Source organism: Denticeps clupeoides, chromosome 17, assembly GCF_900700375.1.
Source record: "Denticeps clupeoides chromosome 17, fDenClu1.1, whole genome shotgun sequence".
In the NCBI taxonomy this organism is placed as follows: domain Eukaryota; kingdom Metazoa; phylum Chordata; class Actinopteri; order Clupeiformes; family Denticipitidae; genus Denticeps; species Denticeps clupeoides.
The window spans coordinates 4,064,897-4,187,486 of record NC_041723.1 but is presented as its reverse complement, the minus strand read 5'-3'; the positions used below and the strand labels follow the sequence as shown (position 1 = coordinate 4,187,486).

At 44.8% G+C, this 122,590-nt stretch overlaps 6 protein-coding genes across 7 annotated transcripts; 2 read left to right on the top strand and 4 right to left on the bottom strand.

The window, feature by feature from the left end:
* Positions 1–1,377: 1,377 nt before the first annotated feature.
* Positions 1,378–55,704, bottom strand: nell2a (neural EGFL like 2a). Of its 2 annotated transcripts, none has more exons than XM_028958579.1 (20): positions 55,298–55,704; positions 55,045–55,170; positions 49,496–49,646; positions 48,107–48,280; positions 47,902–47,998; positions 44,313–44,385; positions 44,151–44,233; positions 43,676–43,804; positions 41,348–41,450; positions 38,698–38,789; positions 38,431–38,533; positions 37,621–37,767; positions 29,503–29,628; positions 21,784–21,906; positions 20,730–20,825; positions 10,929–11,069; positions 10,302–10,495; positions 8,422–8,598; positions 2,097–2,321; positions 1,378–1,896 (listed from the first exon to the last, which is right to left on the bottom strand). In XM_028958579.1, exons 1-20 carry the CDS (start codon positions 55,347–55,349, stop codon positions 1,855–1,857), a joined length of 2,454 nt encoding a protein of 817 aa, XP_028814412.1. In that variant the 5' UTR covers positions 55,350–55,704; the 3' UTR covers positions 1,378–1,854. The 2 variants fall into 2 exon arrangements, with proteins under 2 accessions (XP_028814412.1, XP_028814414.1); XM_028958581.1 differs by having other exon boundaries at positions 37,621–37,749.
* An 11,558-nt stretch (positions 55,705–67,262) lies between these two features.
* On the top strand, positions 67,263–69,260 carry LOC114767081 (prolactin-like). The gene is made up of 5 exons (XM_028958605.1): positions 67,263–67,460; positions 67,537–67,715; positions 67,899–68,000; positions 68,331–68,504; positions 68,778–69,260. Exons 1-5 carry the CDS (start codon positions 67,331–67,333, stop codon positions 68,967–68,969), a joined length of 777 nt encoding a protein of 258 aa, XP_028814438.1. The 5' UTR covers positions 67,263–67,330; the 3' UTR covers positions 68,970–69,260.
* Positions 69,160–71,490, bottom strand: dbx2 (developing brain homeobox 2). Its single transcript, XM_028958607.1, has 2 exons — positions 71,135–71,490; positions 69,160–69,868 (listed from the first exon to the last, which is right to left on the bottom strand). The coding sequence occupies exons 1-2, from the start codon at positions 71,399–71,401 to the stop codon at positions 69,578–69,580; spliced, it is 558 nt and encodes a 185-aa protein (XP_028814440.1). The 5' UTR covers positions 71,402–71,490; the 3' UTR covers positions 69,160–69,577.
* A 7,953-nt stretch (positions 71,491–79,443) lies between these two features.
* szl (sizzled) lies at positions 79,444–80,913 on the bottom strand. Its single transcript, XM_028959013.1, has 4 exons — positions 80,633–80,913; positions 80,383–80,552; positions 79,869–79,961; positions 79,444–79,754 (listed from the first exon to the last, which is right to left on the bottom strand). The coding sequence occupies exons 1-4, from the start codon at positions 80,911–80,913 to the stop codon at positions 79,444–79,446; spliced, it is 855 nt and encodes a 284-aa protein (XP_028814846.1).
* Positions 80,914–86,120: 5,207 nt separating this feature from the next.
* mov10l1 (Mov10 like RNA helicase 1) lies at positions 86,121–108,795 on the bottom strand (the record flags this gene model as incomplete). Its single annotated transcript, XM_028958790.1, has 27 exons — positions 108,761–108,795; positions 95,271–95,384; positions 94,997–95,184; positions 94,370–94,529; positions 94,178–94,290; positions 93,367–93,554; positions 93,134–93,271; positions 92,897–93,031; positions 92,594–92,659; positions 92,288–92,497; positions 92,089–92,206; positions 91,364–91,541; positions 91,219–91,289; positions 90,584–90,675; positions 90,450–90,508; positions 90,277–90,377; positions 90,098–90,173; positions 89,841–90,019; positions 89,578–89,724; positions 89,364–89,485; positions 89,187–89,286; positions 88,950–89,096; positions 88,225–88,398; positions 87,924–88,073; positions 87,184–87,291; positions 86,693–86,833; positions 86,121–86,282 (listed from the first exon to the last, which is right to left on the bottom strand). Coding segments are annotated over exons 2-27 (3,417 nt in total), but the record flags the coding sequence as incomplete, so codon positions are not given.
* On the top strand, positions 101,314–118,263 carry nuak1b (NUAK family, SNF1-like kinase, 1b). The gene is made up of 7 exons (XM_028958789.1): positions 101,314–102,315; positions 106,782–106,902; positions 109,805–109,956; positions 111,322–111,387; positions 111,917–112,036; positions 113,752–113,884; positions 113,964–118,263. The coding sequence occupies exons 1-7, from the start codon at positions 102,103–102,105 to the stop codon at positions 115,004–115,006; spliced, it is 1,848 nt and encodes a 615-aa protein (XP_028814622.1). The 5' UTR covers positions 101,314–102,102; the 3' UTR covers positions 115,007–118,263.
* The last annotated feature ends 4,327 nt before the right edge of the window (positions 118,264–122,590 follow it).

Below are 122,590 nucleotides of genomic sequence, written 5' to 3'. Positions count from 1 at the left end.
TGACCCTTCCCTTTGCCGTCTCCACTTCCTGTATCACAATAAATATTTTCGTATCACCACCTGCGCCTGGGTTCTCCCCTTTCCTTTGTGTCTTGATACCGTCACTCTCCACAATGTAAGAGGTCTGCGTCCAGCCACATTTGGTGCCTGACAGAGGCCGAAAAACACAATTAAAAACATCCACAAGCATAGAACGGATACGAGTTTGGCAGCAGACCTCAGCCGGGCCCAGACAATGAAGCAGGGGTCTTTATTCATTTAAAGGAAGCCTCTGTGTTGGGACTCCCCGTAGGTCATGACATCTGTTGCCTCAGGGTCATCTCTCCGATCGAAAATTGGACATTTAAGTGCCAGCTGGAAAAGCCGCGGAGCCGGCGGAACAGTCCTTCGGTGCCTCTGGCAGAAAGCCACTGCTGTCTGGGAGTCATTAGACCAAGCAGTGCCAGATGCCCCTGCCAAATATGCCAAATTCAGCCATTGAGAGTGGTTTCCCATAGTTCTTCTGGATTTGTTGTTACTATTAGTGTTAAAAGGCACCGGGAAATGCCGGGATTTCTTTGCGTTTTAAACCGTTGTAATTCCATTTGCTAAGCACTGAGTTATGTTTTCCTTGTAATCATTATCATTGGCAGCAGAGGCTGATGGGAACAGAGGCCCATCATACAGCAATCCTGGATCAATCACTAAAGCCAAGGGACTCCGAAAATCCATAAATGAATTCTTGATCAAATGCTGGCACTGTGGATTTCTGCTTCTTTTTTTGGTGTCTAGTTGATAATCTTCAGAATCAGTCTCATCAGCACATCCAGAGCCTGGGAACAGAGATGGTGGGAGGAGCTGAGATCTGAACTCTGCCGTTCGTGTTGCTTTCCTTCACAAATGAATCGGTACACACACAGAGTATGTAATGTGTCACCCCAAAATACTGTTTCCCAGCTGTGCACCTAAAGTTAAAATGCACATTTTTTTGGAGGAAAAGCTCACACGGCAGTTCGGCTGTCGGTACGATGGCATCAAAAGGTGCTTAATATCCATGTAATATTCATGTACATAAAAGCAGAGTGAGGTTGGGGGGTCCATTAGTGGGAAATGTCAGCGTCGTTTTGAGGTCCGGCGTGAGGTGAATTGAAAAATGAACACTAATCAACTGATTTATTGATAAAGACACCCTTTCCTGTCGATACGTAAAGCAACGGATAGGAAGGTCAGCTACTAAAGGAGCTGTGCTACTAAATACACTGCGGTAGCTCGGATGGAAATCTCACCCTCTGTCACGCATGTGTTGTGACGGTGACCTCACACTCACCTCCGTGCACCACACAAACCAGACCCGGCAGTTCATACAGCGAAATGGAGCAAAGTGACAAAACAACGGGAAATTGGAAACAAATACTTTATTTCACTGTTACACATTGACAAGCCATGTAGGTCAAAACAATAAACTTCAACAAAATCAACCGAAAAAGATTATAATAAACCCAAATATTGCTACAGAACCACAAATATAAGGAGGCTTCCAAGTGGCAAATGAGAATCACTTTAATGGTCTATCTATCTAGGACGTCTATATCCTCGTGGATGTTGAAAGAATTCAAATAGAAATGTTTTAAACACTGAGTACAGTCATGCCGTTATATAATATTTTACAGGATCACGTTGTCTGATGAAGTCGCGTTCCCCCTGGTACAGGGTCCCCCTCGCTCTGCAGGGATGAGCAGATCAGGCCGTCCGTTTGGTATAATACACATTTGCATTTGGTATAAAGAAATCGTTTGGGTTGGTGGGGGGCGGGGCATAAGGTGAAAGATGAACAAGACTGTACAATGCCTTCAGAGCCGTCCGTCCAGGCGGCAACTAAAGGCACATGGGGTCCACTGAGCAGCAAATGTGTCCATTCTGGAGGCGAAAGAAAAATGGCGGTTTTACAAAAATTATGAATTGCGAAACCCATGTTGAATAATTTTGTGAGTTTGGTGACTCTGGCTCAGTGTTTTGCAATAGTGAAAGTCAAAATAATTTTCTTTTTATTGGTCAAATTTCATGCCCATGACACAGCTTAGCATTCATAATGCTAAATAAATAAAGGGTGGCATTACCTTGCACTGGCAGAGAGTGCATTCAGTGCCATGCTTGATCCAGGAGGAACCCGTGAAGCGAGTGATGCCATGCTCATCCAGGCAGGTCTTGGTGATGTCGTTGCGGATGGTGTCCGCCTGGCATGGGTCAGTGATGCAGCGGGGGCAGCACTCGCCCTCGGGCACCAGAGTAAATTCGCAGTCCACCGAAGGGCAGGAGAGTGGCCAGCAGTCCACCTCACCTTGCTGGAAGAAAGAAGAGCCACAGCATGAAGGAATAAACTAGGCCTGTCCAAATTAACATGTTAATAGGCACAATTAATCCAAAATATTTACAATTAATTCACACCATTAATGCAGCTGTGTTTTGTTGTGCGTTAATTGTACATGTAAAATGAATGCCATTGGATTGGACACACAATTCAAAGTGAACGGTAAGCGCCTCCATCGATGCCTTGTATGCAATTAAATAGTTACTACAAAATGTGCAAATAATTGGTTATTATTTTGACAGCGCTAGAAAGAACACATGCATGAGAGCAGATACTGAAACCATGAATTTTAAATTCATGACACCAATAATGTTCTATATACCACAGCATCCACGCACAGGTTAGGACGTTTGGAGCCACCCTATAATTAAAACCTAGAAATCTCTTTCAAAATGCTATCTAGTTATTTCTTAAACAGGAAAGCATTAGCGATACTTAAAACAAAATGCAAGATGATACACTGTAAGATGATACACCGACGCCATGCTCAACAACCAACAGTTTGAGTGGCTAAATGAAGCGTAAAGTGTTTAGAGTATCTCTAATGTCTCCGTGGAAATAAAAAAAAAGACGTGTGTCTTTTCTTGTTTTTACAAACCCAGAGGGTGAGCAAAAATGTCTGGCCACAAAACGTCGGTTTTATTTATTGTTCGTGTGTTTCATTCAAACACATTTTTTTGGTATTTTGGTGCCTTTTTGTGAACTTCCAGACACCATCAGAGCCCCACGCTCAATGTCATTATAAAGCCATGAGACCCACTGTTTGCAAGCAGTAAAGCCCTCCACATTCCCCAGATGAATCCTGCACTCCACCTTTTCCATTAATCATGGAAAACTTTCTGCGGTGGAAGCCTTATTGGATTCCTGCAGCTATTCCAATAAGCCTGGCAAATACAGGTCATACATTTTGGCCAACTGTTTAGATCTTGGCTAAGCCGTGATTTAGTTCAGCATGACCTACTTCTGCTCACAATTTCATTTTGCCGGCTTTATTGGTTTACACCTCTCCTGCATGCGGAAAGCCACGCATATCCACAACCGCACAGCCTGGAATGGCCCTAAGCAGTAAACAATAGCCGTGTAGCTATTTTTGTGGCTGACTTTGAAGTGCTTATTAATACCCACACCGATTGTTAACACGAAGCATTCGAAGTGTCTAGAACGGCAGGTCCCTGGCTCCACCAGGCACGCCTTTTTGAAAAATGATGCCTGAGGACTGCTCCATTGTGCAGATGTGGGCCAGCCTGAGACAAGAGTGTCATCCATTAATATATATATATAGCCACACCCACATAGTCAGTGTGTACAGCGGTGCAACATTACCGTGCTCTCCTAATCAAACTGAGCGACTGGACCCCACGATCAGCAGCTATTTTGTGTGCGTGTGTGTGTTTGAACTGCCATCTTGAATCCTCCTATTCAGTTGGCAAAAATAAAAATGTCTCTGGCGGGAGACGCTCTCTTCCACTGCTCCGTTTTGATGCCCATTGTAGGAGCTGTTGGTAGTGGGCACAGGTCAGCATTGGCGCCATATACACACATATTGAATGTACAATGGCAATACACTATGTTTTAGCGCATTTATATCAGAACCAACAGTGTTTCAGCAATTTGTGCTATTGCATATTACAGGTGAACTGTCTGAGGGGCTGAATAACTGGGTTAAAGGCACAGAATGCGCGATTAATGATCATTATGCACCATTCAGTGTGACTGGGAAATGTGGAGGACTGGCATCCTGATATCCACCACAAAGCGATTTCCCACAGTCCAGCAGGACAAAGCTTCCCAGACTCTACCGACGCAGAAACGTCCTACATTTTTAATAACGAAAACCTCCCAGAATTAGCAGCAGCCCTCGTGCTTTATCACATAACACCATTTATCCAGTGCTCTAATGAGTTGTTTACAGGAACCGTGGCACTGAGCAAGAAGAAAAGGCTCAGAGAAAATCCCCAGACCACAACTGAGGTTCTCCGAGCTTTTTCACGCTGAGGCTGGTGATCTCATTCACACACACACACACACACACACACACACACAAAAACAGCAGGGGAAAATGCTGGAGAAAAAAAAAGAAGAGCACAAAGTAGCTTGTTCGTGATTAATCCTGATTAATTCTTTAGACTACAGCTTGCTGCGATGCATATTTACAATTGCAACATTAATAATTTCTAGGGGTGATACCCAATTATTATTTGGAATGCACTGGTTGTTTGGCAAGGGATCAGACATATCGACCGGTCAGTGATGTTTTTCTGATTCCCGAGCGATCCGACACGAAGACCCACATGACAGGTGAACGTGCACACAGATACAATCTAATTTTGAGGTCAGAAGCTGTGTGAAGATTGTGGGAAACGATGAATCCCAGTTCCTGTGCGAGAAATTTTGAACCACAATTTAGCGTGTAGGAGGACTAGCGCGAGTGGGAATCGAGTGAGGACGGTTTGAGACAGAAAGGAGTTCTTCTGCTTTTAGACCAGTAAAATCAGACATCCAGTGAAGGCACCATTCTTGCTGCAGGATTACGATCAAAAAGTAGGCGTGGTTAATGCTGTCACTGTCCCTCACAATCCCACCACACCGAAACGTTGGACTATAAGTATCATATGCTACACTGCCAACAAGAAGCAACGTCAAAACACAAATCAGAGTTAAATCTCTGTAATTTACTTATAATCACTGCTATCACTTTGTTCACTCTCCTCCATCTTGATTTCAGAACCTGCTTCAATACTTTGTTTCTATTGCCTGTGCGTCAATACCCCACAATGTATACACAAAAAATCACAGAGGCTGAGAGGAGGTTCGCTCTGCAGGCACTCACACTATAGAAATGAGTTTCAGAGCGCAGCACCAACCGTGCCACATATATGTACATGTATATGTGTTTTTTAGTACTAAGCAAGTAACTACAATCATCAGGTTATGTGCAAGATTCGCACCCAATGCAAGCATTTACCAGAGGACAGTGCCAACCAGGATGCCAACTAGGACACTAGAAAAGTTTTATTATTCCTTATTGTAGTTTAGTACGACTGTTGGTTCAGATTATTTTGTGTGAGGACAAATTGTTTCATTAAAAGGAGTGGATGTACAGAAGAAGTAATAATGCAGTAACATAACAAAACATTTAAGAACAATATCACATAAATAGCCATTTAGGCACTAGATTAAAGAAGCCATGTTTTCAGACATGCTGTAAAGGCATTTTATCTGGATAAAGGGCCCTATTCTTAAAGGGTCCTGAAAATGTCACTGGGTAGGAAAACAAATCAAGTTAATTTGGCTAGGGAACCAAACCTAACTTATATACCAACTAGTGATGATAAGGTAACTGGAGACAATTTTAATGTACTTTGGAATGATTATCCTTCAGCGTGGGCAGCGTTGAAATGTGTGAAAGAAGGTGTGAATATGATCTTCTTAGACCCAAGCCTACTTCCACACGCCACAGCGTTACAATCTCTGTGTTTCTTGTGCACTTACAGTATTAAACCTATTGCGCGTTTACTCATCACCTCCCGTGTGTTACGATTGAAACTACGATTCAAATTTCTCGTACAGAAACTGGGTCTCTCACATTTTTCATAGCGACTCCACCTTTACGGAAGTGCTTTATTTATTTGTACATTTATTTTTCTTTTAAATTTGTATAAAAATATATATATATATTTCATAGTATTGGCCAATAACACTCATGAAAAATCGGAAAATTGGAATTTGGTCAAGAAAATTTAAATCAGCGCATTCCTAATTACTATTAACATTTTACAATGAATTCCTGCTATAATGCATATTTAACTGTGGGGAAGTGGCTCATACCTTTTCTCAATAGTTTTGTATTTCTGCTGATTCAGAAAATGAACCCCCAAACCCTGTGGACTCCTTGTATATGCTCCTTATATATTAATTCATATACATTAATCACACTTATTAACACACTCTGTCAGCTCTAATATAAATACATGAGAGGGTCTTCAAGGTGGGCATTAGCACACCAGCTTTTCGCCTTACACCAGGTATCATTTCCCATGTGGCTTTCACTGTGGCTTCAATGTGTGACCCTATAAAAGCAGTTCATGAAAATGACTAGTTTATTTGATGATATGTGGAATTTATGTATTTAAAAAAAGTACAAGGTGTTTGTAGACGGGCTTTGGGTGCGCTGGGAGGCGGGTGTTATTTATTTAATGCCAGTGATGTCGCATTAACCCTTGTGTCAGAGCGAAGCTCTGCCTTTATCTGTGCACATCGAGGTGTTAAATGTGGCTCCACAGAGAGTATTTAGTGTAATGCCCCATAAATCCAAACGGAAGAAGGTGATGGGTTATTATTCTGAATGGCAACAAACACCTTTAACTCCGTCAACGTCTGGATTTGCAAAGCCTGATCCAAAGCAGAATTTCATCATCCTCTGAAATCATATGGCAGGCCAGACGTCTTTTTGTGTGTATAATTTATATTAAAACCTCATTGCACAAATGAAAGGTTGCTGAAAGATGATTAGTGTTTTTTTAATATGTGACATTTAGTTTATTCTGGTGTGCCAGGGGAAAACTGTGATCTTGTCGGTGAGTCTCCACTGGGCCACATCAGCAGGGAGGATTAACTGTTTTGCGATCGAGACATGAGATCATATTGCTCTGTGCATGATATTCATGTCGGACAGGAGCTTAGATGATATTAGCGACTGCACATCACTGTAATTACATACCACACGTACAGGTGTTGCTCTTATGTTGCTTTTTATGTACCGTTGCTAGGAAACCACAATCAGAATTGTGCTTGTTGGTTAACATCCTTAATAGACAAATATGCATTGAACTGAACTGTAATGATAAAAATCATGAAACATTTTTGACATTTTTATCTGTAAATAAATACAATTATTCAAACAGCCCTGGTATCTATAACAAGCACTTATGCCAACAGATGGTATTATAATTACGAAATTGCGGTGAACATATTGCAAAACATTTGCTGATTTAGCAAAATATCGTTGCTACGTATTTGCCAAAAACAAGACCTGCAAACCACCGTCTCTGGTGAAGGGAATATGCCTGAATAGGCACACTGAAGATGCCGAGTAGATCTGTGTCAGGAAGAGTCATTCCTCATCTGAAACTAGAGCAACTTCAGTCCGACGGAGAGCGTCTTAAGGGACTGAGCTTATCTGGGTCTTACATCTCAACTGGAATCAGAACCCAAACGCTGGCCAGGGAGCCGGAAGGAGGCGCCGAAGTCCACTTCCATGACCCCGACCCCGTTCCTGTCGGCCATGTGCGCCCCAATCCTCCCCCCTCGCCCTCTATTCCTTGCCTCCATCTTGACCTCCCACCTCTCCCATCTTCTTAATCCCTCTTCCCCTTTCAACTCCATTCCCCTCGGCCTGCTTCTTTCTTCCCCTCTTCCTTCTCTCTCACTCTTTCATGTTCCATGTCCTTTGATTTAATTGCAGTGGCCAGTGTCTGAAGTCAGGGTTCCTCTCGCTCTCTCTCTCTCTATGGTTTTCTGAATGTTTACAGCCAGAACATAATCCATATTGTTCTAAAGTGATGCACTGGCGTGTTCCAGCACAGTGTGCCCATCTGCATTCGTATGCTAATACCCTCTCCAGAAGGTGGTCCGGGTGTCGCAACGGCGCTCCGGATGTGTGCTCTGTGGACACGCCCTCCTCACGCAGTGCGGAATTCGTCTGGCAGTTGGCGTTAAAACATGATTTGTGAGGAAGAGGACGGGGAGGCAGGAGATAAAAGCGGTAAAGCGTCCCTTTTCGCGCGCCGAGAGAATGCCGAGCACGACATTAGCATTTAATAAAACGTGAGCTCGGCACAGGAGTGTGTCCCTGGGCTGTGCCGGAGGAGGAGGAGGAGGTCCGGAGTGTCAGAATGAAGGGGCCTGCGGGAACCCGGCGAGGGGAGAAGATGTAGGAAGTCAAAAGCCTTTGGGTTCCCTCTGTCCCCTTCAATCTGGTTCAAGAGCGCTTCAAGCAGCAAACTGTTCCTCCAAAAGAACAACAATGACAGCAGGGTGTGTACGCAGTATGTGTGTTGTGCTGTGACACTCACCAGGCACTGGCACTGCTGGCAGTTCTCCACCCAGGAGTCCCCGCTGCTGTAGGTCAGCAGGCCGTTCTGGTGGAGGCACTGGCTGCTCAGGCGAGAGTCGCACTCGGGGCAGCAGAACAGGTCCACCGTGGGGTTTTCACAGTCGCACACCATCCGCCGACACATAACCAGACCGGTCTGCAGACAATTTAAGTTCAAAATGTGGTTTTTCTTTCCGATTGCTTGGCTTTAAATGCAGTGCAAGCTTTGCTAAGAGACAGAATACTGAGTTGGACCACACGACAAAGGGTCAAAATATTAACTTTAAAGCATGCACTGTTATAAAATGTCCACTTTAATTAGACACGCTGTTAATAGTTTGTGAGTGCTGCAGGCTATCCAAATTTGGCTAAAAAATGAACAAGAGACATTTTCTTCAGCCCAAGTTGAACATTTCCTACATATTTCATGTTTTTGGTTCGTAACATATGCAGTCTCAGTGGGACACTCAATGACTAAGACTTGTTGGGGGCTTTTCCTTCACTCATCGTAATGATCGCCTCATGAAGCTGCTTAAGATGATGAGGCAATTAGGCAATTCTGAAGAACCTGAATCACTAAACACTTTCTTCTGTTAATAGTCACACCAAATTAAATGTGATTCATTTGAGTAAAGCTGGTTTTTTTACATTATAACAGAGACAAGTGTGCTGAAGGCTTCAATGGAGGAGCTTCCCATTCACTTTGAATGGAGTGACTTCATGAATCGTGACTGACAGTAAAAAAATTTTCTAACTTTTCGAGCTCGGTGCAATCAATTGCATTTATGCATATTTGAACGTGAACACATTTATGCATTCATTTTGACAGTCCTAATGAATATAAAAAGATTCCTCAAAATAGCCTTTGTCATAGTCTCCATCGTCTCTATTGGGCAGGTGATATCAAAATGCTAGTGTAAATAATCATAAAAACAGAGCAAGACTTTGAAATGGAGAAAGAAAGTGGTGCTTTAATGTCAGTGCCACTGGAATTCTGCTTCTAAAGGTTTCTCACAGCCCAGAGCCTCCTTACCTCCCTCCCTCCTTCACTGACCCTGGTTTTAAGCGTTCCGGGTGCCTATCACTCCATCATCTATGATGGTTATTTGCCCCTGAGCAGCATACACAGAGCCCACCCTTGTAGGCGACAAGGCTGTTGTCCACCTTGACCACCGAACCTCTTGCGGGCATGGCGCCTGTTCCGGACAGTGTCCCAGATCAGCAACGACCGATTTAACGTTCACACCTCTATTCTATCAAGCGCTCAATGTAACTAACTCTGAGTGGCAGCTTCCTTCAGTTCAGAATCAATTAAAACGACAAACCTAATTGGAAATGAGTTTCTCTGTCTGTCTTCAGTAATCAAATGAATAATTGGATGGGTGATGATTTAATACCTGCAACTCTCCTTTTAGGCCTCATTTTACAGTAATTAAATATTTGATTGCTAAACGTGATCTGCTTCTACAATGCTTCTACAATGCCACCCTCTCAGGATATTTACAAGCATCCCTGTCGTTCCACACATTATCATGTAATTGTTACGCTCAGTGTCATTAAACAGACTTGAACAACACTTCCAAAACTCAGCGGCGATTATATCTGCAAAAGTTGAAATAATTATTTCTATAAAAGCAAGACACGTTTCATTTACACAGCACATTTCCAATCCAGGTGCATAGAGATATGCCTGGTATATCAATTTTATCAAGATGTAACACTTCAATTAGACATCTAAATTAGACACTGAATTCTTATAATACTTTGCAAGTGACATAATTAAGGGTTTTTCAGCTAATTCTAATGCTAGTTCTGTTGAGTGCTCAAGACATAAATACCCATAAGCCTTAGCTTGCTCACCTGACAGGAGCAGACAGAGCATCTGTCATTTTCCAGCACCCAGATCTGGCTGTTGTGTTTGACCTTGTTGTCATGGATGCAGTCACCAGTGCAGTTATGACCATGTGGGCACCTGCAGTCGTACCCACCATCCAGGTTAAAGCAGACGGTGTCGTTAGCACAGCCATTCTTCCCCGATTTACACTCATCCACATCTTTGAAAAGGAAAGAAGAAAAGAAAATTCGCATTTGGCAATTTACTTTGATAAGCAACCATTGAAACATATAATGCCAAAAAATAAGATTCCATGGTACATTTTAAAAGAATTGGTTATGTGCTACAACCAGATTAAAACCCTTTAAGGACCAATTCTAAGACATCCAGTGATCCTGGTGTTGATGAAAATATGGCTGCAATTACACCAGACACCCCATACCACTTGTCCCAATGTTACTCCCATTGCACTCCAGTCTAATCAGAAAGCATGGTTATTTAAATGAGCTTTTTCTGTGCCTAATGCAATCCAACAAGAAATTATATCAAAATATTGATGGTTATGAGAATATGTATATTTTATGTAGCATAGGGCGTTAGTGTGACATCTGAGTCTGAAAACGATGCTGTTCCAGTATATCCGTCTCACTGACCTTCACAGGAGCCTCCGTTGGCAGTAAACCTCCCATTGTCATGGTACCCGTCACGGCACTCGCAGTGGTACCACCCCGGCAGGTTCACGCATGTGGCGCGACTGTCGCACTCCACAAGCCCGTTGGTGCATTCATCGATGTCTGCCAGAGACAGAAACAAAGTTTGATTTCCTTGCTAATCAACGACTTGGGGCGGGGTCAAGAAAAAACTAAATAATATATTCAGACTATGAACTGTGTTCATAGGGGTAAAAAAAAAGATGCGTAGTGATTTTCTCTGACAAGAACTGCACCAGAAATGTCCTCCTGGAAATAGTCACACTGATGGGACTGAAAGTTAATATGAATTTATGAGAAATAAACAGAGGGCCAACAAGAACAAGGGGGCACTGATGTAATCGGCACAAATGTGACTCAAGCTCCCATGAAGGGGCCATCAGCATTTGCTGCACCCTCATTGCTTAGAGGAGACACAAAATGTACCAACTGCACGGTTGGAGCACAGCCATTACTTCAACCACTTCCCGTCAACTCGAAGGCATTTGCACTAAACGTCAGGGAAATAGGGGGTAGTTAAACCAAATACAGGTGAAATGGGGCTTCGTGGACCAGGACCGAAAAATGCTATTATGTTGATTCTGCAAAGCCACATGGCCATAAGGCAACAAGGACCTCCATGGTTCATATATAACGTTGCCTCACTAAACTGGTGACAAAACCAAAGTAATTCGGACAAAATATTTTATTTCCATTTTGTTTCCATTTTATTTTACAAGGATTCTTAATCCACGTGACAGTGTTATTCAGTTTCCTTAGTGTCCTGTTTTGAATGCATCAGTTTCATAATTTCAAGTGAAATCCCTCTTTTGTTGGCATTTATTCAGTTTTCCCCAACAGCCAGTAAGACCTCTACAAGTCAAGGTTAGCCGTGTTGCACTCTTTGTGCCTGACTGAAAGGCGAGCTGAATATTCAGCAGATCCGTGAAGAGATGACTTCAGGGCAGGCAAATCATTTAATCGTGCAGGGAAAGAAAAAAAAATCACCTTCAGACCCTCAAACATCTCTGACAATCAAGCATCCTCTGCAAACCTCCACACTGCAGCAAAGCCTCCAACAGCAGTCAAGGTAAATTCAATATTATCCCAAATAAATGGATTATTCAATGGAAGCAGACAAAGAAAGCGTGTATTAAGAGCGATATTTAATTAGATGGGTTCATGGCTGCAGTGGACTGGTTTTCATGGTGATTAAATGCCCCCGTAAAGGCAGAAGCGATGGCTTCTTCGTGATTGGCCATGATGCATTATCTAGCCCACTCGTTATTCAAATGGCTCCATCCGACCTCCCATCTGCCCAAAAATAGAATCTCAACGAAGCAAGAACTAGCTCCATCCGGCCAGAGGAGTAATTGGATTAAATGGCGATGGCTAATGAGGCTGTGGGCGTTTATAGAAACTTCACCGGGATTATCTGCATCGATCACGTCACAGATTCCACCGAGGAGCTGGAGCTCGTTTTTGGCTCGACCCTCTACTACCTGGAGGGTGCACAAATGTGGCGGATGATCAAGGAAAATAAAACTCAAAAAGTCTGCCATTAACCAGAACCACTTCATCCAAATCCAGATATTTAGCCTAAACCCATAAGATCATGTAAGCACTAGGCAGAAAGTTCTTCAGGGGGTGGGTATATTTTAGGCACAAAGTGAAAGATCTCTGCACTTGAAAGTACCCTGGCACTTTAATAAGGTGAAATATATCATGCTCTTTGTAGTGAAGTTTGGTTGACAGAGCACACTGGCTTTGAAATTGAATAGCTGTCTGCACCACGCGCCCTTCCACCAGAATTCAGCCGGCTGCACGCTACAAAAGGGGAAGAGTGTGTCCTGTTCTACTACTAGTATAGAAAAAAGTACTCTAAATATACACAACAAAGCTGCTTTCAGACGTGGTATTCATGAAAAATGCCTGTAATCACAAAATCAGACTGCTAAGGAAGCGCGGAAAACGGATGGTTATGCAGCAGGAAGGCTCAGCATGCTATAAGCGGGTGCTTGGAGGGGTCAACAACTCTGTGTTGGTGGTTCGCTGCACATTCTGAATATAAAGCATTTACTCCACATCGCAGCCATTAGTGCAGCGGACTCACAACACACACTGTAGCACCCTTCTGTTTACTCGTCATGCCAGTAGGATTTAAATTGGAAATATCACAGTCTGTGCAGAGAGACACCACTTCATGCCAGTTATGGAACATACTGTATTAGACACATGGGATGGTTTAGGGACTGAAAAGTGTAACTGAAATTCATGGGGAAGACATAGCCAAAATCTGTACCCTGCCCAGCCAGCAGGGGCACTAGACTTGTCACCACAGCTCAAAGCCAGAGAAACATGTCCGAACTCTTTAAATTATTCACGTTTTTCTTTTTGTTGTATTTGAAGATGAAATGCCTCATGCATTCGGAGGATGTAAATTTGTGGAATTTGAATCCATTGTGCCGAACGCACCCAACGCCTCACGGTGCTCATTTACAAAACAAGAATGGTTGCTTTGTTGTTTTAAAAGCAGAGGGTGATTTTACTGCCTTCGCATTTTGAGGATGTAGGCATACAATGATCAAATGAGCACTGCACCTCTAGAAATGTGTCAGACAGCACAAAGCAAGGACAGTACTAAAAAAGTTCCTTAGATCTCCATAAAAGGGCCCTTCAACTGTCTTGCACTTGTCGCAGATGCGTTTGTGTCAGTTGCTGTTCATAACTTTTACATGCACACATATGGATGCAAATCATAAATATTTTAATACACACTATCAATAATAATAATGACAGAGGCATTTCATAATTTTCCTTGTTAGGGAAAGAACTTTTTAGTCCCAGATGCATCCTAATGAAACTTGCTCTACCTCGACTACAAAAAAACAAAAAAAATCATGAGTCAGCGTTCTACACAGAGCTTTCAAGTCCTTCGAATAATCGAAGCCTTCCGTGGTGTTTCAGAGATCCGTTCAGCTGCAGATGTTTCCCCCCTTCGACAGCGGTCGTCATCAGGAGACTCGCGGGATGAACTGCTGTTTACATAAAAGCTGCACAAATCATGTCTGTCAGGTCGATGAAGAAAAGAGCCGCTTTCAAACGTCCTGCCAAAAGTCCGGTGAGAAATGAGGAGCTAAAGTGTCTTTGCCAATGCACTTTCATCATGAGGTAGAACCATTAATAGCTCTTAAGGTCCTAGTAACCTGAATTAATTGTTGAATACATCAGCAGCTCTCACTTCTGCTGTGTCAAGGATGTCAGAGCGACTTAAACACCAACAAATCCATCTCCTCTCTGCCCCGCTTATGCAACGCTTATGTGTCCCCCGATTTCCCAGGATGTGTCTTCGTCTAACCCTAAGGGTTTGGCGCCAGCTCAGTTTGGGAGGTTTCTGGATTTGGATTCGAGTCGAAGGAACCCTGGAATGTTACAGAGACGCCGTTAAAGACAGCGGGAAGATGGGAGGTGGAGACGGAGAGATGGACGCGAGCCTTCCCCTCATTATCTTGAGTGACAAAGGCTCTATTAAAGCGGCTCTTCAAGGACGCCGCGGGAGTACCGCCTCCTTCCTCGCTCGTTACCGCAACGCTCCTTTGGCAGGGCCGGACTGAAGGGCCTGAGCCCCGGGGCCAGTTCCCTGCAGCACCGCAACAGGCGCCACTCCTCGCTGAGAAAACCGACAAGCTAATTAAAACAGTCGTTTGGGAACCTGGAATTGTCCGAGCAGAGCAGGTTGCGCCATTTGTCATCGCGCTTATTCCCGCCCCGAATGGATCTGGGGCTAAATTACCCGGGCTGGGGGTGTTTAGAGGAGGGGAGCTTTTAGAGTAAGGCGTGTTGGGAAGGCGCGCTGGCGACGCTCCAACCCAACGCGGCACGCCGATGAATCAAGCTAAAACGGCGAGTTGAGTGCATCAAGCCGCAGCAGATGCAGAGTCATGCACGTCACGTTTGGGGGCACGTAACCGCACAGGCAGCGATTGCACAGCGTGTCGGAGAACTGCGGGAACGCACGTCGAGAAGTGTCATTTACATCGAAGGTGTGACTGAAGGCCGCGTGCCAGCAGCAGCAGCGTAGAAGCGCCGGTCCCCTTTCCAGACTTCCCATGTGTGCATTAACAAGGCGCTCCGGAGCAACAGAGAGCCATTACGAGCCCTAATTAAGGGCCATTAATTAGGCATGATCGCATGACGCACAATCCTAAATAAATCATGAAAGTATAATCACTGCGGTGGAAAGGACCGGTGTGGGTTCAGAAAGCGTGAAGCCCCGGGGTCGAGACAACGCTCCCAGACGAGCCACAAGCCGCTGTTTATCATGACGATGTTAATAAGGGGAGATCGGTGCGTCGCTAAACACAGCCCAGCCGCGGCACGAGTCCAACGCAGAGGTCTCCTCACCTCACCCTTCATACATCCTCCTGTTTGTTTCAGGCGCATGCTATGCACCTGGTTGCACACAATTCTGATTCAAAACAGACGTAATTTAATTCAAACAATTAAAGTTCTCCAAAAAATTAAGGTTTAATTTAGAATAAGCTGTTTAAGGTAAACTCTGGTGTAGGGCCGGAACTTTGGCTCCAGCGTTCTGCGGACCAAGAAAGCCGCAGTGTTGCAGATGATTAAATCCAAAAATGTCCATAAACACACCCAGAATTTATATGTTTATATATCGTCCAGAATTTATAAAAGCATAGTTCATATCATACTACCACATTCAAAAGATTTTCATTTTACAATCTTTGATATGACATAATTTTTTATTATTATTAATTGCGCTTCATTGTTATTCTCATTACCCTTCGAATTGATGTCAAAACCAAATTCTGAAATATGAATATGCTCTAGTAAATAATAATGTGCCCTGTCAAACTGTTTTAACCCATACTCTATCTTATACTCCATCTGTTTTCTTAATTCCCTTGAGAAGGTGCCTGACTCTTTCCCGGTGAGATAAGAGCGAGGGATGAGACGCGTCCCTTTCTCTCAGGTCCATTCCTCCATCTCCCCTGTCTTTTTATAACCACGGTGAAACCATTGATCATCATTAGCTGCCGGTGCACAGGCAGAGACGAAGCGGGCGGGGTGAGCCAGTTAAAGCAGAAATAAAGAAATATAAACACATAAAAATTTTTTTATGAATATGATGAACCCATGCACAGCCCTTTGAAGACAAGATAATGCTATTTTGACCAAAAAAAGTGGCTTGTGGCTGTGCAACCTGGCCAGTTTAATGATTGCACCTTCCGCCTCCTCCCTGCAGTCTTCCGAGGGCACAGGAGTGTGTCAGCATGAAAAGTTTTTCGCTAATAAGCTGCATTTCAAGCAGGCCGCACAGCCGTTCTTTTATGTCTTAACTGCTCCTCTCGGTGAGGCCGCACGCTGAATTATTCATGGTGTCATTCGGTGTTATGCTGCAGGTGGGTCCGGGAGCAGGCAGCACTTGGCCTTTACACACCCTGCTGCCAGGGACGTTTTAACGCGCACGTCGGGCACAGAGGCCGGCTGGCACAAAGGAACATTCCTGGTGTTGTGCCAGTCTCTTCTTCGCTTGAAAGTGAAAGTGAAGTGATTGTCGTTGTGAAACAGTGCAGCACAGCACACGGTGACACAACGAAATGTGTCCTCTGCTTTTAACCATCACCCTTGGTGAGCAGTTGGCAGCCATGGAGCAGTGTGTGGGGACGGTACCTTGCTCAGTGGTAACTTCCGGGTCTGCTTCCTTACCCGCTAGGCCAACCACTGCCCAACTCCTCTTTATCCCACGTTAGTTTTCCTCTCACAGTTTCCTCCCCTGAACTAGTCTCGCTCCGTCCCTCATCTGCTCAACTGTCATCGGACCGGAGGTCGGTCTCCAGGGAAACAAGGCCTAAAAGCCAGGTCTGGCTGGAAGATGGGAGCGTGAAAGCTTTTCCGTGTTCAGTCGCCGTGCCCGACTCGACCCGACGTTCTGTCTCCAGCCCTGGTCTCCTTCTCCTTCTCTCTCATAGTCACAAACCCACACTTGCCTTTGAACTGCGGCGGCCTGTGCTGCTGACGGCATGAGGGAGGCACATGAAAGACGGCGTCTGTCTCCGCCACACCGATTGGCAGTGGCTCCCCCAGGACGCCGGCTCCAGAAACACCACGGCACCTCTCCACCGTCTAGGCGCACGGTCTTTCAAAGAACACTTCCAAGATTAAAAATTTACTTTCTAAAGCCAGTCCCTTCAGGACTTCACAGGCATTTGGGGGGATTTTTTGCAAGAAATGCAATGACTTTTTTGGCGCATTTTTTTTTATACAGAAAACAAATCAGCAGTAAATTGTCCAAACAGACCCACAGATCAGTTCAGTGGCGCATGACATCATGCCATAATTGTTTTAAATCACGCTTCTCTCTTAAGAATTAATCATGATTAATTACAATCAACTTGTTGCTAAAATGTACATTTGATTTTGCTGTTCATCTGTGGGCTTCTTCCAAATGACATCTCAATGACAATAAAGGGATCTTGTACATTGTATTACCCCTTAAACATGCTCTTATTTCAATTAAATTATGAAACAATAACGATCATTATATGTAGGGGTTAAGTTCTGGATTTACATTTACATTTAAGGCATTTGGCAGACGCCCTTAACCAGAGCGACTTTCAACGTGGGTATTCTCAAAATCACCACATGTAGCTCTACACAGAGCCATAAAAAGTTATTGGACATCAGAAGAGGTTCTCCAGCTGCTGTTTGAGGGGCCACTACAGTCCTCTGCAGACAGCAGGATAGGTAATGTGTGCAGAGAGGCAGTGAAACCTCCTGCACCGGTTATTTTTATATCATTAAATTGTGTAAAATGTTTTTCTTCTTGTATTATTCTGCCAACTAACAAATACCCGGGGAAATCAAGTTCTGCTTTCCCTGACTGGAGTCCTTCTGAGACCACACCATTTAAGCAGCAACACATGAAAACAAGGTACAACATTAGACTCTGGGCATAATTACAAAGAAAAGGGCAGGAGGGAACAAGAGCTGTCGGAAGGCAGGCAGCTGCTCAGACGCTGCGATCACAGTGGATATTAGACAGAAGTCGAGTGTGTTGCCATTTGTATTTGTAGCTGCTGGAGGTGCGCTGCAAATGTTCTTGCCGTGCGCCCACGTCTTCAAAGTAACATATGATTTTTGACATCGTAGAAGAGGTGTGATTCTCACTATTGGTGTGTTGCTATTGTACAGCAGTGCAAAGACCAAAAAAAAAACAGAGGTGCATATTTAAACAACACTTTAGCATCACATACTTTTTCCGAAATGTGCAGGACAAAAAAGGTATTTATTTGAGGTTGCAAGTTTATATGTGCAGTGTTGGTGCGGGTTTCCTCTGGATTCTCCAGTTTCCTCCTGCAGTCCAGACATGTACACTATATGGATCAGAAACTCTAAATTGACTGTAGATGTGAGTGAATTGTGTGTGTGTGTGTGATGGCACCCTTCTGTGGGTGAGTCCCCGCCCTGCACTCTGCACCCTAAACATTGTGATTGAGATAACGAGAGTAAAATATACTAATTTGTATAGGTATTTAATTTATTTTTATTGTAAATATTAATTTAAAATAAACCCTTAAAAGATACCAGACTATTATATACAAATTTCATTTACAAATTTCATTTACATTAATTACATGCATGTTATAGTGAGGGGAAACAGTGGTATTTTGTGAATGATGTGCTTGTGTATTTTCATGCCATCTGAAAAATGATCTGGTTTACCAGGTAAATATGGCATCTCAACAGCAATGCGCCCCTGCCTTGTAAATTTGAGGTGACAGGCCATGCCAGTTGCTTTATTACATGTTAATCTATATGTTAGATGATGAAAAACAGAGCCCTTTGTGTTTGCATGTAATATGTCGATGTGCACGGGCAAGTGAGATGGTGAGAGGGAGGAAGGGAAGGATGAGCGATACGGATAGAGAAAGCACTGGGAGGGCGGGGGGGGGTGTTTTGTGTTGGCGTGTATTTGTGTGCATTTCTCCTCAATGCTCTGGTACTCATATCATCATCAACAGTGACGAGTGACTTCAGCGAGAGGGAGCCCGAAAATAGATTCTCCTGCCGGCAGCAGCATACGATGACAGCTCTCCTACACTCACTCATTACAGGGAGGAACAGCAGGTAGCGCCGCGGCGCATCTGATTGTCTGTTTATCTGCACTCAACTAGGCCGAGTCTGGGGCCAAAAGCGAGCGAAAACTCTCACGAGACAAAGGACGCATTCACATCTGTCAGTATGAAAGCCTTCGACAGAAAAGTGGCATTCCGGCACGTTCATTCGAGCCAAAAGGACCCCAATCAATATCCTCGCCAGAGCCAACACCACGGCCACGGCGGTGGCCGCATAAAGAAAAGCAATTGGGTTTCAATCAGCCGGTGTGCAGGGACGCTCCGTAAAGGGCTTTTTATGTGTAATCAGTAGATGCGGAGATGAGCAGGATGTTGTGTCTGGGCCACGCTGCACTGTGCAAGTAAGAAAAAAAGAAAAGATGTCGAGCATCCCTATGGTGACTAGTCAAAAAAGAGAGCGAGACTTCATCCGCAGCCTCGGTGAATATCAGCCTGATTCTCAGTGAGAGGAATGGGAACGAATGTGTGAGGGGTAGACAGGTTTATGCTTCTCTCTGGAATTCATTAATCTCATGCTCTTCTCATCCACTAAGTACAGGTTAACCCGCTCCAGAGGTTTAGTGCACAGTGGTGAGATTTGTAACACTTCTGATGTTGCGGGTCAGCCAGTAAACCTGTGAATTGAATGAAAAAGAATACAACACACACACACAACTCTTCCATTCTGCTTTGATTAAGGTTATGTTGAATTGACGCAATGAAGAAGGCACCATTAGAGAAGGAAATGTGTATAATATAAACTTCTGGAATAAAAGAGCCCCTAAACCCCAATAAAATCTGTCTATTGTTTTTTAAGGATACAAGTACATTTAGGGTATTCCAGCATTATATAAGAGCATGGGACATGATCAGTTGTGTCACTGAATACAGATAAAAGATAAACAGACACTTTATTGGTCCCAATGAAACGTTAAGTCTCCAAAAGCTTTTACAGACAAAAGCAAACAGTGTTTACCTGGATATATACACAATAAAGACACATAAATGGAGCAAAGGAGAAGTGAAAGTGCAACAAAGTGATTGAAGTGATTGTGCAGCACAGCACACAGTGACACAACGAAATGTGTCCTCTGCCTTTAACCATCACCCTTGGTGAGCAGTGGGCAGCCATGATAGGAGCCCGGGGAGCAGTGTGTGGGGATGGTGCTTTGCTTATTGGCACCTCAGTGGCACCTTGGCGGATCGGGATTCGAACCGGCAACCTTATGATTATGGGGCCGCTTCCTTAACCACCACGAGGCCACCACCGCCCACTGTGATCAGACCACCACTGAGATCCCAGTGCAAGTATAAAATGCTAAATAACTACAACAGAATATAAATAGAATATAGAATATATGTACACAGCTCTCAATATAAGTGTAGTTGACAAAAACATACAATACAAAAACAAGAAAAACATAGAAGTCAACAGAAAAAAAACTTTTGGGGTATTTAAAGGAGAAATGAGAAACTAACTTTCGGTGTGTGTAGTTATTTATGAAACACATAGGTTAAATGTTGACTGAAAACTCTCATAATTCCTCATTTCTGGATGATGGGTGAACGAGTGATTGTAATATTAGAAAGGGTCGCCTATAAAAGGGTCATTTAGCAGGCGTCTTACCTGTCTCGCACCGCTTCCCGGTGAAGCCCTGCTGACAGACGCAGGAGTTGGGGGAGACGCAGGTCCCTCCGTTCTGGCACATGCCGTCGCACAGCGCTACAGGTCACACAGAGAAACAGCTGTTCAATCCGCCGCTCACCCGCCTCGCTGCTAAAGCCTCGGCTTAATTCCCGACATAAATCAACTGAGTGCCCGGCCGCCGTTTTTTAGGGGGAAAAGTCAATATTTCATCAGACTTGTGTGTGCAGGCGAGAGCAAGTGAGTGCATTAACACACAGCCCTCTATAAAACATTCTCCCGGCTTTTTCTCGGTGAAATTGAAAGGAAGACTGAGACCGGGAATGAGGGAACGCGCACAACACATCCACAATGTTTTTTTTTTTCCTCACAGGGTTTGGTGCTCATCCTTCCATTCTAAGCTGCCCAGTATTCAGTATTAAACCTGAAAACCTGATTGTGGAAAATCACTATCTCAGTGGCATAGAAACCAATCCTGAATGATCGGAGATTAGTTAAATGTTTGGTAGAAATGGACGGTTGAGTTTACTTTCTACTTCACACACACACACACACACACACACACACACACACACACACACACAATGCATCAATAAATTAAGAAGAGTGGGACTAAAAAAGCTGCGAGGTCATAAGAAATCCATTAATCGAAAGCCACTAAATAAAAAAAAAAAAAAGGTTTACACTCTGGAACACTGGAAAAGGCTCATGAGGTCTCCTGGGTCCAGAGTGACCCTGTTCTAGAGTGCTGGTTGTATCAGGGGTAAAAATAAAACTGCACAAGCCTGTGGAGGCAGTGGAAATCAGCAATTACACATGAAAAGCTTATTAATTAACGTAGAGTCATTTAGAGATTAAGAACACTTATTCAGGTCAAGCCCAGGGTCATTTTTTTGTTTTGGTCCACTTGCAAAGTTTAGCGAAGTTTAGCAAAGGTCACGTGAGCCCGTGATTGATTAATTGATTAGTCATAGTTACACAGCAAATAGAAACTGGTGGGGGAAAGAAAGGGACAAGATGAGAAACCATCACCCACCTCTGCAGACGGTGCCGTTGCCGGTGTAGCCGGGTTTGCAGGAGCAGCTGTGGCCCCCCACCGTGTTGAAGCAGAGCGCGTTCTCGTCACAGCTGTGCTGACCCGTCACGCATTCATCATGCTCTGGGGGACGGACAGGAGAGAAGGTTCACGCACTGCACTTCCGAGCCCGAATAAAAAAGCTTTTAACATATCGCTGACCTGGCAACGCACACTTAGCTTCGCAAATAAAATCGATAGCAGCTCAAAATGGCACCTGCGCAGAGACTGTTGCTATTTTATAAACTTTCATCACAATGAGGAGAACAGAGTCATTGCCTGTTGCACAAATTCAACAAACAGCATGACAATTTCCTACTTGTGGTACTAATAAAGGATCTTAAGCAATACCAATCAGGATTTTCACCACATTTTAAATACGGTAACCAGCATAATGAAATGCGGAGCGTGAAACTTTACACGCACTGCTGTGTTTACTCACGCACACACATACACTCATTTCTGCATCAGGAAAGCTGAAGTCACAATTTATTGCCCTCCAACTGACCACAGTCACCCTGGGAGATCTTTATCAACCCACAAATCAGTGGATAAAACCATTATCCCTGCAATATACGCCCACACACACACACACACACACAAACACACACACACACACACACACACAGAAACACAATTCTCTCTCTCTCTCTCTCTCTCTCTCTCTCTATATATATATATATATATATATATATATATATATATATATATAGACACACACACACACACACACACACACACACACACACACGCACACACACACATATACATAAAGAGAAAGATAATTGTGTTTCTGTGTATGTGTGTGTGTTTTATGAATATTTCACCTGGCAAAATAGCAGGTAAAAATAAAGCCCATAAACAGTCATAGACAACAAATCAGAGCAGTTTGTAATTGATTTAATTGGCACTTTTAAACACAAGCTACAAGAGCTGACGTGCTTATCTTCCTGCAACTGTAGCCTGGCGAGGAATACAGGAAGACGCGAGTGGTGTACACAATTCATCTATCCCGCTGACATAAATAAACATTTCTCACTTTTCGAAAAAGTACAAGAAAAACTATTCTGATGTCCTTGTCTGACTCTCGAGATGAATTTTAAGAGGTGCGCTCGTCTAACAAGAAATGACAGCTACGCTGTTTCCAGTGACAACACACATAATGAAAAGTAGTTCGCAAGTCATGCAGGTTATAAAAGCTGGGAAGCGATCAAATACCAACACACAGATGCACACACACACACACACACACACACACACACAAACGCACGCCCACCCAGCCAATGAAAAGCCGGTTTCAAGGTGGCTCCTGTACAGAACTTCATTGTTTTGTAACTTCACTTGAGCTATTTTGGTACAAATGCATTTTGAAGAGGAGTGAGCCAGACACAGGGGAGGGTGACATGATGATAAACCCACAGAGTATGAATCACCACATCCCAAACGTTCTCAGAGTCTCCTCAGATGTGCAAGCACGAACACATGGAAGCGCCCGGTCTGGAGCAGCAGGGGGATAAAAGTAAATTTCACTCATTTCATTTTTCTCCCATGTTATGGCCATGTAGGTTGAATGGTAATCTTCGCGTTTCACTTTCACTTTATCTCTTATTTTCTTCTCATTAACTTATCCAAGCTAGAGACATTCATCTACATCAAGCCACGAGCTACCCTACTCTGAAATGAAACTGTTTCGGATGAATCCAGCAATGACTATTTAGGTGCTCAGACCAAACCAGCCCTTCTTTATCATATTCAAGTTGATGATGCGTTCCATCAAATTTTCAACATCACTTCACATTATCTTTTCAAATACACCAGTGAGATTAAAGGCACAAATATACTTGCTGTGAGCTACGTATGCATATTCGTGATATTCTTTGCTGATGTACTTGTATTCTATAGTGGTTAATACTTACCACCATTATTTAAATTTTTTCACTTTATTAATCTTAAAGGAAATTGCTTCTCTGCTTTTAACCATCACCCTTGGTGAGCAGTGGGCAGCCATGACAGGCGCAAGGGGAGCAGTGTGTGAGGATGGTATTTTTGCTCACTGGCACCTTGGCGGATCGGGATTCGAAATGGCAACCTTCTGATTACGGGGCCGCTTCCTTAACCGCTAGGCCACCACTGCCCCGAATAAATACCTGCATCTTAAAACATCTTGACCGTTGAGCGCAGATCTCACAACACTGCCCCTATCAAATTACACAGGTATTGCATCTCCATATGCATTCTGTTCATTTTTGAGTACCTGCAGAAAAAACGACGCAAAGAACGCAGGATACGGACTGAGGCTGTATATACGTACACAAGAACGTAGTTAAGGCCCCACATGGACTTTCAGCAATCGCATTCAGTCAGCTTCACATTCGAATGCCGTCAAAGAAACACTACAAGTCCCGACAACAGCTTCAAGTGAACGCTAGAGAAATGCTAATCGAATGCAGCGACAAAGTGCAAAAAAAATGCGTATGGCGTTTCCAAGGGTCTTTAGTGGGCATTCATTTCGAACATCCATGTGGATGAGGCCTTGCTCCTACCTGGAGCGGCGCTGTACTCAGATCAGGCTGCCACAGTCACTACTGGCACTACTTTTTAACAAGAATTTTTGGTTTACCGCCAGAATATGACCAAGCATGCCATTATGATATAACCGATTATGTTCTGAACTGCATCGATGCAGAATCGTCCACTTCATGATAAAATAATTCAATATCACCTCTTGGGGTACACAATGGAGGACTTGCTAATGCTAGCTATTTAGCAAGCTCATTTCTGTAAACATCTCATCAAGTCAATACACAGATGACCTTCATAGATTATCAGAGTTTTTACACTGTTCTTTTTATTCACATTTTTCATTAAGGGGACGAAATTTTAAGGACTTCCTCCAGATAAATTTCACATCATAGCAACAATATATTCAGTAGTTGGCAAATTAGGAGTGACACTTTAATGATCTGTGCAGAAGAGCCTTCAAATGAAGAGCAGCCACCAGAATCCTGATCCATCATGATCTTTTCAATCACACAGACCCAATAATGGAAAAGCAATGACATGTCACAGAAGGAAAAAAAGAGATTAGCCCAAGGTCACATCTGCTCACGCCTGTTGGGACCTGAACCTAGCGTACCGTCGCTCAGAACCCGTCGACAGCCTGGCAGAGTCTTGTCTCTGCAACGCGGTTTCCTCCTGCCACTCACGCGGGCGCCTGTGCTGCGCCCGTTCGCCTGCTGTCGTTCATGCTCCATACAGATAAACAATCAATTATGTACGGGCAGTCACCAGGGACGCCTCAGTTCCTTGCACTCGCCTGCAAAAGTGCCAAGGAACTTCTGACTGCATTCAGAGCGGCACGGCGCCTCTTGTTCATACAGGAGCGCGTGTGCTAATGAGACCACAAGGCACAATAAAAAGCCATGAAATGTACATCACAACAATGGAATGCCTGATGGGTTCCCTCGATGTCGGATTGAGGCGACTTTTCCAAAGTGCTTAAAGTGGTCTTTACTATTGAAACACTTTCACAGGAGACTGAGGGTGACGCAAATGCCCCCTCTCCAAGTCTGGCGACCGGTAAAGCTGAGCCTCTCACGGCCACGCCGCATCTGTTATCTCGGGATTAAGCAATTCAAAGGGCCCATGAGGCTGGCCCTCTACCTTTTAGGGATTAAAGCCTATATTACAGAGTGGCGGGCAGAGACCCTCGCTTTCTGTTTGTTCTCCGATGGGTTTCCTCCAAATGTCCAACGACATAAAGGGTAGATGGATTAATGACCCTAAATTGGCCTTGGATTGGCCCTGGTAGGTGTCACCTTTCACCTTTGCTCGACAATGTTCTTGACTCCAGAACATTGCTGGGAGAGGCAACAGATCTCTAAAACACTGACCATAAAAGATGCCTGTGGAGCTTCTTTAAACACCATTAGTGGGTTCAGAAAAAACGAGAGCCCATGTCTTACAGGACACTCCCCAATCAAGTCATCTGCAATTTGTAGACCACATGCAACTCATGGGGGCAGGCAAAATGGCGCTTAATGCTTAATTTGTTAATTTTCTCCTTCTGTGTGCTCTCTACTTGCTAATAGTGGGCAAGTGAAAGGCGTTATCAGTACAACTGTATTATCTCTGTCACACGGGGCTGAGGAACCGCAGCGCTGTGCAACCTGCAATTAATTGCTTTCGTCCCGAAGGAAGTGGGTAGAAAAAAGGGAACTCCGGCACTTCATCTGAAAGTGCCGTTATTATAGAGACGGACAGATAATGTATGGCGGGTTTTATGCTTTATAGCCTCTCCCCGGCTTGTGCTTGGGGAAATCATCTGTTCCTTTGGGTGCCACCCAAAAACAAACACATGTCCGTTGGCCATTAATTACTTTACCTGCAGCACGAGTCTTTTACTTCAGCTGAATGCTGTTCTGAATGCTCTTTTACTGCGACTGAATGCTGTTCTGCGCGTCTCTTTTAGCGAGGTACAAGCCGCGACACTTTCACAAAAGAGTTTCTAAATAGACCGAAGATCCCCCCGTGTACCGACTCCATCTCATTAAAAGTTGGCAGGGGCCTGAATTTCTGCAGCCACACGAGGACATTGTTTGATTTAGCTGTCCCGTCTTGGCAGACAATGTGACTTCAAGGACTTTTTCTTTTTTTCCCCCCTTTACCCCGTTTGTGAAGCCTGATTAAAAAAGTCGAGAGACAAAAATGACCCCGCCCTGCCGGTGTGATGCAACACAAACAATGCATGGATGATGCCACAGTGGAAAGAAGATGAGACAGTGAGCTTAAAAGCAACTGTCCAATTAAAACAATAAGCATATGGAAATACTTTAATGTAGTGCTGGCTAAATACTGAGTACAAATAAATTATAGCTGTCAAAATTAATATGTTAATCCCTGTGATTAACTGTTAACTCAGTTGTGCTTCGTTTACAGTGCCATGGGCATGAAGGGTTCAACAATGTTTTACATTGTGCCCCGAGCACTGGCAACAACATGATTAGTTAGGATTTTTAAATCAATTGACAGCCCGAAAATAAATATATTCAATGACATATTCTGCTACAGTACAGAAAAAGGTATCCTGAATACTTTTAGTATTACTTTCAGAATTATTCTACACTGTGAATTAATACATTATTGTTTGCATGTCAGCATCAAGATGAATATAATTTTTCATTGATTGTCATACAAATCTGCACCTGAGTGTACAAGGCACATACATTTTGTATTTTTGTATTCTGTTAAGTTTTCCGCCTTATAAAATCTACAGTGGACTGAATACAGATTGATTTGTATTCTGAATACATATTGCCATATCTGCTGCCTTTTTAGCAATTCCCAGTCAAAGCAAAATAAGCCTGGCATAAGTATGTTTGCATACATAGTTTTCCTTTTTGTCTACAAAAATATTATACATTATTAACCGAGCTCCGGCAAATATATGCAGAGGTTTTAATATTTCATTGCTTTGCATCAGGCTCGAAGAGACGCTCATTTTTATCCCACAATGAGCCTCCTTTGCTCCAAAACGAATGGGCAGGCAAATAATTAATGGCCTGCATGGTCATCAGCAATATTAGCTATGATAGCATCCGAGAAGGTTTTTCATTTCGAGACAGTCCACCGGGCAATGCTTCATACGGTTGCCGCATTGGAAGGGAGCTCTGCTACAGGCAGCATCCTCATCGTATGCCGGGACAACAGCGTCACTTGTTCAGCAGCGCTTCAGTAACTCAGAGTGAAGATGACAGTCATTTGACTTTGCAGGAGAAGCCGCCTACGGAAAAGCCATTATATCAGGCCCCGAGAAAGCATACTTTAATCACGTAAATTGACGTTTATAGGGAGGCACATAACCGAGTCCGGTATTGCTGCAGCTCACAGCCATTTTAATCGTGATGTATGTAAAATTACTGCAGCCCGATTACATCTGCCAGGCCCTAGTATTCATCTTTCCAGCGTATCAGCGAAATGAAAAACTGTTTGTCTCTGCCGAAGCCCACCAAGATATAAACATTTGGCAGCATTTCCAAGTAGATGAACACACATTTACAGTACGCTCCTGAAAATGCATGTGAACGCTCCACGAGGGAGAATTTACATTCAGATAGGTTCTCTAGCTCTGCTGAAGGAGGATCAACATGCAAACACTCGGAAATATATGGCTCCTGACCTCATGAATTTAAGATTACAGTAGGACTGACATTCCTGACGTCAATATGTGAAATGCACATACTGACACAATCTGTAATATTTTTGCGGTACTACGGTTTTAGACCATGTTTAAAATTGGCAGCACCATCTAGTGGTGCTTCCTTATAGGACACTGAATCCTGATGAGCCTTCACATATTAATTTACGCATGATAATGTTTTTCTGATTATGTATGCATGAAAAATGCACTGGTCCCAAGCCTTATAATAAATCACAGTCTGTGTTGTGGTTAAAAATGGTGTGTGCGGCAGAGCCCAGTAGGAAGTACACAAGGAAAATTCACTCGCACATAGTAACTGGCAGGCACTATATACTGCATCTAGCACGACAGGGTGCATAAGTGGGAATTGCTTTTTTAATTACAGAATGGGAGGAAATGCATTGTGCCGTCACCTCCACCGGGACACAGCATACAGGGATTTGCCTCCTATTTCATACTGTAATCGCCGAAAAATGCCTGCATGCAGGACATTGTTAGTCTATTCTTTAGGTAAGCATGTTTTAAGTTGTACTGCCCCCCACCCCCAACCCTAATTAATTAAATCCCCCCAAAGACTAGAATTAGGATTAAGATTAATGAGGAATGATTAATAAGCATGCAAAGTGCAACAGCTAAGACTGTTACTGATGTACCGCAGCAGCCAAAATGAATAATGATGTGATAGAAACATCAGTGTTAAAAAGTGTGCAAACCTTTATTATTCGTCAATTATTATTTTTCTTCAATAATTCAGTCACCGAGACAAGATGAGGGCACATTGCTCCACCCTCCCCACAAGTGCAAGGACACCGTCCAAATTCAATTTCATTAAAACCTCTCCTTCAAAAGACCAGGACAGACAAAACAACTCAACACAAAACCTACAACGCCAACGGTGTGAGAGCAGCCCTACCATTTTCTGAGATGGGAAAAATTAAACGCTCAAAGGAGACCACGTCTGACCCAGAGCTACAGCAAGTCCACGTTCAGAAGAGAACAAAGCGAGGGGGGAAACCACTGTGTGTTCTCCCTCGTTTTAGGTCGAATCATAACTGTCATTCATTTGCACCTTTGATCAATGTACCCTGAGGCAACATGAACTAAAACGAACAAGTGAATATTTTACACACACATACACACACATACACACACACACATTTAACACATCATGCACGATCAAAGCTTCACTTTGCAAAAATATTAGATAACATCAGCCGTTATCTTCATTGCGTGAAATGAAAGCAGCTCTAAAGCCGGCTCAGCTCATGTCCCAGTCATTACTGAAGGTGTCAGTGTGGCCTTCGGGTTTGCAAGTGAACAGATACATTACATATCTGAATGAAAAATAATAATAACACATGCTCCCGCGTCATATTCAAACTGCAAATTGAGGCAATCGTTGCAAATTTGAAATCTTTAGGTGCCGTGGGAGGGAATCAGGACGGAGCGACCAGACGGCGGGCGGAGTGAAGGGGGCTCACCAGTGCAGGAGTAGTCGTCGATCCGGATGTAGCCGCTGTGGCAGATGCACATGAAGGAGCCGGGTGTGTTCACACACATGGTGTTCTCCCTGCAGTAGTGCTTCCCTTCCGCGCACTCATCGATATCTGCCAAACAGAGGGGACAACGACAGAGGCGGTCAGGAACTGATGATTCGTAAACAAACCTATTTACTACAGACACAGACGTGTCACTGTTTACTGTTTAAAGTCATTTTTGTCCAGATCCATATGATGTGTTTTGAAGAGTTGAATATTTATAATAATATTATAATTTGTTTTTTTAGTAGCAGTCATCAGCAAAACCAACTTGTGTTTGTGTGGATTCACCCAACAGGCAATGTTTTGGGGGCCACCATTAGTGAGTGATGACCTTTCACAGCCAGGTTATATTAATTTGAACCTGTGGCTGTTATCCATATGTGGACTTTTGGTTTCAGTGGATTAAAACATTGACGATTTGACATAATCCCAGATCTGTCAATTACTCAAAACTCTTGTTGTGTTTATTGTAATGGCAAAAAATCCTAAACCTCAAACCTGCTGGTGTCTATGTTTGAAAATCACGGTAGTGCCATGGATCTCAAATATCTTATGTATCTATATAGTATTTATTTTTTACTCTGTTTCCCGATGTACCATTCAGTTGTGAGGAAATAAGATATCATTAATCATTACTTTTAGCAACCAATGAGAGTCGTAGCCATCGTATTTAATGTATAAAATCTTTTCATGCAATATGATGGGTTTAAATTCACTCCTAGTCAATCCCCAAGTTTCTTCTTTGGTGAGTTTATTCAGTCATGTGACACTGGATTACTGACCACTGCTAATTAGAACTAGTAAGGGGGCACTATGTTCATACAAAGCGTTCATTTTATTAATTGTGGGTTTTGCACTGATGCGTGTGGACAGTGTGGAAGTTTGCTAAGTGGGTCTGAAGGATTAAGGAGGGCTGCATTGAGAGGCATCAGCTGTTGATATGGGTTCTGTTCAGGCAGGAGCTTTATGACGAGGGTATTAAACAAAGTCCTTGGCGCTACCCCTTTGGTCAACCCCTTCAATTCAAGAACAAATTCTATTCACGTCTCACTTTCACTTCATCCATAACATATCACCAAAGACCCAGCCGCCTGGATGCAAAGCTGGCGAGTTACAAAGAGGCATGTGGAGGAACATTTGTCCTTCAGACACCTGGACGAATTCAACAAAAAGCCATGTGACGGAAGAAGCACGTACAGCGGAGGTAACCTTGAGGCGAGCCTGAAGAGGCTCTTATGGATGTAGATGGAGGAGTGGGCGCAGGGTCGCTCTGCAGCGTGCACTAAATCCGCTGGGTCAGGGTGGCCATCTCCAGCTTGAGCACCATTAGCCCACCCAAATTACAGGCTGCATAATGATGCACCTCCAAAAAAATTTATTTTTGTAATTTGCTTTTGTAATTCCATTCTAAAAGGTCAACCTTCAACTCTTCTGTCATGACAGAAAAATGGATCCAGGCGCAGATTAACTAAAAAAACATGTAGAATTAGTGTTTATAGGGATTTGGGGACTTGGAAAGTCAGACAAACACGTAACTGCAGACCGACATCCATGCCAGGGGAGAAACAGGGACCTGGAGGACAAATATAAATATAAACTAGAGCACACCATTCAGAACGTTCAGACTGGGGATGCAAGCGGTTTTGGAACAAACCACTGGTACAATACCGGACCCGGAAAACACTTGTGCAGGCAACCTATAATCGTGAAGGAAACAGCTGCGGGGAGTAGGGAGCGGGCGTGGCCACAACTCAGTTACACCTTCCACCACAACCAATTGTTGATTGTATAAATGTCCACCCTTTTCAGGAGTTGATTGATTATGGGTAGTATTCTGATCATTTGCAGCACATCTTATGTTCAGATATTTTTTTTAATATTGGCATTTTTGAGGTGTAACAGTGCATTGCTCAATGGGCATTTTAATCCCAAATCAATCCGTTAGTTCAGCCAGGATTAATTAATGGAAGGTGTCCGTAGCCTCCCGCCCTCCACTCCTCTCGAGGAGGCAAAAGCAATCCAAGCCGCACCGCCACGAATCATCAGAGGCTCCAGCGTGCTCTGCTCAAGGGCAACCCGCCTGGCACCGTCCAATTAAACAAAACCCTTCTGCATGTGTCTGAAAAGCAACAGAGCACAACGCGGCATCATACCCGGCAATGGTGAACGCACGAAGCAGCAAGGAAGCAATCAGATGTCGGTTCAAGCATGTTATTCAGCAAGATTTAATAATAAAAAAAGGAAACAATATGCATGTAACAGTTGCTGATGTACGATCAAAGATGCACCGCTATCGATATGGACCAACGGCTGCGTTAGGTATCAGCGACATCACACGGGCGGAGCACAGAGGCCACTATTGTGATTCCCCTGCTCCCTTCTGCTGTCTGGGAAGGAAGAGATAACACACCCTGTCTGGAAAGCGCCGGATCCACCTGATACATGACACCTGCTGCTGTGGCTAATTCTCTGAAACAAATGATTTATGGCACAGGTCGTATGGCACACAAGGGCAGGTCTAACTCCACATTTGATGCACTGATGCACCTTCAGTCTCTCCGTGATGTTAAGCAGGAGGAGGATTTTACTAGTAAAAGTGTATACTAGTGCACTAATTATAGCCAAGATTCTTTGCAATTCTTGGTTTGGTAATTTAATTAAAAAAGGTATACATTCCACCCCAACCAAGTATCACAGTATACGGGTATTATGGGGCAGTGGTGGCCTAGTCATAAGGTTGCCGGTTCAAATCCCAATCCGCCAAGGTGCCACTGAGGTGCCACCAAGCAAAGCACCGTCCCCACACACTGCTCCCCGGGCGCCTGTCATGGCTGCCTACTGCTCACCAAGGGTGATGGTTAAAAGCAGAGGATGCATTTCATTGTGTCGCCGTGTGCTGTGCTGCAGTGTTTCACAATGACAATCACTTTCACTTTCAAGTCAAAATAAAAGAAAAGTATCTTTTTTCATGACATTCAAATTCTGATATTCATGATATTCAACTTACTGAAACGTGCAGAAAAAAAATGCTATATAAAATGCACGTCACACATTAGATGGTTAGAAATTGCATCCCTACATTTACATTTACATTTACATTTACAGCATTTATCAGACGCCCTTATCCAGAGCGACTTACAATCAGTAGTTACAGGGACAGTCTCCCTGGAGCAATTTAGGGTTAAGTGTCTTGCTCAGGGACACAATGGTAGTAAGTGGGATTCAAACCCGGGTCTTCTGGTTCATAGGCGAGTGTGTTACCCACTACGCTACTACCCACCCTGTGAGAACAGTCCAGTGTGACTGACAGACGCATTTATATCAGTTAAGTTCTGATGCCGCTATTAATAACACTGTTCATGCAAACGTGGCAGAGAGAAAACCCAGACATCAAAGAGACAATAAGACTGTGAGTGTGAGTCAGACAGACAGACAGACAGAAAAAGACCTGGACCGGCCGAGAATGAGATGTAGCCGCCCCCACATCGAGCTAGCCAGCCGCTGCATTTACCCAGCAGGCATGTGGGCAGCCCGATGAAGCCTCCAGCCAGCCAGTGACCCGTGCAACAGTAATCATCACTGCTAGCCGTCAGCTATTAGCAACGTGGGCTGTTGAGGGGGCAACGGTGGGGAATACCAAATGAGCGTTTTAATTTCGCTCCCCCCCCCCCATCCCACAGGCAGGAGTAATTTGGTGTTATTTGCAATGTATCCGGTTAGGAAATGCAGACCGCAAACAGAAAATACGCTATGTAAATATCAAATCTTTACAATACAAGTCTCCACTAGAGGAGTGAACCGTCACTGGTCTCACAGTTTGATTACGATCATCAAGTGCATCCCACCAAATCTTTCTACATTACTCCACATTATGTTTTTTAATATGTCAGCACCAGGCACCAACGTCCTTATCATATAATCGATTATGTTCTGCACTGTATCGATCCACGTCTGCATCTCAATGCATCAATTATGAAATGAATTTCAACAGTATTAGTCACCACCAGGGGAAAGGCTTGTAATTTAAAATACATTTTTCACTAGAGATGGAGTTACGAAAGCAAACACAAAACAGAGCTGTTAATGACTTCCCTTCACACGTGCACACGTTGATGGGATCCCCCTCACTGAATAGGCCCTGAATGCAGGATGCAGGGGGCATTCTAATGCTCTTCATTTACACACCTAGAAATTCAGCCTTAATTTCAAGCTATTTCTGCAACACTGTCCTGATAAAAACCTTAGTCTTGGCTTTACAGACCGTTTTATATCTGGCATACCAAAGAGAGGGGCATGAAAGCGCAGTTGGTTGTAGTTTGATGTGCATTGCACAGGAGCTTGAAAGTGCTTTACTAGTCCAAATGAAGTTCAACGGAGCTGTCAAGTGGTAAAAAAAATATAGGATAAGTTACATTAGGTATGCTAGCGAATATTGATTTATCAGTTACACTGATCGGAAGGCTTTTGATCAACCCCTGAATGTCTATGTCTCCATTACTATATAAAATGTATGTTGCCATGGCATTTGAAAGCTGAGAATGGTCCTTTGGGATTGCGTTTCAGGCATAGTATGAAGACAAATCAATAAGACCATATGTTGTGAGCCTGGAATACATGTAAATGTAGACAGATCTCCCAAACATGCAAACATACAAACGCTTGGCAGCTCCATCGATCATGTAGGTTCTCGGAGTTAAGAGCGAAATGTCTCGAAAGAACCTTGAATAATTGACAAGATCTAGTAAACAAGGCGACAACAAAAGGAAAGGGGAATGAAGAGGCAGAAAGGGAGACGGCGCTGCCTCGTTAAGTAACACACAGGCGATAAATCACTTTGTGTTATACGATTTCATAAGTGGCAGACCTCCACAGAACTCGACGGACAATCAGAATCCCAGCCGATGCTGACAAGCCTGATTAATGCTGATGAATTTTGTTGTGGCGCCGAAAAAAGAGCTCAGGGGGACCGACGGTGGGAGCAGCAGCCTTGTGGTTGTGGGAAGTGGCTCCGCAATTCATTTAGCAGCCGTCAGAGAATTACAGTAAGTTAAATGGGCTAAATGACAGGAAGTGATGAGGCAGCTCGTGCTGAGGTGCGGAAGAATGCACAGCTGGGTAGGGACGGTTTGAGGAGGGGACAAAATTCAGTAAGCTTTTGGCTCTATCATCGTAGCCTGAGTTGCCATTTGAGATCACAAACGACTGATTTTCATAATCTGACGTAAAGATATGCACTGTGAGGGCGGAAGTTGGTCTCAGTGGCCAATTAATTGTCCAAATGACATGACTCTGCTGTCATTCAGTTGGATGACACTTATCCCCACCTGTCTACTAGATAGCATCAAATGTCTTCACACATTGCTAGCAGGTCATCTTTCATGTCTCTATAAAACTGCACAATGCCTATTTCATCCATTTCTATCAGGAATTACCAGATTACATCAAAGATATCAAAGACCTGGCAACACAGTCTCAAGAATGGATGGTGGATGTTTTTGAAAAATAATAAAAACCAGACAAACAGCACTGAATTGAATATAAATATGGTGTGCTTGTCCCCGCAGGTATCGTATGGGTGGGATGAGTTCATCACAGTCTCAGCTCACACCATCCAACGGAGACATTTTACAACCACTGCAGTGCCTGGTGTCCTGAAAACTCCAGCATCAACCTGACTGGATTTTTATTTTTTATTTTTTTGCAGAGAAACGGGGCCCGGCTACTTTTCTATCTGACAGAGCTGAGCTCTGGCAGAACCGAGTATCCCCCTGAGCCACGCATAACACAGCGTGGATGAAAAATTTACAGGAGGGTGATTTCATAGTCTATTTTCAGCTCCGCAATGACCTAGGACTGCTTTAAAGAGCCAGTACCTGGTTTCCACCGGCAGCAATGGAGTTGTCTGGAGTCGGGTGTGCTACCCGACAGGACAAGAAGGGTTTTAATGTAAATGTAGATGTTCTAAATAGCTACAATCTTGACATCCCATAGGTGTTTCAGATGAGCCTAATTCTGCAGAATTAAGTGATTTTCTCAGAGGAAAAAAATATTTCCACAAACAGAAGTGACCAGGTGGTTGAGTCACTTTGTCTATCATGTAATTTACCCACCTATCACTTCCACACACTGGCGACAGGGTGATGACTCTAATTACTGAACGCTGTCCTGGGGAAAAGACCTATTAATACTTTAAGTTGGAATTTTCTCTTGTCAAATCTTCAGTCACGTGAAAAGCTGAATAGTGGTTTAGTGTGGCGGCCACCAGGACGAATGGGTTTCATTAGAAGCCACACTGCTCCCCAGCAAGGTGACAGAGAGGCAAGGGAGCTCTGAACATCGACGGAATTCATTAGCTGACTGAAAAGTAGGGCAGGAACGTGGGGTGGCTGTTGGAGCGAGGAAGCGGGGAGAGAGAGAAAGATGGAGACGTTGGATGACTTATTCCCAGTGATGGAGAACGTCACCCGGTGACATTGGCAAAAATCCCCAGGAAACTGCAGCAGATTAAAAAAAAAAAAAAAAAAACATTAGTCCGTCTCTCAATGTGAGCGCTGCAATACTGGAAGGACTGTCGTTGTTAGAAATAACTGGAAACTCAATTTCTGCCTTCAGTTTGAACCAGTAGGTCTAACAGCAGTATTTGGGGGTTTGCTACGTCCTTTGGGACGTAGAGTGGTTTGAGTGCTCTGCGTTTGGTGTGTGTGTGTGTGTTTCCCTTTAAGGGTTGGCTGGGTGGAGTTTGGGATTGATCATCATCAGTCTACCAACCAACTCATCAGACAGGAGCTTTTAAGGACAACTCCAGCCACCAGACCGGGCCCCTGTTGTTGAGCCGGAGGATAGAGAGGAGAGTTTGGGGTTGGAGAAAAGCTAGAGAAAAAGCTGCGTGTTACTGTAGTCAGTGTTGTGTTTGTTGTGGCTTTTTTTTGTGTAAAATCTATATAGTATCTCCTTTTATGTGTGTGTTGTTCCTCCTGTCAGTTGTTCACTTCTAACTGTAAATGAATGCACACTGTTTCGCTCCCGTCTGGGGAGTGTGTATTCCCGCCTCACACATCCCTCTCCTCCATTGTCGCATTTCCCAACCCCTGACGTGACAGATATTGCTGCCTAATTTATCACTTTCAAAATAAAAAACAGATTTTGTGGCATTTGTTACATTACCAGCTAGACGGCAGACTTTGTTGAGAGAGAGGTCTTCTTTTCCTCTCTCTCACCCCTCATGGATTGAAGATTTTTTGCTTTATAAGATTTATAAGAGGTAATGGGGGCATTTTATAAAAATATCTATCCAAAAATGACAAATTATTAAGAACCTAACATGTAACTCCTTGAATGGTAAATGTCAATTATTAAAATATAATTGAGTAATTTATGTTTAAAATATATCTAACTTCTGCAATTTTGATGTGTGCATGAAACACAAACCAAACTGTAAAGGCTACATTTCTATATAATTTCTTATATGATTATGATTTTTTAAATTACAATGATTGTGTAGATCAGAACTTCTTTAAAAAAAAGAACTGCCACCATCATTATTTTTTACAAAGTGAAAAGCAGAACCATCTGTGAAGAACCTTATGCTCAGCCACCCAGTCTGGCCAATCAGAGACAGGGGACCAGGAACATGGAAAACACTTCATAAAAACTGAAATGGGATGATCAATCAAAGCCCATTTAGCTGCCCTCTCAACACGAAGACTAACAGCTGAGCACCTGTGTGTGTTTGCTAACAAATGGCCTTCACAGTGATGGATGCCCCCTCTGATGCCTTGCTGCTCATAACTTGTCGGTGATTGATAAATGGCCAGCGGTAATGAATAAAGCAGAGCAACATTCCAGACTCTCTCACACACACACCTCATGAATCAGCATGCATTGACCATAGGTTACTAAGGGGAATTGTGATTTCACCCTATGACCAAGGAAAAGCACACAGAATGCTGCGATTAAATAGATGGGGATTTAAGAAAAAGGTGAATTGTATGAGTTTTTGAGTGTTGTATGGAATAAATGTGCGGCCTTTCCCTCTCATATACAGGCGCGGTACAGTACCTTCACAGTAGGCGTTGTCGTCGCGGAGCGGGCGGAAGCCGTCCTTGCAGCTGCAGCAGGCCGCTGCCTCCAGGTTGATGCAGTCTGAATGCTCCATACAGCCGTTCCCCTCGGCACAAAAGTCATGGCCTGCAGGCACAGGGAGTTCTGACAGACGTCACTCAACACCCACAGCTTCATACACACATCAACCATAATGTAATTGGTCCCACATCTGTCCCATTGAAGCATGAACTCCATTAGACCTCTGAATGTATCATGCACCAGCAGAAGATCTTCCTTAACTCATTTAAGGTGTTTTCTTTATTTTCATGACCATTTACATTGGTAGATTCTCACTGAAGGCATCAAAACTATGAATGAACACATGTGGAGTTATGTACTTAACAAAAACATGTTTTATATTCTACTTTCTTTGCTCTGATGCACTGTTTGTTCTAACACCTTTCAGCTTTTTCTGCAGTTTGAGCTACAGTGGCTCTTCTATTGCATCAGACAGCGCAGGTCAGCCTGTAGTCATGTTGTTTCTGATGGACGTGATTCCCAAACTGAGTACTGTACTGTACAGTAGAACTCTTCACCATTATATTACTGCATTCACATTCTTGTGTTAGAACTTAAAATAATGCAAAAAATCCCACTGATCATAACAATGATTATTGTATAGAATAGCAGTTTTAGTAGTAAGGTTGCAGAACTTGTTGCAATTAATTAAATTGTTTCTTCATTTTTTAGAAGTTAAAAGTGCAGATTATTATGTAATACATGCTTTATGATTGGCAGTTGTTATTACTGGTGGTCAGAACGTACCTCTGCAGACCTTGCAGCACCGGTCAGTAAGGGCGATCTGTTCAGACTCAGGGCAGTGCAGTTCTGGGCAGCTGCCACTCACCACCCGGTGCATGGAGCGGTCCTGTTCAAAGACACTTATCCAGTTTTCTTCTAACAACTAGTCACTAAGAAAAGGCCACCTTACAGCCAAACAGTCATGCTTAACAGCTTTTAACCTGCATGAGCAGGTGGGGTGAGTTTCTTAGTTAAACACTGAGAAATAAAGCATGGCAAGAGATCACTTACTCGGCACTGGAACAGCAGACACTTGCCACTGGAGTCACGGACGGCTTTCATGTCACCTTCCACCAACTCCCTCCCACTGAACACGCACACAGCTGCAAATAGACACCAACGGTGCTGTTAGCATGGCAACCTGCACTTTTCTCATATTGACAAAAGCCGGCAATTTACCTGACATGACCCAGCAGGTTTGCACTGACTTTATAGCTATTATTTGACGCAGCATGATCAAAAGTCAGACTGTAACGTGACAGTTTGCAAAGTTTGATGCTCACCGTTCAAACACGAACAGGAAAAAACACCAAGGCATCATATTTAATGTGCCGTGTAGGAACGGTAGCTATGACAACAGTCTAAACAGGCTGGAGCATATTCACATTCGACCCGGAGAACAATGCATCTCCTGATGCAGCTGCTGGCAAAGGGTCAGGGACGCAGGAAAAAAAAAAAAAAAAAAAGTCAAATTGCTTCACTTGCCCGGGAAAATAAAGCCCTTGTGCCGTGCAAAACTTGTGCAAAAAGGGACGATTAGCGGCCGCGCTCAATGGCAGTCATCACTCCAGCACAAAGCCACGGTGCTTTTGTCATCTGCTGAGAAGTCACGCTCTCAGCAAACGTGTGTTTGTGTGTGTGTGTGTGCACGGCTGAGTCTATACTCCAGAGAGACAGCATGTGTGCGGAGAAGTGGCAGATATAAAGGAGAGTCACTCGGCTCCGTACGTAAAGCAAGACTAATTAGCGCCCTGTTTGACTGCGTCTGCGAGACACTTATGTGTACAGAGTGAGCCTTGTGTGCGAGCGTGTGTGTGTGGGCAGGAACATGAAGATTACTCTCAATACAGAAAGATGTCTGAAGCTCTTAACTGCCCTCCGCACATTTCCTGAATAAGTAAGCAGGCCAGGTTGGTCGTGGCATCGACGCGGGTTGCTCGGCGCCTCAACTTTTAATGAATGTGCGACGAACAGCCATCTCCACTGGTCTAAAAGCCTGGCGAATTTCAGCTTCATTACACTGACTCCATGGAAAGAAAGAGAAATAATAACAGTTTTTGCGATAAAGAATGGGACTAAAAACAAAAAGAAAAATCCAATTGCAGAAGGTTGCCATTTTGGGTCAAACGAAGGACTAAAAGATCCAAAAGCTATTTTGCTGAACGCGAGAGAAGGGCGGGGCTGGGTGTCCTTGACAATATGAGGGAGGAGGCCGTGCAGTATTAATAAATGTATGAATTCCTTTTCATCACAGAACAGCCTTTTCCTTGATGCAAAACGCATTACAGGGGATCCCTCCGTGTATGTGTGCGCAGCAGAGATGCAGGATAAATATCTCGTGCATATTTCATTTTTTAACACAGTCCTGCAGGGCGTGGGCTGGAACTGCAAATGAAAACAGAAAGCCTTCTGTCTAAACAGCCAGTGAAAAACGTACAAACAGAGAAACCTACGGCTATGTTCACAATGCAATGCTCAACGCTAATTTATTATTAAATGTGATTTTTCTTCTTTTGTTAAGACCACTATTTGTTCAAATGTGGTAAATATCAGCCACTCTGGCTAACTATTTTGAAGATAAAAAACTTTACAGTCATTCCACCGTCTAGCTGCATCGCCACAGTTGTCCAATATTTATGTGTCCTATCATCACATGAATTCCGATTTGATGGTTCAGATCTATATGGGATTTAGGACAACATTTTGAAGTAGCTCAAATTGGAAAAAAAAGTATTGAGTGTGGTTTCTGTTGTTCCCACTATCATGAAAGAGTAAGTCACACGAAAGCCAAAAAGTATAAACATAATATAAATAAGCTTTCAAGCGCCATCAGTCGCTGTCAGGTCTTTTCACATCTGATGACTAAAAGCTACAGGACGCCTTTCCATAAAAGTGATGACTTAGCATCAATCTACAGCGACCTTGTCCTCGAAGGATGGAGATATACCTTGACCACGTCTCTGTGTGGACACACCGGACACACTGTGCACTTAAACGTTCATATACTTGTGCGCTACTAGAAGACTCCACTAGAGAGCACACAATCTGTTTCTGCATGCATAATTGTTGTGGGGCAACAGAAATTGCAGCAGATTCTGGACGTTCGCTATTGCCACTACTGTTCATGTGTGCTTTGCGTCTCGCATGAGAGTAGCATGTATTTCTGAGGTTGGGCGCAAGAAACGTAATGGCAGACAGTCCAGCTCTGCCACTTGCAACAAATCTATTAACAGATACAACACAGTGGATCACTGTAGCTCATTGCCCATATTCTGGTGCTCCGGCCGGAGGTCATTTGGAACAGGACCAGATAAAACCTGGACATGAACAAAAAAAATAAGGCCAGGTTCGTGCGGCAGCAGGATCAGTAGGTGTCACGTGGAGGAAGACTGTATTCTGAACATCTGTATACTTAAAAAATGCAATGAAATTCCACCTCTGAATAATTTATTCATCCATGTGTATGCAATAGATGACACCTCCGGAGACATGTTGGGATGTAGCTTAGCAACGCTGAGATGTGGTCAGTTGTCAGGCAACCCTTGTGGAGGCGTGCTATAAACTGCTCTGCTGTCTATAGTAGGCGTGTGGACAGAGAATATGGGACGCTGTGTGTGTGTGTGTGTGTGTGTGTGTGTAGAGAGCGAAGGACTGCACTCACGCTTGCATTCTTTGCAGCATATTCCGTTCACATAGACGGGGGCAGTGCCGGCAGGGCAGTCTGGGGGTGGGCAAGAGATGGTCTCACACTGAACTGTGCCGTTCTGGGAGGGAACAGAAGACAAGTGGAGCTAAGTAGCATCACCAATTCGGCACTAGAAAATGCGACAGTTCCTATGAAATTTTAAGCTTCCTTCCAGGGAATGACTAGTGGACATGAACTTTATGACATGCTGTGAGTTTGTAGAAGCTCCAGTATCTGCCACTGACCTGATTAAAATGTTATTTTTGAAGTACTAAGCTTGTATATAGTTCAATGCAGTGCTTTTTTTCAATGTAAAAGGAGTACAATGCACCACTGTCAAAAAAAAGTCTATTTTATATTTAATAAGACAATAATTTTGATAGGACATTCAAATTTGCAACAGTTGCAATCATGAGTGTACTCAATGTACTAATGAGCTATGAACTGCTAGAAATAAGTTAAGTAAAATCAGTGCATAAATGTTTTCTCATGTGTAAGCCATAACTGTAACTGCAGCAGGATCCAAGTTATAAACAGCTCAGTGCTTATTATGTTTCAGCTAGGGATGCGCAAATGCAGCATTCTCCACGATTGTATGTAATGTTGCAATTTATGGAAAGTATAAATCGCACACTAAAAAATGACATGGGGAAGGCAATTAGAAGTCATAAAGAAACAACTTGTCCTGAAACTTTCAGAGCAGTGTACAAAGCGTGACAGTGTCGTTCAGTGAGTGTAATGAATAAAACACATATTACAAAAGTAATAGGCTTGACAATATAGTATTCCGTTTTCTATAAATATACATAATTTAATGTATGTGTTCAGCTGGTATACACACACACACACACACACACACACACATATATATGTATGGACATACACACACAAAGTATTCACACCCCTTAAATTTTTCACTCATTGTTATATGGTGGCTATTTGCTAATATCATTTAAGTTCATTTTTTCCTCATCAACGTACACACTGCACCCACACTGATAGTAAAACACAGAATAATTTACATTTTTGCCGGTTTATAAAGTAAGAAAAACTGAAATATCACTTGGTCCTAAGTATTCAGACCCTTTGCTTTGACCCTCGGGTGCTGTCCATTTATTCTGATCTTGAGATGGTTCCACTCCTTCATTTGAATAGAGCTGTGTTTAATTCTACTGATTGGACTTGATTAGGAAAGCCACACACCTGTCTATAAAAGACCTTACAGCTTACAAATGAGAATCATGAGGTCAAAGGAACTGGCAGAAGAGCTCAGAGACAGAATTGTGGCACGGTACACATCTGGCCAAGGTTACAAAAAAAAATCTGCTGCACTTAAGATTCCTAAGAGCACAGTGGCCTTCATAATCCTTAAATTGACCTTAAATTAAAACGTCCACCAACGTTTACTATGTAGCCTGCCAGAACTGGAGAGGATCTGCAAGGAGAATGACAGAGGATCCCCAAATCCAGGTGTGGAAAACACCCCATTATCATTAGTCTGTATTAGATCAAAAGGGTGCTTCTACTAAATGCTGAGCAAAGAGTCTGAATACTTACGACCATGTGATATTTCAGTTATTCTTTGTTAATAAATCTGCATAAATGTCAACCATTCTGTGTTTTTCTGTCAATGTGGGGTGCTGAGTGTGTACCTTAATAAGAAAAAAAAAATTAACCTAAATGATTTAGCAAATGGCTGCAACATAACAAAGAGTGAAAAAAGGGAGTCTGAATACTTTTTTCGTACCTACTGTATATATGAGTGTGTGCCACATTGATGCAGTGTGAATGATGTAGGATTTTCTTTCCCTAAGAGTGGCTTTTGTAAGATCTGCTGATTTAATTGGCAGCCTGTTCCACTGTTTCAGCTGGGTGACCTTTGGGACAGCGAGCTCCAGCCCCCAGCGACTTCCTGTGTCACCCTCACACACACGTGGAGGTAGATGACTAATCGTAATTGCAACTCATAATTGCCTCCCCTCAAGATTTGTGGCCACACAGAATAGGCACTTTATAATTATCGCCGGGCCCGTTTCATTAGGCACAGTGTTTGGAATGATATGTAATTTCGCTCAATTACATGGTGGGTCCCCATGCAAATACACTTCATTGGCTTATTTGCCTGCACATGCAGACAAATGTATGTAGCTTTTCAACAGTTGATTGACGTAGGATAAAAGGTGTCAGAATGGGTAATCCCACTAATGCTTGAATCCCACTATCAAGCAGACAGACATACAGACAACACAGTCTGACACAAAAGCAGAACGCCCAATAGCGGCGTGCCGAGTTCAGAGGGCCCACCGAGCACGTGCAGTTCCTGCAGCCATCTGTCCAGGCGTCATCCTCCCGGTAGATCACCCCCTTGACACTGCAGGTCCGCTCACAATAGCAGGTCTCCAGCCCATTCATTTTCTCCTCGGCCACGGAGAGCTGCTCCCGGGTGAAGAACAAAAGACAAGCAACAGAAGGGAGAGGAGGGGCATGAGAATGGCGGGGCGCATTACTCCTTTATGGTCAATGGGAATCACATTATCAACAAGCACTCATACAGGCCCCAGGCAGCCCTGCTGGGACTGAGATCCACAGAGCCTGGGGTTGGGGGGAGGAGTATTCACTGCATGTAATTATTAGCTAAGTGGTGATTACTTGGATTTCACTGCAATAAAAGTTGACTAATCTCTAAACAGTAATAGCAGAAAATAGTACAAAAGGGAAAAGAAGGCCTTATAAACATCCAGGGGAGCCTTTATATGTGCGAACATCAGCAACACAGTACCTTGCTGGACGTTTTGGCCAAGATGTCTTGAAGTTCCATTATTTTCTGCACAAGTCCATGGAAGTCACTGCATGTTGGGCAGGCTAGGGAAAAAAAGAATAGAGCAAAGGCTCTTGAATGTGTTTGTTTTCGGCACCGGCAGGTCTGTTTCAGATCACTTACTGCGGTTGAGGTCAGGACACTGGGAAATGTAACCTTGAGGCATGACGAGGATCTGGACGTCCTGCATGGTTCCCTGAAAGCACAATCACAATATAGTGTCTAAAAGCCAGTTGCATCAGCCGCACTTTTTTTAAATGTCATGGTTGCTCATAATGAACGTTTCCTCTAATTACATTTATTTATTCAGTGAATTTCTCCAAACTGCCCTGTCCAATGCTTCGTGATTAAGACCAGAACACGACCACATTATGCAATCACCAACAGAGCTGTGGGAACATCAGCCACCGGTGCGGATTTATAGATAGAGGTTTCCGTGGGAGTTCGCACCACTCGCTGACTGGTCTCCCCCACACGTCCTGGCAACCGGACACTAGTGGTGTGGGTGGCAACGCCGCTAACACAACAATAATTCAGTCTGTACCAAGAGCTACAGATTAAGATCGCCTCAGATTTTCCTTAATCCCAGATCCTCCGGACACGAGCACACACTGACGCAGACATATACACATATACCTGGCGTAACCATGGAAACCCAGCCCCTTCCATTTCTGGACTGCATTTTGTTTCCCTTTGGAGAAACGGTTCCCGTAATTGTACCGCTATTTTGCCATAGGAAACAATTGAGAAAACGCTTGGAAAAATTAAAAGTGAATTTGCTAAAATTGCTAAAAATCGAATTTGCAGGCAGTATTTGCACGTCAACTGATAATGTCGATTCGATTGAGTGTGCAATATCAACAAGTGCGCTGTCACTTCACATCGCAGAGCTTCGCAAAAAAAAAAAAAAGACCAGCCGGAACTCATTTCCTATTTCATTAAACGATGCAGACAGGCAATCTCTTTAAGGAAGTATGTCAGCACAGGAAGCTAGTCAAGCTCGATTTACATGTCAGAAGGGCCATTCCAATTTTTCCACTGAGGAGCAGAGTGGACGTCACCTGGCAGGAGGTGCATTGTTTTACACCGACTCTCAAGAGCCCTACTCTATCAACCGATTAACACAAGCGAAGCTGAGGCCCGCACAGAATCCTCCCCTTCCTCAGTGCAGATGATGCTGAAGGGTGGGTGTGCTGCTCAGATGTGAAGGGCAGGTGCCAGGAGAATGGTGCGCCACGGTGTAGCATCCGAGGAACAAGAGGCTGTTATTTTATAACGAGCGAACTGGCGACTGCTCGTCCCCACTGTAGAGTCGGGGCGAACTGTACGGCAGTAATTATTAGCTGTCTTCTGGAAAAACGCTTTACGCGAGCAAGGACAAAAAAAAAAAAGTCAATTAACTGTCTGTAGCGAGACAAAGCATGGCAAAATATTACAATGACTGCCTGGGAATATCTGCGCAATTAAAGCCCGGAAATAACACACTTTTTAAAGAGAAACAATTAGACATCTGTGCCAAAAAGAATTCTATGTATTTCACATTAGGCCTTTAAATGTGACAGTGTTGGCAATTGTATAACGCAACAGTTCCAGGGGCAGTGGTGTCCTAGCAGGTAAGGAAGCAGACCCGTAATCAGAAGGATGCCGGTTCCAATCCTGGACCGCCAAGGTGCCACTGAGCAAAGCACCGTCCCCACACACTGCTCCCGAGCGCCTGTCGTGGCTGCCCACTGCTCACCAAGGGTGATGCAGGGTTAAAAGCAGAGGACACATTTCGTTGTGTCCCCATGTGCGATGCTGTTTCACAATCGCTTCACGTTCACTTTTCAATCAGTTCCAGTCTGATCAATTAAAATAACAGCATTTGAACCAGCAGGCCAGCTCATCCTTAGATATAGTAATGATAGAAAGATGGTGCCAGCGAGAATACCTTATGTGCATGGGATGCCGCTTACTATGTGGTTAAAGAAAATAAGCATTTTTTGTAAGTAGATAATCTTAAATGTATATAATTTGGATTTTTAAAATGTATTTATTTACTTTGAGTGAAAGAGATCCGGGGTGGATAAAGTTGCGTTTTCTTTCTGTATGAAAATTCTATGTTCCAGTGTCCGTATTGTATTGTGCGTATTAAGTTGTTACTTAATAAAAATTTGATCACAAAAAAAGATTTGAACCAGCAAACACTGGAAAACTTGAAAATTCAAGGTTTGATGCCATTCCAAATTGTTCATGCTGTTCTAAAGGATTTTAATAAACCTGATTAATTGGGAACAGCATTTAGTTTGTGGCAAGGACTTACGGCGGTGCATTGTGGCTGCACACAACTCGGGAAAGTTCCAGTGGGCATTGTACACCAGAAAATCTCAAAGGACATGAAAAGAAAATCAAAAGTGACGCCTGCTCTGGCAAGGCTGATGGTGCGAGTGGTTTACCGCTAATCATGAGGAAACTGGGCCATGCTGGTGCCAAAACCTCAAGGCAAACTGTCCAAAAGACACTGCATACCAATGGATTCCATGGGCGCAGACACCACCTCTCCAAATAATGCACACCAAAGCATGATTGGCAAAATCCCAACTGGACAAAAAAGACGACTTCTGGTCTTTTATATTGTGATCAAATTAAACAAAAATGCAATTGTTTGTTCAGAATAGTATATCCTTCACCTGGTGATAAAAATGAGCTTTCAACTCCTTAAGAACACCATCCCCATAGTCAAGCATGGTGGTGGGAACACCACGGTTTGGGCAACCAAATCAAAGTAAATGGCACCATGAAACACCACAAATTTCAACAACAACATCAGGCAATCTACAGAGAAACTTGACCTTGGGCAGCACTGGACATTTCAACATGATAATGACCCAAAGCACACAGGAAAAGTCATGAACAAATGATTAGCTGACAAAAATATCAACATTTTGTAGTGTCCTGACTTGAATCCATGGAGGGAGATAAAGATTAGGGTGATGGCAAGGTGACCTTACAATCTAAGCATTCATTGCAAAAGATGAATGGTCAAAAATACCAGTAAAAACATGCAAAAAGATTGTCACCAATTATTGGAAGCGTTTGATTGCTGAAATAGCCAATAATGGCTTTTCCTTTTATTATTGATGAGGGTATGAATAATTATGGTTCATTGTATTATGTAAATAAAATACAGGAAATATTTTTCCCACAATGATACTCCTCATACATTGTCTAATTCTCTTTTTGGGAGATTTTATTGCCAGTAAATTCTTAGTTAAGTCAGGATTTGCCAGGGGTATGAATAATTTTCCTCTTAACTGTATATTGTTCTATTTGTTTTTACTATTTTATTTCTACTCGCTCACTTTCTATAGCTGCTTGTTGCTAATCAGGGTCACAGCCGCCTAAGCCCATCCTGGGACAGTGAGTGCAGGGTGGGGACTCACCCAGCTGGAATGAGAATCTTGGAACTTAAACTTGAAACACTCTCACCTTTAACAATAGAGCTCCAGCTGTTTCCCACTCCATTTTTATTACACTCCACATCTAAAAATACTATTGGAGAAAACTTTGTTTATGTTATTCACATAAATGTTGTTGCACTTCATGTTTTGGATTGTGAGACGTCAATGACTAGAACTGAATTCCTTATGCTTATACCTGGCCAATAGACCTGATTCCAATTTTTCAATTTTTTTACACATTGTTCTCAGGAATGTTTTTTGTCAATGTTTACCTTGAAGAAGCCATGTGCACTGTTCCTCTGTCCCAGCCAGAAGGAGGTTTCTTTGGGAAGGTCCATAGATGGAACCTCTACCACCCTCTCATAGATTCTGATGTAAGTAAACATAGTAGTCAGAATAACCAGAACCGCTCCATTTCTAAAAGAACTTGGGTTTATTATAATTCTCTAGATTCTGAGACAATACCAGCCCACTCACCTGTTGCAATCCACATGCAATATGACATGAGAGGCACTGATGGCCAGGGACACTTTGTGCCACTGGTCATCTGCTAAGGTGTAGGGGAAGATCTCTGTGTGGGCCTGATTGGCCTGGGTACGAAAGTGGAGCCGGACTTCATTCCTCTGCCCGCTGCTTTCCAGCTCCAGAAACCTGGGAAATTATTAAAACATTTTATAACCACAGGTTATAAAACACTGGAGCCCATCCAAGGTACATTCACGTAGGAAACATGGGGAGTCCACCCAAGATGCAGTGATGCACTGGATGCTTCATGTATGATGCTCTTGGCCTTCCATATTCATGTTCTCTAGAACACGGAAGTGAGCCTCACCCCATCCCACCCCCAGGCCAGAGAACATCCGGTTCTGTTTTGCTGATGATAGATGTGTCCTTGGAAAATCCTGCATGTATAGGAATTTCCATAGACAAAATTATTGTATTTTAACGATTGAAGAACAATTTTAACCGCAAACTTAAAGCTGAATGCAATTAGACAAGCCTTTACAGAAACTGCAAAGCAGACAAATCCAAGCCCTAACAGCAGGAACAAAGGGAACAAAGGGAGCTCATTAATTTCCCAATAACTCAAAGTGACGCAAGCTATACAATATGGGTGCGATGTAGCAAAGACATCACAATGTTGGCAACTGCATCCTTTAAAACTTTTTTAAAGCAAGACTTTATCATTAATCACTGAAATCACAAAATGTGTTTTTTCTTCTGGATTATATTGTATGGATAATGTACCACTATAAGAATTAGCACAACAAGTAGTTCTGTTTAGTTGTCAATGAGACATGCCCCACCCCACTCTTTTTTTGTCCACCAGCGCATCAAAAATCCTGAACAGCATAAGAAATATATGCAAAGATATGAAGAGTATGAGTTTGTTTTTCTCCCAGGTCAATTGACATTCACTAAGCGTGTGACACTAATGGAGGGAAAAAGTTGCCAGTTCTTATTTGAGAGTGCTTTTGAGAGCAGCATTGGAAGGAAAAAAATGTTTTATATATTATATAATGTATAAATATTTTATTCTGGTCCCTTTTATGTTCAAGAAGATTGGGCGGGAGAGTAAATTATTATGGGTATTATGAGGTGAACTATATATCATATAATGTTAGCACAATAGTATTTGAAATCACATCATTGCAGATCATCTAGCAGATGTAATTCCATTTGAATGGTAGAACTGGACCAGGGGTGTAGTGGCCTAGTGGGATTTTGCATATGAACCAGAAGACCACAAAGACCCAGGTTCAAACCCCACTTACCACCAGTATATGTCTGAGAAAGACACTTAACCCTGAGTGTTTCCAGTGTTTCACACATTTTGTGTGGCAGAATCAGTATTCAGCTGCTCACCTCTGGTCGGCGTGATGAATGGAGAGGATGACCCCAGAGTTGAGGTGCTCCTGTTTGAGAGTTGCCACCACGGTGAACTCGCCCCTGTTCCTCAGCTTCTTCAGCATGCGCTCGGCCCCTTCCTCCGTCGCCCTCACATTTCTCGATGTCCCTGAAGGGGCATCAGTATTTTAGCAGTGTGAACAGGATGCGAGCAATAATAAATACATGGAACTACATATATGGTATATAAAATATTTTTATGGTATTACAGATTACAACAACGCCAGACTGAATGCTTCTTCAAAAAATAACCATCTATTATTTTGCATTTAACCATCTATTCATCATGCATAATAGTGTGAATTATTGTAATAATTTACATTGTAATTATTTAAAATTGAGTGAAATTAATGAGGTGCTACAGACATTACTTATGATCATGATTAGCAAAAGTGATTTGTGTTTTAAAAGCGTTTGCAAATTTTGATATGCATATGTGAATTTTTTTTTTATATAATTTTGTACCACTGTAGCATATCATGCAAATTTTGTCAACATTTGCACTGCCTTGTCGATATTGGTTCTGTTGCATATTTGGTTTTCTTTAAAATGCCAGAAGAGTTCATTCTTATTTTAGTTTTTGGATAACTCACCGATCACCTATAAAATGGTATTCGAGTCAAAACAGACGGAAATATGCTACAATATTCCATAGATACATTTTCAATTCTACATTTTGGTCCTGTATTCATGGCACTTGAAAGCTGAGGTTTTAACAGGGGACAGCCCAGCACCAACAGTTTTTTTCCTGAAATTTTATTAAAAAATAGACTGGACTCAAATGGACTCTCACAAAACAGCCGCCTGTAATAGTCGCCTCTCCAGACGATCTCGCTTAACAACTGTCACAGTGGGGTTAATTGCACGCTGAAGGCAGATAGCTTCCTTCACAAATGCATTGTTGATGTCACAGATTCATGCCCAGCCTGAACTTGACAGCTATTTACTCCAAATGAATTTTTCACCGAGGTTAGCAGCGATGGAAAAAAAAAAAAGCTGACAGGAAAAGGAAGTGTGAGGAAACTCTTTCGCACCTCCTGTTTCTCTGGGTCCCTCGTCCCTAACTCTGAGCAGACGTCTATGCCACTTTAAGAAAAGCATCAATAAATTATGCTGTTCCTCAGAAGTGATAACATCAAAGGCTCCGCTGTCAGCCAGGGGATGCCAAAGAACAATTTTACTCTCTGGGTTGCGGCGTGTGTCCCTCAGAGCAGCTTGCAGCTGGTGAGCGCAGCCAATTAACACAATGCAAGCCGCCGCCGTCGACGAGGCTCTGATGAAACCTGGCTCGGGGTAAAAAGTTTGGGGACTGTGCAGAAGCCGGGGCGTGCATCACCCGCCTAAGGTGTCCTGGTCCCACGGACGGCGTGGGCGCATGGGACACTCCGGGTCAAGATTTTGGTTCGTCACGTGCATAGTTATAGCACTACAACAATGCACGCTGAACCACTCAGGGGGGTAAAATAGAAGATATGACACACACCCATCACTGGGTGTGGCTATGAATACTGCACTGACACAGCATGAAGCAGGATGTAATGATTCCAACTTAAAGTGCATTGTGCATTGATTGCTGGTCGGGATTCGAACCGACAACCTTCTGACTACAGGGACGCTTACTTAAGCACTAGGCCGCCACTGCCCCATAGTAAGAGAGTGCTACGCTAACGGGTATCACCATGGAGATACCAGAGACTGAACCTGGGACCTCATGCATGCAAAGCAATTGCATGTGTGGCGGCATGTCCTGGTTCACCATTCTAATGGCCATGATGCTTCGGAGTCTTTAGCCTGATTTCAGTGGTCTCATGTTAGGGACAGCACTATAACCCAGTGTCTCAACGTCAGGGCCCAGGGGCGGCGGGATGTTGACTGATGAGCACGGCCGTCCATCGGGACGCCTGCATCAAACTCAACACAAATCAGGGTGGATGCTCAATTATCTCCAGAAAAACAGCAGACAGGATGAGCTCATTCCTCTGTTCCTTTATTAAAGGCCGGCTTCACCGCAACTAAATCAATATGCCGCCTGTGAAAGCCGCCAATCGATTATTTATCGGCAGGTTTTGGCGGGGGGGGAGAGGGGGCGACCATCTGCGCTTCTCCTGTCCCCCCGTGCCCTGAGAAACATGCTCCCCGTGTGAGCGGGACACTGTCGCCATCCGCATTCGCAATGCAGCGGCGAAAGAAGTGCCGGAAAACGCGGTGAGAACCAGGACCCCGTCACCTTCCCGGCAAACGCCTGCTTAGCGCAACCAGCCGTGTAATCTCGCCCTCAGGACATGCAACGATTTAACACAAGTTGGTGGTTTTTATCGCCTCTATCGGACCAGCAGTATTGCCCCACTCGAGGTCCGGAACGCGCCCTGCAGCCACGCCTCGCTCAGTCTCGTGCGATTTATATGCCAAATAAGTGCCGATGTTAATTAACACACGTCTCATATCGCTCCCAACAAATGAAACGTGCAGTGTACACACACCAGCAGAAATGAACGGGAGATAAGGTGAGCTTTGAAGCTCCCTTGATGCATTTAGGGGGGTCTGTCGCATGCAATTGAGTTGTTTTGCTCCAAAAATGCTTGCTGATATATATATATATATATATATATATATAGAGAGAGAGAAAGAGAGAGAGAGAGAGAGAGAGAAAGAGAGAGAGAGAGACAGAGGGCTGCAGTACTTGATCGTTCACAATGCAACAAATGGGAGAAGAACATTTATGTATGGCATAAAAGATGCTTCATAACGCTGCAAGTGTCGCCAACGCCGTTAAGCGAATTAGCCAGTCTGCAGCTCAAGCATAAAACCACGCGCCGAGGCATTCCACTGGAACAGATGCAGCCCCCGTGCCAAGGGCAACTCCAAAAACCGCCAGGGCAGCACTTTATCCCTAAAGTCCAGCGGCAACGAGCGCCGCTGGCGGCCGCGTGACATTCCGTCATCCGAGGGGACGTCGCGCACGCCTCCTCCATACACAAGCAGTGGCGTCACAGCAGCCCGCGACGGAGCTGAGGTGGCTTTGGAATTCTGATACATATTGATTTTTTTTTTCCCACTTGCCAATGTGCACAAGACTTTTTCTAAACTCACCTCTGAAGGTCAAGCCAAACATTTATTAATTTTATTCATTTTACTATAAAACATTATGCAATGCACAGTCTGTCTATTGCTACTACAGAAATATATGTTCAAATCAAAGCATTTTGATTGTTTAAGTTGTATTATTGACAGCTTAGTCCACGATTTGATTACTTTTGACCATGTGATCAGTGCATGTTAGCAGTTAAAAAAACATTTAAAACATGTTAAACACTTTCTGTTTGTTTGCTATGCTTGGTGACTCCTGGCCGATGACGTATGGACAGTGGTGGCCCAGCGGGTAAGGATGCAAACCAACCTCTGCGGTGGCAAATCTGTCTTACCATGACAGCATATTTTCAGACCCTTGAGTAAGAAAAAAAACGAGACTTGTTCACAGCCAGTAGCGGCCCCTCCCAACCACGAACCCCGCCACCTGCCCCAATTACAGCGGGTGAGCCGGTAGCGGTCCATTTATATCACACGGGTCCCTATGGCCTTTGTCTGGAATGCCAGTCACAGAGCCTCTAGGGCACCTTCAAAAGAAAACCTTTAGCTGTTTGCATGTGAATGCATGGTATGTATGCATGTGGCCGACGTAAACACGTATACGAAGTATACGTGTGAATGTAGGTGCGTGCATATACACGTAGGGCATTGCGCAAAAAGACAAAGGTACAACGAGCCAACTCCTCTCCTCCACTCCACTCTACCCCCCTCGGGCTCAACCCCAAGATCCACTCGGTTTGCCATTTAATGAGCGTGGCGAAGTCTTGCTGCTAGTGCAGGCATGACAGCTTCTAGTCCATCGCATCCTGGCGGATGGCAAGCGCGCCGGAGAGATCCTGGCTTAACAGGGACCTGCCACGAACGCCATGCAGCATTTCCCTGACAATGGCGCGACTCGATCAAACCCTAATATCACGCAGACGAGAGCGATATTGACAGAGCCGCCGGTGGACACCGTGGGGAGTCCGACGATTTTGCTAATCGAAACAGGCAGCAGCAAGTGCCCCGAGGAATTCATTATCGAATTGCGAAAAATTGTGAGGTGCGACAAATAAAATAGGACGCAGAGGAAATACAAATGTGAAGTACACACATTGCCTTCAGAAAATAATCAATAACTGAATTAGCCAGAAACTAACGTGACAGTCAGTAGTCGTAGTTGGCTCGATTAATCGATGCCGATTAATCGATGCCGGAGGGCCTGGCTTTCTATAGGCACTCTTTTTGGGTCTATCTTCACAGCCCAAAAGCAGGTGGAATTGGCAACGCCACGACTGGGAGAGGCTCCAGCCTTGCTGTCATGCCTTAGTCGGTTTTAGGATGGGCGGATGCTATATTTATGGGACATCTTGCCTGCTACAGACTGCGCTAGAGTATTTCAGCGGGGTATTTTCCACCTACATTTGACATTTTGAAAGAACCTCCAGTTTCACTGCACGTTTGTTGCATCTCAACTGGACGCCTGACTTGACGTGACTTGTGTTTGCACATTTTCTTTACACGTTTTTACGAGGAAATACTATTTGTGGTGGTATTTTCAAAGGAGAAGTGTCAATCATGTATATTGCTTGTGAGTTATTTATTTCAAAACGTTTTTTCAACAAATGTATTCTGTCTATTGACAGGCTCCCTTGAGGAAAACAACACTAATGCAACTAAGCGTCGATGAAAATTGTATTATCAAGCCTTCCATCGGTGAGCGGTGCCGTGGGAAAATGGAAAATCTATACGTGACAGGACTATTAAGTAAAAGGGGCATTATTGAAGAAAAAAAGAACACGCACAAAGACTCTTTTTTTTCCCGCCTTTGCCACGGCAGACGCTTGAAGACAACAAGTATTGTCTGTAGACTAATCCAGTTAGTGCAGATGCTTTACGCCGCGGTCTGCATGAGCAGCTCTCCGTCAACTGTAAACCCGGGGTCGAGGGACCGCGTCTTTGCAGCAGCGTGCGTGGCCCCCCGAATCCCCCCCATCCCGCAAGACCGCTCCTGTTGTGCAAGCGTGCTGCACGCCGTGGTTGAAGAACATGGTGCAACAGCTGGTGCATGATGCAACTCCTCTGCCTTCTATCATCTGCTGATGTTTTAATATTTTAACCATAATCTGGCCCGAAGGTCCATTGCGCTGCATATGTATTCATATGCATTTCCTACATATAGAACTTGTAAATAACGTGTCCTTGATGTTCCGTGTTGTCATATTTTACTGTTCTATGGTAGTTATAGAATACTTAAATACTTTTAATATGTAATTACATAAGTTTTAGGAATGTAATCTTTTGGGCTGTTGAGGGCTCCGTAAAGCCTTTTTTCTTGATCTTGTCTACTGTGGTGTGCGTGAAGACATGGACCAGATCCCCCCGTGAAGAACCAGGGGGGATCTATCTAGGACCCAACGAGAAGCACAGCCCTGGTTTACCTTGGAAAAGGAAAGCCCTGGACTCGTCGTGGAAGCCCTGCACCTGAGAGACCCCCTCGAAAGGGTCCTCTCCCAGAGACAATTCGCTGAAAACGTTGATTCGTAAGGAGGGGTCCACCCCAAACCCTAAAACCGCACGAGAAACTGGGGTTAATTGCAATGGAGGCAACAATCGAAACAGCTTCTTCTTTACCCATGTACGGCACAGTCCGTGAACTTGAAACTTTTGCACGACATTTGTGGGAAATCGTACCTGAGGAGACGCCGAGGAACCCGAGCACGAGCGACAGTTGGAGGAATCCCATTTTGAAGGGGAAATTAGTCCATTTTCCGGCTCGCCTCAGGTGACTGGAGTTGCGGTTCCGTATCGCGCCCGTGTCCTACATCCAGGGAAGAAATGTTTTGGTTTTTTTTATATTTATTAAAAAAAAAAAAAAAAAAAAAAGAGCGACCCCCCAGTCGTCTTCCTTTTACTCCATCGCCCCCGCGCCGCTGTAGGAATCCCGCCGTCCGTCCGTCCTCGGCGCAGGTGGGCAGAAGTGTACGGAGGGGAGTCGGCGCCCTGCGGGACCCGCTGTAGACGGCAGCCCGTCCGCCAGCTTCCACGGGCGGGTGGGAGTGAAGCGAAGCGGGCGCCGCCGGTGTTGCGCGGAGTCCGGCGCGACGAGCGCCCCCTGGCGGCCCAGCCGTGATGCTGCTGCGGCCCCCAATTTATCACCGGTTGTGGAGAATTGTGAAGCAGGGGGGCCAAGGTTACTGCTTAATGATGTCGGCTGCCACAAAATGCCACAAAATGCCACAAATGGCACATTTTCGTCATCAAACCGTGTTTTTTTTTCACAACAATATGCATCAAAGAGGAAAGCTGTAAGAGGAAATATTTCGGCCGGCACTGGCGATATTCAATTTCCTTTTTTTGTATGCAAATAAATGGACACAAAGTTAATGTGTATTTCTATTGGAAATATATATATGTCACAAAAAACATCACAAAATTCGAAAGGAATTATTATTAAAACCCAAATGTAACATGGCTTCATCTACTGGTCAAAAGTGGTGATGCAGTTTATGGCAGAAGTGATGGCACTAAATTAAACTGGAATGGATCAAAATGCTCCAAAAATCAAAAAAAAAAAAAAAAAAAAGTTAATTAGAGAACATGTATGATTTGGGAAGGCCGAAATATTTCATGTCAATTTTCAAAGACAAGAAATTGTACACACTGGTCAAAGGTAATTTAGAATTTATTGATCGTTTAATTCATTTTAATAAGCCTGCATGTTACAGAGCCTTGACCAGTTAATAATAACCGTAATATTCAATGTTGTAACATACATGCAAATGTGTGTGTTTGTGTGTTTGTAAGCTCCACCGCATTAGCTTATCAAATAATTTGTGCTCTTCTGTGGGAGTCTTAGGAAGCCACGACCCTGGTTCCAATTCATCGGTGGAGCACTGCATTGTGGGAACACCCAACAGTACACATGGTTTTTCAAGATGCTCTAACCACCACATTGTATATCACATCAAATATAAGTCATTTTACAAGAAATTGAAATATGTGTGTGAAGGTTTGACAAAATATAAAAGCACTGTACAAATAAAACTGGATAAGACTTGTCATATTGTTTCATGAATTAGAGCAGCACATTCATATCTTTCAAAGCAACTCAGAGAAGCAAGTGAGCTACTGCTGAAACTTGCCTGGAGGTAAATCTGGAGCCAGAACCAGCAAGAAAGACATCAGCACAACTTGTGTTAAATTCATAAGGCTCTTGGTGTTCGGGGCTTGTTGGCACAGACGTTTGGGCAAAAAGTCCCAGATGAGGTTTACAAGAGACACACTTTCTCTGCATTCCTTCTGTGCAGCGGTAGCACATTTCGTTTTTTTCAGTTCCAGCCTATTTTACCAGAGCATGTCCTTAAATCTGGACCCTGGACCAACCTGGGAAACGCCGCAAGGCCTTTCCCGGCCACTGTTGCCCCGTTCAATATCTCCCGGTTTGATACAACAATTTAAGAAGCATTTCTTTCCTGCCCTCTCGTCCTGTTCCTCTGCTCTCCAGGGCCCTTTTGTGCCACGTTCATGCACCACACAATGCAATTAAAAATGAATGTAGGACATCCAGTCCTCGGCTGACACAAGTCACTACTATTCCCACTTGACATTGTACGGATCAAAATGTTTTTCTCCACCCCACTGTTGTTTGGACTGGATTTGGCAGCGAATAGAGGAAAAATTGAAATGAATGTTTTCGGAAGGGGATTATTTGCCTTCGACATGGATAATATTTCATGTTTTAGAAACTGCTTAAATAAATAAAGCCATTTTAAAAGCTTTCTCAAGTCAGCGTGAACTCGCAGGGTCCTCGCCTTTTCCGGCACTGCAAAAATTCCAGTCCATCGCTACTCTCTTCTGAAAGATATGTTTTTCCCAATTAGCATGCTCCAAACCCGGTCTGCGTGAATGCGCGCCCACAAATAAAAGGCGTAAAATAGTGCCGGATCGTTTTTTTGACCGTGCGCCGCATCAAAACAAGGCCACTGCCAACTGGATATTAAGAGGATCTTTCTGTAGCCGCCCGTGCTGATGCCAGGCCAGTGAAACAACACGACCTGACTAAGCTTCGGATCCCATGGAGGAGGATTGTTCGGCCCCTTGGCCCGTCTGGCAGCCGAGCAATAAAAGAGGGCCTTATCTCGGAGCCAGCCTCCCTTTTCTGGGTTGGGTGGGGGGGCCATCAGCGGGCCGAACGCACACACATTCCTACGTTTGGTCCGAAAACTCGGATTTAAACCCTGGTACTGGTTACTTTGTAAAACATATGGCAGAGCTGGGAGGGTTTGAAGTGAAGCTTCAGCATGGGCAAACATGACAGATGAAACTGGCCCAGACAATCCGAAGATGGGAGGATTTACAATTTGCATCTCATCTGAGCAGCAGCAAAAAGTTCATCAGAGTTTTTGGATCCCGCCCGCAAAGCTCTTTTAGCATCCAGATTAAAATGAACAACTGGGTGGTCATGGTGGGCTCACATGGGCTTTCCTTCGCATCGTTTACTAGAAATGTCCAGATGAAGTCTTCCAGATGAAGAACTTTCCTGTAATCTCGGAGTGATCTTACAAATTCATAATTAAGAGCTTGCTGTTGGGTCTGTCTGATCACTGGAAACCATTTGAAATCTACAAGTGCATCTGAAACATATCAGATATTTTTACATTGTGCATCCTTAAACTTCAAGTACTTTCAGATTTCTGGATTTTTATGAGCTATAAGCTATAATGGATGACGAAGATGTGTCCTATTAGGGGTGTGTATTGGCAAGGATTTCACGATACACAGGTCACGATACGGTTATATCATGATATATTGAAATGCTCAACATATTGCAATATCCTTCAGTTCGGTCTGTCCTGTTTTGCAATTTCAGTAAAAGTAAACAGTAATGTACCCAGCTGTACAGCGCCATCTACAGGAGTGGAGGTTGTAGTCGCAAGCTGACTCTCATCTCTGCTGAACTCACAATAGAAAACGTTCGACAGCACCACCTGGTGGACTAAAATTGTACACAAAAATATTGATATTTGATGTCCCTGTATCGATACAACTTCACCATGTAAAATATTGCAATATATTGCTTTGTCGATATTTTCTAACACCCCTATCTCCTATGAACTTTTTTATGAAACACTAACAATTGCATGGAAGTACAACCTGTGAAGAAAAGGGCTTTTAAAGCCTTATTTGTCCTAAATGTTTAATCAGACTTGGCTGAGGATTCTTTACATGCAGTTTTTATGTCCCAGTGGTCGTTTAAAGTGCGGTTATGACTTTCCCCTCACTCACATCAGGCTGTTTTAAAGCCCAAATTAAGCGCCTGGGGGCATTACCAAGTCGACTTGCCCATATGGACTTAGGAGAAGCTGAATCAGGTGTGCCTGCCAGGACGATACACTTGGTATACAACCTTCACAAGCCTATACAAGTCTTCATTTCCAAAAGAGAGAAACAGCACAAGGGCACATAGTGGCAGATGTGGCCTCAGACCTACAAGGTTGTAGGTCCGAATCTGGGCTCCGGTTATATGTGTGTGTGTGGAGTTTGCATGCCCTCCGCGCTCTTCAGATCTTCGGTTCTTTTGGTTTCCTCCGGCCATCCAAAGGCATGCGCACTAGACAAAGTGGTGACTGTAGGTTAGCCGTAGGTGTGGACTCAGATCTGGAGTAAACAGTTATTGATAGATAGTGAGTGATAAAGAAAAAGAAAAGATCATCTATGAGTCAACCAAGACGAAGCAATTCTTCCATGGTATCTTTTTTTGGTCTTGAAACATGAAAGGCAGAATACTTCTGGGTGTTTCTGAAAGAATGTGAAGAAGACCTGAATAAGAAAGCAGTTCAGCATGATCCCTTTGGCACCAGACTTGGTATCCAACTGTGTGGGTAAAATAAAGAGCAGCTCAGTCTGCGGTGTGTGTGTGTGTGTGTTTCAGGGTGGCCCATCTGCTGCCGGAGACCGCCTCCAACTCTAAATTCATTATTAATACTGTGTTTCATCTGGGCCGGTGCTCGTGAAATGGAATTACGCTGCATTGGCCACAAGTTGTCATTACCTAAAGTGCCATCAGGAAAATACAATCAGTTAAACATATGCTCAGCCCGAGCGAGCGCAGCACAATTTGGCCGGCCACCTCCATGAGCAGGACTCCCCGGTGTGGAGGACAGGAGCTGCTATCCGACACGCACGGGCAGGCAGAACAATTCACTCTGATCGTAACCCAACCACAGAGTGCTAATGGGCCACGGTCACTTCAATCACCACTTCCAGCCGTAAAGGACGCAATGAGAAGTTAATGCTAATGGGATATGGACGGGAGACGTTTGCCGAGAAAATCTGGGATTTTTTGGGGACGATTACCATGCTCTTGGCTGAGACTGACCAGCATCTTCAATGTGCACACACATAAACGCAATATCCTGCAGAGAAGCACAAGGCAGGAAAAACACAAGCAGACGCTGAAGAGAGGTGCGAGAGAAGATTCAGCATTTTCAAATTTCATTCCATATCAGTAGATAATTCATTCATCTAGTAGTTTTTTTCAGTAAAACTAATTATATAACGTTGTAAAAACAGAAAAAATTAATGCAAAAGAAGTATCTGGAACACGAGACTGACATCTAGTGGTAAAGGACTCTTCTTCTTCTTCAATATGAATATTTTGTCTAATGTCCTCTGCATATAAATCAAGACAAAGGATCCTTTAGATCTTTTTATATTTTTCAAACCATGGACTGATTTTCTTGCAAAGCGCTTCTGCGTGAAACGTGCTACAGAATAAATGGACTTTATTTGTGGGAAATATATATTAATAATAGAACACTGACTCTCGTCATGCAAACTGGTTCTTCTTATTCACTGCTTACAGGAGCAGTTCATGTGTCTCTGAGTCTTTCATTTACATTTTCATTTCATCAACAGGTTGCTGTAAAATGAAAAACAAGTTTATGAAGTAAAAGACAACATTGCACTGATTTAGGTTTGACTCCCTCTGCTGGTAGACAAAACTCTATGATTCAAGTTTATTTTCATTTCTTCTATATTAGATATCATCATATGATATCTAACATTTTATAAAACATGTAACTGTAAATTGTATGCAAGGTATGAATGTATGTAAACCATTTGTATTGCCACAGTAGTGAGTATTAATATGTCGACCATGCATTTAAAAGACCAGCTGTGTCCAACAGGGACTTGATGTTCTGGTAGGGTTCATTATACATTGCATGGCGTGCAGATATGGATTCATCCATCCCACAAATCCAGGCCCTGGAGTGAGACACAGAGAGATGGATAATGAGACAAGGAGAGCCATCCTGCTCCCCTACCAAAACAAGACAGATGGGCCAGCCTCAGACAGGCTGGACAAAAGTTCACAAGGTCAACAGCCAATAGTCTGACACAATGGAGCATGAGTGTTATTTTTCAAACGAGACTGAAAAGTACTACAGTACTGTTTAGGGAGAGGGATACAACAAAAGAAAGAGAAGCACACACCAAAATGACAAAGAATTCATGAAAATGAAGGATAACAGATTTGGCAGAACCCTATGGTTAAAACGGTCACTTTATGCTTTGATACAATTCGGACGGCTGCCACACAAAACCTGCTGGCTTACAGAGCGCGGTGTCCAATGCAAACCATTGCCATTTTCAATCTTCCAGGCTGTTCCAGACCAACAATCCCAATAAGGTGTGGGAGGAGTCAATAATTGAACGGACCACCTACAATCCTGCATGGAACACACAAAGACAGAGACCACCAAAAACCAACATACTAGGTTGATTAACCCCCCCCCCCAATCTAAAAGGCCTGTGACAGTGTGTCCACTAAAACATTGTCCCCAACCCGTTTATATTGAATTTCCAATAGTGCTGCACGATTAATCTAATCGCAATCATTCTCTCATTCTCGCAAAGATTGCGAGCTGACTGAAGTCTCACTTCAGTCGGATGTGACGTGTTTTTCACATGACTTTCGATTTGGAGACATATGGTTAGACGTACGTCAACGTCGCCGCCATATTGCGATAGGCTCTGCTGTGGCGTGAAGCATATACATGTCTATGGAGAGAAGTGCATAAAAATGCCTCACTCTTGTGCTGCTTGGGGCTGTACAAACCGCTGTACGCTCCAAACCAGATCCCGAGGGATTACATTTCATAGGTAAGGCTGGACAATTGTTTTGAATATATTTGGCCATTATAAAATCCCGTTTTATAAGTCTTAACCTTAGCTAAACTAGGCTCAGCTAGTGAAGTTATGCATTCATGTGTTCAAGTCAGCCTCCAAACAACGTTTTGGCTAAACGTAGGCATTAACTATTTAGACTGTTCTTAGCTGTTTAGTTAACTTTTCTCAAACTTTGAAGGTTTCCTAAAGAAATTCACCTCACTTTATAAATCTTAACCTTAGCTAAGCTAGCAAAGCTATGCATCCCTGTGTTCAAGTCAGCCTCCAAACAACGTTTTGGTTAAACGTAAGAACTATAATACGGGATTTTATAATGGCTAAATATAATCAAAACAGTTGTTTAGCCTTACCAGGGATTGTCGTTCGACAGTAATGTAAAAGACTTTTTTTGTGATTTATTAAATTTTGTAGAATATTGTATTTTGAAAGCACTGGGCATTTCAAGTTGTTATAAGTAGTTTGTATGTTTCACTTTGAAATTAAATATCTCACTATTAGTAAGCAAGTGTAAGGGCTTTATCATATCGCAATCGCATATCGCAATATTAATAATCGCAATATGTCGCAATATTAATAATCGCAATATGTCTTTTTCCCCCAAATCGTGCAGCCCTAATTTCCAAGTTAGAACGCTGAAACACCGATGACCAGCACATAATATGGCTTTTCGATCGCAATGAGCTTTCGTTGCCTCATGGGTAGAGTCCAAGGAAGCTCGAGCTGCACCGCACACTCGATGAAGACGTTCGCGAAAAGAACCCATGATAATCTAGAATGTCAGTTTCTTTACAAAGCTGCTCGGGAACCCATAAATCTTTAAGCAGCTTGAGGGTGCCACGCACAGCGTACCCGAAAACCAGGTCAGCTGGGCTGAATCCAGTAATGCAAATAATTCCCACTTCATCCCACTCTTTTGCAGTAAGTGCGGAACATTGATTTTAAGGCTTGATGTAACCGTTCCAATGACCCTTGCGATTGAGGATGACAGGCACTTGACAGCGTGCATTTAATCCTCAGTTGTACCAGCACCTGCTTGAAAAGGTGGGAAAACGTGTGACACTACTCAAAATTTTTCACGCAACGGGTCCGAGGCAGGCATGAAAGTATCACAAAAACTTGTTTCGAGCTATTGTGCACTATTGTGCTCATGTGACCATGCACACAGGGAAAAAAAAAGGAAATAAGTCCAGAACAATGGTGTCTCGTACGCTCCGCACTGGAATTGCAGTGCTACGGCCAGCAAAAAGAGAAGTTGTTCCACACAAAGCAAAGGGGTCGTAAAAAGCATTTAATTTAGACAGCTTGCCAACCAGTTCAGGTGAAGATCTTGATGGTGTTTTGGCCAATTGGAGACGAGATGACCGGCCTCCTGAAGAAAAAAAAGAGAAAAAAAAAACAGGCACGAACTTCACTGGACGAAGGTCTTAAATGAAGATTTGTTCTTTTCTAATATTTTTATACAAATATATTTTCCATGAAGAGGAGGAAAAGTTGGTGAAAATTCATGTGAACAGGCGGTAAGGTTAACAGAAGTGTTTTTTTTTTCTCTGGCAAACTCCACGTAGGTACGCTGGTGAGTTAAATTTAGTTAAATTTACTCCAAAACATTCACTTCAGTAATTTTTTTTTTTTAAATGTACTTCGAAGAGTTGGTTTACAACACCATACTTTTTACTTTTACTTGAGTACATTTGTAAATGGAAAACTCTACTCTCACTTCGCTACATTGGGCTACACTCCACCTTTTACTTTTTAAAAACCATTTCTATGTTTTTTGCCAAACAGATGCCGACAGTAGCTCTAACATGGTTCACCATTCAGACGTAGCAACAATAATTACATGACACCGTTTCGCCAATCAAACGTAGCCATGCAGTCACATGACCACACACAAAGCAAGGTGGAATAGCGCAGACAGAGAATGACAAATCACTATACAATTTCTGTAGAAGAAGGAATCAGCATTATTGTTTATTTAATATATCACATATAATTAGTATATATACAAACGTAGATTGTACTCTCAGATTTTATTTATATAATTGACAAGAATACTTCTCAACATCTTTTCAGAGAACGGAGACACCAGTCTGACCTACATCAATACCAGGGGTTTGGGATACAGACGGAGAAGTCAATGGTGTGGATTTTGAAGCTAATTCAATCTCGAGGCGTATTCATTCCAGCTCTCTCTCCTGGTGGCTTCTCTTAAATTGGTGTTCTCGTTCACATTCCTCACTCTTCCATTTTTTAAAGATGACAGTGGGAGGAGTCACTAATGACTGGAACACCTACGATCATGCATGGAAGAAGAGAACTACACCACCACACCACAATGGAACATCACATTACAAATACATGATACATGATACAAATACATAAAACGATATATACATATTTCTACGTTTGTCTTTGCTTATATAACACATTAGGAGGTTGTTCCCCAAAGTTCTGTCCCACCCACTCACTCACTGGTGCATTCACAGGCAGCCACCACTCTCTACTAGATACTAGGGATGTAAAAAAAAACGGACTCTTGGATATTATTCAGAGATTGCAGCGGTCCAACCCTCCTCTGGCTACCTGGAGGACTCCTTGTTTACATGAGAGACACACCAAGCTTGCTAGAAAATGTAAAGAGCAAGGGCAGTGTCTGGAAGTATTTTGGTCCGGGTCGAGCTCAAGCTTAATTGTTTCATTTTAGTCAGACTTGAGTCAAGCTCGTGCAGTAAAAGATCGGTCAGCAAACACGAACATCCGGTCTATAAAACCTATCCTTTCCGTTTGATTTGCTGCTTGTAAATTTGTTTTGGTAACTGGTAATTATTACATGTAAATTTTTCTATTAAATATTACCACGTCAGAAATTATGCTGAGAAGGTGGAACGGAGTTTGGTGCTTGTAGTGTGTAAAGAAAGCTGGGCTTTACTCTTCTTGTCAGATCGGATTCTTTTCAGGCCCAATTACAGCTCTAATTGCTCAACATATACTTTTCACTTCTGCGGCATGAGAAGCGAGGAGGGATTTTTAAATGGATTTCATTTATAAGTTTATTTATTTATTCATGCATTTTTGTTTATTCATTCGTTTGTCAATTTATTTATTTATTGCTTCATTTCTTTATGTAGTATATTCTGACTTGTTCTGACTTTTTAAATATTCTTAAAATAGTCTTTATTTATTACAGTGACAAAAACATTTATTTCTCATACAGCTCATAATCACATACAGTATGTCTCAGTGGGCTTTGACTGGTCCTACAGTTGACACCCCCCTCACTTGACCCTTTCTCTACACAAGGAACTCCACTAAAGAAAAAAATCTAGGAGAAAGAAAAAAAGAAATGAAGAAACCTTGGGAAGGTGTGATACGGAGAGGGGCGCCCTTCCAGGGTAGAGCTAGCCGACAATTGGTGTCGGTGCCAACCCGGTGGTGAGTATCATGAGTATCGAGTACCATCCTTAGAATCGGCATTAAGTTTGAAATTTCCGTATCGTGCAGCGGCAGCTTCTCTGGGTTCACACTGTTCTTTGGAATTTTAAGAGAAATTTTCATTTTGAAATATCATCTCCGCATTTCATCGATCATCAGTGGATCACAAATAATTCAGAACACAAATTTACAGAGCGACCATTTGTCTTTCACGGTATTATGTGAGCTGTTTTTCAACGACTTGATGACTTGAATGTTTTACTGATGGTATGGAATAGAAAGACTTTTTATCTTGGAATCAAATGTGGTTTTCCTGCACACAGTGTGATTAGAGAGGACCCCAGAAGTGCACAGTGTGTACTCAACATGAAATAATGCTCCGCGTCCAGAATAAATATTTTTTGTGACATTTATTTTTGCTCTCTGAGGAGCAGTTAATTATAGTCCTTACGTCTGTGCTTTAATGACGGAGAAGGAATTTTACGGTGCAGTGGCAGAAAATGTGATGGTTTCTAGTAGAAGCCAAATGCTTACTTCATCCATCTAAACAGCAAAACAGCAAAATCAATTATTAATGAATGTAGGCAAATGCTAAGGACTCAAACAAAGGAAGAAAGAAGGGTTTTTCTTAGAACCTTTTTGTATTAATATGGCTTATTAAGAAAACAACAAGACCACATATATTCTAAAAAATTACATTTTGTTGCAAGAAAGCAGAGTGAAAACGCTGTTCAAGCCTTGATGCCGCTGTTTTTTACGTCGCTTAGAGGTAAAACACTGTTCAACGTCATTAATCCCATTGAGGAGAACTCAGATAGTCCACTGCAGCAGAGACGTTTTGACTGTAGCCATGTGAGTAGGCTACAATCAGAGTGCAGCGCACACACCGGCAGTCAAGTAAACTCAAAACCTGACTGCTTTGGAAGTAAATCTGACACATACCATCCACACCATGCATGTTGTTTTGTGATAGCAGAATATATTAATGCAAAACAACAATAAAAAGGGTACACTGATGGGGTCCCAACATGTGCACTGTCGTCAGATCAAAAAATATGTCTGATAAATGATAAAATTCCCCATCGCCCCTGTTTGGTTTTTATAACTCGACTTCTGGCCATTAGCAACCATTTTCCAATGCATTCCGAAAGAGGAGGGACATCTGCTGATTTTAGGGTGCCTAGTGTCATGCAGAATGTGCCCTTTTAAGGCTTTAATGTAAATATCATGCTTTTTATGAAAATCTGCTTTCTGTTGGTTTTCTGTTCCTTTTCTCATGTTCATAAAGTTCTATTGAGTAGCTGTTTTGACCTGACGAAGTTCATAGTTCTATAAATTCTATGCTTTTGGTGGTAAGAGAAGCGAAGATGATAACAGTGAACAGGCATAACTTTGTCAATTTTTGCCATGGCAACGCAGAGCTGGGTCGAGTTAACGTTGTACATTAAAAAAAATAATTGTTTGTGTACAAATTAAACATGAAACAAAAAATGCTGCAAAGCCCACCCATAAAAAGAAAAGAAAAACAATTTCATAAAGAAAACTATTTAACATGTATGTAAACCAGGGTGTGTCTATCACCCAACTATCGACTCACACATTCAAGAGGGCAAACCGTTGAGCCCAAAAGAAGAGAAAGAAATGGACCATATAACAGACCATAAAGAGACTAGAAGGTACTATTTTATCCCAAGCATGACCATAGTGGAGCAACGGGTGTTTTAATTTTTTATTTAAATTATCAAACTTGAGCCTTTCCGATTCTATGAAACGTCCAGAATTTGGTGTCATCGTGACTGACCTCATTCCTCTTCATGAGGACAACCATTTTTTTTACCTGAGTTCAGGCCCTCTGCAGACACCTGGACTCTTAAGCTGGTGCCCCGCGTTGCATAATGGACCCGAAGTTGGCAGCAGCCGGCCTGGTGGAGCCGAAGCCGCATAATTAATGCAGAACTCCATCGGTGTCTTATTCGAGTCCGTGGGGGTAAATTTCATCCTTCCCCTGCAGATCCCCTTTACTTCCGCCTGAGCCACGCTTCTGTGCCCTGCCGTGGGCTAAGACAGTGGCCAAGGGACCAAGGATGATGACGAAAGGAGATGCGCACACGCTTCACCCGCCCGTGTGCCCATTTAATAGAGCCAGTCAGCGGCAACCATGGAGAGAGTTCAGTGGCTGCAAAGTGGAGCAGACCGGCCGGAGGAGAAGCCATGAAGCAAGGTGTCCCAGGTCCTGGACGTAGAACTGAAGAAGAACCTGGGCTGGTGAGATGTTTTCTTCACGTGACTGATGTGTTTCTCTGCAGTGCGGCTGCTGTTCTTGGCCTTGCTGTCCGTGCCTGTGGAGGTCAGGGTGGGTGCTGCATCCATCTGTGCCCATGAGCTCACCAACTGCCATGCCCTGTCCTTGGCAGAGCTCTTTGACCGGGTCATCCAGCACTCAGCAAGGATGCATGGGCTGTCCAACCAGCTCCACACTGAGTTTGTGAGTTTTTTGTTTCTTCTTCTCTCTATATATCTCTATTTCTTTATGCCTGATGGACCATCTGTAGCTGCAGGTTTAAGTCCCATTTACTACTGCTGTTCTGTACTACTACCTTACAGTAAGATCCTTAACCCCAGGAGTTGCTCCAGCTAAACGTAACTCTTCTTCTATTACTTTTTGTAGGAGCATTTCTACCCTGCCAGCAAAAATCTGATCGGCAGCAGAAAATGCCACACATCCTACATCCTAACACCTAATGGCAAGGAGAATGCACAAAGGCTAGCAGTGTGTGACATCCGACTCATTTTTCCTCCCCATGCCTGTGTGCCTGTCCTGGTTTTGCATGATTCTGTGCAATCAAGCGATGCTGCAGATGCACAACGTCCAGTGGCCAATTCTTATGAGATGCCTGAATGTATTTATTTTTGTTCATTTAAAGAAATTCTGATTGCAGCTTATTATAATTATGGAACTTAGAACATGGATATTACTAATCACTTTAGTGAAAAACGTGTTAAACTGTGTATTTGGTGTGTGTTTGGCATTTTAAATGTTGTATGAATGGGTAAAAGTGCATGAACTGGAGACTTACTTGCTGTTTTTGCCCCTGAGAAGAAGGAGGAGTTAACTGAAGTGATCCTGAGGCTCCTGATGGCCTGGGGAGAGCCGCTGTCCTACCTGCACGAGAGCATGTCCCGCCTGCAGGACACCTACGGCAGCAGCAAAGCCCTGGAGATGAGCGGCATGGTGTACGAGCTGACACGGGGCGTGCAGAAGGTGGCTGAAAAGGTGCAGGTCCTGTTGAGCATTTAACACTCCAGTCTTGCAATTCTGTCAGCAAGTGCTGTACATCTGAGTTCAAGTGGAATTTGGTGACAAAATTGCGCCACTGAATGTCCCATCTCCTGACTTAAGAGAAATCGTCTGGAACAGGGTCAATTTCTGCACTTAAAAATCATTCAGCATGAAATGATTTTTAAAACATGGCTTTAAAAAGCGTGAGTCACCAATATTCCCTCATGTTTGCTACGCCTTTTTTTTCCCATGATTCCACTGTCCCAGATGCACCTCTTGGGCATGATGAGTAACTCTGTGAGCAGCATGTCCTCTTCTGAGATGCTGGACCAGACTGCGTCCAGATTTCTTCCCCTGAACGACCACGACCTCCTGTACTGCTTCAGGCGAGATGCTGACAAGGTCCGGAGCTATCTGAAGATCCTCAAGTGCACCATCGTTTCTGAGCAGGGCTGCTAGACGTCTCTGGCCCCAGATCTCAACAGCCCCATTTAATTTATGTATTTATCAACTAATTTATTTATTCTGCAGAAAACATTGCACACTTGATGTCCAGAACACATGGACAATAGTTGCTGATGATGATTGATTCAATGGTGCTTTCTTTAAATAAAAAAAAGTTCATATAGTTGTTTTCAAAATTGAGGTTTTATTAGAATATTTAAGGCTGGGCGCATGTCTGTGAAAAAAAATGTAATTTACAATATGTACATTTAAAGTTTTTTGGGGAATAAAACTGGTGCAGATTCATCACTGTTGTGCAGTGATTTCTTGTGTGTGTCCTTGGTTTTCTTTTTTTTTCTTGCTGTGACGTGATTCAGATATACAGGAGAGATTAAAACGTTCGATATAATTCGAATAAAGACTACATTAGGAAAATCTTAAGAGTGAACAGAAACTACTTATCGTATCGTTTTACATATTTCATCACATATGAGAAAATCAGAGACAGAAACCAGTCCCACAATTTCTTTTTTTTCACTGGTTTGTCTGTTCTATATCTGTGTCTACAGGGAGGCTGGTCTCTGTTTCTGCATGTAACTAAGGTTCATTGTATTTCTGGAGTCTCATCTGTCCTGCCTGGGGGGACACTGTGTGGCCGTCGGGGAGCCCAGCTCTGTGGGTGGTGTGCTGGAGGAGCCCCCTGATGCAGCTACGAGGTCCTTTGGTGGTGGAGCTCTGTTTGAAGCACTCATGTCTTCTGGCTTCCACAGTCCCTGCAGCTCCTCCTGATTGGTCTCCTCGCTCCTCACTGTGCCCCTCAGGAAGAGCTCCTCCATGGACGATCCCACATACAAGGTTTCCTTCTCCTTGGAGTTCCTCCACTTCATCCTCCGGTTCTGGAACCATATCTTCACCTGAATTCACACAGTTATTGAGTCAATAATCTCCACTGCCACAAGGACATGGTGTTCAGAGACAATGCCATGATTTATTCATTCAGTTTTGTCTACTGGAAAGATGCCTGGAACTTTTCAGTAAAACGATATGGCAGCCTGCAAAACCGCATGAACTCTCTCTGCAGAGGCGAAGCCAAACACTTCTACCTGAATGCACTTTTTAAATTAAAAATCAAACCAACAGAGATCAGAAAACCATTTCATCAAAAGGCATAAAGAAAAAGCTGAACAGAGAGGGACATGGCACATAGGCACATTTTGAGATAGAACTGTACGCCTTTAAAAGAGTCATATGGTACTGATGATTGAGCAGCATGTTATCGACATATGTTATCAGCATGTTAACCACATATCACCTGTCGTTAAGACACTCACGTATTAAAATTAGTTGAAATTTAGATGCAACAAGTGCACACTGTATTTTATTCAGGTTGTGAAGTCTGGAAAAAGTCTACAAGGGGGGGGGGGCGATATAAAATCAATAGCTGTAACATCAATAGCTATGGTTGCTCATGGTGGCATTTGCCCCAAATTATTCTGCATTAAAAATCATCTTGGAACTCTTATCTCCAATACAGAAAAAAGAGACAATGGTACCAAAAATTGTATTTACTACTCTGTGATGTTGTACATGTTTTAACACAACGTCCCCATTTTATGCCAAAGTGTCAGGTTACACAGTAAATGATACAAATGTAGCTGATCTGTTTTAATTTGTTTCGTGTTGCATTGATGAATCTCAGTCATCGTATTACAGCGTAAGAGATCCTGTTCCGTTAAGAATGTTTGAAGACTGAAACCTCAGGTGTGAAAGTTGATTTTGAACATAACATTGAACGTATGCTTGTGCTTGAAAATTGATCGAAGGTCACAATTCACTCAAGTTTTTGCGACTCACGGTGTTTGTTGTTAACTTTACTCCATTCATGTGAAAATACATCCATGTTTCCAAATATTAATACAATAGTAATACATTTAATGGTCAGCTTTGATATTCCAGATCAGTGATAATTCAGTGATCTTTTTCTGCCAACAGGTCCACATATGTATTATGAATATATATTGATATTATTTTCTGTTTTGCAAAGTCTAAAGGAAATTGTTAATCATCCTCTTAATATATCACTCAGGTGTGGCACTGTGAGTGCCACTTCTCAAATGATGGCATCTGCCTGGGTGAGATTTGGAGCACTGGTGTGCCAGAATGCATTTGGTTCTGCGTACCTGGGACTCCTTCAGGCAGAGGTCAGCCGCCAGCTTGTTCCTGTCAATTTTGCTGATGTACTTCTGTCTCCGGAAGGTTCTCTCCAGCTCTTTTCGCTGCTCCTCTGAGAACACGGCTCTCCTCAGGATCCCTCTGCGGGACTTGGGGCTGTGGTCTGTGCTCCAAAGTGCAAGTCCCGCGTCCTCTGCAAACGAAATGAGACAAAAGTCAGTATCCCCCTGGGCAACAACAACTGAGAAGGGAATAAATACAGTGCCGGATTCCATGGTATTTGCTTTGTGTGGGTCTGTGTGCTCTGAACTGAACTAAAAGGGTGACTGTTCTGTGTGCATGAAATGTCCCCTCAGTTTGTAAAATTCTTTCTGCGGTTAAAATAATGTCACACAACTGATACCCCTCCTGCCCCTTAGGTTTGCTTTGTTTTTGTTTTCATTTAATTGATTTATACATAAAAAAAATTCTATTGTGTAACGCTTCCCAGAAGGCTCGAAGACTTCAGTTCTAAGAAGCGTTTGGTAGAGAACCAATTTTCTAACAACTGAAAAAAATTATAATTCACTCAACATTATGACCAAAGTTACTGTGAGCATAATTTGAACTTTGCATAAACAATATGCATTGTGAGCATAATCACTGTGATTATGTTTTATGTGACCTGAGGCACTTTCCCACAGTTCTTTCTTTAATTTTTAAATATGCATTATATCAAGCTTTTTAGTCTAAAGAAATAATTGTGAATAATCACATTACATTTTTTTGGAATAATATGTGTTTAATTCGTAAAAAATTTGTAATTGATTCACAGCCCTATATATTGTACGTATTAATGAGCTGAGAAGATAAAGCGTAGTGAAAAAGGAACTGTGGAATAAAAAAAATACATTAGATCTATACATTTTAAATTTGACTAGAATTTGGAATAGAATTTAGGGTTTGAGAGAATCAGATGAAATCAAATCAGAACTGTTCCCATTATTGCTGTGGGGCATTTCGAGCGTTCTTTAAATAGCGGCCAGAGTGAAATGTGGCATTTGGAATGTGGAGGAGGGAATGCCCGCCCTTTCCGGCTGGGCTTTTTAGCAGCAATCCCACGGTGCTTCACTCACAGGTGCATGCGCAACAAAAGTCAAGAGGGCCCACTTCCCCGCCCGGCCCACGGAGCATTGCCTTTTTAATCTGTCCGACAAATCTGTGCAGAGACCACCTTCGTGGAGCGAGTAAGGCGGTTAGTCACGCTTCCCAGTCAACCATTCAATGTCTATGGCTTCCACTTAAACGGACGATTAACAGGTCTCTCCCGAGCCTTGCCCGTTCGTGGCCCCCCAATACCCCGTGCCCCCCCCCCCAAAAAAAAGAAAAAAAAGAATGATGATTCGGAAAAATTGCCCATCTCAGCTTTGTGCCTCTTTCCAACTGAAAGTGTAGATTTGTGTGCATGGAAAGATGAGGTACAATTAGTCTATAAAAGTCACTCGCATTGAGGGCTTTATGTCCCACTCAATGGCCCCTCAGTAATGGACTGCAGCGGAGTGAAGGACAGCAGAAAAGAAGGAGGCCGAGAATCTTTGTTTTCCGGACACATAAAGGGGACCCCAAGGGCCAATCCTGGCACTGCCCCCTTTGGACCGAAGGAATGTGGGTTTTCTGGAGTTCATTGCTGCGGTGAAAAATTGCTGCGGGGTCGCGTGTGGACGGCCCCGGTGAAAGCGACGATTGGTCACGGGGCAGCCGGCCATTGTCCCCGTCCGGGACTCTGTGGGAAAGTGTCAGCCGAGTAAAAAGTGCTCAGCGGATTCGAGGGCCCTCCTGCAAACCCGCTTTTGTTGCCTGACTTGTCAAGGACCAGAGAAGTTAGTAGCCCTATCTGACAGCCTGACAGATGTCATAAGAAGCCAAAACTGGAAACATCCTGGAGTTCATTCCAAACAAAAATCTCTATTGGCCCAAACCGATCAGTTTTTTCTCAAAATGTGACTGAAAAATTGTGTCGTGTTACATTTGTGGTCTAGAAAAACCATAAATATTGGTAGACGGCACCAAGTATGATATTTTGTAGTCTTGTAAAGAGGGGGCGGGGGCAATTTGAAACCCGTTGTGGCAAAATAACTCTGAACACCTGCCCATCAGATGCCACAAACACTTTTCCAACACAGAACCCTTAAAAAAAGGGGACCGAATTTCAGTGCATCTATTGTCAATTGCAAACTACCCTTGCAGAAAGCAGTAGGTGGGGGCCTCATTGTGAGTGTATGTGTGTGTGTGTGTGTGTGTGTGTGTGTGTGTGTGTGTGTGTTGTGGGTGGTTCACTCCAGCTATAAAAGCCTCCTTTTGCTCTGTTTTAAATGAGCATGAACAGTCATGAATAGGGCCGCAGTGGATTTAGTGGAGAATTAGCTCTTTGGTATTGCATCTGTAATTAGCCGTTCAGAGCACACAGGACCCCGCTGCTTGGGCATAAGAGGGAAGTGAAGCATCTCTGATGCAGCATAAAAACGCACTGGAGAAAACAGCCGGGGAGGCCAGCGGGGGGCTGGACCCACCGCAGCACGTCCGGAGCGGCGGCATCCCCCTCAGATAGAGACCACTCATCAAGGCTAGAGTTTGGGGCACAGAGAGAGAGAGAGAGAGAGAGAGAGAGAGAACAAATGGGATGAACAGTTCCACATCCACATGCTTCATGTTTAATGTAAATGGCGTGGAAGCTTCTGTCAGCCACACTGAACAAACAAATGTAATTAGTTTAATTTGACTCATTTAACGCAGACTGCGTTTGCTTTAAAGGTTAATTAGATACTTTGCAGCAGTGTTTATTTTTTAATTGTAAAGGCAGTGATACAACTACAAGTTGTATCACCAGAAGGTCGCTGGTTTGAATCTCGAGCCGCCACTGAGGTGCCACTGAGGAAAGTGCCGTCCCCACACTCATCAGTTCACTTTCACTTCACTTTCACTATAAATCCAGAGGAACTCCGTGAGTAATTCATATAAATAAAGAAATTCTATGCATTTTGTTGTATTTATATATGCAATATATGTTTATACATATTTATCATATATTACATATGTTTGCATTTAACAGTGTTGCATGGTTTTATCTGGTAAAAATTCTATATGAACATGTCAGGTTCTAAGAGTAGAAATTCATAAAAATGACTTTGAGCTGTTTCAAAACCATGACAAAAAAACAGGAAAATAGAAAAGCCTCATTTTGGTGGGAACAATGTAACACTTACCTGTGTGAGTCTGAGCTGCTCCTCTGCGTTTAGTCTGAATAAACACATGGCTCTCGAGGGCCACACGGTGAGCCCCCCAGGGTGTGCCTGGGGTCCCAGGCATGGGCCCTTGCAGAGGACTCTGGTGGCATTTCTTCACCTGGTGGCTCGCGGTCGTGTGGGGAGTAAGTGGCGAGCGTCCGGACCGAAGCAGATTGTCAATGAGGAAGCTCTTCCCCGAGCTTCCGAACCCCGGGTGTCTGGGTGGAGATCCGGCCATTTCCCACTCCTTCCCACACTGAGCTGCGATCATGCTGTCCGAATCGGCTAAAACACAGCGTACGTTTCCTCGTTTCTGACACTGGGAACAGCTTGCCCGGCTGAACAGTTAAAAAAAAAAAAAAAAAGAGAATGCAAACTTCATTAAAATCCAAGAAACAAAAAAGACCCTCTCCCCCTTTTCTTTCTGGGCTGTCTCCGGCCAGCCTGTGATTGGTCCAGAGGCTCCAGTGTGATTCCCAATTCAGATAAGAACAGGGCCATTCTGATGGGCGGAAGGTGGGCCCGGGCCATTCATTATGTCAGCTTGCCCATTAAATGATAGACACCAGAGACAAAGAACTGCCGGCCAAAGTTTAACCCACGCACCAAACATACATCTCCACTCCCGGAGGCCACCTTCGCTGCCTCTTTTGAGGCGCTACAGAGAATCAAAGTCGTAAAAGCTTCAGGAACTCGGCATAACACACAACTCAACATCATCAGATAGCCATTTCCCTTTATAAAGGTTCATTTTTGCATGACGAGAAGCAATGTCCACCAAAATTACTTAAATGTAACTTGCTTAAAACCTTTGTACAGAAAACTGCACAGAGTGCAGCAACTCGTCAGGCTGCCACACCTTCGGAAACGTCATATTATGCTTCATGCATAATTACTCATTAATTCTGATTAAAGAGTTTGCATTGAGATTCAATAATGTGAACTACATAAAAATAATGTTTACACCTGTGAATACCCAGGTAATTTTTCTTTATTTAATGTAATATTTTGAGATTTTACTTACATGCTATGCCTATTCGATTTACACAAAGCACCAATAACATGTTTTTTTTTTTTTTTTTTTGGGGGGGACGACGACGGACGAGACGACTTTCTAATTCTATCTATACTTGCTAAAACTATTTCTGAGGTTGAAGCACAATAAATCTGACTTGGTTATTTAAAATACGCATTGCAAAACTTCATCTGGCATCTACCCCTCATAAAAGTGTATTTTTAGTAAGGCCTTCTGGGATGACATTCCCAAACTTCCAGACTTCCCCTGAAGGATAAAAATCATAATTTGGTCATCAATATTATTATTATTGGGTAATTCTTCTTACATAAATGTAAATGGACCGGAGCCCATGCAATAAGCATAAAAATGTTTTTCTAGTTTACGCATACTTTATTTATGTTTCTGTCTTCAATAAAGTTTATTTACAGTTAAAAAAAGACTCGGTTCGTGGCGCGGGAACAGCGGCTATTTTACCCGGAGAGGACGGCCACGCCGGGCCCTGGCGACATGGCAGCGCCACCGCTAATCGCCGGGACGTGAGATCGCATCGATGACGTCGGCCGATGGCGTCACTTAAACGGAGAGGACGAGACAAAACAAGGATAAAAGAAAACACGCTGGTCGGAAATCACATTTTTGTTGAAGTACCAATAAAAAATGAGTTTAAAGTTATTTATTTTATGAAGCTTGAATTATATTCAGCGTACCAAAATAGTTTAAAGTGAAGTGTGATAATGCTGTTCACTTAATACGTAAGTAATTTAAAGTATATTAAATTCATCTTCTTTTGTCTCTATATATTTCATACTTCATACATATTTGACACAGTTAATATGCCAGTGCTAAATATAACAGTATATAAACATTACAAAATGAAGACACTGAATATCATTATCGTTAGTATATAATAAAGTATATATTAACATATAAACATACTCAAATTAAGTCAAACGTTCATAAACGGGTTTTTTTTCACAAGGGCATTAAAATGAAATAAATTGTGTTTCATTGCATAATTGAAATTTAAACAAAATGTTGCTCTGGTGATACAAGTTATGAAATTTATATTTTTCACTTTTACAGCTCATGAACATGTGACCTGCCCTACCTGCCTTCAGGTATGTAGGTATGGCACATTTTATGTTATATGCATGCATTTGTCCCATTTGAACCTCATTTATCTTAATCACATTCAGCATCAAATGAACTCACGTGCCCACGTGCATGCAGGGCAAACAATCCAGCTCCTGCTTTTGGCTTTGTGACAGTGATCCCTGGGATCCGGACTGCAGGAGTGAATTGAGATAAAACAGCAATGGTGAAATAGTAAAGAAGCATGTCCAGGCGTTGGGGGTGCAGGTTTGTGGCGGGACACCACATGCTGGGCATGGAAATTGCCTTAGACAGCCTGGTCCATTGTCTGGACGCCAGGGAGGCAAAGGTTGCTTGTAATCAAATTTGTGTTTTTATTCCTAGTGCTGGTGGAGTGGAAATGGTGCATGTCATGCGTCTGGCTAAGCCGGGCCCTTTCCCCACGCGCCGCACCTTTGCATGATAGGATCTCGTTTTGCTACAAGGTGTGCACATTGCTGATGGGACAGGAGTTGTGGAGGCACGAAAAAACTGCGAAGAAGCGGTGAACACACACAACGTTTCGGAAGGTACCAGCGAACGGTTCGGGGGTGGCGCGCCAGCTGACTTAGCCGGTAATGAACAGAAATGGGTCTGACTGGTCCAGTGTTCCCATAGGACCTCTTAACCATCACTCAAAGGCCACCGTGCCACCAGAGTGACCTGATGCCTCTTCATCATTGCAAATCCGCATGGGGATTGCCTTAAAGAGGGACCAGGATAATTAGGCCATTATGATCTCTGCTTTTGGAAAGGGTCCTTAACGCGAGTTCATGTGAACTTATTTGATGTCCTTCAAGTTGCCCAATGGAGTTCCCCCATTGAGGCCCCACAATGGCAGCTCTGAGATCCACCACTCAGCAGACCAGCTGAAAGCGCCTTCTCCTTTCTCCCTTAAAAACATAGAGCGCCGCTGCGTGCTCAATTCATATTCCTCCACTCGCACTTAATGTTGTCAATGGTGGGCCAGACTCCATGAATTAGGGGACAATGTGCTGGGCCCTGCACCGAATGGGCATTTAGTGTGGTGTCTGTGCTGCAGCGCGGAAGTTTCTAATGTGCAACCCTCAATTGTGCATCTATTGAGTTCTAATGAGGTACTGTGAGGAGAATGAATTGCCCCAGTCTATTCACGCTTGGTGCCAGAGATTGAGCCCTTACTTACTCTCGAACAAAGCCGATGGAGCATGGCAGTTACTGAAGACCACCGAATTAGCATAACACTCAACAATGAGTCCGAGGCAGAGAGTATCCGAAGAAAAAAGTATCCAAAGTGGAAGGAAAGTTAGAAATAGGATTACATATTTTGAATGCATATGTTTGGGTTCTAAATATGTTCTTTTTTTTTATCTGTTTGAAGGAATGCAAAAATTTTGCCATAAAAAGTGCCAGTAACCCTACGTACTGGTAGTGCCACTTCGTTAAGCAAAGTGTCCCCCTGTTAATAATGCCATCTAGTGGTGGTCTTCTAAATAGCATGAACTGACTCCGTGTGAGGGTGAGTTTATGTGTGAGTTTATGTTCAACATAACATATTGGAGGCCCTTTGACTTGCCTGCTGCAGAAATGTACAATGTTCTTCCTGTCAGAAGCAGAACAGTGTGAACATACTTAACTTCTTGAGGGGACCAGGGGTGTCTGGCAAGGTTTTTGTGAGGAACAGATTAAATATTTGGTATGTTTACATTTATATTTTTCAGCATTTATCAGACGCCCTTATCCAGAGCGACTTACAATCAGTAGTTACAGGGACAGTCCCCCCTGGAGCAACTTAGGGTTAAGTGTCTTGCTCAGGGACACAATGGTATTAAGTGGGATTTGAACCTGGGTCTTCTGGTTCATAGGCGAGTGTGTTACCCACTAGACTACTACCACCCTAATGTTAGTATCCTACTATCTTTGTATTTTAGTATCTTTGTCTGGTGTTTGTGGCTCTAGATAGACACCACTCGTTAATTCAAACAGTCTTGGGACTGAATTGTTGCTTACACTATCTTGTACCTCAAAAGATTGTCTATATTTGATATCAGTACATTTTTTAGACATTGATGTGTATGTTTGTGTGTGGACATATTGCTTTACAAATTCTTTAGATTTTTCTTTTGATGTAGTCTGGAATCATTGTTTTTGTAAACCACAAGGTGGCTGTAAAAATTTGTGGGTGCAAGCCAAGTTCTGTGGATGCAGAATGAAACATCTCTACCTTAAAGAAATAAAGTCCAGTTGCCATGACTCAACTTTCAGACAAATTCACCTGGATGACTGAGAATCTTCACAGACAACAGAGCTTTAAAAAGGTGTATCAGTGAGGTCAGAACAGTGCTGCCATGTGCCTGCTAGTGAGAAATAAGGCTAGAAAAGGCAGTAATTCAGAGTACCCAGCTGTACAGCGCCATCTACAGGAGTGGAGGTCCTAGTCACACGCTGATTCTCATCTCTGCTGAACTCACTATAGAAAATTCTCGACAGCACCACCTGGTGGACTAAATTTGTGTACAGAAATATCCTAATGTTTTTTTTATGGAAATATTATTTTTTATATCATATTTATCCATTGTAAGCCAAACGTTAGAATGATGAAAAACCAAACCATTCTGTGTTCATTTTTATTGTTTATTTATTTCATCAAGGCACATCCACTATAAATACACACACTTTTTTTTATAGAAATATTATTTACAAATCATTTAATCTATATACAACATTCAGAGTGCATTTGTTTTCCCTCTGCTGAAAGAGCTGCATTGTGTTAGCTGCTGGAGTGAAAAGGAGGGTGTGTCCTGGAGAAGCCAGCTCCAACATGGCACCCCTCCAGCTCAACAGGTCAAAGTTCAAACTCCAGAGCCTCGCCGTGCCTAATTAGGCACTTTGGGAAATGGTGGCATGGCGACATTTTAAGACCTCTTCAGCATTTGTAATGCTTCCACTTGCGTGTGGCCACGGCGATGTTCACGTCCTTCTTGAGCCAGCGGAAGAGGTGCGTGAGTGCTATGGTGCCATCCGACTGGATGGAGCCGGTGAGGATGTAGAGCTGGGCGCGGCCGGGGCGCACAAGGGTGTGGGCGCAGCGCAGGTTGATGAGCAGCCACTGCTGCAGAAGGTGCTGGGTGTCGTAGGGGAGGAGGGGACCCTGATGGATGAACTCCACGTGTCCCTCCACCTCAAACTCGGGTTTGTCGGACGGCAGGCGGCGGCGGGACAGCTTGGCTTTGACAACTAATGGAGGGGCAAGAAGAGGGAGTCCATGAAATCACGCCTCTCAAAAATCACAGTCCTTCATCCAGAGAACTCAGCTAAATGTGTAAAGATTTGATGAAAATTTATACTAACCAAAGTCATTCAGACAGAAGGAATCCAGTAGCATCTTCAGGGAAGGGAATTCCTCCATAGCAGGGCAGCCTTGACAACCCGGCTGAGGCAAATCTGGAAAAAGTTCATAATAAATAAATTGGAATTTTTTTCACCAGAAGGCACATACGGACAGAAAATGTATTGATAAAGTATTTTAAAGCATGTTAATGCACAAATATTACAAGTACTGTGATGTGATCAATGGATGATTGAACATCACTCGATCAAGAAACGGCTGAAAGAATTTGTGTTGTACAGTTGCCGTCTAGACTCCTTGAAACATATAGAATATTTTGCTCATCGTAAATCTGTACCAACAGGGTATATTTTGAAAAATATTAATATATGCTTAAGCTGATAGCATTTGTTCCTGCTCACAGATAAATATATTTTGAGTTATGTAGCCTTGTTTGCCACATTTAAAAAAAAAAATTTTAGACCACATCGCTCAGGCCTTGATATTTGAGGAATGCGGTAAAGGTAAGATGCTAACCTTTGGAGAAGTCAGTGCTAGGTTTGGGCAGGGTGGTCAGACACATGTCCTCTTGGGCAGGGAAGCGATCACAGTCCAGCGCCTCTGGCCAGGCGTGTCCCTGACAGGCCAGCACCGGGGCGCAGCTGTCTCTCACAGCCACGCACAGGCTGCGGCAGGGCTGGATGAACCTGGGGACAGAGGGCGAAGGGCAGGGTTCACGCACGGCTCGAGAGGTGGGGCACGCGCAGGAAGTCGAGCGAGAACTTACGTGTCCAGGCAGACTGGGGCGATGAGCGAGCAGAGGAAGGAGCGGGCCTGCGGGTGGCAGCCGGTCTGCAGGAGTGGGCGCCAGTCCTCGGAGCGCGGCACCACCTCGGCCTCCAGGCTGCTGTGGCCCAGGAAGTTGGGCAGCCGCATCTCGGTGTAACCCACGTCCTTGCACACGCTCATCTGGTGCGGGATGGACACGCAGCGGGTCGACTGGCCCAGGTCGAAGGCCCAGCATGGAGCCGAGGCGGCGAGAGTGCTGAGGATGAGAAAGGCGGCCATGGTTCCGACTGAGGTCAGGGCTCCTCGCTGAAGGTCCCGTGCCGGATGAGAGAGTGGATGCCGACGACTGCTGGAGAGGCTGGGAACTCGCCTCTATTTATACAGCAGGGACGCCCCAACCTGACCTGCATGTCAGCGGCCTATCAAAGAGCTGCAGACGAGGTGTGAGGCAGGAGATAACGGCACGCAGACGAGTCGGGGAGTGGGGTGGAGAGGTGGGACGGGGGGCATTAAACAATCACGGGTCCCACAGTCTGGTCGGGGAGCCTTTCTGACAGCCCTCTTCAGGCTGTGCGGTATTCCCCATCAAGTCTTGCCATGTCTGATTACCTTCTTTATCCTTATAAGCTGGCAGCTCACCTGTAAACCTGCTTTTTTTACACCACTGCATGTACAGTAAAGTAACTGCATGTAAGAGTTGGACCTTCGCGACAATTTTCTTTGTAAATTCTGCACTGGCCTATTTGATTTTTTATAAGCGAATTACAGTGACACTATTAATTCAAATTAGAATATTTGATAATTTTTTTTTTTTTTTTTTTACAAAATTTCTTACTTTTCTCCTTTAACTTTGGGTAGTGTCATGAAACTGGTTATGGTGCCTTCTGGAGATAGCGTGCATGCAGCAAAAATTGAATATAGAAAACCTCCACATTCACAATCACATAGACCTTCATATAGGACTTGCATGTATGGAGAAGGTTTTATCCAACATCACACTGTATGTGGCTCTGATTTACCTGACCATTTTATTAGCATTTAACGGCACCTTAAAACTGCATAGTGTAGGACATCCTGTGGTTTATTTTCTTTTTATTTTCTTACCTAAGAAAAGCTAAACATTAATATGCAGAAGACTATACAGTGTATATTAATGTTCAATTCACCAACATAATGGACTATTGACACCTATTGCACATTTACTCTACTCTTTTTGTGACGTGACAAAGGCCACTGAGACAGAACTGTTTGTGATTTAGGGCTCTAATAGAAATTAAATGCGGAAAGGTGTGATGTGTAATTTGTCCTCGTGGAGCCTTTGCCAGGCTTCATCTATCCAACAGAATGCAATTGGAAATTTTCAAGGGTTTTAACTCTGATGCCGGTCGCTGCAGCCTTATCTGGTTGCATAGACGTGTTTTATTGCGCTTTATTGAAGTGTGTTTAGGTGTGTGCTTGGCTTCAGACGGGGCGCATGGGCAGACTGGCAGTCTCCTGTGTGCTGTCAGCCCCTCTCGTGTCTCCCCTATGTTAATTTGAGCCCGTCCACCGCCGGCCAGCGTCTTTGCCTCCCCTCAGCAGCAGCCTGTCTGCTGCCTTGCTGCCACGTGCCTTTGATGTGCCTGCGTCCCGTTTCGATATTCACATGCTAAATGCTACCATTTAGCCGGTCCCTTGTGCCTCTCGTCTGCTTCGCGTCCTTGCCTGGCGAAGTATGACAGCGTTTAACAGTCCATGCAAATAAATTGCAGTAACATTGCTGCCCATCTCATTTTTAGAATTTGAATGATGGTCTCCAGGTATTCCTTCAGTGTGTGTGTGTGTGTGTGTGTGTGTGTGTGTATGCAGCCTGCTGATGTCCACCCTCGGGCCCAGAGGCATCATTTGTGTGGCCGTATAGTCTGTTGCCTGGTGAAAAGGCCTGGAGCCAGCCTAACGGTGGCAGGCCAGGCCCCCCGATCCTGTCTGTCCCCGTCCTCAGCCTTGTCTCGGGAGCTGCCGCCCCGTCCCCCACTCCCGATGGCCCTCTTTACTACCCCCTGATCCAGCCAGAGCTGCGCTGAAGGTAGACAGGGGTTTTGCAAGGGGGCCTAACTGGGCAATTAGGGCCACAGACCAATTTGGGAGAACAATGGCGGCCATACATTTGACTAACCTCCTCCCCTTGTTCCCTCGGCAGTTTGTTTTGCTCCCTAATGGCCCTCCTGCCCCTCTGCAAACAGAGTGTTTGTGTTGTTAATGTGTGACTGGTGTCACCTTAATGGGACCGGGGCACCTGTCTACAAGCACAGACCCACCGTGGCCTTTCAGACGTTAAAACAGATTTGTTTCCTACTGTGCTACTCCGCAGAGCTCTCCGTTTCGGAACCTCGAGGCCTGCACTGGCACGAGTTCACGTTTTTCCATCACTGACAATTTCTTAAAGTGTCATTACGTGGCATAAAACATCATCCCCAATGGCTACAAAATAATCCAAAAATATTAAACAACATGAGAGCAAATTTGAATAAAAAGGCAGTCTAGTATCCATATATTATACAAAACAGACACGCAAAAAGACAAAAGTACCTAAAATGTCTTGGTTCCAAACTGTTGGAATTTCCTGTTGGGAGATGAGGCGCAGCAGCCTTTAGATGGACGACCAGAGCATACTGGAATATAAAAGCAGCATTGTGTCCAAATGATGGGACACGTTCCCCCTCCTCAGATAACAAAATGTCTAATGCCATGCGGTTTGGGGGGCTTCATATGCGCAAGCATCGATTCCCGGTGTTTGACGTAATTTGGTTAGTCCTTCACGCGATTGTAGAGTCCATGCTGCACGGTGCAGACCCGAGTCTGAGGCCTGCAGCATGCGGGCACCTCAGGCCCACATCAAAGGCCCAGCTTCTTGGCCCAGTACGCTCAGATGAAAGCAGCCCCCCTCTCGGGTCATTAGAGCCCAGCCCCTGGCCCCCCTGTTCCCCGCTCATTAGCACTGTCCGCGGGGGCTCCAGCGGGCCTGTCACTGCAGACTGTCACTCACACGTAATTGTCGCATCTACAGTCTCCGGGAGGCCTGGCTGCGGCCTACAGACAGGAGGTCAGACTGCAGGGGCTTCTCAGAGACGTGCACGTAGACATGCTTCAGACTGTCAGACTCCAGCCGTATTGTTCAAGGCTTTTGTAGGTCTCCCTAGGTTTTGTTTAGGGAGCGTTTACCCAATACAAGGCATATACTTAATACATACTTATTAATATTAAGACAACTTTATAGTTTTGTAGCATAGTGCAGTGTGAAAATTTCACATGGAACATCATAACCTCTGTAATGCTAAATATAACATTTACGAGGTGTATTATACATGAGTACAGCTGACATTTAATTAAATCTATTAGATCTCTTAAATTCAACAGACAATAATTGGTCATACAAAACTAAAATCTAATAATTATTGTGTGTGTATATATGCATATAAAAACACATATACTAATTTAAACATCGGGCTGGTTGTTCTCGTATCACTGGAGGCCTGTAGACGGCAACCAACAGTCTGGCAATCGACACCAATGTGCCGCTGGCATCAGAGTCGGCTGCGGATCTGTGAACAAGCGCACTGGCGGAAGGATAACCTACGGCCCTGATCCTGTATTCATGCTCATTAGGGAATCCCGGGAATTTAGCACCCATTTTCTTTGATTGAATTACATTGGAGTCACTTGTTTTTTTTTTTGTTTTTTTTTTTTAAAAGAAAAACTCTCAGACCATGTGATATAATGGGTTTGAACCCTTAACAAGATTAAGTTTTACAGTGTGCAACTTTATTACTGTTACCATTGACACTGTGGATTATTACCTTAATCCAGAAGATAAATCAACATTTATAAATCACTGTAACATATGCATTTGGCATATTTACTGGATTTACTATATTCTTTTAAAAGTATATTTAAGAGTATATTTAAGATAGCTCAAATAAATTGCACAACAAACAAATGGAAAAATCTAACACTTCACAAACACTAAAGCAGCTACTACATTAATGAGCTGAAAGCCGTACCTCACCAGCCACATTTACATTAGCCACTATTACCTTAATTCATTAACTCTAATGTTATGGTGCTTCAAGACACACATCCACACTTAACAAGAGCAGACACACCGTAGTGGACAACATTTCTCAACATGAGGTATCTTTTTTTTTTTTTTTTAGGAAGTGTATTATAAAATATAATAGGTCAAGTCAAGGTCAAAGTGAACTTTATAGTCATCTCACCATGTTGGGGATTCACAGTGTGCAAAAGAAAATAGTGCAAATGGAAATTTAAAATGACACACAACACGATAAAGAACAACGTGCACGAGAAACCAGACAGACAACTAGCAGCAATATGGTAGTATATCAGTACATTTAGTATATACAGTATACAATAATATGATTATGATAATAATAAAGATTTGGTGGAATGCATAGCCTTCTAAGGAGCATTAGACTAGATGAAGATTCGTTTAAGGATGGTATTGTGATGTCATTTAATGATCTCCAAAACCGGTAGAATTTGCCATGAGGACAGGTTCAGCATCATATTAAGGCATAGAGTCTACCATTATCAAATAAATACATCGCGTAAAAATTATATTCTCGTCTAAATAATGGTATTTTCATGTAATAGAATTAGCAGTCTTGTTATGAAGAGTTGGGGTTAACCTGTGCTAAATCTTGTATTGAGCTTCCCCCAATTTATGTAGGAAACAAGGGGAATTCTGGGAATTCTCCATCTCCCCTCTAAAACGGTCCCTTCTTACATAAAATATACACTGTTTGAGAAGCAAAGGCATGCTGATGGAATAGATTAAGGAGACCCCTCCTACCATAAACCTGTGGTACAGAGTGATTTTTAAATGTCCTTCCTCGTGAAAGGATATGTTCAGTTCTTAAATGAAGCTCTGGGGTCACCTTGGCAAAGTACTGTTAATGCGGCATCTCTCTATCGAGTGGAAACATCCTCTGGCCAAAATAGATTTGGACCATTCTGTTTAAGTCAACGAAACTGCGCTGAAGAATTAGTCAACCTGTATACCCCATATACATAGAGTTGTAATTTCCTTGTCTGCCTTATTGTCAACATCACACAATTTTTCAAAAGAAAAAATAAATAAATCTGTGAACAGTTTGAGTGTTTGAAACCTTTATTTGAAACATTACGTATATCAAGCTGTTCTACAATGCACACTGCACTCCAGGGAAGTCAGGCCTGTGGTTTGTGGTCAGTCCTGAGGTGTAAAGAAGAGACAGGCTGAGGAGGAGGCACCAACGTAATAATGTCTAATGTATATGGGTGGTAGTAGCCTAGTGGGTAACACACTCGCCTATGAACCAGAAGACCCAGTTTTAAACCCCACTTACTTCCATTGTGTCCCTGAGCAAGAGTCTTAACCCTAAGTTGCTTAACCCTAAGACTGTCCCTGAAACTACTGATTGTAAGTTGCTCTGGATAAGGGCGTCTGATAAATGCTGTAAATGTGAATGTAAATGTAATCTCACAGAAGCATGAAATAAAGGGCGTAACGCAGACCTCTGGGATGACCGGAGGGCGACAGGAGGATCGCAGCCGACCAAAGCTCCGTTCTCGTAGGCATAGTGCAGCAGGGCACTGAAGCACAGGTCCTACACACAGTGACATATTATAGTTTACTTTACAGTACAGAGTTGCTGTTTCTTGATTTAAATCAGTTAATGTTAACATATTTTATATATAATATCGAATCACATGTTTTCTATGCTCTTTGAGCAATGTGCCCAGAATGCTACTCTTACCCTAGTGCTTACACCACTGTTTAGTAAAATGCAGAGCATTGTAAGGGACATTAGACTGGATGGAGATTTGTTTTGGGAAGTTATTCTGATGTGATCTCCAAAATCAGTATCATTTGCAAAGACAGTTTGGACTGTTTGTTCTTACCACTCACACCACTATGAAGTCTTCAATCCTCACGTTGTTGCCTTTATCTTTTTTTGTTATACACAGATCCAAAATTAAGCAATACCATAGACCCCTAAAAAGTTTCTAGACACACCTTCATTAGAACATGTGGGTTGCCCACAACAATGAGAAGGGCTTTGGACCGCGTGATGGCCACATTGAAGCGTTTCGGGTTGCTGAGGAACCCTAGAACACTCTGGTTGTCCTCGTCCATGTTTGTTTCATTGGACCGAACCTGGACAACAAGAAGTAAACCAGGAACAAATGTACCCATTCATTACAGAGAAGTTTTCAAGATGCAGCAGGCCTCTGAGAAATGTTTTTTTTTTTTTTCAACAAATGTGATCTTAAGCTTATGAAAACTATGAAGCAATAACTTTACATGTATAGAACTCGTGTACTGCATTATTATTGTATTTTGTGCACTGTTTTGGAGAAGTGTAGATGAATTATGGCATGAAGGTGTTAAATCCCACAGCACATGTATTGTCAAGTACTGAACAAACAGCGCCTCCTTCTGGTGTGAGTGGTGTCACTATAGCATGAACTGTCTTGTTCAAAACTCCTGACTTTAGGTATGTTTACCATGGATAAGATGATGACAAGGAACTCTTGGCCCTGGAACTCCTCCACTGAGCCAACTTTAATGTCACCCAGACCAACCTTGTGCAGCAGAAGCCTGATCTTCTCCACCTGCAGCAACACAGGGCACAAGCGCACAAGGCGAGGTAGGGGGCAGCACGGAGCAACACAACAGAGTGGACACTTGTACATTACATGGCATACTGAACACCACTGGACATTGGTGAAGCTTCATTCAATAATTGCTCAAGGTCCGAGTTCTGCTGGTTTTCAAGCTATCGTTTAAAATATTTTAACTATTAAAAGCAACTGAAAACCAGGCTGGGAATTGGAATTGACTACTGCCGTTTATCACTGTTGGCCTGAATCATAAAACATGCTGTTTTTATTTATGTATGTTTGAAACTATAATGCAAAATATATTTACTGAGCTTAAACCAATTGGCTGGTGTAATCTTTCAAATTATTTGTAAGCAAACGACTGGATAAAAAAAAAAAAAAAAAAAAAAAAAAAAAAAAAAAAAAAATCAAAGCCAAATGGATATATAAACATATACAGGGCCATGCAAGTTTGGATTTGTCCCTTAATAAAATCCTTCATTTAACCGAATTTTGTGTTAGTGTTGTCTTTAATTAATATAATTTGATTATCTGAAACTTTTAAATGTGACTAACATGGAAAACATTATGAAACCAGAGAGAAACCACAGTAATCACGTCTGCCTATTGTTCACAACCCTTACTTGTTTCTTGTACGGGGCAATGATGCCGATGTCTGCCACTTTAACAGGGTTATAAAGCTTCTTAGCCAGTTGACAGCAGTACATCATGACCTGTACAGCTTCTGCCGGGTTGAACCAGGATGGGTTGCTGCTTTCCCTCATCTCGTTGCCCTGGCAGAGGTGAAAACCCCAAACTTCAGGTAGTTCTAAACCACTTTCAGAACTGCAGTAGCAGTACTGCTGAACCAGTTGATTAACTGATGTAGAATTGAAACGTAATAACGTACGCTGTGAGGGTATCATTAGAACATCACGTACATACCCGCACGCCATGAAAAATGAGGGGGAATCCTTTAGTTGGCAGGCAGCTCCAGTGGCACAGCGAGCCCACCACAGCCCGCTCCGCTCTCATGCACAGCTCTCCGCTGTAGAAGAGACGTGAGGGCAGAGACAGCAAGGCCTCATGGGAGCGGTAGTTGTACACCAGCTTTGTCACCTACAAAGAGCGCGCATCCATTCGTTCATCATAATGCAATCCCAATGTCACAAGAAGACCTTCTTTCACATAATTCTTGTACACATTCTTTCCTTTTAGTTGTGAAGACCTACAAGTTAGGACAACCAAATGGCATGTTTTTGTGTCTGTTTTACTATCTATTTACTATAAATATTATGGTTTATTACTATACAACCAAAAATTATCCATCCAGTTGATATCAGAAATGAGCAATGACGCTCGGCCAAAAGATACAGCGCAAAAAAAACCCCAAAAAGGTTCATGGTAACATCACCAATGAAAGTGAAAGTGATTGTCATTGTGATACACAGCACAGCACACGGTGCACACAAAGAAATGTGTCCTCTGCTTTTAACCCATCACCCTTAGTGAGCAGTGGGCCATGACAGGCGCCCGGGGAGCAGTGTGTGGGGAGGGTGCTTTGCTCAGTGGCACCTCAGCGGATCGGGATTAGAACCGGCAACCTTCTGATTACGGGCCCGCTTCCTTAACCGCTAGGCCACCACTGTCCCGATGCTGATCATCCATACCAGAACGGGATTATAGCCACTCTCGGTGCTGGAGTAGAGAGGCGTGGCCATTAGACGCTCCAGCAAGGATAAGCCCAGGCCGAATGCAGAAGCTACTTTGGACTTTATCACTGGACCCAGCTGTCGTGGATCTCCAGCCAGAACTATCTGTGGACAAGAAAACACAAGTCTCATGAGAAAATGTCTAACTGATAAAATGATATTACACTTGAGCTTTTGTGTATTATTGAATCCCACCTGTCCTTCATTCCCTGACAGCAGGCCCAGGGGGATCAGCGATTCTGGCTCCGTGGCCTGGCCCGCCTCATCCAGAAACCCATGGGTGAAATGGCCAATGCTGAACAAATATGAAAACATAACTCGGTTTGCTTAAACGAATTTGCCTAGTTTAATGAGGGAGGGAACGGTACTCACCGCAGGCCAATCTGGTAGAACATTCCAGCACTGGAACAGGTGGTGACCACAATCCTGTGGTAGGAGGCATGGCGAATGTCCTCCCCAGCACGAGAATACTGCCGCAGCACCTCAGGTATGGCCTGGGGTCAGGCAAACAAGAATCAGATGAATACACCTGAATATAAAATGTTAAAAAAAATCCCCTTGAACAGATTGTGCTCTAGTGTAGCACCCCCTCAGGCCTGCAGGTGGCGTTGACGCGCGCCAGACTGGCCACATTCAGATATCCGCTGTCATGGAGCCGGACACAGATGAGGTCGGCAGCACTGTTGGAGGGCGTGCAAACCAACATGCGGCTGTACGGGAGACGGTGGAACACCTACAGGAGGACAATTTCAACATAGATCTCCAGCAAAGCACCATCTGGGCTTCTAACTTCACAATCACGTTCAGATACTTGATTGCATTTTTTGAGTCTAAATGAATCCTGCAGACCTGCAGTATGATCTCGATGAGGGTGATGGTCTTTCCAGTTCCCGGTGGCCCAAAAAGGATATACGGGGTCGGGCGGCACTCTCCAGCCAAAACGCGCTTCACCGCTTCTTTCTGCGCTGGGTTCAGTTTGGGGTTGAAGAATTGCCCTGGACTTGGTATAGCCTGTCGCTGTAACTGGTCTACAAGTGATATCCAGAGATGTAAGACTTGCATTTGCAGGACAAATAGACAAAACCACATTAATGCAAGAAAATGACCTGTTCTAGTTTGGGTGGCCACTGACACCATGCCCATGCTCATCATTTCATTGTTAATTCCACAATCCTCATGCTCCTGCAAAAGCAAACGATTACAAACAGCATCTACGCAACATTGAAAATTTGCCTTTTTATTCCTTTTTTTGCTGATGTCACAGATTATTGCTTTGCTTTCTTACTTTGGCATGAATCTTTTCCTCCCCTTCTTTGAGTGGCTGCTCAGAGAGCCACTCGCCATCCCACTGAGGGGCCTGTAGGACCACTCTGGTGGGAAAAAGCACTGGGACAAAACATTAGACGGTCTTAAGGAGACAGTCTCTAAAACACACATAGAATTGTCACCAAAGGTTACCTGTCTCCCCAAAGCCCTTGGTCCAATCAATGGCATTGTGGCAACGCCTCATAGTCAGCCTGCAGGGACACATGGGCAAGAAAAAATTGGGGTGTTAGTGGAGAGGGGAAAAGGGGGGCTACATACAGACATACCTGTTATAGGTGAACTCCACATCCAAAGGTTCTCCCAGGTAGCTGTGATGGAACTCCGAATTCACTCTCAGACTCACATCTTCATCGTTGATCTTGGGGTCGTGCACAAAAGAAGTCAGAATTTAATACTTGCCAAACCTTAACACTGCTAAATTTAAAGCTCTCCTTGCATGAACATTTCGCTTTGCGAGGGTATTTAACATTAATGCGAGTCCCCCCAGCCTGTCTATGGTCCTGCAGTGGCTAGAAATGGCGATAGGCGTAAAGAGTGCTTTGTCCATTCTGCTTTGCAGTCCAGAAGACGGTCGGATCTGGAATTTGTCCCCTTAACTTCTCATAAGGGGAAAGGTTACAGGTCAAACATTCTGTTTGGTGAATAGTGTTGATTACGTCATTTCCACAAATGCCCACTCAACTTATATAGGACGCTCTCCTCATCCCGCTTCTCTCCTCCTTTTTTGCATTTAAAGCTACAGACACCGAAGTGGCGCATCCTAAAGTGACTGTAATTCTGCACCAAGGCTGAATTTCGGAAAGAGACCCCATATACAGTATTAGCAGACCATTAAGACAGATATGAAAGCAAAAAAAAATTGTCAGGGGACCTTTAACAGAAATCTAAGAAAATGTTATACCTCAGTGACATAAGCAAGATACTCAACAACGCTGAGTCCGCCCATATTCTTCTTCAGAACCACTTTGTCGCCTGAAGGAGGAAAACTTTGCAATTAGCTCGGCTTACATTAGAAACAGCACTAGCAGCACATGGAAGTTCTTTACCGATGAAGAGGCTGGGCCGGCCTTCCGCCAGCCCGGGCACCTCCAGGTGGAGGCCGAGGGTGCCTTTCCTGAGAAGGGCGTCGCTGATTCTGAATTCCCGCAGTTCCAGCTCCGCCTGCAACTCCTCCAGCCAGAGGAGGACGGAGAAGCGCGACTGCATGTTGGCCATGGACAGCGGCTGCAGGGGAGCGTTACAAGTAAATTCCACTACAACAAAAGTATTGCAAGGGTCGTTCTTGCAAAGATTAAAATGGGATGAGCCGTAGAGATGACAGACTGCAGTCAATTCTGCCTCATAGACAATAATAAAGCAGCACAAATCTGCCTTCATCCACAGTTTCCCTCTTTTCTTACAGTTTTATTCACCCTTGTTCCTGGTAGCAAGCCAAACACAGACGTAAGTTAACAACCTTCCTTTCTAGGAAATAGAAAAATGGGAAATAAGAGCAATTGTATGTATAACAAAAAAAAAAGTTATTAAACTAATTTACATTTACAACATTTATCAGACGGCCTTATCCAGAGCGACTAACAATCAGTAGTTACAGGGACAGTCCCCCCCGGTAGTAAGTGGGATTTGAACCTGGGTCTTCTGGTTCATAGGCAAGTGTGTTACCCACTAGGCCACTACCACCCTATAAACTAGTGTTATTTGCACATCAGGTCCTAGTGAACCACATGAGGGATTTTCAATGATAGACATCTGAAAGCACAATCCAGCTCACCTCTCCTAACTGTGGTTGTGTCACCAGCACGTCGCCCTTTGCTTCCACACAGTCCCGGAGGGCTTGTGGTACGGGGTAGCTCTGCAGAAAGTTGGGCAAGTGCCTTTTCGGCATCCTGCTCAAACAGATCAATGCTGAAAAATTCCACACATCTGACAAAAAAAAAAAAAAAATATCTGGTGAGGACCTGACCACCTACCTGGTAAGTGGTGGAGCAGTCACAGTGACAACGTGGTTGGGCTGCTGCTGCTGCGGCTTCTTTTGAGGGAGCAGCTGGCCAGCTGGGTTGTAGGGGGCGCTAGGATGCAAAAGCCTTTCTTGCCTGCTGCTCACCTCCACCTCCAGGCGCCGCCCAATGGTGAACGAGTGGAAATGCAGCAGGAGCAGCTCTGCGCAGCGGCCCACGTTCCTGCGTGGACAGGGGGATGGTCACAGAACCGACACAGATGGACCTTTCCAAGCAAATAAATAAAAAAAAAAAAAAAAAAAAAAAAAGCACACTTACTTGCCATAGCAGCCTACCAACACTGAAACTTTCTCTCCTGGTGCAATCTCCAGAACGTTCTCCAAACTACGAAGAGCATCCTTCTTCACAGGTTGGCACCAAAGCTCATCACACACTGCCTCGGGGTCCTCTTCGATGGTTCCAAACGCCTCCGGAGTGTGCAGCATCACGCCATTAACCCGCTCCATAGGAACACTTTGCACGGGGCAAAGGCTATTCCCATGTAGGGCGCTCAGCAGAGAACCACGCATGTGGTAGACGCGAGGGCTGGAGGGCAGCAGCCCTCCGCAGACCATCGGCAGCAGTCGCCCCACCGGGCCTGTCTCTGCGGCTCCGGGGGAGCTGTCGGCGTGGGCCGGCCTGAACGTGAACTGCTCTTCGGCGTCCCAGCCGGCAAACTCGCAGCGCTCCAGCTTGTGATGCTCTGAGCCCTGGTTCCTAAGTGAGCCAGAGACGAGGACACGATGGTCAGGACGCTCTCCATGCTGTGAATATACGATACGATGTGACAATGCGCCGAGATTCGAAATCCTCGCTCACATTATCCAGACTTGCATCTCCTTGCCCTCTCCCAGAAAAAGATGGCCAACGTCGGTCTTTTCGCTGACGACCAGGCCCTCCTTATTTTGCAGAATAGTCTGTAGCTCAGATTCTGGGATGGGGGTTGATGGCACCGAACTAAAAAAAAAAAAAAAAAAAAAAAAAAAAAAAAAAGGTGGCGCGGTAAGATGGCGCTACACGTACACGCTTGTCCTAAAAAAACAACTGCTTACCCATTTTCAGTGGGGGCCATACAGAGAGCCCTCCAGGAGTAGAGCGACTGGTTGCTCTCCACCACCACCAAGCTGACCAGGTCGCCTGGCTGCGGTTTATACTGAGACGGCAACTTGAGGGAGTCGAGTGTGAAGAAGACGCAGTCCTCCACCACCCCACCATTGCCAAACACACCGGACACTCGCACCTAAAAACACAACCAGGAGGTCATTTAAAAAAAAATAATAATAATAATTACATGTGGCCAAATCCTGCTAAATTAGTTATGCAGACATTTGTTGGACTGTATGTAATGCGCATGACTTAAATTCATTAAAGACATGAACATTATTTAACATTAATACGAGTTAACCGAGCCTGTCTGTGGCCCTGCTGTGGCTACAAATGGCGATGGGTATATGGCGTGCTTCGGCCATTCTGCTTCACCGTTCAGAGAGCGTGAAGAACCAGACGGTTAATTTTATTTTTTGTGGTTGGGGAATGGTGTTGAGCGGGCATTTGTGGAAATTATGTCAACTTCTATAGGCCGCTCTACTCCTAGTCCCGCCTCTCTCCACCTCATTAGCATTTAAAGCTACAGACACCGAAACGGCGCGTCCTGGGAAATCTCATTGTGGGACAGGATGAAAGAGGCTGTAATTCTGCACCAAGGCTGAATTTCGCAAAGAGACTTCAGACACAGTATTTGGGGAACAATAAGAATGATTTAAAAACAAAAAAATGCATTAAAGGTCCCCTTTAAATAAATCATGCAGATCAATGGTGGCGCGGGGATGTTGTTGATGACCTTTTCTATTGTAGGTGACTGACCTGGTCCATGCGGCGGTAGCGGAGCGGAGCTACAGAGTGGGCCTGACTGCTCCACTGGGTGGGACTTATGAAGAACTGCGCTTGCACCCAGTCTCCTTTCATCGGCTCAAAGCCTGTTCCAAAAACACCACTGCAAATTAAGACTCGTTTAATCAGAACAAGCATCCACCACCCTTCGCTCCGGCCGCGTACCCTCACAAAGTGCAGAGCGTGGGAAGAACATGGTCTGATTGATGAACCCTCCGTCCTTGTCACACGACGTAACTGTGCCGATCAGGGGTCTGAGTTTGCTGAAGTCGTGCTCCACCGAGGTCCCACCGTCTTCTTCCCACGCATCTGCATACCTCTCCACCTGCGGTTAAAAATATTTCCAGAAGGAATGCATGTCAATCGACGTGATTAACACATGCTGTGAATAACTAATAAAAAAATACATAAACAATATAAAAGGTCCCCTGACATGAATTGGTCTTATTGGTCCACTAATACTGTATCTGAAATTCAGCCTTGGTGCAGAATGAAAGCCACTTTGATCCGGTCCCACAATGAGATTTCCCCAGGACGCGCTGCGTCTGTGTCTGTAGCTTTAAATGCTAATGAGGAGGAGGGAGGCGGGACAAGGAGGAGAGCGGCCAATAGATGAGGGGGGCATTCGCGGAAATGACGTCATCAACACGTTCACCGAACACAACGTTTGGCGCAGAATAAAAATCAGTATTCAGTATCTCTGAACGGCCAAAGCGAAATCTCCACGTCAGGTGACCTTTGTAATAGCTAAAAATGGCTAAATAGTTTTTTTTTTAAAAAAGGTTAAATCACCCTGACAGCCCTCCAGCCGGCCTCAGCGCCGTCCCGCACGGCAATGGCGTTCACGGCGGCTCCGACCTCCACCGGCGCGCCTCCCAAAACCTGGCCGGGGTCGAAGTAGGTGTCGCCGTCAATGAGGCCGTAGTCCTGGCACAGGTGTGTCACCAGGCCCTTGCGTACGTGACGGATCTCCTCCGCGTCTACGGGGGAACGAACGAACAAACAAGGGGTGGGGAAAAAAAAACCCCGAACCGTCCACGGCACAAGCCCGGCGGCCCAGGCTCACCTGCGCCGTAAAGGCCGTCGAATTCTTCCACCTCCGCCCGCCGCCACAGGGGCCACAGCAGTTTGGAAATGACGCAGCGCACCGCGGTCACCATTCCGCCTTTTTAACGAGTCGCTGGGTGGAAAAGGAGATTCATGAACAGCGGCCACCTCGATTCGACGTCGCTGTGAGGCGTTTAAGGGAAATATATCCCAGCAGCAACAACAAAAAAATAGCATCCGTCCCACCTTCGTTTATCACACGCAGTTTTTCTTCAGCGGCGTTTCGAGTCGAAGCGAATTGAAGTGCACTGGGGGCCACAAAGCAGGCTGGCTTCTTATTTAACTAAGAACAATTGCCCAGTTCGCTTAATTTTATAAATATATATTTATATTTATATAAATATATGGGTGGGGGGGGGGGAAGGGGGATTCAACTTAGGACTGGTTACTGAAACCGCTTTAATCGAGCCTGAGCTAAGAAAGTGCCAAACGTCAGACGCGCCATTAAGAGCGGCCTTATCTGCAGCTGATGACGTAACGTGACGCGACCGCCCCGGGCTGCCAGGGTGCTGTTCTCTCGCCAAACACCAGGGGGCGACACGGCTCTGAAATCTCTGCGCAGAGTTTCAGCATTTTATTGCAATGAGTGGGGTAAAAGATCCTGTTGTGGCAAGTATCTATACAATATAAAAGAAAGTGGCTGGGGTGGCCTAGCGGTTAAAGAAGCGGCCCAGAAGGTTGCCGGTTCGAATCCCGATCCACTGAGGTGCCACTGAGCAAAGCACCGTCCCCACACTTTGCTCCCCAGGTGCCTGTCATGGCTGCCCACTGCCCACCAAGGGTGATGGTTAAAGGCAGACGACACACTTCACCGTGTGCTGTGCTGCAGTGTTTCACAATGACAATCACTTCACTTTCACTTCACTTTCAAAATTCTTCAATATGAGAACCTTCTACCATTGTGTCCCTGAGCAAGACACTTAACCCTGAGTGTATCCGGAGAAACTGTCCCTGACGCTGACTGAGACGCAAGAAATTAGCTCAGAACTGGGTGATAAGCGGCCTATCCGGAGATGGGGAGGAGGACAACCAGACAGCCAGTTGATTCAGCGGAACCAGAAAACATAAACCAGTACCACGATCAGCCATAATGTAGGAGAAATTAGAAAGTTTGGAAACAAACATTTGAATATTTACTATTTACAGCATCGATCAGACGCCCATAGTTACAGGGACAGTCCCCCCTGGAGACAGTGTTGAAAATACACATTGACAGTGCAGCACAATCTTTCCATTTGCAGGGAATGCAAAGCCTCTTGGCACCAAACATTATGTTCCTTTATAAAGTCAGGTGGGTCATTTTAAATATATATATGTGTGTGTGTGTCTCTCTCTCTTGCTCTCTCTCTCTCTATACACACACACACACACATATATATAGTGTCTGATATATATATATATATATGCGCGCGCGCTATGCCTATGAGTGAAACAGGCCGTTTGGCATGTCCGGTCTTAATAAGTGTTCAGATCTGTGACCTGAATGAAAAAACAGGGGCAATATTTGTTGATGTGGGCCTTCTAATTGTGGTATGGTCAATGTATTTGCCTGGGAAAAAACTGGCCTGAAACTTTGACAGTCATTGCCAAGTAAGTGCCAGTTCCTTCCGAGTATGTTGGCACGGTGCTTTGATTTTGAAATACTTTTTGCATTGTGATTGCTGCCAGATGTTTCCAGGCTTTTGAAAACGTGAATATATTGAATAAATCAGAGCCCTTGGCTGAATAAATGAAATATGAATTTCAATATAATCAGCAATTAATGTTTATATGTGTGTGTGTATGCATGTGTGCATACTTTTATATGATTATTATTTGTAAGGGAAAATACCTTGAGCTACATAAAGAAAAATGTATGCATAATTCATTTATTTACTGAGAGAAATCGACCTGCTTGGCCTTTCGGAATTACAAAATTGGCAGAGAGTGGTAGCCGATGTTTGAGTAGAGAACGGGAGTGATTCCTTCATGCTTCCGAACATGCATCCGGATCCTAGCTTTGGACATATGCCCCTGGATGCACATTGCTGGAAGGCCCAAAGAGAAGTGTGTTGCAGTAATGCCGTCTAGATGAGACAAAAGCATGGATCAATCATGTGAGAGTGGAGTTTGGCAATATTTGGGAGGTGGTGAAAAGAAATATGGCAAAGATGGATAACATGGGATTAAAAGGTGAGATCTGAATCCATTTTAGTGACTGCTGAGGACAGGGGAATGTTGTGGCCTGAGAAGGTGATACGGTTTATGGATACAGATTTAATCTGATGGGCAGCGCCGAAAATGATGGCTTCTGACCAGGAACTGTTCGGTTGAAGGAAATTGTGGCTCATCCACGTCTTTATTTTCTCCAAACAGAAGGTGAGTTGACGTGACGAGGATGATGACGGTGGTGGTAGGGATGAAGTTTGTGTCGTAGCTGTTGCAGATAATCAGCATATACAGTACTGTGCAAAGGTTTTAGGCAGTATAGAAAATAATGATTTAAAAGGGAAAGTGGCAACTAATGAATGATCTCCTAAAAGCAAAAGTCTACAGATGGAGAACAATACTGCACAATAGGAACATTGTTTCATGAAAATGAGGAAGTTTTACAGTAAATGTTTGCACCTTGATTGATAGGCGTTGTTAAGTAGCAAAAACATTGGTTTGTATAGGTGCCTATGACTTTTGCACGGTACTTTATTTTAATGCACACATGGATATTTTGCCTTGAAAAGAAAGCCTACTGGTTTACTTTTCCTCCATTTATCCTCATTCCCACAGACGCAAATACAGCTGCAGACTAACACTGTCCAAAAAAAAGGCAAACTGATGTTTAGCCACATGGAGCGCAACCTTCAGGGAGATAAATGTTGACATCACTGTACACAAGGATTATGTCTTATTAATGTCATTATACTAAAATCAGGCCAAAAAAAAAAAAAACGATCTTGATGAAGAGCAGAGCCTGTTGTAGGCTGTTGACTGCAAATTATCCGCTAGAGGGCAGCAGATCACTTCAGATTTTTGTACTCATGCCAGGGTGCAAATAAGGCCAAGTATTGTCTCAGATTCAAATCTCCGGGTTACTGTTCCAGAGTGAGCACACTCCAGGCACCCACTGAAGGCAAACTCCACAAAAAGCACCGAAACCTCCAGCTATCAAGGTGACGGAGAACCAGTTTAATCTAACTGGATTTTGTTTGACACCCCCATTCCCCTTTCCAATCAGGGAATATATGTCCCGCTACCAAACCAAATCGAGAGTCACAGTGAAATAGTTTATTCTGAAAGTGGCCTAATGTCTTTGGGCATCTGAGAATCATGAGCAGATTTGGATTTTTTTAGCTTTAAACATATTCATAAACAGGGTCACTCGTATCTTTAGGCATGTTTGCCCCTTCTGCAGTAAATGTATTATATTTATGAATTATGATCCTGCAAGCCCAGCCTCGGTGTAACCTTTGTCAAGCTCAGACAACAAAACCTTGTTTCAAACAATAGACAAGTCTAATCTCTTTCTTAACAGCATTTTTACAGCACTTGCCTGCAGGACATGTGACATGATACACGTTATTCTGAAAGTGTTGCATTGTTGTTTCATTAAGCCCAGGAAACTATCAATCAAGGGACGTGATCTGTTCTTTGTGACTGTCTTACAAGAATCTGTACAAATATCTGTACAAATAATTCCCGTATGTGTAAAATGAAAAAGATTTTGTAAAAACATGTACAGTACAGGCCAAAAGTTTGGACACACCTTCTCATTCAATGTGTTTTCTTTATTTTCATGACCATTTACGTTGGTAGATTCTCACTGAAGGCATCAAAACTATGAATGAACACGTGTGGAGTTATGTACTTAAAAAAAAAGTGGAGACCTGGCCTCCACAGTCACCGGACCTGAACCCAGCCGAGATGGTTTGGGGTGAGCTGGACCGCAGAGTGAAGGCAAAGGGGCCAACAAGTGCTAAACACCTCTGGGAACTCCTTCAAGACTGTTGGAGAAGCATTTCAGGTGACGACCTCTTGAATCGAGAGAATGCCAAGAGTGTGAAAAGCAGTAATCAGAGCAAAGAAACTAGAATATAAAACATGTTTTCAGTTATTTCACCTTTTTTTGTTAAGTACATAACTCCACATGTGTTCATTCATAGTTTTGATGCCTTCAGTGAGAATCTACCAACGTAAATGGTCATGAAAATAAAGAAAACACATTGAATGAGAAGGTGTGTCCAAACTTTTGGCCTGTATATATATATAATGCACTCACAGAGAGAAAGTCATGTAATCACTATAACACTCCTGTCTAGAGGATTTCAAGGAATTTCACAAGTGCTCTTCATCATTCAGGGTGGATTAAAGATAATGTCATGATTGAATCATTAGAGAGCCTCTGACAGCCCTTGGCATAACAATTCAGGTATTAAAATATATTGCACTTTTCTGGCTGAAATGTTGCGTTTAAAATGCCTCAAATGCCTGTTTAAATGCCCGTGTGATCACTGCACGCACTTTTTCAGTTAAATCCCTTCATATATGTAAAGACTTTCACTAATTCCGCAGCTATGGTCCATTATGGTTGGGTGACAATTTAGGATGTCTTGCATAGAACTATTTGCCGTGGTTTATTTCTCCATTGTATGTAGAAGTATGTACTGATAGTGGCTGTCATAGTATTCATTTATTTGACATTCAGTTGAACACTGTCATGGAAGTACCTGTGATGGAAAAGACACACGTGTATTTTAGATTGAGTTTGAAGGCCTTTAGTGACTGTTTGTCCAGCCAATCAGAGAAGAGTCTCGTACCTTGAGAGGTGGTGGTACCAGGCGAGTGATGCTGGAGGATCCGAGAGATTGAGGACTTAGCAATGGTCAGCGATGTAGCCTCACATCTCCAAGGTGTGAGTTTGAAGCCCAGCTCAGACCATATGTGTGCGGAGTTTGCATGCTCTCCTCATGTTGGTGTGGGTTTTCTCAGGGTTCTCCGGTTTCCTCCCGCCATCCAAAGCCATATACATTATGTGAATTGGCGAATCTGAATTGTCCGTGTGAGTGGATGGTATGAGTCCCTGCCCTGCGAGTTTCACAATATATCGTGATATATTCATATTGCGATACATATCAATGACAACAACAACATTTATTTCTTATATAACCCATAATCACATACAGTACGTCTCAATGGGCTTTAACAGGCCCTACAGTCGACCCCGCCCCCACACACACGTTACCCTTCTGCACACAAACAAAACTCTAGGAGAGAGAAAAATAAAAAGGAAGAAAAGTTGGGAAGGAGTGATGCAGAAAGGGACGCCCTTCCAGGGTAGAGTGGTGTCAGTGCAGAGTTGGTGATGATTTGTCCAATAAGAGAAAAAGTCCTACAGTTGCAGAGGTGTAGTACACACCCCTAATTCAAAATAAATAACGCATTTGTGTATATTCATGTATAATGATATGTATCTTTAATTGTCTGGTGTCTGTCACTCTCTGTCCGCAGAAGGGAGAGAGAGAGTGAGAAGGAGGGGAGGCGGGGATGGGGGGGAGAAAGAGGGGAGAAAGAGAGGCAGAGAGAGAGAGAGAGAGAGGGGAGAGAAAGAGGGGAGAAAGAGAGAGACTACAGAGGGAGAGAGAGGAGAGAAAGGGAGAGAGAGAGGGGAGAAAGAGAGAGAGAGGAGAGAAAGGGAGAGATAGAGGGAGAGAGGAGAGAAAGAGGGGGGAGAGAGAGAGGGAGAGAGAGAGGAGAAAGAGAGAGGGAGAGAGAGAGGGGAGAAAGAGAGAGAGAGGACAGAGGGAGAGAGAGGAGAGAAAGAGAGGAGAGAAAGAGAGGTGAGAGAGAGAGGGAGAGAGAGAGGAGAAAGAGAGAGGGAGAGAGAGAGGGGAGAAAGAGAGGGGAGAAAGAGAGAGAGAGGACAGAGGGAGAGAGAGGAGAGAAAGAGAGGGGAGAGAGAGAGGGAGAGAGGGGAGAAGGAGAGGGGGCAGAGAGAGAGGGAGAGAGAGAGGGGAGAAAGAAAGATAGAGAGAGAGAGGAGTTAACCCCGCCCACCCCTCCTCCGCTCGCATTCCTCGTCCTCTCCTTCCCCGAGACCACAGCAGCCCGCCGAGAGAAGGGAGACGCGGCGGAAGGAGGAGCGAACCCACCATGGCCACGGCGCGCACCACCGACCGCTTCCCGTCCGACGAGCACGACGCGCGGCTGGCGCCGACCCGGGCATGGAGCACAGGCAGCACGGACAGGGAGCAGCCGAGCGACGCCTCACCTGGTCTGGGGACAAAATGAGGCTCATCTGCGTCGCTGCTTTGTCGCGAAGGGGCTGCGACTGACGGACACATCGGCTGCGGTTCACGGCACGACTACTGGCTATGCGACGTCCCGAAATGACACTAGATTAGGTGGGAAGGTGGAGCGGTGCTGATGCGCGGATGGTGCAGTCCGGCCCGAGGCGCGATGTAGCTACTCAACACTTACACCGCCTTATAACAGCCTGCGCGTTATAAAGTTCCTAATAACCCGTGTGTTTTATTAAACGTGATAATCGGGTGGAGAACGGAGCCCTCGAATTAGCTAATTTATTAGCATAAACAGTCGTAGATTAGTCCACATGTTCGTATAATTAACCACCACCTTCATTATTTATTTATTTATTTATTGAGACTATTATTAGGCGTTTTAGTATTATATATATATATATAATACTAAGATATATATATATCATTATTATTATATATAATTATCGATATTTGCCAGTTATTAGATAGTATATTTAACCCGGGGCGAAAGGATTAGAATCGTCCCCCCCTTCGCCGGAAATGGAACCTGCCTGTCTGGCACCCCAGAGGGGTGGCCACGCCGGGGCCGAGGCGTCCCCCTCGTCATCGCCGGGCGACAGCCGGAGATGCTCGGGCGTCAAGAAGCACCACCACAAGCACAACCTGAAGCACCGCTACGAGCTGCTGGAGACCCTCGGGCGGGGCACGTACGGCAAGGTGAAGAAGGCGATCGAGAGGCGGTCCGGCCGCGAGGTAAGTGAAGTGATTGTCACTTGTGATACACAGCAGCACGGCACACGGTGCACACAGTGAAATGTGTCCTCTGCATTTAACCCATCACCCTGAGTGAGCAGTGGGCAGCCATGACAGGCGCCCGGGGAGCAGTGCGTGGGGACGGTGCTTTGCTCAGTGGCACCTTGGCGGATCGGGATTCGAACCGGCAACCACCAGGTCGGGGGGGGGGGGTGCCATCTTAATGCTTTTGGCACACGCATCGAGCTCTTCCCCTCGTGTTCATTGGGCCCTGGGGGCCCCGTAATGTTGACAGCACGCGTGCTTGGTCTCAGCGTGGCGTCCCGTCCAGAATACCAAGGGCAGATGGTTTTGTCCTCTTTTTTTTTTTTTTTCCGTAAATTCCTATTGAATCTTGACAAGGTTACAAGCCAGGTGCAACCGTGTAAGATATTCGGGCGGGGACACCGCAGCCGGCGAGTTAACGGGATCCACACGGCACCTGTCGGGCCCTTCCATCGCGCCTCGGGGACCTGGATCCTGCGCCTTCCTCCCCGGCCGACGGGTGAAAGCGTTTCCACACGCCGCGGACGTTCGACCCCCTGCGCCCGGCCCGGGAGGAACGTTCCCTGCATCAGGTATGGCGAGGGGGGGGGGGCGCACGGTTTGTAACGCGTGGCTTCTTGCGACACGCTTGAGTTCGAGGCCCCTCCATATCTCATGCAGTGTTGTTCCGGTGTGCCTCGTTCTTGAACTCTTTTAAAAAGGTCGCGGCGGGGCGGGGGGGGGACGTTTAAACGCGAGGTCACCGCAACCCGACCCAGTAGGAGTCACGCATGGCCGAGATGCCACGGAGGAAAGAACTGGCCAGGATGCAGCAATGTTTGGTCACGCTTACACACTCGAAACCTGCCAATAAAGTCGCCTTCTGCTCAGAACGTCTAACGTTTGGGGTTAGGGGACCACGAGTGACCAAAAACACTTACATTTACGGCATTTATCAGACGCCCTTATCCAGAGCGACTTACAATCAGTAGTTACAGGGACAGTCCCCCCCCTGGAGACACTCAGGGTTAAGTGTCTTGCTCAGGGACACGATGGTAGTAAGTGGGGTTTGAACCCGGGTCTTCTGGTTCATAGGCGAGTGTGTTACCCGCTAGGCCCTGGGCTTCAGGGCCTCTGTTTGGGTGCAGAGTTAGCGTCTCCGCGGCCGTGGTGGCGGCGCGCTAAGTGCCCCCCCCCTCGCTTGATTGTGATTCTGGGCGGCCGGCCAGAGGCGCGCTCGTATCCCATCTTTTTTGGGAGCTGGCTGACGGGCAGGGTGGCCGTCGGATAAGCCCCCTCAAAACACCAAGAGGCGCACGCTAATGGAACTTTTTGGTTTGGTGTAGCTTTTCTTTTCTTCTTCTTGGGATTGCAGTCCTGATTAGAGTGTAATTCTATGGGGATTTCTACCATAGCAACAGAAGTAAAGAAAAAATGGATAATTAAGTACATTGCTAAGGTAATTAATCAGTAACGGCTTTCCACGATGTCCAACAGCACCCGACATATGGCATCTGGCATTTGGAATGATTAATTGTACAGAACATCTGGTCGCCTGGCAACTACAACTGCTTAATTGGTGTCATGGACACCTTTTGGGTGCTTTTGGATGATGGACAGTTGGTCTTCATTAACCGTGAGTGGCACCCATTGTGTTCTGTAGATGGGAGTATAATCATCAAGAATAATGGCAGAATAATGGGGTGTCGTGCCACGCCGCACATACAGAGCGCAGACGGACAGACTTTGATCGCACCCCGTCGTCTCCCGCTGAGACCGTTTCTCCCTCCGCTCGGCGCATGGACTCCTCGTCTGGCTTTTGCGGGGCCCCCGTGAGTCACGTGACAGAAAGCCGCCGCCCCCCCGGCGCTTTAAATGGCGCGGGTGTTCGCGCATCGTTGGCACGACTCCGCGCCGAGCCTCAGTGGAGCCGGGCAGCCTGGACGGGACAGGAGGACGTGCCTGTCTATGCCTACTGAGCTATGCCGCGAGTCCACGACCTCTGACCTAATGAAAGCCACATGCGCGCATGCGGGAGATAGCAGCGGAGTGAGACCGTTGCGCGGCCCCGCTGCCTCCGCCGCATTCCCCGGCCTGCCGATGAGAAACGCAGACACAGACACACACCTGCTAAAGTGGAGAGAGAGTGTGTGTGTGTGCGCGTGTGAGAATACCAGCACGTGTGTAAAGATGGTACGTGAGTGTGTGTGTGTGTGTGAGACTGAAAAGGTTGCGATGACAGCGGGTCTGAAAGTGGATAGTGACACATGAAAGGCCATCTTCAGCAGGAAATGAAAGCAGCGCGTACGAAGTTAATATCCTGTGAAGGGTCTGAGAGGTGAGTGTGTGTGTGTGTGTGTGTGTGTGGACGACGTACAGTAGTCGCATCACACCCGACAGCGGGGGTCACATTCCTTCACGTTGGGGGGCGTCACAGAGGTCTATCAAGAGCTACAGGGCCCGCCGGTGGCCCCCCGTCTGCTTTCTAACGAGCGGAGAAAACTGGGCGTGGCCTCTCGCTTCGAACCTGCTGACGGGCGGGCCTACAAAGGTCCCGCGCAAACGGTGACGGGAGAGGTGTGTGCGCCCCAACACCGTGCAGCTTTTGAAAGCCTCCGCCCGTCGGCGTCCGTACGCCTTAACGGCGACAACAAACGCCTTTTACTACGCGGGGGCCGCGCCCCCCTGAGCCCTGTCGTGGCCTTTTTGGTGTGCGGTGAGTACCTTTTGCCGACGATAGCCTCATGAGGTAATGGAAAACAGTGCAAGGCGGCCTCACCAATAAAGAACAGCTTCACCAAGACCGCAACAGGGCATGTGGAAAATCCACGCCCGTTCCTCTGTCTTTTTATACCTCCTTTTATTCCGTGTTTTTTTTTTTTTCTTTTACGGCCATACACCGTAATTGCGCTGGCACTGTTGCGGCATGCGGTACTGGTTGGCTTTTCGAAGACGAGCGTAGCCTCTGGTTTAGCTGTCCTCGCCCAGGACAGAAAAAAAAAAAAAGTTGTCTTTTGGGGCTCGAAAGAGGAGTGAAAACAGAGCGGCGCATTGCTGCGGCGGAACCGTAGGCCCGGCGTTTCGCCCGCCGGGTGTCTGTTAACGCGCCTTCCATGTAACAAAGCCCTTTACCTCCCGAGGCTCTGAGTTTATTGAGGCAATATGTCAGGTTCTGCCGAGCAGCCGAGGCAACCAGAAATACTTTATGTGCGGCCCAGCGGTGACTTATGAAGGTCGGCCATTATTTCGGCTTTTTTTTTTTCTTTTTCTGCTCCACATCCCGGAGTCAAAGCCGTCGCTGTAACCGAAATCGCACAGGATTTCCCCTCAGGCTCCAGAAATATTTCATTCCGCTTTTTTTTTTTTTTTTTTTTTTTTTTTTATAAATCTAAAAATGGGCACGAGGCTCATGCCGGGGAGCGAACAGGAAACGCTCCACGTCCCGGTGCCACTAGTTCCCCTCTGCCGAGTGGAGTCCATACATCACCCGCATGTCTCGGTGCTCATTAAGGGGGGGCGTTCTGGTGCTTCGAGGGAAACTCGTGTCAAGGGGCAGCGGCGGTATGCGGTGTTGTTTCCTTGCTCTGCCGCCTGCATCGGTGCAACTTACAGCCCATGAAGATGCCGGGCTAATAGTCGTTATTTTTAGTGTCTGAGCAGCTCCCTTTCGTCCGAAGTGCCCCCGTCAACTGGAGGTCAGATGTTGTCAAGATATGGACGCCGTGTGTGTGTTTTTTTAAATAAGGGCACAATTTGTTTCCTAGTCACTGTTGGCATCATAGAAAAGGATTATTGCATCGTCGCGTGATTTCTGATGGCAAAGTTCACAGGTATGTCTTAACTGCGGAACACGCGCACGCGAATAAAAGGCCCTCCATTAAAGGCGCCACGTGTCGTGTTGTTTTCCCGAGCGTTTAAATTACACGCCCGGACGCTGAAATGACTCCTCTGTCAGGCTCTCGGCTCCCAGACCTCCTAATGTCTGTGTTTTAGAAGATAACTGTTATGCAACGTCCAAAGTACAGGTGGTGGCGCGGCGTTCACCAGTTCATCTCCATCCAGGATATCGTGAAGAGGGGTCATTTCATCCAAAAGGCTCCGTATATGGTGCATTTATTACACAGAAAGTGGAATGTTTTTGGTTCTGTAGTGATTATTAGATGGTTATAACTACAATCAAACATGCATCCACACCTTTCAGGCTGAAATGATGAAAAAGAAGTAAGGAACGACCCCCGAAAAGGCGATGTCACGATGGAAGTTTCATCAGACTTCTTTTCATCGTGCAATCTGTTCATTTCAGAGTGAATGCAGCTTCTTTCGAAGCAGGTTTTTGTTAGCGGCCGGCCTTCATACGATTATGAGAACAGGCCCTGTCTCCACGTTAAGTCTCTCATGTCTTTTTTTCCCTCTCTCTCTCTCTCTCTCTCGTTCCTCCTCAGGTGGCCATCAAGTCCATTCGGAAGGAGAAGATCAAGGACGAGCAGGACATGGTGCACATTCGCCGGGAGATCGAGATCATGTCGTCCCTCCGCCACCCACACATCATCTCTATCTACGAAGGTCCGTCCCTCCCTCGCTTCTCCTCCTCTCCCTCCGCCCCGCCCCACTTTCCCTCTCCGTGTGGAGTCTTCCGCCGCGCGATAACCGCGAGAAGATGTCACTCTTCAGATCTGGGCCGCGGCCCGGTTTTGTGGATGTTATTCATCTCCAGACGTCTGGGCCGAGTGTGTCGGTGTGTGTTTTTGGGGGTGCGCGCTGGGGGTGCATGCGGGCTGCCGTCGCCACATCAGAGGGGGCTCGTCTTCTCCTTGTTCCCCCGCTCCGTCTTCTTGATGTCCAAGCCAGGACATCTGCTGCCGCTTTCAGCCCCGCAGCTGTTGCCCAGGCCTGGTGCCGCGCAGCTCCTCTGACCCGGCTCCCCGCGAGGTGGCCAGACCTGAGTAGAACTTCCTCAGGCCGCCAGGACCCTGTCACTCGAGATGATTCGGACCGACGCCAGCCAGCGCTGCAAATAACGAACGCCGTAAATCTGCGAGCTGGCTGGAGGTTTTACTACGGAGGCCCGCTGCCTCCCGTCCAACTGTACCGGGGACGCGGACCGAAACCCCAGCGCCCTGAAACGCGAGCGTATAATCGGCCCGCTGCACCCCACGGGAGGCTTTTCCTCTTGTGCCACGTCGGGGCCAGAACCCCACAGCAACACGGCCTCGGATTCCTCGGCTCATGCGCTTTCCGTTTTCCTCTCCTTTACGGCATTTACCAGACGCCCTTATCCAGAGCGACTTACAATCAGTAGTTACAGGGACAGTCCCCCCCTGGAGACACTCAGGGTTAAGTGTCTTGCTCAGGGACACAATGGTAGTAAGCGGGATTTGAACCCGGGTCTTCTGGTTCATAGGCGAGTGTGTTACCCCATTTTCTCGGTTAATCCATTTTGCCGCCGCGGAGTGTCATAAGTGGGCGAGTGTTGTGGTCGGCTCGTTTTTTTTTTTTTTTGCGAGGCTGAGCGAGCGATTAGGCAAACACCCCGTTAAAACCGGGGCCGCGCCAGCAGCCTCGGTGCCAGCCTGTCCCTCCGGGCCTCTGCCGGCAAACACTGTGTTCAGCGGCGTTTACTGTTGTGGGCTGGCGCGCCCCCAGGACGGCGCTGGGAACGTATAGGCGGAGAAGTGCATCCGGCAACACCCGCGTCAACAGTCGACCGCTTGTGCGAGGCGAAGCTGAAACAGATGTGCGCGCAGATAGATTTTTCCCTCCCAGGCGTTTTGCGTCCATCAGCAGAAAAACGCGCCGGCCCGCCGCGACCCCGTGACCTCATTTCGGAGACGGGTCGGTAGATGGGCTGCGGCCCTTCTTCCTGTCTCCCCTGGACGTTCGACAGCGTTTGGAGGCCGCACGCGCACCGAGGGCCACAGTTCCGAGTTGCGCACACGCCGCGGGAGAAGAACGGGGCAATTATGGCGGTGAAAAGCCCACTCAGAGCACAGCAGAGGCAGAGACCAGTGAGTGGCACCGTGACAATGGCCGATAATTACCGGGCTCCCTAGAAAAGCAGCGGAACAAAGAGGGGCTTGAAAAGGGGGGGGGGGGGTGTAGTCTAGTCAGCTATGGCTCATGTCGGTTATGTAAGGCGGGTAATTGACCCACCGCAGAGTGAGGCGCGTCGGGTACGAACGGACACCTTCGCGGGTCACCCCAGGTCAGGGTAACATCGGCCACATCCCCACATCCCACCCCGCCACGCTGCCAGCGGCTCGAAGACTTCGGCTGCCGCACGTCAGCACCGCTGCTGCTCCGTTGCTATGGCTACAGGCTCTGCGCTCTCCAGGGGGCTGACCACAGTCGAAGGATCCGAAAGTCCACGTACAGAGGGAGGTGGAGAGGTTAGAGATAAACGGAAAAAAAAATCGAGTTTTACCTGTATTCAGTGCACCTCCAGAAAGCCGAATGGAGGGGTGGGGGTGCGATTTGCTGCCCCTCCAGGGACGAGCGCAAGAGCACGAGCACAAGAACACGTGAAACAGCGCGCTGATGTAATGGCCAGAGCAGCGCTGAGACGTGGTTAGCCTCCTGGACGGCTGTCAAGGCCCCACTCTTCCAAAAAGCTGGGAGGGGTGTTCCTTAAAAGGAGATTTCGGGTTTACAACTTCAAGGCTTTTAGAGGAATGAGTGAATTTCATGGGCCTGTGTGTGTGTGTGTGTGTGTGTGTGTGTCTCTGTGTCTGCATAAGACGTGCTTTAACAAAAGCGTTGCGATTTTAAAAACCCTCAGCTTGCCCACTGCGGAAAGAACTGACCTGTTATGTTTTAGATACATAATATGCATACATGTACAGTACAGGCCAAAAGTTTGGACACTTCACATTCAATGTGTTTTCTTTATTTTCATGACCATTTACATTGGTAGATTCTCACTGAAGGCATCAAAACTATGAATGAACATTCTCTCGATGAGCTTCAAGAGGTCGTCACCTGAAATACTTTATCAACAGTCTTGAAGGAGTTCCCAGAGGTGTTTAGCACTTGTTGGTCCAGCTCACCCCAAACCATCTGGATTGGGTTCAGGTCCGGTGACTGTGGAGGCCAGGTCCCCACTTTTTGTTAAGTACATAACTCCACGTGTGTTCATTAATTGAACGAGAAGGCGTGTCCAAACGTTTGGCCTGTACTGTACATGCAAGGCCTGCAAAAAGACCTGGCAAGAAAGCATAGCAGGCACAAAAAACTTTTGCAACCGTTACTTACATTTTTACTAGCAGCTATAAGCCTGTGCAGCTTAAAAAACAAAACAAAGAAAATTTGCAATTTTTTTTTAGTGTTCATGGATTTCCAGTATTTTTTTTAATTGAGCCACGCTCGAATGGTGGCGCGATTGGCTGACCTGCCCTTTTTTCTGGCCCCGTATCTAGTTGTTCTACGTCTAGGTCTGTGCCGCTCTGATCTCCCTTTTGTTCCCCTGCAGTGTTTGAGAACAAAGACAAGATTGTGATTGTGATGGAGTACGCCAGCAAAGGGGAGCTGTACGACTACATGAGCGAGCGCCGGCGGCTGAGCGAGCGCGAGACCCGACACTTCTTCAGACAGATCGTCTCCGCCGTGCACCACTGCCACAAGGTACGCTTGCCCGGCCACGGCTTTGCGGTGCAGGGGCCTTGGTCGCGGGCCCTGCCTTCGCTGCGACACGTGAGGTGGCTTAACGGAACCCGACGAAGACGTCAGCCGGATTCGCCTGTTTGTCTTGGCTCCTCTCGGCGAGGGAGGGGATCTGTGAGTCGCGCGGTGCCGTCTCACCACACGGTGTTGTCAGTAGCGCACAATTCTGCTTGGTCTGGCTGAACAGGCCCTAAGCCGAGGATCTCCAGCCCGGTTCGTTCCCCTTTGGCCCCGGAGTCCCCTGTCGCTCCCTGGCCTCCGCTCACGGGCGGCCGGGTTCCCCCGAGGCTCAGACTCTTCCCAGCTCTGCTCGACAGCCCCGCCCTCAGCCCCAGCGGGGATAGAGGGCCGGGCCCTTGGCCGGGAGAGCCCCAAACGTGACGTGTCGCGCGGGGAATGAGTCAACGCGGACAGCAGCGGGGTGGAGATTGCGGGGTCAGGGTCGCACGTGACAGACACAAGAAGGATGTCACCTCCCTGGCCGTCTGGTCCAAAAGAGTGGCGTGTGAACACGTGTACTCGGCCCTTTCTGCTCCCGCTGCCAAATGACTGTCGCTGCGCGCCACATGTTAATGGCTGCTAACAACACAGTTATTTTTTAATCCGGGACTGTTGTGAGAACATAATTTACACTGGTACGTAATTGCAGGGTTCTCCTCTTGAAACGACGCAGATGTTAGACGTTTCTTGAAATCAGATGCTGCTCTGCCTTTCTGCCCTCGTTTGACTTTGTGGAGCTGATTTATATTCACAAAAATAGTGACGATATAAAAGAGATATAAAAACAAGCAAATATTGCTAATCAGTTAGGATAAATATTAAAATATAAACCACTCAGTCAACTTAGTCATGGTTAGGTGGGTCCTTTCAGTTCTATAACCATATAGAACTGTAAGGAAGTACAAAGGGGCAGTGGTGGCCTAGCGGTTAAGGAAGCGGCCCCGTAATCAGAAGGTTGTTGGTTCGAATCTGTGCCGCAGTTTTTCTCTTTACTTTAAATGAAACAGCATAGAAAACAGTACAAACTGTTTAAAGTGTCAGAGTGTGTAATTTGAGGTAGTTTGTGATAGTTACATACAAATGAAAATGATTGCGTGTGAACTGTTTATTTATCCAGAGCAACTTACAATCAGTAGTTAGAGGGACAGTCCCCCCCTGGAGCAACTCAGGGTTAAGTGTCTTGCTCAGGGACACAATGGTAGTAAGTGGGATTTGAACCTGGGTCTTCTGGTTCATACTCGAGTGTGTTACCCACTAGGCTACTACCACCCATTATTGAATAATCATTTATTATTTGTGACCTTTTTTTTTTTTTTTTTTTTTTAGAATGGAGTAGTGCACCGGGACCTGAAACTGGAAAATGTGCTACTTGATGAAAACTGTAACATTAAGGTAAGTGTGATGTACCTCTTATCCAATTTTAGGGCAGCAGTGACAACTAACTTTAGTCATTTACATTTAACATTTACCAGACGCCCTTATCTAGAGGGACTTAGTAGTAGTGACAGGGACAGCCCCCCTGGAGACACTCAGGGTTAAGTGTCTTGCTCAGGGACACAATGGTAGTAAGTGATGTTTCAACCTGGGACTTTGTGGTCTTCTGGTTCATAGGCGAGTGTGTTACACTACACTACTGTATGTTGACCTTTGACCCACTGTCTAAGAAACAGTCTTGCACGTCGGATGGTGTTCCTCCTTATAGGCCCGGGGAGGGGACCTTTGGGCTGAAAGTTATCAGGAACCTGCAGAGGCAGTTCCCAACTCATTGCTTTCCGATTCATGGGCTGCCATGACGTCACTTTCCTGATAACACCGCTGAGCAAGAGACTAGCGTCACAGTTGTAGGCAGGCATGTTTGAGCTGGTCTGCGTGTTTAGATCAGCCCAGTGATGTGTCCTTTCTGTTGTTCTCTTCCGCACAGATTGCTGATTTCGGCCTTTCCAACTTGTACCACAAGGACAAGCTCCTGCAAACGTTCTGTGGCAGCCCCCTGTACGCCTCACCTGAGATAGTCAACGGGAGACCCTACCGTGGCCCAGAGGTAATTATGGCCCTGCGAAGATGTACAATTTAGCGGCGGGGCCTTGTTTTCCTTCGGCCGGGGTGGGTGCTAATCTCCGAGACCTTTCCGTCTGGGCTTCTCAGCGATCAAACCCAAAAAGCAGCTCAAGCATTACGACCGGCCCTTTGATGGGATTATCCTGCGCTGGCTCTTTTTAAACAGGCCCAGATTCACAGTTTGGTGCCCACAGATGGTGTCTTTTGAAGACTTCATGGTTGTTGTGCTCTAAATATGTCTCCACAAAAGCATCTTAAATGAGCTGCACAGCCCGAGATTCTTGAGTGCCAAAGTGTGTGGTCATCCAAACGGCTTCACCAGCAAGGCAAGGAAGGAGAGAAATAGCTTCATGCAATTCCTCTTCTGTTTAGAAGCTGGTCTGAAGTAGTTAACATATCATGGCAGCTGCACACATCACAGCAAGTGCATCTCTATTTTTAGACATTTCAATTTGCAATAATTTTCTGCAATTTACTTGCAAACATAAAAGCAACACACAAGATCAAAATCGAAATTGCAAAAAGTCCCAGTGGGAAAATTATAGTAAAAGCGCCTGGAACACAATGTTAATCACTCAGTCACTTTCAGAGTGTTTCAGCAAAGCCGACAGATCAGGGAAAGGCCCGGAGTGAAACAATCCAAGAGGAAGTCCAATCACTCAGGAGTCCCTATCTGCCTTCCTGAACTCTAACACAAGCCGGGCCTGCTGGTCCACCCTTGCGTCTGCTAATCAGTAACTGGCAAGGAGTCTGTGCCCGAGAAAGGCTATCTCCACTCTGCCACCCCCTTTTTAAAGCCTTTATATAACTCACCCAGGGTCTTCTGAAAGAAAAGCGCTTGCATAATGAGGGGACGAGAGATGGGAGACGCTGACTGATACCGAGAGACGGTTCATCTGCAAACAACGGAACATAAATCCCAAGGGACAGGCATTTAGGATGTCTGCTGCTGTTATCAGCAGAAGAGGTGATGTGTTGCAAACAATGGAGATTTGTTAGGCCCGTAACACAATGCAATAGCAATGCGCAACTATATGTGTACGGCTGCTATTTTTTTTAACACTGTCGAAACAAATATATATTTATCGGCTTGATCTCAGCAGAGTAAGTACTGGCCTAAACTACAAATGTTCAACACTGATAAACCAATGTGTTGTGTAGTTAGGGCAGTAATCAGAAGGTTGACATTCGAGTTCGAATCTCGATGCGCCAAGGTGCCACGGAGGTGCCACTGAGCAAAGCACCGTCCCCACACATTGCTCCCAGGGCGCCTGCATGATGGGTTAAATGCAGAGGACACATTTCACTGTGTGCACCGTGTGCTGTGTATTACAATGACAATCACGTCACTTTATTTATAGGTGCATACTACCACCTAATTATTCACGTGTTATCAATATTAGCTAATTAAGTTCATTAAACACACATTCAGCCAACCTCTTTTGTCCAATCACCGCAATCTCTTTTCATGTTTGACCAAAATTAACTGAAGGAAGGTTGTTGTTCATAAGCAGAACAGCCTGTTTCAAATTTTGTCAAGTATTTTTGCAAAATCTGTCCTTTTAGGCTGTCAATTCCGAGAAATCCTGGAAGGACGGATTTGATGGATTTTTTTCTTCTTTTTTTTTTTAAACTTCGAACGGTTATGAATTGTGCTCATCCATCATACACTTAAAAGGCTCTATTTGTTCTCCTCAGGTGGATAGCTGGGCGCTGGGTGTGCTCCTTTACACCCTAGTCTATGGAACCATGCCATTCGATGGTGGAGATCACAAGAAACTCATTCGCCAGATCAGCAACGGGGAGTATAGAGAGCCTACCCAGTCATCAGGTAGTCAACTCTTCGGATGAGAAATCTCTCATGGCCAACGGATGCAACATTTACTAACCGCCTTGTTCTCCACTGGCAGACGCCCGTGGTCTGATACGCTGGATGCTGATGGTGAACCCCGAACGGCGGGCCACGGTGGAGGACATCGCCAACCACTGGTGGGTGAACTGGGGCTGGAAGAACAGCGTTTGTGATTGCGAGGCCCAGCGTGATACGGGCTCCCCCATGCTGGCTCGACTCATCGACTGGCAGAACCGCACAGAGCCCCGAGCCAACAAGGCCACCCGTCCCGACCCACTTCTGCTCGTCCGGCAACGGCCCAAAAAGTCCAAGAAGGAGAACGAGGCTGGGACGCCAAACTGTGCTGGTGAGGACAACCTGGAGCTGAAGAGACCCAAGGGTATTCTGAAGACCAGGCCCTCAGACGAGCAGCGCTCACCCAGTCTAGAGGAGATCGAGTTGAGTCCTACCTTGGGAGTCTCGAAAGGGGACTTGGCATCTGGTGCTACACAAGAGGAAGAGGGGCCTGCCATGGCAGTGGGCTCACCGACCAAAATGGTGCTCAGTCTCCCCAAGAAGGGAATCCTGAAGAATAACCAACAACGGGAATCAGGGTACTACTCCTCACCGGAGCGCAGCGAGTCCTCCGACCTGCTCGGAGGAGGCATCACACCACTCATCGCCAACTCCCCTCCGAAGAGAGCGGTCGGGAGAAAGGGCATCTTGAAGCGGAACGGGAAGTACTCCACCTACAGTGCCCTGCCGTCCATGGGGGTCCTGGGCGAACCCCAGCCCACCGACGCCGGGTTGTCGCGCAGCCAGAGTCGCCCGTCCAGCATCGTGGGTGACGACGGCGTGGCCCTCCCCGGCGGCTCCTTCAGCAGGCCCGACTGGCCCCCGGCTGCGCCCCGGCCCAACATCAGGGGCTGCGTGTCAGCAGAGAATCTGCTCCAGCTCGCCAATTTCAAGGGTCTCCAGGCCGCCCCTCTCCACGGAGGCAAGTTCAGCCGGGCACCTCGCGGTTCGCCGGGGGACAACAGCAGCTTCTCCCTGCTGGGAGACCTCGACGACATGACTCAGGTGTACCAGCAAGCTCTGGACATTAGCAGCAATCTGACCTAAGTGTGTTTGGGAGGAAGTGGCATGGATTTGTGTGTATGTGTGTGAGCATGTGTGTATGCCCGTGCGTGCCTAATACTGACGACCAGCTGGGCGCTGGGAAAAACTTAGACCACCTCTCCATCGTGGAAGCCGGTTCTACGCACGGTCATACATACATGCAAATGCTGGTACTGTTCAACCCAAAGAGAGCCCAGTCCCAGGGGCTCGGCATTCTAGAGGAGAAGGTTCAGTGTAGCCTCCCATCAAGATGTTTACATGCTCGGTAAAAGGAAAGTTAAAATTCTCCCTCCCTTTTATTAATGAAAAAATATATATATGACTGAGCATAGAAAGCCAGACTGAGTTTACAAAAGCACCTTAAAAACTCACCCAGAGCATGTTTTTGTGTGTTTTTTTTTTATTATTATTATTATTATTATTATTATTTTTATTTAGCAGAAATCAAACCAGGGTCTTGCTCCAAAAGAACTGTCAATGTTAATTGTTAATTATTTATTGATATTTTACGTAGGTGTAGTGATGATACAAAACTGGTGTGGTCTGCCTGGAACTGGAAGAGTGACAAGCTCAATGTTCTCCAATCCTTTGAGTGGAATTGACATATATGATGGTCGTGTTATCCAAGTCATTCAGCTTGTGTATTTGATGTATCACCAAGGCCGAACGCATTAAACGAGGTCACATGTATCATGACAAATGCATATATGGCGTAAATATTAACGTGTACGCATGTTATGTATGGGAATATGTAGGAAGTGCCTTAGTGGTTCGTATGAAATTATGTATGTCATTTCCTTTAAAACGGAGAAACAGATGCCGGTTCAGGCCATCACCAGATTGACTTTTGGATTTGAATGTTTAAAGACCCAGGACCTGAGAGCTCAGTGCCTTTCTTAAGGGAGGGTCAAGGTTAAGGCTTCTACAGAGGAACAATGGGTGCCTTTGCATTCCTTTGAATACCATTGTGCTATTAGTAAATCCAGTCTTCTCACTTGTAATTAAAAGCACATTCTCTGCAGTTTGTGCTTCTCCCTGGATCACAAAACAGACAAAGTTTCAAAAGGCCTTTCTGTTAGTTTGTACATTGACAGCCTGATTGTGATCATTTTCTTCGAAGCATCGGGTCTGCTAATTATTGACCAGTTGAATCAGGTCATGTGTTATTGCTGAACTTTGAATACTTCTCTGAGGATTTATAAAAAAGAATCAGTGATGAGGCAGCAAATTCCCAGACATACTGAGGATACTGAGGATCTTATCAGTGTCGCTGTGTGGCGGCTTCTTTGTGCTTGTCTGGTTTCAGGTGCCGAGACTCTGCTGCACCTCTCAGTGTCAGACGCAGTAGGTTGTGCTGTCAATGTCAGTTAATGTTTTCTTGTATTTCTTTGAGTTGATGGTATGTGTGACGTAGGGAGTAGAGGTGCCTGGATGGAAACGGTTAGAGTAGTGCATGTATTGATGACCAGAGTGGTGAGGAAAGATGGATTTCCAGTTCGTGGTGCAATCCTGACTGGAAATGAAGGCCGAGGGAGTGGTGATGTAAGTGTTGAAATAGTACGTTTTGGTATGGTGAGAAGAAGGTAAAAGTGAAAGTAGATGAAAGTTGAGGAAAAAGATACTTTACAGTTATAGACTTTTGCATCAATTCATCAATAGTACATTTCCCAGAGGGTCATTGTCTTTTTTATATCAGCATTTTTTAGATAGAAAACAAAAGTAGGTAAATAAATAGAAGTACCCTAACTCTAAGTTGCAAAGGCCAGTGTCACAAAAGGAAGCTCCACTGGTTTTGAATATGCAAATGAATTAACAGGCAATAAAGGTAACTATATTTCCCCCTTGTGGTCTCTGAATACCCTGTTGAATTGAAGATCAGCTAAATGAATTGGAAAGTGCGCAATTTGGGGCGTATACATTTAGCCGATAGATAACTTTGGAGAAGACGGAGATTCGGACACAGACCACCCCGTTTTGACTTGCGAGTGTAATGACTGTAGGCTACGCGTTCAACAGGGCACATATCTTTGGCCTTTTACATTTTGGCTTAAAGTGCCTCAGCCCTGCCCGCACACCAGAATAAAGCACAATAATAGGGCAGCCTACCCTGGCCACCGGCGTGGCCGGGAAAGATTTCCCAGCAAGACTTGTGGCTGAGCTCAGTGTCAAACGGCAAGCGTAGAACTGCCTCGAAATAGACTAAACTAATCGTTCTGGGTCGGCCGCAAAGGTGCCGACGTCCCAGAACGTGAATATCCGGGGTTACACTGAAGGCCCAAGTGTGCAGCGAAGGTCCTGGGTACTGTTTAAAAAAAAAAAAAAGAAAAAAAGGCACCCATTGTGTATTTTATTGTATTGCATTTTTTTGTATTGCGTTGTATTGTCAACTGGATTTACAGTGATCAAATTATACTATGTTAGTATTTTTTTTAAATTACGCTTTGGTTTTTGATTCTCCAAAATAATATTGCTTTATGTTATGGCAGAATCTTATTTTCTTGAGTTTGGTTGCGATCAGAGACCAGAGACCTGTTTGGGTACGCCAGTTGAGTGTTTGCCAGCTGAGTGAATACGCAACTGGGTTTGGGGCGTATGTGCGCCCACCCAGACGTATGGCAGAGTGACACCACCAAGTGACAACATTTTTATCCAAACACCCAAATAATCTATGATCACGTCAACAGCAGCAGAAGAGAAGAGATAAGATGCAAACACGATTCCTGCCAAACTGGATGTGACTGGTGCATTAGTTAGGAGAAAGTTTAATCATGGGAAAACTTGACTGGATATTATTATGACAATAATAATAATAGTATTATGTTATTTAAGTATTATTATTTTTTGCAATTCATTAATTATTATTGTTGGCCAAAGCCAAAAAAATATCTTTTTTTTTTTCTGGAAAACCTGGACTGCCAAGGTGGTTTCTGTTCAGTGCCTTCGCTATCTTTTATGATTATGTTTAATTTTTTTTTTTTTATAAGGAAACTAAATTTACTATTATGTTTTTTTATACTCCTATTTATTGGTGGTGAAGCCATTTTGGTTGACATTATGCTACTTACTCCCTGCCAGGCCTGTGTGCGAGCGTCTTCTGGTGACAGTAGCATGGGACACGGCCCTATCAGCATGTGTCATAGTGCTTTGTTTGAGTCTGCATCTGGGGAGCCGATGCTGTTAATGTGCTGACGGTGGAGGGTGGTGCGCTCCTTTTTTTGTTCACTCATACCAAGTCACGAATAAATGGATCATTGTGATAACATTTGTGTCTTTGTGTGTTACTCTGTTGCCACTTTGTAAAATGTAACATGGACTGAACATAGGTTTATATTTTGATGAATGTCACCATGTATTGTTTGGACAGAATTGAACTCGCATACTCACAAATTCAACACACTCAGTGGCCACTTTATTATAAACACACAACCTGTTGAGACACATAGCACAGGCTATAGCACAGCTGTTTCCATGTTTCTGACCACTGGACAGCTGCCTTCATGATACTTTTGTGTGGCGAAGCCCTTTCTGGTCCCACACCAATATCACGACCACAGATGAATGTGGCAGTAGGTTGATGTAGCTTCTATAAGCCAGGGGTACATATCGAAGTGGATGGAAGGGGGTATAATAAAATCTGGGCATTCATAAAATCTCCAAATAGGGCACAGCGAGAGGCGAAGTATGATCATAAAAAGAGCATACCAGACAGAAAGTGAAGGAAAGAATAAGACTGGTTACATGGCACGGCGGGGAGGAGTCAGCTGTAAAGGGAAAGGGCTGCCTGGACGCCCTTAATTCAATCCACATTTGCAGCAGTGGGCGGCTGGCTGGCTGGCTGGACTCTGCCGGGCTCCGAGGCCCCCAGAACCGAGAAGCAGGAGAGCACTTCTGGCTCGTGCTGCACGAGCACACATGCTTCCTGGAGACGGGAGTCCACCAGGCTCGGCTCCAGAGCAGGACTCTGGAGGGCCCGGCGAACTATCCAAACACAGCAGCGTCCATCCCTCCAAGTCAGCAGAACGAGGGGCTGGAGAGTACAACCAAGACGACATTCTTTCTGTCTGAACCAATCTGGTTCAGTCCGGTCTAGACTTGGGGGTTGCGAGACTGGGAATCCCAGGTGCGCAGACTTACGAGTCATTGTCCTCGGGGACACATGATTGGCGGAGCGAGCGTTATTAGATGCGTAAAGCAAAAAAATGTTGCGGTGAGTCAAAGCAAATGATTGAGAGAAATCAGACAGGGGTGATAACTCTTCCCTGCAGTAACCTGAGTCACCGCGAGAAATAACGCCTTGAAGTGTTCGCGCACGCTTTTAAACGGGTTTTAAAACCCAGCTTCCTCTTAACCTTAAACGAAAAATGCATCTGCCAAACCTTTCAATGCGCCACCCCCACACCCCCGCTTTCATTTCACTAAACGGAGCCGGGGTCTGAGGTTGATCTCCAGCCCTGGTCTCCGGGCCCCCCGGTTCCAACCCACAGGAATGGAGGTCGACACTCAATACATCAGCAGACATATCCGGCAGCCACGAGCGCCAAAAGCAGCCTACTGGATCTCCATAAGAGCATGCAGCTAAACCCGGCGCCGTTGGGAACAGCACGCTTGGGCCCCTGAGGTAGGGTTCGAACGAGAGGAGCAGAAAATGGGCACAGTCAGGATGTTCCACATCGGGGTTTTAATGGGGAGGCTGAAGACCAGGCTGCCCGCTCGTCGCGGGGAAAATACACAGGCCGGGACCAGCCCGGCGCGGCCAAGCGCGTATTTTGGAGACCCGGGCTGGTCGGGGATTGTTTTCGGGGGCCTGCGTGGCCCGCGTGGGAATCACGAACCCCTCGGCTCCGGCCGCGATGCGATAACATTGTGAATGGCGACGGAGGCTCGAGTCCTCCTCTCCTTTCTCTCCCCAAACAGCCCTCCTGTCCAGCGCTCTATTTTTAGCCGCCGCGCTGCTATTCTGGAATTCCGTGCTGACTGGCTGCCGCTGGATGTCTGGGCGGCGATCCTCCCAGGAATGTCTGGCCCGCTCTCAAGCCACTACACAGGGCCGGGCCCAAGGCTGCCGGGCCCCTGCGACGGCACTGGAGTCGGCGAGAGAGCCGGCCTGGGGGGGGGGGGGTTGAGTGCAGATGTTTTCGTTTCTCCCGGTTCCGTGCCGCTGCCAGTGCGGAACCGTGGGCTCTGTGCGTGTGCATGCGTGCATGCGCTGCGTGTAGCATGAAGACGGGCGAGCCTGCTCGCATGCCTGTTTGTGTAACTCCGTGTGAGATCACGCGCATGCCGTCCCGGACACATCACTTTATGAAGAACGAAGCAGAATCGGGCCTTTTTTCAGTGCCCCCTTTTGAATTCAGCCATCGGTATCTCTGTGTGTGTGTGTGTGTGTGTGTGTGTGTGTGTGTGTGTGTGTTTGCCTGTCTGTGTGTGTGGTCTCTTTAAAGAAAGCATCCAGCACTCACGGGCCCGTTTTCTCTTTTGAGGACCAGCTTTTAGCTTTCAAACTAAATAGTTTGGAATGAAAGTCTTCGGGGCCAGCACCGGCGGCCAGCCCACCTGTTGCTCATGACTGATGAGGTCCTACATTGGAGGGCAGCAGCTTCTTAAAGTGGAGAAGCAGCACGCAACACCAAATCAGACCATTGCATACATCTACATACAGCATACAGCATACAACAAAATTAAACTCACACATTCAGATTCTACAGACCCTGTTCTAGGTACATCCACTTGATGTAGAAGAAGACAAGGGCAAGCCAGGAACCTAAACTGAGCACCATTCACTCACACCTACAGCCAATCGAGAATCACCAACTCGAATTGCAGGCATGAATTTAGACGGTGGGAGGACACAATAAAATTGCTAGACTGACGGTCATTTTATGCTCTGATCGTGTACAATTGGTCAGATATAACTTATATAGGCTGTGGTTTTCACCCTTTGATGTCGCTTGCATTGGTTTCTGCGTTCATGTTCATGCTTTCTGGCAATGGTGGTCACGTTCATGTTTTTTTGAACTGGGAGGAGGCAGCAGAACAGAATTTTTCATTTTCCCTTAAGGTCCACGCACCATATGGGAAGAATCAAATCATTACAAAAATAAATTGATCTACAGCACCCTGAGGAATGATAAAGGCTATTATGGAGAAATTAAGATATGTGTACATGTAGATGAAGTCTGTAGATTACACCTCAGGAGGCTTGACCCTAAAACCCTGCCATTTGCAGCAATTTGGCCAAAGCTACCGAGCCAGTGTTGGACTACTGGGCGTAGCGGTTAACCCAGTTTCCCCAGAAAGCCTGCTTGGTCACGTGAGCATCCAGCTATGTCCAAGCTATGGCAACAAGAGCTCTTAACTGAAGACATTTGCATTTTACATTTACATTTAGAGCATTTACCAGACGCCCTTATCCAGAGCGACTTACAATCAGTAGTTACAGGGACTGTCCCCCCCTGGAGACACTCAGGGTTAAGTGTCTTGCTCAGGGACACAATGGTAGTAAGTGAGATTTGAACCTGGGTCTTCTGGTTCAAAGGCGAGTGTGTTACCCACTAGGCTACTACCACCCAAGACCAAACTTCACCAGAGTTACCCTTTTTTGGAGAGGGGGGTTGTGTCATTTGTCATGGTCTCATTTACCAGGACTGAGAGGTCTTGGCAGGAGACACGGCTCCTGAATGACATTTACCTGTGGCCTGTACCTTCTCAGCAGCTAAACAAATACATTTGTTCTGAGAAGGGAACAGGAGAGCAACACGTTCAGTGTTTGCTTTCGAGAAGCAGGCTGAAATTGCGGGGCCTGGGTTTAAGGGCTCTGCTGAACCCCTGGGTTTCGGCTAATTATGTGCACGGGACAAACGAACCTGCTGGAATCTGCAGACGATTTTCCAGGATCATCCTGGAATTCGGTTGTCATGGACTTGAGTGTTATGTGCATTAGTATTGCCCATGAAACATAAGCCTCTTGTGTGTTTCTTTCAAATTGAATAATTTCTCTACAAGGAAGGGCTTTAGATGCTTTAGGCTACCCCCTCTATGGGTGCATTAAGATGATTACAATACATTACCTCAATTCAAATAATTATGGCTCAGAGCATGTGTAGATGGAAGCCTGTGACTTGAAAAATACTGGATTAACACAAAATGGAATAAAACATCAAATCATGGCCCAGCATGCCATGACCTGTCATAAAGCTCATTAAAAGAATCTGCATGACTGGAAGATGGCAGCTAGGTATCTAGGTATGTCAGGGTTCGGCTGCTACTGAGACCTGGGCTGAAAACTACATTAGACCTCTTTTACATGCTGATGTTCCTTTTATAAACAATATATATATATATATTTCAGGTGGACACAACATACACATGGTCATAAATGGCTCTCCTTGAACGGGCCTTAAATCTATTTCATGATATTATGCAAGATTTGGAGATGTTTACGAACCCAAATCCCAGATCTGAACTGCCATGTCAAAGACGTTCAAAGCTGTATTGCCAGGTGAGCTACAGCCAATGAGGTCAGAGGACATTGGATGTAGACCAAATGTTGTTTTGGAGAATCAATAAATTGCAGGAGAAATATAGTGT

Coding starts and splice junctions, on each gene's coding strand:
- LOC114767081 (XM_028958605.1), top strand. CDS start 67,331: ATGCGCACACGCTTCACCCGCCCGTGTGCCCATTTAATAGAGCCAGTC. Junction 67,716..67,898: donor ACCAGCTCCACACTGAGTTT/GTGAGTTTTTTG, acceptor TACTTTTTGTAG/GAGCATTTCTACCCTGCCAG. Junction 68,505..68,777: donor TGCAGAAGGTGGCTGAAAAG/GTGCAGGTCCTG, acceptor CCACTGTCCCAG/ATGCACCTCTTGGGCATGAT.
- szl (XM_028959013.1), bottom strand. CDS start 80,913: ATGGCCGCCTTTCTCATCCTCAGCACTCTCGCCGCCTCGGCTCCATGC. Junction 80,553..80,632: donor GCCCCAGTCTGCCTGGACAC/GTAAGTTCTCGC, acceptor CTCTGTCCCCAG/GTTCATCCAGCCCTGCCGCA. Junction 79,755..79,868: donor CTTCTGTCTGAATGACTTTG/GTTAGTATAAAT, acceptor CCCCTCCATTAG/TTGTCAAAGCCAAGCTGTCC.
- nell2a (XM_028958579.1), bottom strand. CDS start 55,349: ATGGGATTCCTCCAACTGTCGCTCGTGCTCGGGTTCCTCGGCGTCTCC. Junction 55,171..55,297: donor GTTCCTCGGCGTCTCCTCAG/GTACGATTTCCC, acceptor GTGCGGTTTTAG/GGTTTGGGGTGGACCCCTCC. Junction 47,999..48,106: donor TTGCATGTGGATTGCAACAG/GTGAGTGGGCTG, acceptor TACTTACATCAG/AATCTATGAGAGGGTGGTAG.
- nuak1b (XM_028958789.1), top strand. CDS start 102,103: ATGGAACCTGCCTGTCTGGCACCCCAGAGGGGTGGCCACGCCGGGGCC. Junction 102,316..106,781: donor AGAGGCGGTCCGGCCGCGAG/GTAAGTGAAGTG, acceptor GTTCCTCCTCAG/GTGGCCATCAAGTCCATTCG. Junction 106,903..109,804: donor CATCATCTCTATCTACGAAG/GTCCGTCCCTCC, acceptor GTTCCCCTGCAG/TGTTTGAGAACAAAGACAAG.
- dbx2 (XM_028958607.1), bottom strand. CDS start 71,401: ATGGAATCCGGCACTGTATTTATTCCCTTCTCAGTTGTTGTTGCCCAG. Junction 69,869..71,134: donor TCTGCCTGAAGGAGTCCCAG/GTACGCAGAACC, acceptor GTGTGAATTCAG/GTGAAGATATGGTTCCAGAA.